The 140,738-nt window shown below is 49.7% G+C and overlaps 5 protein-coding genes across 9 annotated transcripts in view; 3 read left to right on the top strand and 2 right to left on the bottom strand.

Moving 5' to 3' along the window:
• Window positions 1–29,617: 29,617 nt before the first annotated feature.
• VAV1 (vav guanine nucleotide exchange factor 1) lies at window positions 29,618–86,954 on the bottom strand. 2 transcript variants are annotated; one of them, XM_045831766.1, is made up of 27 exons: window positions 86,658–86,954; window positions 55,390–55,506; window positions 54,851–54,909; window positions 54,666–54,734; window positions 54,374–54,482; window positions 54,186–54,281; window positions 53,164–53,232; window positions 52,850–52,953; window positions 52,194–52,293; window positions 51,452–51,547; window positions 51,150–51,218; window positions 50,819–50,905; window positions 50,631–50,716; window positions 50,110–50,242; window positions 49,711–49,820; window positions 48,889–48,990; window positions 48,572–48,669; window positions 48,470–48,492; window positions 48,251–48,296; window positions 46,172–46,308; window positions 45,769–45,834; window positions 44,220–44,251; window positions 38,011–38,127; window positions 35,876–35,963; window positions 32,869–32,983; window positions 31,431–31,579; window positions 29,618–29,925 (listed from the first exon to the last, which is right to left on the bottom strand). In XM_045831766.1, exons 1-27 carry the CDS (start codon window positions 86,859–86,861, stop codon window positions 29,872–29,874), a joined length of 2,535 nt encoding a protein of 844 aa, XP_045687722.1. In that variant the 5' UTR covers window positions 86,862–86,954; the 3' UTR covers window positions 29,618–29,871. The 2 variants fall into 2 exon arrangements, with proteins under 2 accessions (XP_045687722.1, XP_045687721.1); XM_045831765.1 differs by having other exon boundaries at window positions 31,431–31,582.
• An 8,147-nt stretch (window positions 86,955–95,101) lies between these two features.
• Window positions 95,102–102,232, top strand: SH2D3A (SH2 domain containing 3A). The gene is given in 8 exon segments (XM_045831172.1): window positions 95,102–95,169; window positions 97,097–97,511; window positions 97,638–97,753; window positions 97,874–98,071; window positions 98,155–98,266; window positions 98,727–98,912; window positions 99,483–99,741; window positions 102,032–102,232. Coding segments are annotated over 7 exon segments (1,089 nt in total). The 5' UTR covers window positions 95,102–95,169; window positions 97,097–97,345; the 3' UTR covers window positions 102,084–102,232.
• TRIP10 (thyroid hormone receptor interactor 10) lies at window positions 100,540–109,955 on the bottom strand. Of its 4 annotated transcripts, XM_045831171.1 has the most exons (16): window positions 109,833–109,955; window positions 108,024–108,139; window positions 107,879–107,935; window positions 107,481–107,556; window positions 106,687–106,834; window positions 106,551–106,613; window positions 106,208–106,312; window positions 105,992–106,120; window positions 105,334–105,480; window positions 105,041–105,235; window positions 103,931–104,098; window positions 103,561–103,670; window positions 101,613–101,745; window positions 101,255–101,409; window positions 101,055–101,176; window positions 100,540–100,958 (listed from the first exon to the last, which is right to left on the bottom strand). In XM_045831171.1, the coding sequence occupies exons 5-16, from the start codon at window positions 106,705–106,707 to the stop codon at window positions 100,810–100,812; spliced, it is 1,497 nt and encodes a 498-aa protein (XP_045687127.1). In that variant the 5' UTR covers window positions 106,708–106,834; window positions 107,481–107,556; window positions 107,879–107,935; window positions 108,024–108,139; window positions 109,833–109,955; the 3' UTR covers window positions 100,540–100,809. The 4 variants fall into 4 exon arrangements, with proteins under 4 accessions (XP_045687127.1, XP_045687125.1, XP_045687124.1 ...); XM_045831169.1 differs by lacking the exons at window positions 107,481–107,556; window positions 109,833–109,955 and adding an exon at window positions 109,282–109,414 and having other exon boundaries at window positions 106,687–106,828; XM_045831168.1 differs by lacking the exons at window positions 107,481–107,556; window positions 109,833–109,955 and adding an exon at window positions 109,282–109,414.
• Window positions 109,956–115,504: 5,549 nt separating this feature from the next.
• On the top strand, window positions 115,505–118,008 carry GPR108 (G protein-coupled receptor 108). Its single transcript, XM_045831355.1, is given in 14 exon segments — window positions 115,505–115,549; window positions 115,849–115,873; window positions 115,876–115,913; window positions 115,979–116,082; window positions 116,347–116,399; window positions 116,402–116,483; window positions 116,592–116,617; window positions 116,620–116,663; window positions 117,128–117,231; window positions 117,295–117,388; window positions 117,473–117,500; window positions 117,503–117,585; window positions 117,692–117,734; window positions 117,974–118,008. Coding segments are annotated over 14 exon segments (804 nt in total).
• Window positions 118,009–124,705: 6,697 nt separating this feature from the next.
• C3 (complement C3) overlaps window positions 124,706–140,738 on the top strand; it is a 33,485-nt gene continuing 17,452 nt past the window's right edge. The window contains exons 1-21 of the mRNA XM_045831006.1: window positions 124,706–124,864; window positions 125,598–125,790; window positions 126,277–126,439; window positions 126,542–126,612; window positions 128,139–128,233; window positions 128,337–128,419; window positions 128,506–128,596; window positions 128,780–128,882; window positions 128,998–129,124; window positions 129,442–129,557; window positions 129,653–129,802; window positions 130,204–130,413; window positions 130,526–130,732; window positions 131,312–131,473; window positions 131,859–131,988; window positions 132,240–132,311; window positions 132,469–132,669; window positions 134,917–135,025; window positions 135,291–135,376; window positions 139,191–139,333; window positions 139,430–139,642. Coding sequence (XP_045686962.1) covers window positions 124,791–124,864; window positions 125,598–125,790; window positions 126,277–126,439; window positions 126,542–126,612; window positions 128,139–128,233; window positions 128,337–128,419; window positions 128,506–128,596; window positions 128,780–128,882; window positions 128,998–129,124; window positions 129,442–129,557; window positions 129,653–129,802; window positions 130,204–130,413; window positions 130,526–130,732; window positions 131,312–131,473; window positions 131,859–131,988; window positions 132,240–132,311; window positions 132,469–132,669; window positions 134,917–135,025; window positions 135,291–135,376; window positions 139,191–139,333; window positions 139,430–139,642 — 2,799 coding nt within the window. The 5' untranslated portion in view covers window positions 124,706–124,790. The remainder of the gene's footprint in view (window positions 124,865–125,597; window positions 125,791–126,276; window positions 126,440–126,541; window positions 126,613–128,138; window positions 128,234–128,336; window positions 128,420–128,505; window positions 128,597–128,779; window positions 128,883–128,997; window positions 129,125–129,441; window positions 129,558–129,652; window positions 129,803–130,203; window positions 130,414–130,525; window positions 130,733–131,311; window positions 131,474–131,858; window positions 131,989–132,239; window positions 132,312–132,468; window positions 132,670–134,916; window positions 135,026–135,290; window positions 135,377–139,190; window positions 139,334–139,429; window positions 139,643–140,738) is intronic.

The raw sequence follows: 140,738 nt of genomic DNA on the forward strand, positions 1-140,738 counted from the left end.
CCAGATGAGGTGGTGGCTGGCAGAGCAGGTGGTCCCACATTTGCATGCAGGTAAACTGGGAGAAACAACCAGGGAGCAAGACAGACCATGTAACCCAGGGTCCCAGCACAGAGAAATAAAGCCTCAAAACCTCTGACCAAAAAAACCTATGGGAGTTGAGGCAGCAAGAGAAACTCCCAGCCTCACAGGAAATTTGGTTGGAGAGGTCCATAGGGTGTTAGAACATACACAAACCCACTAACCCGGGGCCAAATTGGACCAGACAGGCCAATTTGCTTGTGGGTAACAGCGGAAGTGACTGAAAGCCAGAAGAAAGCTAAACAAGGGGCATTGCTCCCTCTCAGACCCCTCCCCCACAAACAGCACCAGAACACAGTGAGGTGGGTTGCCCTGCCCTGGTGAATACCAAGGCTCCACCCCTTATTATGTAACAGGTGCTCCAAGGCAAGAAAGTGTCCCACATGAAAGAACAGATCAAAGCTCCAGAAAAATACAACTAAGCAATGAAGAGATAGCCAACCAATCAGATACACAGTTCAAAACACTGGTAATCAGGATGCTCACAGAATTGGTTGAGTATGGTTGCAAAATAGAGGAAAAAGTGAAGACTATGAAAAGTGAAATAAAGGAAAGTATACAGAGAGCCAACAGTGAAGGGAAGGAAACTGGGACTCAAATCAACAATTTGGAACAGAAAGAATAAATAAACATTCAACCAGAACAGAATGAAGAAACAAGAATTCAAAAAAATGAGGAGAGGCTTAGGAACATCTGGGACAACCTTAAACATTCCAACATCCAAATCATAGGGGTGCCAGAAGGAGAAGAGGAACAGCAATGAATTGTAAACTTATTTGAAATCATAATGAAGGAGAACTTCCCCAATCTGGCAAAGGAAATAGACTTTTAGTAAGTCCAAGAAGCTCAGACAGTCCCAAAGAAGTTGGACCCAAAGAAGCACACACCAAGGCACATCATCATAACATTACCCAAGATTAAAGATAAGGAGAGAATCTTAAAAGCAGCAAGAGAAAAGGAGAGAGTTACACGCAAAGGAGTTCTCAAAGACTATCAGCTGATTTGCCTGAAAAGAAACCTTACAGGCAAGAAGGGGCTGGAAAGAAGTTTTCAAAGTCATGAAAGGCAAGAACCTATATCCAAGATTATTCTATCCAGCAAAGCTATCATTTAGAATGGAAGGGCAGATAAAGTGCTTCCCAGATAAGGTCAAGTTAAAGGAGTTCATCATCACCAAGCTCTTATTATATGAAATGTTAAAGGAACTCATCTAAGAAAAAAGGTAAAAAAATATGAACAGTAAAATGACAATAAACTCACAACTATCAACAACCGAACCTAAAAAAAAACGAACTAAGCAAACAACTAGAACAGGAACAGAGTCACAGAAATGGAGATCACATAGAGGGTTATCAGCAGGGAAGGGGAGGGGGGAAAAGGTACAGGAAATAAGTAGCACAAGTGGTAGGTGTAAAATAGACAGGGGAGAGGTTAAGAATAATATAGGAAATGTAGAAGCCAAAGAACTTATATGTACAACCCATGGACATGAACTAAAGTAGGGGAATGTGGGTGGGAGGGGGTGTGCAGGGCAGGGGGAAATGAAGGGGGAAAATGGGACAACTGTAATAGCATAATTAATAAAATATATTTAAAAAATTTTTAAAGGCATTGTAAAGTGGGAGTTTCTACTCCCACCTATTTTACAAAAATAAAACAAAAAAGGAGAGAGGAGATATGGCTTTGTCCAAGGTTCCTTGGAAAACCTGAGATTGGAATCCAGGACCCTCCGCCAAGGTCTAGAGATTTCACTCTCTCGTCTTCCCTCAGCTCCCCACTGTATCTGACCACATCGTCGTCTTCGTGCGCTGCAACTCTCGTCCCCTTCCCAGCCCCCAGCCCAACACGCTCACACATGCACACACGCATGCACAGTCTCACTCATATGGAGGGCTAGGAATGCCTTCATCGGGGTCTCCCAGGAGCATATGCTGAGACAAGGATTCTCGTGAAGGTAGTTTCTCATGGAGGTGACCCCAGAAAACTAGCTGGGGAGGGAGGGAGACATGGCCAGGAACGAGCCCACAGAGAGTGAGTCACCAAGCAACATACGTGGTGAAAACCTGGGCTTAACCTCGCTGGGCACCTCTCGAAGGAGGCAGAGAGCCCACTGTTCAGAGTTCCCCCAACTGAGGGGCGAGAGAGCTGGGGTGTTTGTCCACCAGCTACTATCACTCTTGCATTGAGCCTCGCATCAACCCATGTCCCCTCGGGCCTGGGCTCCAGGCAGACAGAATGGGCCCCAGAGACAGAGGTCAGACTAGTGTGAGCGGAGGGGTGTGGAGAGGCAGCAAGAGCATCTGCCACGAGGAAAAAATGACCAGCAAAGACTTGCCCCAAGTTCATCGAGAGGAAAGTGCCATGGGTTCTTGCCCTCTTCCTTTTGTTCTCTGTAAGACAGAACACCCATCTTGGAGTTACAGTCTCTGAAGAAGATGTATCGATGGTCCCTGTGCAGCTGCAGTGAAGAGCCAGGGTGAAAGTACAGCAAATTGCACCCAAGAAGGAGAAGTACAGGAGGATACACGCCGACTCTGGAGCCAGCTCACTGCCCCCCTCCCAGGGGGTGGGGTTCAAATCCCATCTCCACTGTTTGCTACTCATGTGGAGTCCTGGAATAGTTCTTGATCTCTCTATGCCTCAGCATTCCCATCTGTAAAATAGGCCCAATAAGAGTGAGATCTACTTCACCGGGCTGACATGAGCATCAGAGGACTGGGTGTGTGTGGCACATGGGAAAGCCCCCCATGTTGGCTAGTGTGGTGATAGCAGCTGCGATCAGACAGACCTAGGATTAAGTCCTGACTCTGCAAGGCATTCCCAAAGTGATGGGGGCGGCGGGGCACGCTGCCTCTCCGGGCCTCAGTGTCTTCTTCACCTGGAAAATGGAGACGACAACAAGCTCTGCTCCAGAGGATCGCTGTAGAGGGGACACTGTATGTGGGGTGATGGCTGCCGACTGGGAGGGGCTGCTGGGCTTGTACTTTCTTCTAGAATCCTTGCTCAGTGCCCCCAGGAGTGTGGGCCCTCAAGGCAGACAGACCAATGCAGTCATTTTAACTTATATCCACAGATTCTTTGATCGTCCTCCCTTCAAGAGGGGGAGCCTAAATATTCTCTCCTTGAGTGTGTGCTGGATTTACTGACTTGCCTCTAAGGAACAGAATAAAGAGGATGTGACATTGTGTAGGTCTGAGACTGTGGCATCTGGGACATCTCAGTTCATAAGAGACATTGTGGCTTCCTCCTTGCTGTCTCTTTTCGGGATCGTCCACGGAGGGGCGGGGTGGGGGGCCAGTCACCACGTGGTGAAGACGCGTCTGCCATGGAGAAGCCGGCAGGTCAGAGTGGAGACCTCCAGACAGCAACTGGCCCCACAGGAGACCCTGGTCCACAACCATCCCGCTGGGCCACCTCCGGATTTCTGACCTTCAGCAACTCTAAGAAAATAAAAAATGGCCCTGACCACATCGTCCCACACACCAAAAGTTTTCAGGTTTGATTCCTGTTCAGGGTGCATGTGTAGGCCGCATGTTCGCTCCCCAGTCGAGGCGCAGACCAGGGGCAAACAGTCGGTGTTTCCCTCTCACTCTCTCCCTGCTTCTCTCTCTCAAATCAATAAACATATCCTTGGGTGAGGATTAAAAAGGAAAGAAAATAAAAAAATGTGTTTTTTAAAGCTACGTTTTTAGAGTAATTGTTACACAGCAAGAGATAACCAATACACCAAAAGCAATTTTCCCCATTGGTAAATTGAGGATAATAATAATAATTTCATGGGGTTTGAGCTTAATGTGACAAAAGTCATAAAACCCTGCCTGGCCCAAATTAAATACTCAAAAATATTAGTTATTATTATCATTATTATTATCTGTTATGCCAAATGATTGTGGCCACTCATAGGAGAAGCCACCAACTTTGAGGCTTGAAATAATACAAGTTTATTACGTCACAGATCTGGAGGTGCGAGTCCCAAATGAGCCCTCAGGGGCTGAAATGGAGACATCAGCAAGGCTGCGTTCCACCTGGAGACTCTGGGGGGAGGAAATCCATGCCTTGTCTTTTCCAGCTTTTAGAGGCACCCACGTTCCTTGGCTCAAGGCCCCCTCCTGCATCTTCAAAGTCAGCAGTGTAGCATCTTCCAAACGCTCTACCTCAGTCTCTCTCTCTGTCTCATTAGATAGATGGATAGTAGATACCTCAATTCATGTTTCTCATTCTCTCTTTCTCCCTCTGTCTCTCTCTCTCCCTCCCTCCTTCTCTCTCCTGACCCTCCTGCCTGCCTCTTAAGAACACCCTTGTGATTATATTAGACTCACGTGGATTGCCCAGAATAATCTCCCCCTCTCAAGCCCCTTAATTTAATCTGGTCTGCAAAGTTCCTTTAGTCACAGAAGGTCACATATTCACAGGTTCTGCGGATTAGGATGTGGACAATTTGGTGTGTGGGAGCCTCATTATCCTCCCTACCCCAGGTGGGGCCTGGGGGCCTGGTAAGTGACTGAGGATGCAGACGTCAGTTACCCTTCAGACCCAGAAGAGGCGACCGACGTATAATATCCAGTCAGCAAAGACCCTGCCGGGACAAGGGCGGGCTGCAGGGGGAAAGAAGGGGAAGAATGGAGTAGAGGAAATGCACAATTGCTGGCAGAAGCCTAATCCCCTTGTGACTTTCCCAGCAAAGGGGAAATCAAGGGACGCTCCAGATTGAAGAAGTCAGCTTGAAGGAGGCCCAGAGACATCATTCATCCTCGCACTGAACGTGGGGAAATTCCAGAGCAGCCCTACCGAACTTGGCCATGTCCCTCCTATGCTCTAAGTCCTCCCATGGCTCCCTATTACCTTGAGATGAAGTCCAGGTACATTAATACAGCACTCGAGGCCCTGCCTAGTCTTACACCGGTCTCCTTCTCTGGCTTCCTTGCTCCCCACCTCCATCCTCCAAGTAACTTGGCCATCCTAGACTGACCATAGCCCCTGTTGTGGGCACCCTTGATGCACTGTCCAGCCACCTACTGCAGCTAGAGCGCCCATCCCCCAGCAGCTGTGAGGTGTACCTGCTAACAGCTCAGAGATTTCCCTTCTCCAGAGAACTGCCCTCCAGTCCAGCAGCTGTGCAAGCCCTCAGACCTGGCCCACAGCCAATGGCAGATGGTCGCAGAGGGCCAAAGGCCAGCCCTCACCCCAAGGGCAGATCAACTCTGTGATATTATTCAGGCTTCAGGGCTGCCCAGGCAGCCAGGCTGAGCCCTCGCCTCTGTCCTGCCCTGCTTCCTTCATTCCTTTCTGCTAAGCACCCTCTCTCAGTTTACCCTGCGCACAAGAACCCTCCAGGCCAGGAGAGAGAGGGTTGTGGCCCAAGAACCTCTCCCAGCTATTAAACACTTAGCTGTCTCTGGACCCCCCACCCAGTCTGACGTGCATACTCACCCTAAATCCCTTGCATCCTTCCCATATATATATCACCTCCTTCAGGAAGACGTCCAGTGTGAATATCACCTCCACCAGGAAGCCTTCCTTGATCGCCCCACTCCAGGGTTAGGGCCCTTCTCTGTGCTCCTCACACACCAACACCTGGTATGATCTATACTTGTCTGAATGCTTGTTTCCTCCCCAAAGACTGGGAGCATCCTGAGGACAGGGAAGGAATTTTGTTGGCTGTTGTATCCTAGAAAACGAAAAAAATAAATGAGAAAGAAGAAAAAAGAGAAACTGCCTCCCCACCCTCCCCTTCATCAAGAAAGAAAACCAGGGATTTGAGGGCGTGGGATTGAGCAGCAGCTGCCCTCCTTCCGGGGAAGACGGGGCAGGGGTCCCGGGGAGGGTGGGGAGGCGGTCACTGAGGGGGCGGGCTGCTTCCTCCTCCGAGGATTCAGTTGCCCCGGCCAGGCTCCTGGGACTCCAGGCAAGCAGAGGGGTTGTGCACAGTGTCAGCAACCCCAGGTGCAGGGTGCACCAGGAGGCCTCACGGAACTCAGCACAGAGTCGTCCTCGGCTCTGACTTACTCCAGTGAGAAAATGCAAAGCACTCCAACGAAGGGGGTGGAGATGCCCAGGTTGAAGCCCAGAGGAAAGTGAACACAAGTCCCAGGGGTTGCCCAGGGCCCAGGGTGAGGGCAGGGCTGGAGGAAATTTAGGGCGGGTGATGGAAATGAGCCGTGTCCTGATTAGGGCAAATGTGATCAAAACCTCATCCATTTTACACTGTGCGGTGCGCTGTACAAAAATGACAAAGCTAGTGAGCTTGGCTCCAAAATAAAGAGTACCCACCATTCTGCCAATGTTATCATGCACTGGGGGACCAAATGGTTTTACACTTTACAGAGGGACCAAACTCCGTGCATTCTGAGCGTCTTCACTGAAGTGTGGGCGGTCTCTTGAATTTGTGATCACAGAGAGCTGATCTCATTTCGCAGTGACCTTTTTTTAAAAGCTAAGGAAAGCACGTAAACCTATACTTCCTTAAAAACAAAAATGAAATAACAAAACCCGTACAGTTTCCCAACTGCACCCCAACAGATAAGAAATATTTCTTGGAAATCCTTCCGCCTCAATGGTCAGAGCCTGGCGTGCGCTTTGAGTCTGCGCAGCCTGCAAACCCCGGGTCTAGATTTGCCCTCTGACTCCCAGAGAGGGTCCCCCACGCAAGGGGGCAAGGGGGCGGGATGCACGCGCTCCCCTCTGCGAATGTCTGCAGAAACCCAGTTCCCCGAATGGCTTTAATCATCACTGCATCTCACAAGGGGCAGAAGTAACAGCTGCAGTAACTGTTCCCCGGGACCTCGGACATAGAACCAGAAGAGTATGTGCAAGTGCAGAAACTTCCAGAGGAAAAGAATTCATCATCATATTTGCTCCCCAAACACAGGGCTCCCGCAACAGGTGCCCAGATTTGGGGGAAGTAGGCCTCCAGGAATCTAGAGAAGAAAGAAAATGGGCTTTCAGGCCTAAGCCTCTGACAAGGAGGAAAGTTCTGGAAGAAGAGGGACCTCAGTAGGACAGAGTCTAAATAAGGGACAATATACTATTCTGTGAGCTTGGAGGGCTGGCGTTTCCGGCAGACAGCACTAGTTTCATTGTGTTTATTTGCTGGCGTTGCCACACATTGCACCACCGTCTCGGCGGCTGGGACGACAGGGACAGGCACGTGTTGTCTCCCAGTCCTGGAGGCTGAGAGTCCAAGATCAAGGTGTCAGCAAGGTGCTTTCTCCCAAGGCCTCGATTCCTGGTGTGCAGACGCCGTCTTCTCCAGCGTCCTCGCGTGGCTGTCCCTCTGAGTGTCTGTGTCCTGGTCTCCTTTCCCTATAGGGACACCAGTCACACTCGATTAGGGCCACCTGCTGACCTCGCTTTGCCCTGACTGCCTCCTTAGCAACCGATCTCCAAACACAGTCACGTCCTGAGGTCCCCAGGGGGTGAGGGCTTCAACACGTGCATTTGTGGGGATGCAGTGCAGCCCATAATATTCACAGTCCAGCTCCAACTACTTAATATGTGACCTTAGGATGGGAGCGCCGCTAGGGTCCTCAGTTTTCTCGTTCACTGAAAACTACGTATTTACTTAAATAATTATCATGAGAACTACATGAAGCAATACATGCAAACCACTCAGCAGAGGGACAAGCGCCCAGTAGCCACATATTGGCCACTACCCTGGTCACGATACACTACACACACATGTGTACAAACACGTGCATGTGTTATTTCTACAGGATATTACAGTGGGGCTCTCTCTCAATTACATCACGACCCCCAAATCGGGGACAATATGACAATAAAAGTCAGTAATAAAGCGTTCTCATGCCATCCAAGCAGAGCTTGCAAAGGAGATGGCTAAAAGCCAGCTTTTCGACCCCTTAGCTCAAGGGTCGTCATGGCAACCCCATGGTTACAGCTGAAAGTGGCCACAGGTGATAGGAGCAGGAGTGGCTGTGAGCCCACAAACCTCCATCTGTGGACACTGAAATTTGAACTTCATATGCTTTTCACATGTCATGAAATACTCTTCTTTTAATGGTCTTGCACCATGTAAAAATGTAAAAACCGCTCATGGAAGCACTATTCCCAAAAGCTAATAAACAGAAAGAGCCCAGATATCCAGCAATGGATGAATGGGTGAACACAATGCGGCACGTGCTCGCAATGGAACCTCACTCGGCCCCGAAAAGGAGTGAGGCGTCGACACTCGCTATGATGTGGACGGACCGAAATGTGATGCTCAGTGAGGAAGCTAAAAAAAAAAAAAAAAAAAAAAAAAGCCACATATTGTACAATTCTACTTACATAAAACACCCAGAATAGGTAAATCTGTGTAGACAGAAAGCTGATTTTGGCGGTTTTCTGTGGCTGGGGGCGCGGAAACGGGAGAGACTGCGAACGGGCGGAGGTTCCCTTGGGGGTGATAGAAATGTCCAGGCGCTGGAAGACGGAGAGGTGGTTGCACAGCAGGGTGAGTGTACTGAATGCCACTGAACTGTGTGGGCTTTGCGATGGTTAAAATGGTAAATCCTGTTCCCCGTGCATGTGAGACTCATAGATGTCTCCTTGTATACCTGCCACGGGTCCAACACACACCCCAAATCCCCACGCTTCACCTACGTCATTGGCTGAGCTGCTTGTCTCCACCGACCAGGCAGAACAGAATGCGTGTTCACCTCACTCTGGCTAAGCTTCTCTCCTGCCCGCGCTCCAGGACTTAGTCCCCTCTCCCCAGCCGGTGGACAGCCCTCCTTAATCTGCTCAGATCAGACCCAGGAGTGTGCTGGAGATGGAAAATGTGAGGAGCAGCCGTGGTGGGGAGCAGCGTGGTGGGGATCAGCGCTGCAGTGACTCGTGGCCGCCCCCAGACTGCTCCCTCTTCCTCGTAGGTCCTCGGTAGCGCACTTCCCAGCTCCCAGGCTCGATGTGGCCACGTGGCTGAGAGCCAGCCAATGGGGACGCCAGCAGAAGTTTTTGGGGCGGGGGGGTCTGTGTCCAGCATCACCCATGAAACGTGCTGTCCATCTTCCCACCCTCCACTTTCTCTTTGCACAGAAAACATCTGGGGAGGTCCAGGGGATGACGGAGGCGTGAAATGGGAGAAAGCCACCCAGGAGAGCCATCCAACCCAGAACACTCACATTGGACGATTGAGCGAATGAGAAATAAACGTCTGTCGTTTAAGCCTTTGGGAGTTGGAGGCCTGGTTATTATAGCAGCCAGCACTACCCATCCCAAATAAAACACCCAGAATGTTTGCAGAAAGAGGAAGTTCTAACACAGAGCATTTAAAAACGAAGACAGGACCAGAGAGAAGGTCACAAAATAGATTGGAAAAAACTGGCCAGGAGGTAGAGAGAAAACCAAGCAGGGGGTTGATGGCAGCCAAGCACCAGGACACGGGAGGGATGGTAGGAGGAAGGAGGCTTCAGAAAGACCGGAGCCCACGACCAGCTGAACTAACAAGAACTGTTGGAGAAAACGAGGGCCTTCCTAAATTCTGGGTGCAGGAGGAAGAAAAAGGCGGCCCCCTCATGGGGAGCCACTGCTGTCAAGGTTGCAGACAACTGAGAAAGCGAAAGTTTTCCGATTCTGTTTATTACTTTTTATCTTTACTGCAAACAAAGGGCCACTAGGGAGCAAGACGGAAGGTGAATTGAAGCTCCTGAGAATGAGACACAGGGTCGGAAAGAACTTGCAAACATCAGTGCTGCTTGCTTTGTTTTACACCTCAGTGGGGGGGAGGGGCCGGATCCCAAACGGATTCTGCCTGCAGTTTTCCAGATCATCTCTGGGAGCAATCCGTCAGAGACCTCTGATACTAATTCCATGTCAACCACTTTCACTTTTTTTAAACTTGTTATTACTTTTTTATTTATTTTATTTTTTACATTTTATGTTTTTAACCTCCACATTGATTTTTATTTATTTTTTAAATCGTTTTTATTAATATTCGAATACAGTTGTCTCCATTTTCCCACCACCACTTGAATCTGAATCTTTTCACAAAGCCCTCCAACCCACGGAAAGGTGCCAAACACTGTTAATCATTAGGAAAGTGCAAAACGAAGCCGCAGTGAGATGTCACTTCACACCAGTTGGGATGGTGATTATGAAACAAAACAAGAACTGGCAAAGGACGAGTGCCTGAGGATGTGGGGGAACTGGAGCCCTGCACTCTGCTGGTGGGAATGTGAACTGGTGCGGCCACTGCGGAGAACAGTGCGGCAGCTCCTCAGAAAACTAGATACAGAATTATCATATGATCTAGAGATTCCACTTCTGGGTGCACGCCCAAAAGAATTGAGAACAGGAATTCAAACAGAAATCTGCACACCAGTGGTCAAAGCAGCACTATTCACAATAGCCAAAAGGTTCCACAACCCAAGTCCAGCATCCAGAGACAGACAGACAAAATGTGGTCCATTCACACAAAGGAAGACTATGCAGCCTTGAAAAGGGAGGAAGTATCTGACACCTGCTGCAACATGGATGAACCTCGAGGACATTATACTCAGAGGAATAAACCAGTCACCAAAGGACAAATACTGTATGGGTCCCCATATGAGTCCCCTAGATCAGTCAGATCCATAGAGACAGTAAGTAGAGGTTGGGAGCTAGAGAACTGGGGGGGGGGGGGCGGTCAGTGTGTAATGGGGGAAGGTAAGAAGGTTCTGGAGATCAATGGTAGGGATGGTTGCACAACAATGTGAATGTACTTAATGCTGCTGGACTGTAGACTTAAAAGCAGTAAGCAGGGTAAACTTTATGTTATGTATATTTTACCACAATAGAAAAACAATGAAGTTATTTTTAAACCCTCCAATAGCTTCTTCCTATGGTAGCCACACAAAGTCTTTGTTAGAATTAGAAAAGGGTACCCCCCCCCACAGGTGCAGCCCCACTTCCAACGGGTGTGGCTTAGCTCAGGGTGAGTCTCAGTCCCCACCTATCCCCTCAGCCAGAACGCACCTACGTACAGGGCGCAGCTACGGACAGAAGCACTGGCTTCCCTTTATGGTTAGAAAATGATAGTTTTCCACCGTGGCCTATTCCTGCCAATCGCACTTACTGCTTCTCTCCTTGCTCTCTGTGCTTCGGGCATCTCAGACCTTTCACTGTTCCTTGAATTCACCACGCTCATTACTCATACCTCAAAAAAGTGGTTTAAAAAAATAGAAAAGGAAATCTGCCCAATGTCTGACTTCTTGCCCAAAATTCCACTATTACAGAGTCATGCTAGTAGTGGGGCCAAGACAGGAAGGGAGATGCAAATTATATAAGGCCCTGTAGGCCATCCTAAGGCTCCCGGTTGGTGCCTGGGCTGTCTGATGTTGGTTGTGCTTTTCCCAAGTGAAGTGAAAATGAGGGAGACCCGGAAACAGAGATGCTGATGATACTGATCACTTTAAATCAGCCATGGTGCGTGTATTTACACCATGGAAGTTGAAGAATGTTATGCCAACATCCATTGATTCCGTGGCTCCCCACCTCCTTCACCTTAAAGCTCAAACTTGTAAGCTTGACTGCAAGCCTCCCCTTACACTTTAGTCTTTTCAGGAACAGTCTGAAAACTAGAACGGTTTGAATGCTGAAGCCAAATCAGCAATGGCCACTAGAGGGCAGCATACAGCTTCAGCTTGGTGCTGTGGAAACTGCGGAAAGTCCTCAGGGACCCTGAGCCCCCAAGGGTCCCAACACCACGGAAACAGAGTGCCCACTGTGTCCCCGAGGACAGGCTTTCCTCCAGCCACTAGGCCCCATCAAGTGTGATGTGGTCCTACATGAAAACCCACCACAGGGGAAAACTTTGGGAAGTGATGGGCATGTTTGTGGCCTTCATGGTGGTGATGGTTTCATGAGTAACTCACCACGATGAGTACACTCAATATGAATAGCTTTGTATGTGTTAGTCATGCCTCAATAAACTGGTGTTTAAAAGAAAAACATCTGTCTCATGTCTGACTTCATTGAGATTCCACAGTTAGAGAGTCACTCCTTTGGATCAAATATTTCTCTTTCAGAACATACAGGGTACTGACTCAACAGCCTACGTACGTGGAAGGGATTAAAGGAGTGGGAAGAGCCTTCAGACCACAGCAAAAGGCTCTGGGGAGAGGCCCCTCAACAGTATACATATGAACTTATCCCTCAAAGACCCAGATCTAACCTCCTCCCCCAGGAAAACTCGCATCCTTCTAAGCCGGTGATTTTCAACCTTTTTCATCTCCTGGCCCACATAAGCTGATTACTAAAATTCTGCAGCACCCCACCTAGAGAAGGCACATACAGGGCGTAACAAATGCATAAACGGCAGGAAGTTGCCAGAGGCTCTGATGAGTTGATGCAGGTTAAGGTCCCAGCCCAGTGCCCATAGATAGCCAGGGCTCCACGGACAATACTATTCTCACTTGAAAACAGGGATGTGGAAAGGAAAAAGAAGTCCCAGTCCAGTAATTCCACTTCTGGATATACACCCAAAGGAATTAAAAATGGGCTCAAACAGATATGGTACGCCACTGTCATTGCAGCATTACCTACAGTCACCAACAGGTGCAAACAACCCAAATCCATGAACTGATGGTAAACAGATAAAAGGTGGTGGGTATATCCATTCAAGGAGATGTTATTCTGTCCTGGGAAGGAAAGAAATGCTGACACAAGCTAGAAATAGATTTTCCCGCTCCAGGCATATTTGAACTAGCTCAAACTAAAAGTGGCTCACTAAAAGGACTCGGGCCTCAGGTGGGGTGAGAGTGGAGCACCTTCAGGCGCTCAGCCCTGAACTGCGTGGACATCCAGTCTAGTGCTCTCACACGACTCCGTCACCAGCACCACAGTTTCTGTTCCAGCTTTACCCCAGTTGTCAAGATGCGAATCTGCTGGGTGTAGTCTCGGCCTAGCAGCCTAGTGAGCCGGCCCCGGGCTCAGGGAGATCATGAGCAGGTAGGAGCCGGGAGGCCCATCCGGAACTGATGCCTTCCTATCACATGCAATAGTTTGAGAATAGAAATGTGTTGGCAGAAAAATAAATAGCCTCCTTTTCCTTTGTAAACAGATTGCCATTCTCAGAACATAGATTAATCAGCATTCTTTTTTAAAAAAAATATTTATTGGTTTTTAAAGAGAGAGGAATCAATTTGTTGTTTCACTTATTTATGCATTCATTGGTTGATTCTCATATGTGCTCTGACTGGGGATTGAACCTGCAACCTGGGCCAGCATGCTAATAATCAGCATTCTTATGGTTGTAGCTGACAGAAATCCAGTTCAAACAGGTCTCAGCATGAATGTTTGGAAGAATCATTAACATCAAGGTGTTAATAGTCATAGTTTCATGTGACGGGAAAATTCGGGGGTTGATCCTGTCAACAAACACAGCTGGACCCAAGAAGTCAGCCATGTCACCAGGACTCTCTCTTCCCTCCTCCCCGCAGTGCTTTCTTCTGCAACAGGGTCACTGCAGGCCGACTCTCCGGGGAGCGCGTGGCCTCCAGCAGCTCCTGTCCTATATCCTACCTCCTTGGCACCCCGGCAGGAAGAGGACACTCCTTCCCACCAATTCAGCCCAAGTTCAAGAGTTTACTTCTGTTGGGTCCACATGACTGAACTAATCACCATGGCCAAAGGAAAGGACTATTCTGATTCGACATGCTCAAGTGCCAGGCCTGGCCCTGGGACTGGGCCGCGGGATCAGCCCCACCTGAGCCCGAGAGGGTGCGTGAGTAGTGAGCAGGAGAGCAGCGACTCCCAGAGGGAAAATTATGGTGCTTTTGCCAAAAGAAGGGGAGTGGGAGCTGAGCAGGAAACACCAACAGTGTCACTTTGGAGACAAAGCAGGGTCATTGTTTTTCCCCCAGTAGAGGCGATAGATCATACTGAGCCAAACTGACTTTCTTTTCCTGTGTCTCCCAGATGAGAACTAGGAGGTTTCGTGAGGGTGTTGAAAGGCACGGTGCTGCCTGATGGAAACTTCTGTAACGACAGAGCACTCGTCTCTGGGCCGCCCAGCACCGGAGCCACGAGCCACCATGTTGCTGTCAAGCATGTGAAAGCGTCTGGTGGGACCAGGAAATGAAACATTAAATTTTCATTCCTTTTAATTCAAGTAGTCACATGAGGCTAATGGCTAGTGTTATTGGACAACACAGAATCAAAGCCTTCTGAATTCTTTTGTTAGCATTGTATAGAACCGTGAGGTCTTCAGTGCATCCTGACCTCAGGAAAAGAAAAAAAAAAAAACTTCTTGCCCTTGTGTGCCAGCGGGGAAACTTCCTGAGTCTCGGGGTTTTCCCTGAGCCCGGTGGGAAGTCTGCCCTGTGGCCATGGGGCTGGCAGTGAATGTGGTGCCCCGTAGTGAAGTAACTGAAACGTCACGGTGACTGTGCAATCCAGGGTCTTCCTTATCTCCAAAGCGCCCACAGTCTACGTGAAACAGGCATTTCCAATTCATAGGACAGCCCCTCTTGAGTCTGCTAGAAACGCAGGAGAAAGGGGTTTGAGTAACCCATGATCCTTTCAATTTGGTGTGTTCTGCACAAGTGAAGCATGTTTTCTGTGGTGGAACCAAGCCTGGCCTGGCCCGGTTTACCGGTGCAGCCCCATGGACCCCAGCCCCCCGGCAGGGCTCGCTAGCAGATGCTCAGAGGTAGTCACCAGCACAGCCTGTGAGGGTTATCTGGATTCTCACACAGACGGTGGCCTGCCGAGGAAGGAAAAGATGACAAAGGCTTCCACTGTCCCCGAGCAAGAGCGTTTGTTCGGTCCTGAGACAGAGAGTGGGAGGGTTGGGCCCAGTGGGGCTGGGAAGACTGTGAGGAAGGGTGGATGACTCCAGGTCAAAAGGTCAGGGGCTGAGATGGGGCAGGACGGGGAGAGTCGGCTGTAACAATGTCCAGTGTGAGGACCGGGCGCCTGAGGGCGCTCCCAGCTCCGGCTGTGCCAAAGGAGGCCCCCACCACCTGGGGCGAATGCAGCTCAGAGAGCGACTGTTCTCTGAGTAAGGCCCCGGTTTCAAATTCTTTTTCCTCTTTGTCAGCACAGAGGTGAGAAACTTTTCTCTTTCTTGCTTAGAGGGACAAGCTAACTGGCCGATCAGATCCCTCTAGATGGGAGATCAGTGGTTTAAAACAAGACTGCAAATTCCTAGTTCTCCCATTGAGATGAGAGGGACAGACGGGTTGTCTCTGTTTTTCCGCCTGGATCTGGTTGGGCTTCGCCCAGTGGAGTCTAAAGAAAGTGACACTCTGTAACTTCTGAGGCTGGTCTGAAACTTTGTCAGCTTTCATCTTCTTTGCTGGAACCCTCAGGCTTGGAGACCTGAGCTACCTCTTAAGAAGCCCGACTAGCCTGAGGTGACCATGCTGAAGAAGCCACACGTTGAAGCTTTGGTTGGGGGGCCTCAGAGGAGCTCAGCCCTCCGGGCACCCACAGCAAGGCGCCGTTCGTGAGCGTGGACCCTCTGGACCAAATGCCCACGAGCCGGATGCTCCTAGGTGACCCCTGTCAGCACCTCGTGGAGCAGAAGAATCACCCAGCCACGCCCTGCCCACATCGCTGACCCATAGGTCGTGCAACTTAATACAACGTAGTATGGTGGTTACTGTGTTTGGCCACTAGGTTTTGAGAGAGTTTCTCACACAGTGAGAGACAATGGAACCTGGAACAATGGGGAAATGATCACACAGGTTCTTGTTTTATCCTGTTTTGTTTCTGCTGTTTGCTGTTGTTTAAGCACAGTCGTCACACAGGTTCTTTTATCACTGCGCTCCGATGCCAGCCACAGGGGCTGAGTCAGGGAAGACTGGGTATGTGGTTCACTTCCTCAAGTGACACACTTCCTGCTTGGGTTTCAAGGTGTTTTGATTCATAACGTCAAGCTGATGGACAGAAACTGTCTCGTTTCTGGGGCTGGGAGCACACTGGGGCTGCCAAGCCGCACAGCTCCAGCACCCAGAGCGAGAGGGGCCCTGGGGTTGCAGCTCTGGGTGACGTCACAGAAAAATAGGCGTGTTGTTGTCACACTGCCTGGCTGGAATCCTGCTTAGACTGGTGAGCTCTGGACCCAGAGACAAGTGACTTACCTGTGATTAGCCTCAGTTTTCTCAGCTATCAGCCGGGGCTGCTGGTAATGCCTACTTCACTGAATGACTTGAAGAACCTATGCAAAAGGCATTTGTCACTTGGCATTTGTCACTTAGCATTTGAGGTCCCTTTCTCCATTTTGGGAATTCCTCTCTGTATCAGTCATGGAGGGTGGTAAGAAGGAGTCTTTGTCCCCTCTTTTGGAGTTGGGAGCCAGACTGTTGCCCTGCTGGGCTCCCTTACAGCTAAGGCGGCACGTCATAGGCCAGGCGACCCAGGCTCAGTCATTCAGGTGCTCTTGTCCCAGACTTTGAACCAGGAGCTGAGATACAAAGAAACCAAATGCAGAAGAACCCGTCTGGGAGGCTCAGCAGCGTAGCCACATCAGCGCCCAAAGGCAGCAGGGAGGGCAGGGGCCTGCCGCCGTGAGGAACACGCCAGGTCCCGTGGTACCCCCTGCCTCTGTCGGGCATCAGAGCCGGGCCCCACCAGCCTGGCTCTGGGCTGTGGTTTGGGTGGTGCTGCAGAGGGTAGAGACTTCCCTTGTCTCTTCCCCCTTCTGACTCTGCTTCCCTTCCTTCCCGGCGATTCTGTGTCTTCTTCATGTCCTGCCCTCAATTCCTTAACTGCTTAAATCTGCCCAAAGGGGTGTCTCTTGCTCCCAGCCTCGGAGCCTGACTGACACTCTGCTTGTGAAGGGAGCAGCGCTGCACGAGGCACAGACAACGGTGTCAGTGAAAGTCAGTCGATTTTCAGCCACGGCACAAAGGCAATCCAGTGGAGGAAGTGTTACAGGGTGCAGCCAAGAGGGGGGACCCCAAATAGGCATTTGAAATGGGGTCCAGAACTCAAGGTGTCCAGGAGATTTTAGGATGTTCTTCACCCCTTCCCCCACAGGTGTGATTTGGGGGAAGGGGCACACAGAGCAAGAGCATGCAGGGCAGCTTTGCAGCTAATCCATGGTGTGGTCATTTAGCATACCTATAGCCTTAGGCTGGTCGCTTAAATATGCTAAATAGCTATGGCCAGGCTCAAGGCCAGGGGGATAGAAAGGGATCTCCCCCCAAGATGGGACTGGGGGGCAGGTCCCCTGAGTTACAGCGCCTGCGTGGGAGCTGGGAGAAGATTGGCTCCATGACATGGGGTGACACCTGCCCAGACCCACGATGGTGACCAGAAAAGCTGGAGAAGACAGCAGATTGGGGGCAAGTGTGCCCAAGTGTAGGAGGAGTCGGAAATGGGGCTGCAGAAGAAGATTGGCGTGGGGGATTTACACCCAGACACAGCAGCCATTGAGGGAGAACCACGCAGCCTGGACAGAGTGGGGACTCCCCTTTCCCGCAGCCCTGAGAGAGGGAGAACCACGCGGCCTGGACAGAGTGGGGACTCTCCCTCCCCGCAGCCCTGAGAGAGAGAACCACGTGGCCTGACAGAGTGGAGACTCCCGTGACCCTGGGAGAGAGGACCACGCACCTTTGCCAGAGTGGGGACCCCCACAGCTTTAGAAGGGGAACCACCACCTGGTTTTAGCAGAAATCCTGGCGACTGAGCTGAGGGTGCCAGGAACCCAGGGAGGTCTCCCAGTCGAGATGGAGGACTAACTGGGAAGAACCAGAGGACTGCCTGAGCCGTGGACCTCTATTTCCTTTCCTGAGATACGGTACTCTGGACTGGGCAAAGGGGGAAGGAAGGAAGGACTGTGTCTGTTTGTGGGTGTTTTAAGGAACTTTAGGATTTTTGATAAAGACATTAGATCACTACTTTAAGTTTGTATAGCATTAAATAAACATTTCCTTTCCTTTTCACGAATCTCTGGCATTGAGAGACGTCTTTCCTCGGGTAGCGGACATAACGGACCCAGGGCCTTCTTTCAGTAATAGTATATCGTCCCAGGCCCCCGCCTTGTTTGTTCTGTAACAGAAGGACAGTCTTTCCCAACAAAGCCGGCTGGAACAGCTGGACACCCGTAAGGAAAACAAGAGCAAACAACCCTCCACCATACCTATCCTCTAAGCAAAAATTAACTTTAAGTAGGTCGCAGATCTGAATGTAAAACCTAAAACTATCAAACTTTCAGATGACTTTGAAGAAAATCTTCATGACTGGAATTAAGCAAAGCTTTCTTATATAGGACACAAAACCAAATGGTAAAGAAAAAAACCGAGACACCAGACTTCATCAATATTTAAAAGTTCTGCTCTTTCAAAGACACTGTTAGAAAAGTGAAAAGCCAAGAACCTACACAATGGAAGCAAATATTTGCAAAACACATATCTTATGAAGGCTTTGTACCCAGAGTAAATAGATAAAAACTCTCAAAAATCAATTTTAAAAAGAAATTCAATTTCATTGTAGGACAACCCCATTTAGAATGCTCAAGGACTGTCTGTTCCGCATTGAATTACCTTTGCTGCCAGTCAGCTGTCCATTTGCATTTGGGTCTATTTCTGGGCTCTGCGCTCCCGCATGGACCGCGGGCCCCTCCTCACGCCCGCAGCGCAGCGCGCAGCCTGGGGCGCCGCCGTCCGGTGACGTCCGGGAATCAGGTCGTGTTTGTTCTCCGACTCTGTTACTGTTTTACAGCTTGGTTTTCCGTACTTAAGGTCCTTTGCGTTTCCAGATGCATTTTTAAATTGGCCTCCAAATTTCTATAAATATCTACCAGCTTTTGACCCGAAGTGCATTGACTCTAGAGTTCATTTTGAGAAGAATTGACGCCTCAGCAGTAAACACTGAGTCTCTGAACCGTGAACGAGGCGTCTCTCCCTTTGCTTAGGTTTCCTTTCATTTCTCTCGGCTTTGTGGCCTTCAGTCTGCACGTCTTGCACATCTTTTGTCAGATGTATTGCTAAATATTTCTTACTTTTGATCCACCTCAAATGGCATTGGTTTTCAAAATCCCAATTGTTCACTGCCTGTGTATAGAAATGCAAATGATTTTTGTATAATCATCTGGCATCCTGCAACCTTGCTGAACTCGCTCCTCTAGTAGCATTTTTATAGATTCCACCAGATTTTTCTACACAGATGGTCACTGACAGACCTGGCCAGGCCTAGCAGGGATGGAACATCACCAGGTGAGAAACCTGTACCGTGGGAAACTGTAGCCGGGAAAACTGCCTGCCGACCCTGCCGAGGACAAACAGACGCCCGGCCAAGATTGGAGTGTGGGGCCGGCCGATCCGGCATAACCGGATGCGGCTTTAACTTGAGCCTGACAAGACCTGGCGGGAACAAGGGTCGGCAGAAACGGCACCCAGCAACCAGCTCCAGCCTCTCAGACTCGGACACCCCAACCAGTTACCCTTCGCGGGTGTTTGCGCTTAACAACCCGGCCCCAAGAACCACCGAGAGAGCGAGTCTTAGCCCCCTTGGTTGGCTCCGCTTTCCCTCTTGTCCCCGCGGACACACCCGCTCCTTAGCTCGCTGCGCCCCTCCGGTTTCTGGAGCGACTCCGACCTAACAGTCGTGTGGACTAAATTTTAGTTCTTCTTTTCTAATCTGAATGTATTTTATTTCTTTTCCTCGCCTCACCGAAGTGGCCACAGCCTCTGGTACCATGTTGAACAGAAACGGTGAGAGCAGACATCCTACACCTTGTCCCATATAGAAAAATGAACTCAAAGTGGTTGATAGACCTAAGTGTAAAAATATAAAGCTGTAAAGCTTCCTGAAGAAAGAGCAAATTTTTGTGACCTTGGGTTAAGCAAAAATTACTCAGCTATAACACCAAAAGTGTGAGCCATATAAAAAAAATGGTAAATTGGACTTTGTCAAAATTTAAAACATCGGCTCTTTGAGTGACACTGTTAAGAGAATGAAAACACAAACTACAGACTGGGAGAAAATATTCGGGAATCACACAGGGTCTGGCACAGATAACGCCCCTTTTTATCACAGACTCTTTTATTATAAAATCATAAGCATGTAATTCTGTAACATAACAATATCACACTCAAGCACACCATATGACACTTTAGGTGACATATGGTCAAATTAAAACTATAAATTATTATACCCATGTTTTTACCCTACCAACCACCCTCAAGCAGGCCTTACTTCTGCTGGACTCCAAATATCTGATGAAGAACTTGTATCCACAATATATAAAGAACTTTCAAAACTCAGTATTAAGAAAACAAACAACTCAATTTGAAACCGGGCAGGTGATTTGAGCAGACATTTCTCCAAATGAGACCTAAATGGAAAACAAACAGCTGAACAGATGCTCCCCATCACTCATCATCAAGGAAACACAGTTAAAGCCACAGCAAGACACCAGAACACACCTATTAGAGGAACTGAATGAAAAAGACCTACTGTGCTGGGTTGAGTAGTGTCGTTCAAAAATTCCTGCCTACTGACACCTCAGAACGTGACCGTATTTGGAAATAAGGTCTTTGCAGATGTTAGCTAGTTCAGGCAAGGTGCTGCTGGATTAGGGTAGCCTTGTGAAGACACAGCGGCACACAGAGGCAAACGCCTGCGAAGACAGAGACCGAGCTCAGGGTGAGGTATCTGTAAGCCAAGGAAGGTCTGGGGCCACCGGAAACTGGAAAAGGCAAGAGAGCATTGTCCCCGAAAGCCTTCCAAGGAACCAGCCCTGCTGGCACCCTGGTTTTGGACTTCCGGCCTCCAGCACTGTGAGCGAATACACTGTTGTGAGTTGAGCCCCTCAGCTCAGGGCAGTCTGCTTCTGCAGCCCTTGAACTCTAATGTCATGACCACTCCAAACACTGGCGAGGCTGCAGAGCAATGGGAACCTCACACCTGCTGACCAGAGTGTAACGCAGTGCACCCCCATCAGAAACAGTCCGACAGTCTCTTAAAACATTAAACACACTGTTGCAAAAGGTGAATCAAATACCTCACGATGTCACTCATATGTGGAATCTGATGAACAAACTGAACTAACAAAGAAAGCAGAGACAGACTCATAGCTGGAGAGCAGGATGGAGAGCAGACTTACAGATGGACAGACTCATAGCTAACAGGTTGGTGCGGGGAGGCTAGGGGTGGGGGGATGAAGCAAAAGGGAGAAGGGACTCATGGACATGGACAAGTGTGGTGATTGTAGGGAGGAAAGGGTGTAAGGGGACTAAATGGTAATGGAAAAAAATACAATGAAAAAACTTTTTAAGTTAAGCCCTGGCTGGCGTAGCTCAGTGGATTGAGCGAGGGCTGCGAACCAAAGTGTCACAGGTTAGATTCCCAGTCAGGGCACATGCCTGGGTTGCAGGCCATGACCCCCAGCAACCGCACATTGATGTTTCTCTCTCTCTTTCTCCCTCCCTTCTCTCTCTAAAAATAAATAAATAAAATCTTTAAAAAAAAAACTTTTTAAGTTAAACACACAGCTGCCATATGATCCAGCGGTTCTGCTCCTCAGTGACGACCCCAGGGAGAAGAGAGCAGTGGGGAGGAGAATAAAGCCCCCCAGAGAGGCCCCGCCCTCACCCCAGAGCCTGGAACACATTACATTACAGGGCAAAAGGAACTTTGCAGGTGATTAAGTTGCAGATCTTGAGATGGGGAGACTGTCCTGGGTTATCTGGGTGGCCTGATGTAATTACAGGGGTCACTGCCCTTGGAAGAGAAGGGCAAAAGAGCAGCAGAGTGAGGCCACTTGACTGGCCATCACTGCCTTTGAAGATGGAGGAAGGACCCTGAGCCAAAAAACTCAGGTGGCTCCTAGAAGCTGGAAAAGGCAAGGACACCCCTACCCCCACCCCCAACAGCCTCTAGAAGGAATGCAGATGTGCTGACAGCATGATTCTGGCCCAGTGAGAACCATTCAGGGACTTCTGACCCCGGAACCACAGCATAATCTGTGCTGCTTTAAGTTGCTACACTGGTGGTAGTTCGTTACAGCAACTACAGGAAACTATAATATTAAACACACAGGGGCCGGTGGAAGTAAGGCCTGCTTGAGTGTGGTTGGTAAGGTTATAACATGGGTGTAATAATTTATAGTTCTAATTTGACCATTTCACCCAAAATGTCATATGGTGTGCTTGAGTGTGATATTGTTATGTTACAGGATTGCATGCTTATGAAATAAAAGGTTTTGTAGTAAAAAGGTCATTATCTGTGCCAGACCCTGTATATCCATGCAAAGACTTTTGTGCCGATGTCCATAGCTTTCTTTGTAACAGCCAAACATCCATCAGCAGGTGGATGAATAAACACACTATGGACGGCCATGCAATGGGACCCTCCTACGCACCATGCACAGTGTCACTCCCCTTACATGGCATTCTGGAAAAGGCAGAGCTAGAGGGAGAGAAGGTAAAAGAGGGATTTCAGCGGCTGTGGTGAGTAAGGGAAATGACTACAAAGGGGTACAAGAGAACTTTGGGGGGTGATAGAAGTTCCACACTTAAATTGTAGTGGTAGTTACACAATTGTAGGCATTCGTTAGAACTTACAGAACTGTACCCCTAGAAGGGTGAATTTTACTATAAACTGTACCTAGATAAATTTGACTTAGTAAAAGAAGAGGTGAGGGTGAAAAGAGAGAGAGAGAGGAAGGGAGGGAGGGAGGGAGGGAGGGAGGGAGGAAGGAAGGGCCCTAACTGGTGTGGCTCATTTGGTTGAGCCTTGTTCCACAAAGCAAAAGGTCATGGTTTGATCCCTGGTCAGGGCACATGCCTGAGTGGCAGGCTAGTTCCCGATTAGGGGGTGCTTAAGGAGCAACACATTGATGTTTCTCTCTCTCTCTTTCTCCCTCCCTACCCCTCTCTCTAAAAACAAATAAATAAAATCCAGAAAGAAAGAATGAGAGGGAGGGAGGGAGGGAGGGAGGACACCAGGAGGGTCTAAGGCAGTACCTTATAGAAATACCAAGGAGACAAAAGCCCCTTAGAAGGATCCAAAAGCCATGCCTCACAAATACTTCCTATTATGCAATAAGGCTTCTAAGAATCTGAAAGGCATTGTTCCACTGTAGCCTTAATAGGAGCCCAAGATAGAGAAGAGAGCTTATGTTGAAGAGATTTGTTATTTTGACTTTAATGGTGTGAACCTCAATAAGATTCGCAGAAAACCCACAAAGCTTTAACAGAATGGTTCGATGAAAGCAGTGCCAGCTGGGACTAGAAGGAACAGAGATGGCAGTAAATGAAGTGAGGCCTTTGAGTCCCCAAACTCCTAAGGATAGGAAGCGAGCTAAGGAAACTGCTCAGCTGCAGCCAGGCAACTTTTAGAGGGAAAAGGATGGCTCAGAGTCATATCCAGGGAGCAGTACTGGCTCCTCACCAAGAAAACTGGCAACACTTTCTGACTTTGGTTCAGCTGGATTCAGAATTGCTTGTCAGCCAGTGACTGCTGCATAGTTCCCGTTCCCTCCTTCTTCGAACGGGGAATGTCCGTGTCAATTGTCCTCTGCCTGTCCCCCCAGGGTGTGCTGCACGTGAGAGGCAGACAACTTGCTCTTTAGTTCACAAGTCTTCAGGTCAAGAAGAAAAGCACTCAAGGAGCTGTACCCAAGGCATTGTATCTGAGAAGCCTCGTCTGTACATGGACCTGATTTAAATAACCCCCTGAGTTTCTATATGAGCCTGATCCTGTAACCATTATGGTGTAATGGGATAAGACTTTTGGGAGGCCTTGAAGTGGTGTATTTTGCCTTTGAGAGGGATGTAAACTGCAGCCAGAGAGCAGACTTGGAAGAGTGTATTTTCCCAAAATGGTTGCAACAATATTTCCCATTTCATTAGTTCTTCTAGGACTTTGCAACGTTTCCATCAAAAGGTGGAATTTATGACCCATCCCCTTGAACTTCAGTTGACCTTTCTGACTGCCTGGATCCTATTGAGTATAGCAACAGTGTGACTTCTGAGGCTAAGCCTCAAAAATACTCTTGAAACCCAGCCACCGTAGTAAGAGGAAGCCCAAGCAGCTCTTGAAGAGGTTCACATGGAGAGGAACCAGAGTCCTCACTCTAGTGCCCCAGCTGAGCTCCTTGCCAACAGTTGGCACCAAGACGCCAGCCACTCTTAGAAGTGGACCTTCCCATCCCCGGGTAAGCGGCCTCAGCTGTCCTGGAGCAGAGACAAGCCGGCCCCACCGAGTCCTGTCCAAATTGCTGATGCATGAGCCGAATAAATGATTATTGTGTTTTCAAGCCACTAAGTTATGGGTGGTTTGCTTCACTGGAATGAGTAAACAGTGCCCCTACCTAGAGATATTTTGAAATAATATAAAAATGATCCCAGAGCCAAAACAATAAAGATTAATAAATATTTAATGTAAATTAAGTGCATTTATTTTTGTATTTTTGTATTTTAAAAAATTTTTATTTTATTAATTATGCTATTACAGTTGTCCCATTCCCCCCTTTATTCCCCTCCACCCTGCACACCCTCTCCCAACCACATTCCCCCCCTTTAGTTCATGTCCATGTGTTGTAAGTCCTTTAGCTTCTACGTTTCCCATGCTATTCTTGCCTTCCCCCTATTTTCTACCTACCATCTATGCTACTTATTCTCCGTACCTTTTCCCCCTCTCTCCTCCTCCCACTTCCCTGTTGCTAGCCCTCCATGTGCCCTCCATTTCTGTGGTTCTGTTCCTGTTCTAGTTGTTTGCTTAGTTGGTTTTTGTTTTTGTTTTAGGTGTGGTTGTTAATTGTGAGTTTGCTGTCATTTTACTATGCATGTTCTTTTATCTTCTTTTTCTTAGACAAGTCCCTTTAACATTTCATATAATAAGGGCTTGGTGATAATGTACTCCTTTAACTTGACCTTATTGGAGAAGTACTTTACCGTCCCTTCCATCCTAAATGACAGCTTTGCTGGATAGAGCAATCTGGTATGTAGGTCCTTGCCTTTCATGACCTGGAATACTTCCTTCCAGCCCCTCCTTGCCTGTAAGGTCTCTTTTGAGAAATCAGCTGACAGTCTGATGGGAACTCCTTTGTAGGTGACTGTTCCCTTATCTCTTACTGCTTCTAGAATTCTCTCCTTAATTTTAATCTTGGGTAATGTAATTATGATGTGCCTTGGTGTGTTCCTCCTTGGGTCCAACTTCTTTGGGACTCTCTGAGCTTCCTGGACTTCCTGGAAGTCTATTTCCTTTGCCAGATTGGGGAAGTTCTCCTTCATTATTTGTTCAAACAACTTTTCCACTTGTTGCTCTTCCTCTTCCCCTTCTGGTACCCCTATAATTTGGGTGTTGGAACATTTAAAGATGTCCTGGAGGTTCCTAAGCCTCTCCTCATTTTTTTGAATTCTTATTTCTTCATTCTTTTCTGTTTGGTTGTTTCTTTCTTCCTTCTGGTCCACACGTTGATTTGAGTCCCAGTTTTCTTCCCATCACTATTGGTTCCCTGTGCATTTTCCTTCATTTCACTTAGTGTAGCTTTCATTTTTTCATCTAATTTGCAACCAAAATCAACCAATTCTGTTAGCATCCTGATCACCAGTGCTTTGAACTGTGCATCTGATAGGTTGGCAATCTCTTCATCACTTAAAAGTATTTGCTCTGGAGCTTTAATCTGTTCTTCCGTTTGGGCCTTTTTTTTTTTTTTTTTTTTGGTCTTGTAGATCCTGTTGTGCATGAAGGGCAGAGCCTTAGGTGTTCAACAGGGCGAGGCAACCCAGTCGCTGGGTTATGACACTGTCTGTGGGGGAGGGGTCTGAGAGGGAAAATGGCATTTGCTCCACTCTCTCAGATTTCAGTCACTTCCCCCACTTCTCACAAGCAAACTGGGCCCTTCTGGTGCTGATTCCCAGGTGGTTGGGCTTGTGTACATTTTAGGACTCTGTGGGTCTCTCCAACAAACTCTCCTGCAAGGCTGGGAGTCTCTCCCTGCGCCTCAACCCACACAGGTGTTTTCAATCAGCGTTTTGAGGCTTTATTTCCCGGCGCTGGGACCCTGGGCTGCGTGGTCTGTCTCGCTACCCGGCTTCACCTGGTTTGTCTGTGTGTGAATGTGGGGCCACTAGGTCAGCCAGCTGCCCTGGCACCTCACTGGGTCTGCCAGCTGCTGCCTGCGCGCCCAGGTCCGTCAGCCACTGCCTTGTGCGCCGAGGTCCGCAAGCCACCGCTTTCTTTTTTCTTTTTTTGCTGCAACCCCTCTCTGCCAGGCGCTTGACTCCGCCTGGCCACCCAACTCTGCCCCTCCTACTGGACTGGATGAATGTGTCTAACTCCTTGGTTGTTGGACTACCATACAGTTCAGTTTTCTGTCAGTTTTGTTTGTCTGTTTGTTTGTTTCTAAATTTTTGTTGTCCTTAATTTGATTGTGCGAGGAGGCACAGTGTGTCTACCTATGCCTCCATCTTGGCTGGAAGTCTCAAGATTAATAAAATTTTAAATTGTAAAGCTTCTGCATGTGAAAAAGTCATAAACAAAGTTGAAAGGCAACGTTAAAAGTTAAGGACACTCACTTCAGGGACTATGCACTCCTCAAGTCCTCCCTGATCTGGTGCACATGGAGGAGATCAAGTCCAAGGGATCCAGACCTCAGCCACTGTCCCTTGCTTTGCCTCTCCCACACTGGGCTCCTCCTTCCGTTTTCTGTTGTTCCTCCGTGCCTCCAGCTGGTGGCGCAACTGCCCTGAGTAGAAACGGCCAAATCGTGCCTATAGACACTAACCTTCTCAGCACAGAGTCTGACTCTTCTTTGGATACCGGAATGCTGGCTCCCCGTGGGGAAGCTGGGAGTTCTCATCCCTAATATCCCGGGTATCTCCTCAAGGCAAGAGAGGGTGCCGTGGGAGAGGCTAAGGTGGGGAAGCTGGGGAACGAGGTGTATCCTTGAACGAGTTCCTGTTTGCCACATGTGGGTTGAGGATTATGTGACCCGACTGGTGGTCTTTTCCTTCAACTTCTTTACCTGTAAAACGGGAACTCTGGACTTCTCTCTAGTCGGAGGAAGTGCAGAGTGGTTTCTAGCCCATGTGGGGACCGCAGTCCTGCTCTACCCTTCCTCTCCCTCCCAACTGCCTTCTCACGCCTCCCTCTGGGTTTCTTCCTGTTGTCCCCACTCCTCAACAAGCCCTCCAGTGAAGTACTGTGCTAGGCTTTCGGGGAACATGGAGAAGGGCCCGTTCAGGTCTGCGCACCCTCCCAGCCCCACTCAGTCTGACCCCGCCCTCGAGGAGCCCGCAGACTAGCTCGGCCATGTTCCATGAATCTGTTCATAAAGGCAAAACAACAGACTGGGGGCCAAATAGTAACTCACCTGACTTCTACACGAGGGAACCCTCTGCACCCAGCGCAAAGAACAAGGTATCCCCACAGCGCACCGTGTTCAGCCTGTTTTGTTTCATGGCACAAGTAAACTAATTACTAAAACTCTGTGGCACACCAAAATATATTTTTCTGACAATCTGACAAAAAAACAGGTATAGCTTTGATTCAGTAACACCAGATGGCTATTGTGTTGGCTGTTGTCATTGTTTTGACACTCTAAAGGCAAGCAGGTCAGGGCCCCTGACTAAATAGTCAGGTGTTGCAGGTTTTAAAAAATCTCGTGGCACACCTGTTGAGAACTGCTTCTCTACACTCCCCCAACTCCATCCTCCCTCTGACTCCACCCTGGCCTCGTGAGGCCACGAGTGTGCATCCAGCAAGACTCTGGAATGAGGCCTCTGTTGAGCTCTCTGGGTGGTCCTTCCCTGCAGTTTGGGGTAAGGAGGGGGTGTCACTGAGCAGTGCAATGAGAGTGCCAACTGTCAAGCTGAAAGCATCAGGACCACTTTCTGGTGGCCAGACCTGGGCTCGTATAGATACACTTGCAAATAAACACACACACACTCCTTTTTCTGTCCTCTCCCTCCTCCCCTCCCCAAGCACGGAAGCAGGTATCAGCCTAGGAGGTAGGGGCACTACTGCCAAAGGTCAGGTAGGCAGTGCCTGCTTTGGCTTTAATTTGGGCCTACCTGCTTTGCAACATCTTGTCTGCAATGTTCATAAACATGTCTGTTCCAGTGGAAATCTGCCTGTATGTGAGTCTGTCCATCGACTTCACACATGGATGTCACCATCTGAGTGTGCTAGTCTTCAGGGGAGGGGAGGACACCCTCCTCCATCTGCCTCTCCATCTGTTTCAGGGTGCCTGTTGTGTGTGGAGGGGCACTGTTTTAGGTGTGTTTCTGTGCCTGCTGGAGATTGGTGGCACACGTGTGAATCTTCGTCACAGCTCTGAACCGTATGCATAAAGCTGGTTGGGTGATAAATTTTGTGTCTTTTGCCACAATTTAAAAAATGTAAGTCTTAACAAAATAGGCCAGGGTCCCCCGGGTGAAGGGGCAGAGTTGGGTGGGAAAGAAGGGTGCTAAACTCAGAGATGGGTATATCCCTGTATCCTACCAGCCCACCCCGTCTAACTGGCTTCAGGGTGACGTGAAGGAATGTTTCCTGGGATCCCAGGCTGTAGCAAGCTCCCCAGGGTTTCCCCACACCTCACACATGGTGGCACCCATTGTGGAGGGACGGCTGTGAAGGGGGAAGCCTGCAGTCTCTGTTCTTGCAGAGAGCGTAGCAGACTCTGTCGGCACCCCACTTGCAGCTCCCCAGCTCTGATGACGTACACGCAGGTCAGTGGCTCCAAAAACGCCTGTGGTTTTCCAGCTACCAGGCAAGGCACTGCCTGCCTATAAGCCTCTCTTAAGCAATGACTGATGGAAGCAGGGGAAGAACGACCCCAGCTCCCATGCCCTCCACTCCCAGGCACCTGCTGCACCGACTCCAGGGTCCCCAGCAGGACTGAGCCCTCATCGCCCACAGCTGTCACCTGCTCATTTGTGCTCTTGTATTTGCCCCTTCACTTCCTCATCTGCTTCACTCCCTTCTGGATGCTTTCTGGGACCACCTCACAGGTAAACTTTACCGCCCCCTCCCCCAAACTCAAATCCTTGTCTCAGGCTCTGCTCTGCAAAAGCCCAACCTAAGACAGTGACAATATAACTTACCATCCCAACCAGGACGCTTTGGAGAGTGAAAAGGATTGAGATTACTAACCACACCGGGGCAATAGCCAGGATCTAGAATCATCCCACCCAACAATTAAGGAAAAAACAGCCAGATGTCTTGGATATGCTCAGAGGGATGTGGAAGACCCAGAAGACCCCAGGTGAGGCAGATGCAACGACATCTCAGCAGATGGCAGGGCGACAGAAGATAACCACCAGGTCCCAGCAGCCTCCCCAACACCCCAGGGCCAAAGCCCCTGGGGTGTCAGCGTGATCCTGGGGAGAAATGACAAAGGACACCCAGAGCCAACTCAGATGAGGTGTCTACCACTCAGCAGAATCAGAGGGGCTCCAACCACTAACTGCGTTCTATTATAGAAAAAGCAAATGAGTTATGTTTCTGTGATCCAGAATCTGCTGCCTGGGGGTCCATTTCCTGGGGGTTAAGTGGCCGCAAAAGGTGGTAACGCTGAAAAGCAGGTTTTGGTGGGTGGGTTTGTCTGTGCCCCGGCACCCCTTCCCCTCCCTCCCCTTCCAGCACCTCTGAACAACACCAGTCCCTCCATCCATCATTTTATTCAAAGCCGTTGCCTCGAGCCCTGCCATCCCTAGGAGACCCAAGGGGAAATCAGTGTGTCATAAATTAACCACGCCAGGGCATCACCCCAGGAGACCGGGCAACTGGACGCAGGCCCTCCGCAGTCCATCTCGGATCCCCAGCCTGCTGGGACCTGTCACAGTCCCTGGCCACGCAGCCTGCCCGTCCTGGGATCACAGCCTGCAGTTCCTTGTCTTTCTGTCAGTACGCCAGCGCTCAGCAGTATTCCGAATAATCCTCCTCCACATAGTTAGAGGGGAACCAGCCAACCTGGGAAGAGGTGAGAAAGGAGTCAGGGCAGTCTCTACGCTGTTCCTCGACACCAGGCAGGTTTCCTCCCACCTCAGGGCCTTTGCACCTGCCGTACCTTCCACCCCTCAAAATATACCTCTCCAATACACACCCATCTGACACCTCCCAACTCCTGCAGTTTCTACTCTCATATCACCTTCTCAGTAAGGACTTCCCAGCCACCCTTTTAAAAGTGCAAACCCCACTCACCCCAACACTCCTTAGCCCCTTTCCACTTTAGTTTCTCCACACACTTATTGCCATTTATTTGATGGTACTGGTTATCATTTATGAGCTTGTTATCAGCTTCACACACACACACACACACACACACACTCTACAATGTGAGCTCCACAAGGCAGGGATTTTGTGTCTTATTCACCATTGAGTGCCCAGGGCTTAGAATAGTTCCTGACACACAGCAGATACTTAATATTTGTTGACAGGATGCATGGACGGATGAATGGATGGAATTATGGATGGATGGATGGAATGATGGATGGGTGGATGGATGCATGGATAAATGCATAGATGGATGGAATGATTGATGGATGGGTGGATGGATGGATGCATGGATGGATGTTTTACAGTTCAGACTTTCCTGAACACACCACAAGGCTCCCTAAAACCTAGTGGTCTTCTAATACACACTCCATGGTTTTTAACAAAACTTTTCACCTAAGCAATTATCTGGGTCACTTTTTCACATATGTTCCCCCTCAGTAGAATGTAAGTTCTTAACCCATTTCCTTGTCTTTATTCCATAATTATTTCTGAGAAACCATTACAAGTGAGGCAGTATTCTAGAGGCTAGGAATTCATCAACAGATGACATAAAGAAGACTCTCTGCCTTTGTAAGACAAAAATAAAAATCAGGCAGAAACATTTTTGAGAAATCTTGAGGTCTCTGCTGACAGTCTGAATTCAAGCAGGCAAAAGAATGCAAAAGGAACAAGTGGTTAATCCCAGCTCTACCTCTTCATGTATTCAATATCTATTGAGCACCTACTGTGTGCCAGGCCCTGTTCCAAGCACTGGTGATACTACAGAGAACAAGAGAGGCACAAAAGCCTCAATGATCAGCTTGCCCTACAATAAGGTGTCCTGACGTGCTCCTAGGGTGCATCAGGGGTCCCCCTGGGCTCTCATGCTGCCCTGTGATTCCCCATCGCAATTTTGACCACTCAGCATTGTAACTGCTTGGTCACAGGCTTGTCCTCTTCAGTAGACTGGGTGCCATGAGGGCAAGTGATTGTACTTTGCTCATTTTTGTCTCCTCAGCACCCAGCAGAATGCCTGGCACATAGTAGGTGCTCAAAAACTAACTGCAAATTGCACCAATGAATGAAATCCCTGTGCCCCTCCCTCCCCTGACCCAGGGAAGACCTCCACGTGAGCCACTCCCCACCTCCTCCAGCCCACAGTTCCAGCGCAGCACACCAAGGCCAGGTTGCCTGAGGTGCCACGCTCCGCCCTGACTCACCCGGCCGTAGATCTCCCCTCGCCACCAGCCTTGCTGCCCCTTCTTGTTAAGGATCTTGACAATGTCACCCTCCTTGAGGTTCAGCTCCGATCGGTCCCGGGCACAGAAGTCGTAGCGGACCTTAGCTGTGCCGAAATACTTGGTGCTCCCTGCTGTGTAGGGGAGAGCAGAGGTGGCAGGAAGGCCCGGGGCACATGCCGGCCCACCGTGCAGGGGCAGTGGGAGGACAGCGCTCTCAGGAGGGTGATGCCAGGATGAAGGGCCCATGCTTCTCCGTGCAGAGCGCTGGGCGCCCTGTGCTCTGAGGGGTCACAGTTGTGCTCCCCAAATCATGCTTGCAGCCCAGCCAGCACCCATATTTAGAGTACCATTTATAATTTTTAAAAATGGTTTGGATATATTTATAGTAAAAGAAACACAGGAATGATGTGGAAAAATTCACTCTAAGTTGCTAAATATTAATAATTTTAAGAAGGACCAAGAGTTGAAAAAAGAGAGGAAATGGGAGAAAGACAAGCAGTGGGGAAAAGAGACATAAAGAAAACTTTTCACAGTGTAGTACAAATGATACCGTAATTAATGTGTAGTATTTCTGCAAACATGCTAAGATTGAACACCATATCTATGCCAGGGCACATCAGTAATGTGCAGGCAGAGAGAAACATTTATTCGATTTGGTGAGTGACTAGCAGCAATTTTTGTCTTGGAGTCCTGATGTTATGTTGGTTTTGCTTTTTGAGTAATAAAACAGCTTAATAATAATTAATTTCTAATACCTCTTTAAAAAAAGTTTGGACATAAAAAATTCAGACACTACACAACTCATGAGATTTTCTGAAAATAGTATTTTAGAATGCACACCAGAAAAATGAAATTTGAAAAAGAAAAAGGAATTTTAAAAATAAAGAAAAACATGGAGACAAGAAATATAGTCTAAATAATTCTTGATACTGTATTTGCAAGTGAATGCATGAAAGGATTCCCAAAATACATGTCATAATTATTTTAAGTCACAGGAAACTATACTCAACACTGCAGATAATCCCATCAAACCCAGTGGTGAGATATACTAAGGGAAGCGGAAGTTAGGTGAACTGAAGGACTTGCCTTTTTGTAGGAGACGGCTGTAGATAGTAATTAATCCTTGATATCATCACAAAAATATAGGCTTAAAAGCTACAGGTGAGGATTGTTCTGGTCCCTGGTGTCCTCATCTTCCCAAATACAAAAAAATTACCCCGACCCACCTTCCAGGCAAGCAAACGAGAATGCCAACCACTGAAGAGCAAAGGAACAGACAAGAATAGAAAGGGTCCCTGGTGATTCACAGACACGACCTCTGCATGCCCACTGAAAGCAATGCCCATGGTATTCCCAAACTTCTCCTCCATGACGGGAAGGAGCCAGGGCTGCAGGTCCCCAGCCTGAGACATCCTACCTGCTGGTTTGCTGATGGTTCTCCTCTCAGGCTCCTTGAAGGGGAACTGTAGGGTAGTATCCAGTGACTTGAAGCAATCCTTTAGGGAATTCTGCTGGTAAAACTCCACCAGCTCCTGGACAGGAGACAGCAGGACAGATGCTATCCTAGCAGGCCAACCCAAAAAGGCAGACTTGGAAGGAGCCACATCCATCCCTCATGTCAAGCAGCCCCCACTTCTGGTCTCCCTCAAGGGATTCCTTGAATGCTCCTCATGATGGGAACCTCATTCCCTTTTTGCACAGCCAGGACCATTTTATGGGAAAGAGACCACATTGCCTAAAGCCAGTTCCTCTAATAACCAATTTGCTTCATGATAAATTTATACAACAATCTACTTGCCTAATGGCCAGCTCACCAAAAATCAAACCTACCTGCCTTCAGTGGGTGCCAGGGGCCTTATTTTTATAATTAATTATAATAGTAAATGCTATTAAGCACCTAACATGTGCTGGCCAGGACGCAACCACACATCATCAAAATGTCCTAATAATCATGAGAAGTGAATACGGTCATGGTACCCTCATTTTATAAAGAAACTGACTCACACAGAAGCCAAGTTCCTTGCCCCGGGTCCCACAGCTATAAAAGGGAGGGTCCAGAATTCAGCCCCAGGGGAGGCAGTAGAGCAGAGCAAGTAAGAGCTGGCTCCTGAAATATGACTGATCTGAATTTGAGTCCCATATTCATTGCACTCATGAACATTTATTACACAAACACTCAAGCTGAATCTAATAATAAGTAAACAACCAAGCAAGTCATAACTAAGTGACATTCTGTAAAACAAATGTTTGCATTTTAGAATTCTAGATTCTGAAGTTGCCAGTGTGGACCCTGAGAACAAAGATACCTACTAAGAAAGGCTCCTGGTAGCTAAATGGGCTCAAATTTTTTAAAAAATGATCTTAGCAACCATTTCTACACAGGGATCTCTTGCAAACTGCACTCAGGGAGAAGCCCTCACTAAACTACCTGCCTCTGCACTGAACTGCCTGCCTGTACAGTGTTTCTGCCATCTGAGCCAGTGCTTATAAAGGAATTCCTGGACTCCTATTTCAACCAATAAGACTGAGGCTTTTCCCATCCAGTCAGATCTGTGCAGGTCTGCCCAACCAGAGCAGCTCTATCCTGACCAATCAGGACAGTGCCTTTTGAACCAATCAAAGTGTGAGAATCAGGAGCCCTCACTTACATGAGGACAGACCAATCAGGGGCTAGGGATGAGGCTCTGTCTATATAAGCCTGCTCCCCAGTGCCTCTGGGAGTATATTTTCCTATTTCAACAAGATTGAAGGGTACATTGCTCTGGCAGAACTGAAACCCTGGAGATGGGCTTGGAGCAGAGCAGAGCTGTTAGCCAGAGAGGGACCTAGTCTGTGGCCTCTTGGTCCCAGGGTTACCATACAGCCATGCTGTTTATCCAGCTATACTATTCCTGTTGGTGTTGCATTACCACCAAGGACCATCAGTTGACACCAGTATCACGAAAGACCAAAAATAAAGAAAGGACTGGGGAACTATGGCAAACTAAAAGAGAGGAAGGAGATAAAAACTGAATGTAATGTGTAATCTGTGATTATAACCTAGGAGGAAAAACAGTTATAAAAGACATAACCAGAGCAATCAAAAAGTTTAGAAAATGGAATGTATACTAGATAATAATTTTGCATCAGTGTTCAACTTCCTGAGTGTGATGATAATAGTGTGGTGAGGTATGAGTGTGTCTCGGCTCTTCAGATACTCAGGCCAAAGTATCTGTGGGTGAAGGACCTTGATATCCGCAAGTTACTCTTAAGTAAAGTTCAGAATAAATGTGAATGTGTGTGTGTACAAAGAGAAAGCAAAACAGAATATTAACAATAAGTGTAGGTGAAAGGCTTACAGATGTCCATTACATTTTTCCAATCACTTTCCAGAAATTTTCTCAGAAATAAAAAATGGAAGTGGGTGGAATTTTTAAGAATAAAAAGTTGGGAGAAAAACATTGGTGGAATAAATTAACACTCCCTAACCCTCTGGCAGGGTGGGGGGGGCAGGGGGGAGGGGGGCAGCGGTCCCTGTAAGGATGAAGTGAAATCTGAGATACCCCTCTCCAAAAAAATGGCAGGTATGTGCATGATTCTGGATTTTCTCGATTTCGAGAATCCACAGACCATGGGTAAGATTCATGTGCCTTAAACCAATGGGCTAAAATGCCTAACTGACAGTCCAAAGCTACAGGCCTCCAAACAGAAACAATACCACTTGAAAGGCATCAGAATTCTCAGATGATCATTAAACAGATTAGGAAGGGCTAAGTCTTCAAGTCAGAGAAACGAGGACTCTGCTCTTCTGTGACACTAGATGAGATCGAAACCTGTTTCCCCCAAAGGCAAGGACCTACATCCAGGATTACTGTATCCAGCAAAGCTATCATTTAGAATGGGAGGGCAGATAAAGTGATTCACGGATAAGGTCAAGTTAAAGGAGTTCACCATCACCAAGCCTTTATTATATGAAATGTTAAAGAGACTTATCTAAGAAAAAGAAGATCAGAAATACAAACAGTAAAATGACAACAAACTCACAACTATCAACAACCAAACCTAAAAAAACAGAAACAGAAACTAAGCAAACAACTAAAACAGGAGCAGGATCACAGAAATGGAGATCACAAGGAGGGTTATCAGTGGGGAGGGGCAGGCAGAGAGGGGGAAAAGGATCAGGCAATAAGAAGTACTCAGTAAGTACTCTATAAACGCTCTCTGTTGTTACTTATTCTTATTCTTATTCTTATTCTTATTATCACCACCACTACATCATCATTGGTCATTAGGGTGTTGAATTTAAGGCCCATTGATGCAGAGTGCCCTTGGAGGGGCCACTGTGCGTATGGATGGATAAGCAGGAGGCAGTCCCAAGATGGCGCTTCAGGGAGGGTCCTGCCTGAATCCTGGGAGGCCGGAGTTAGGGGAAGACTGGCCCTTACCGTCAGCCCTCGGAAAGCCTTCTTTTCTGTGATCCGGTATAGTCCTTCTGCCGTCATGATTTTAATGTGTTTGACTTCAACATTATACCTGGATGCAGTGAGAGAGAGGGTCAGATGGTCATTGAGCCCTGAAGCTGGGGACCCAGGCTACACCCCAACCATGGAAAAAGCAATCTTGGCCACTTCAGGGAGAGGCCACTGGGCCCAGGGGCTGAAGCTACCTCCTACTGTCCCTTCCCTGCTCTCAGCCTACACTTCTTCACTTCTTCCCTTAAGGCTTCAGATCTTCTTGGACAATAGGAATGATCTTTCTGGACTCACAGGGTTGTTGAGAAGTCAGAGGGACCTTGTAAAGAAAGGGATGTTCTAGAGCAGCAATTTTCAACCACAAGAGGCACACTGGCGGGCCGTGAGATTTTTTAAAACATGTGACACTTGACTGTTGAGTCAGGGGCACTCAAACTTTTCCCTTAAAATGCCAAGTAAAAAAATGACAACAGCCACCATGACAATAGCTGTCCATGTGAATGAATCAAAATTAGACCTATTTTTTGTCAGATGGTCAAAAGATACAATTTTTGGTGTGCTGCAGAATTTTAGTAATTAGCTTATGTGCACCATGAGATGCAAGAGGCTGAAACCCGCTGTTCTACAGTAGACGGGACGAGCCCACACTGTCACCAACACAGTGGACCACAGGGACATCAGAACGGGGAAAAGATGGTCACGTCTGCCAGGATGGAGAACTAGAAAACTAAACCTCCTGCTGCTACAGAAAACCCCTGGAAATGCTGAGGAGAAAAGTGCTGAGTCCTCAAAAAACAAAGTAAGGGAAATGCCCAGATGCCAAAAATAAGGACAAAACTAAAAACTAAGCAGTAAGTATGAACCGCCACCCTAAGGAGTTTGCTGACTTTGGCAACCAAGAAGCTTCTGTCCCCAAGTTCACAGAGACAAGAGAAGAGTTACCTCTAAGGTGGAGAGTTGGCCTGAGACCCACCCACACCCAATAGGGCTGGGCTGCCAAAAAGCTACGCCTGCAGAAAAAGAGGTGGGCTAGAAGAACACCACCCATCAGCACAGCCCGGGACAATGAAACGCTTGTCTGTCTCAGCCCCAAAACAGAAAGTCACCCTTGCAAATTCATAACCTCAGTCTGCCCTTATGTAGGTTTGGGGTGTCAACCAAGGCGAGGGTCAGGCTGTAATAAAGAACAAAAGGCATTTATCCGGGCAAAAAGTTGCAGCCCTGGAAACACAGATTATTCAGGTATCAACCAAAAATTGTGCTCCAGGGGAGAATGAAGAAAGGCAGGGTCTGTAAAGGAAAAAACCCCAAAGCGTAATTCTTTCTTTCCTGCAAATGAAGGACCGAGGGCTAGGATACCAGGACTCCCTGAGTTTAAGCATGCAACCTGAGGGGGTGAAAACTACAAGGAGGAGGGCAGGTGCACATGTGTGCAGGTAGAGCTGTTGTGCCAGGACGTTCGTGGCTCGCTCGGGCTGAGTGGAGCAGCAGGCCGGCCGCTGAACAGCAGCTCTGAGACCGAGGCCCGAGTGGTGCCGAGGCCCCACTTCCCCAAGAGCCTCCCGACTCTATTTGGAGTGAATCTCCCAGCAGTGCTTGTTCCATTTTATTTCTCCATTGTCAGAGGTTTGAACTAAAACCATCTGTGTGATCTGGGAAACTAAGGAATTAACCTAAAACTTTTTTTAACTAAAAAAGAAATTAACCTGCTGGTGAGTCCCACAGAAACACATGCAAACTCTCTGGAGACCCAGGCAGCAAAAGATTCGCACAAGGGAAGCCCCGCTGGAGGTGCCAGACTAACTTAGGAAACCTGGGAGGAAATGAGGCACCGTGAGCAGGAGGCTGCACTCAGCAACCAGGGAAGCTTGAGAGACATTCTGGTTCCGGTGATGTTCTGCTCTTCCTAGGGCAACACCTTTTGGAGGCTCCCTAGGAAGCCTCTCTCTTTCTTGTAGGGTGTCAGTCATTTACAGGAAATAATTTTTTTAAAGCGCCCAGGACCCCAGGGGTTAGTTAAAGGTGGCTCTTGTGACTACATCCCCTTCCCGCCAGGCACCTCAGTCACACAGGTCACAGGGGAGGCAGGCCAGGGAGGGAGGAGTTACTTAATGCTGATGGCATATTCCGCTGCGTCCTTCACCCTCTGCCGCACCAAGAACGTCCCGTCTGAGCGGTTGGTGAGGATGCTTTCTGCTCCAGCCCGCTCCATGGGGCCCGCGTACCTGCCAAGACACACCAAGGAGAGAGGTCCACACAGCCCCCATGCCTGACCCTCCATATGGAGCCACTTTTTCTCCTACGCCTTGTGATCTTTTTTTAAGTTGCTGACAACCTGGGTCAGCAGCACTTAGACACCAACAGAAGCCCCGAGGAGGCAATGACCAGAGTCCAGAAGTGGGATTTTAAACAGGGGGCCAAAAACTCAGCCATCAAAATAAATAATAAGTAGTATTTCACATTGTTGAAAGAAATTGAAGAAGCCACAAAGAAATGGATACTCCGTGTTCATGAATTAGAAGACTCAGTTAAAATGGCCACATTACTTAAAGCAATATACAGATTTAATGTAATCCTCATGAAAATTGCAATGACATTTTTTTCAAAGAAATAGAACAAAAAATTATCAGATTTGTATAGAACTGCAAAAGCCCAAATTGCCTAAGCAATCCTGAGAAAAAAGGACAAAGCCAGAGGTATCGGCCTCCCTGGCTGCAAAATATACTACAAAGCTACAATAATCAAAACAGTATGGTACTGACCAAAAAAGACACACAGACCAATGGAACAAAATTGAGAGCCCAGAAATAAACCCACATGTATATGAGCAACTAATTTTTGACAAAGGAGCCAAAAACATACAACAGAGAAAAGTAAGCCACTTCGGTGATGGTGTCAGGAAAATGGGAAAGCTGCAAGCGAAAGAATGAAGCTGAACTGCTGTCTGAGAACACACACAAGAATTACCTCTGAGTGGGCTGAAGACTGAAATGGAAGGCCTAAAACAATGAAAGCACAGAGATGAAAACATATGTCCTAAACTTAATGGAATTTGGTCTCAGAGAAGATTTTATGAACTCAACCCTAAAGGAAAGGGAAGTAAAAGCAAAAATAAATGAATGGGACTACATCAAACTAAAAAGTTTCTGCACACAAAAGAAACCATCAACAAAAGAAAAAGGCAACCAACCGAATGGGAGATATTTGCAAACAATACCTCTGATGAGGACCTAATACGCAAAAAATATATAGAATTCCTACAACTCAACAACAACAAAGAACAATCTTATTTTAAAAATGGGCAGAGAGCCTGAATAGACATTTTTCCCAAGAAGACATAAATGGCCAACAGATCCAGGAAAAGTTGTTCAACTTCACTAGCTATAAAGGAAATGCAAATCAAAACCACAAAGGGTATCACCTCACACCTGTTAGAGGGGCTTTTATCAACCCCAGAAGGAATAACAAGCGTTGGGGAGGATGTGGAGAAGAGGGAATCTTTGCGCACTGCTGGTGGGAACGTAAATTGGTGCAGCCAGTATGAAAACAGTATGGAAGCTCCTCAAAAAATTGAGAATGGAGCTGCCATGTGACCCAGCAATCCCTCTTCTGGGTACCTATTCAAAACATTTGAAAACACTTATTCATAAAGATATATCTACCCCTATTCACACTGAAGTACTGTTCACACTGGCCAAGGCATGGAAACAACCGAAGTGCTGTTCAGTGGATGAATAAATAGAGAAGATGAGGGACATATATGCAGTGCAATACTACTCGGTTGTAATAAAGGATGAAATACTGCCACTTGTGACAGCGTGGATGGATCCTGAGAGTAATCATGCTAAGGGAAATTAGTCAGATGAAAAAGGACAAGAAACATGTGATTTCACTCATACGTGGCATATGAAACAGACAGCAGCAGATGAACAAACAAAACAAAAAGCAAAGTCCTAGACACAGACAACAGTACGGTGGTCACCAGAGGGGCAGGGGTTGGGAGGGAGGCTGGAGAGGGTAAAGGGGGTGAAATATATGGTGATGGAGGGAGGCTACACTTTCAGTGGTGAGCACACAACACAATATACAGATGACGTATCACAGAATTATACACATGAAATTAATGTGATTAACCAAGGTCACTCCAATGATTCAATTTTAAAAAGTAGCATTTTAACACAATGTTTATAAAGATCACGATGACCACAAAAGCAGTCATGAAAAGGAGCAAAGCTCTGACACCCGCCACAACATGGATGAGCCTCAAGCATATGGTGCTGAGAGCAGCCAGACACAGAAGGCCACACCATGTGTGGCTCCACGTATGGGGCACATCCAGGACAGGCAACTCCAGAGACAGGAAGCAGGTGAGTGGTTGCCAGGGGCTGGGGCAGGAATGGGGGTGACCACTAATGGGGATGAGCTTTCTTTTTCGGGTGATGCAGATGTTTTTGAGCAACATAAAAGTAATGGTGCACATCACTGTGAATGTATTAAATGCCACTGACCATGATTGTCAGTATGAATATATTTATGTTGTAAATGTAAGTATGTAATAAATATGTTAATTATAAATTATATATAATTATAAATAGTATATACATGCAAATATGAATATATTTTCTATAAATGTGATTATGTAACATAAATATTAGATACATAATTGTAGATGATGTATAAATATGAATATGAATATATGCTATGTAAATGTAAATATATAGCATGTATATATAAGTATGCAATACACATGTAAATATTAATAAAAATTGCACTTAAAATGGTTAATTTTGTTATGTGAATTTCAACTCAATTTAAAAAAATGAATGCACCCTGGCTGGTGTGGCTCAGTGGATTGAGTGCCTGCCTGCGAACCAAAGGGTCGCATACCTGGGTTGCAGGACAGGTGCCCAGTAGGGGGCGCATAAGAGGCAACCACACATTGGTGTTTCTCTCCCTCTCTTTTTCCTTCCCATTCCCTCTCTAAAAATGAATAAATTAAAATCTTAAAAAAAATAAAAATAAATAACTTCCAGCCAAGATGGAAGCATAGGTAGATAGACTTTGCCTCTTCACACAACCAAAAGAAGAACGACAAATTTAAAAACAAAAAATATCCAAAGCTGCCAGAGAACTGAACTGTATGGAAGTCCAACAACCAAGGAATTAAAAAGAAACATTCATCCAGACTGACAGGAGGGGTGGAGATGGGCAGCCAGGATAGAAAGGAGTAGTGGCAAGGCGGTGGCTGGAGGATCAAGGTGGGTGAGGTGGCAGTTGGCAGACTGGGCAGTCCCACATTTGCATGTGGATAAACCAGGAGGAATAACTGGGGAACAAGACAGACCATACAACCCAGGGTTCCAGCACAGGGAAATAAAGCCTCAAAACCTCTGACCAGAAAAACCTGTGGAGGTTGAGGCAGCAGGAGAAACTCATAGCCTCATAGGAGAGTTTGTTGGAGAGACCCACAGGGTCCGAGAACATACACAAACCCACCCACCTGGGAATCAGCACCAGACGGGTCCAATTTGCTTGTGGGTAGCAGGGAAGTGACTGAAAGCCGTTGGAGAGCTAAGCAAGTGGCACTATTCCCTCTTGGATCTCTCCTTCACATACAGCATCACAATGCAGCAATGTAGGTGGTCCCACCCTGGTGAATACCTAAAGCTCCACCCCTTACTATGTAACAGGTGCTTTGAGACAAAAAAAAATAAAAATAAAAAAAGGCTGAAATGAAAAACAGATCAAAGCTCCAGAAAAAATACAATTAAGTGATAAAGAGATAGCCAATCTATCTGATGCACAGTTCAAAACACTAGTAATCAGGATGTTCACAGAACTGGTTGAGTATGGTTGCAAAATACAGGAAAAAGTAAAGGCTATGGAAAGTGAAATAAAGAAAAAATGTACAGGGAACCAACATTGAAGGGAAGGAAAGTGGAACTCAAATCAATGGTTTGGAGCAGAAGGAAGAAAGAAGCATTCAAACAGAACAGAATGAAGAAATGAGAATTCAAAAAAATTGAGGAGAGGCTTAGGAATCTCCAGGACAACTTTAAATGTTCCAACATCCAAATCACAGGGGTGCCAGAAGGAGAAGAGGAAGAGGAAGAAATTGAAAACTTATTTGAATAAATAATGAAGGAGAACTTCCCCATTCTGGCAAAGGAAATAGTGTTCCAGGAAGTCCAGAAAACTCAGTCCCAAAGAAGTTGGACCCAAGGAAGCATACACCAAGGCACATCATAATGACATTACCCAAGATTAAAGATAAGGAGAGAATCTTAAAAGCAGCAATAGTTACCAACAAAGAAGTTTCCATAAGACTATCAGCTGATTTCTAAAAAGGGACCTTGCGGCGGGGAAAAAGGGGCTGGAAAGAAGTTTTCAAAGTCATGAAAGGCAAGGACCTACATCAAAGATTGCTATCCAGCAAAGCTATCATTTAGAATGGAAGGGCAGATAAAGTGCTTCCCAGATAAGGTCAAGTTAAAGGAGTTCATCATCACCAAGCCCTTATTATATGAAATGTTAAAGGGACTTATTTAAGAAAAAGAAGAAGATCAAAAATATGAACAATAAAATGACAACAAACTCACAACTATCAACAACCATCCTAAAAAAAAGAGAAAAGCCAAAATGAACTAAGCAAATAACTAGAACAGGAACAGAATCACGCAAATGGAGATCACATGGAGGGTTATCAGTGGGGAGGGAGTGGGGGAGAATGGGGGAAAAGGTACAGGGAATAAGAAGCATAAACAGTAGGTACAAAATAGACAGGGGGAGGTTAAGAATAGCATGGAAAATGGAGAAGCCAAAGACCTTATATGTACAACCCACGGACATGAACTAAGGTGGGGAAATGTGGGTGGGAGGGTGGTGCAGGGTGGAGGGGAAAAAGGGGGAGGAAAAAAATGGGACAACTGTAACAGCATAATCAATAAAATACATTTAAAATAATAAAAAAATAAAAATAAATGAATGCAAAAATATCCATGATGAAGAAAATGTTAAAATTTTAAACAAAGACAAGATCTGATTCTGCACTTGCTTGATTCAACACAATGCACCTGTTCCTACGCCCAGCCCTGTCACATTGTCTTTATTTAGAATTTTGATGTTTTGCTCATTGTGGATATTTTTTGCCTCATTTTTGATCTTTTAAAATATTGCATTAAAATGGTGTGGATTTCAATGCCTGAGTTTTTGGCACCTCCTTAAGTTTTGCACCCACAGCGAATGCCTCCCTCTCCTCACCGCCTGGCGGCCCTGGCAACCACTTCCCGGCAGGGGAGGGCACAGCGAGCACAGCCCGGAGGGACTGTGGTTTGAATCCTGGCTTTGCCACTTAGTTGCTCTGTGACCTCAAGAGCTGGTTTTTCCACTCTGAGCCCCAATTTCCTCTTCTAAAAGGAGGGTGATAAGGATTTGACAAATGGCGATAATGCAGTTGAAGCATCTCATATGTGAAAACAAGGATGTTATATGCCAGTTGCATTATTATGACTTGCATTATTATGACATCCAGCCAGGTTGTGGAGTCAGGCCAACCTGGGCTGGAATCCCATCTCTCTCACTTCCTTGCTGTGTGACACTGAAGAAATCACTTCACTTGATGTAACACGGTGTTACATCAAGTCTAAGATGCCAACGGTTATAAAGTGCACCATTCTTTTACAGGCCATCACAGAACACATATCACTACCCATAAGATTAGGCAAAGAATGAGACTCATCAATTGTAAAAGATGTTAAAATGTGTGTGGAGAGGATACAAACACTTCAGGATTGATGAAATGTGACCAGGAGAGCTCATGGTAATAACAACAAATAATCAAGTGCTTATTGGGTGCCAGTTATGAAGCTTCATGACGATCCTGAAGGAAATAATGGTATTAATCCATTTTCCAGAGAGGAACACTGAAGCACAGAGAAGCTGACTTACCAGCTCAAGGTCACACAGCTGGGAAATGTTGGAGTTGGCATTTGAACCCAGGCCAGTGGACTCCAGAAGCAACACTGTAAACCTCCACCCCTCACTGTTCTGTATGCAGTAGGTGCTCGGGAAGTATGGGGACCACCGTTACCATGGCCACCCTCATTTTTCTGTCAGTGAGACCACATCTTCTATAGTTTGGGGCCCTCTTCTGTCTGCTCTGTCCTCAGCAGCCCTGATGTGGGGCTGGGCCTGGCCATCAATGCCCAGGGTTCAAAGGATAGATAATGGATTGGTGTGGAGGCCCCTCCCATGGCCAGCGCAGGTACCCACCCCAGAGGGACCCCAACCTGAAAGTAAGAAAGGTGGCTCTACTCACCAGAGATGAACGGACAGGTCCTGAGGAGGGCCCTGGGGACACAGAGACAAAGGCTTAGGGCATAGAGCCCAGCTTGGCAACAGACCACAGGGGACTGCATCCATCCACCCACCCACCCATCCACTCCACTGTCATTTACTGAGTGCCTATCACATGCCCAGCACTGGGTTTCCACTGAGAAGGCAGTCCCAGCATCTAGCGGGAGAGGCTGGCCCCGATCAAACAGATCAGGGATTGTCCAAACAGCTAAGAAAGGTTTTTACATTTTTTTAATGGTTGACAAAAGTATTTAAAAGACTAATACTTTCTGGAATGTGAAGATAATATGAAATTCGTAAGGCAGGGACCCTAAGTTTGATTTTATTAGAAATGGTCATGTCCCTCATTTACAGCTCAGGAAACGTTTGCCAGTCCCTGACCTAAATAAACGTAAGCGGGTACACTTCTCCCACCTCAGGTCCATGCGGAGGGCCACCCCCACAGAGAGACGATGAGAGAGGGGGACAGTGAGAGAAAGGGGAGAGAGAGGGAGGGACACAAGGAGAGGAAGAGAGAATGAGAGAGACAAGGAAAGAGACGATGAGGGGAATGAGAAAGAGGACAAAGAGAGAAAGAAAAAGGAAGGAAGGAAAGAAGGAGAAAGGGAGAGAGGTGAGGGAGGCAAAGAAAGAAAATGAAAGAGAAAGGGACTTGGTGAAGATATGGATAAATGGGAACTCTAATTGCAGTACTGGCAGGCTTGAAAATGGTACAGCCTCTCTGGAAGATAGATGGCAGTTCCTCAAAAAGATAAAAAATAGAATCACTATATGACACAGCAATTCCTCTTCTGGGTATATAGACCCAAAAGAATTGAAAACAGGGACTCAAATAGGTATCTGTACACCCGTATACATGGCAGCATTATTCACAGTAGCCAAAAGGTAGAAATAGCCCTGGCTGGTGTGGCTCAGTGGATTGAGTGCTGGCCTGTGAACCAAAGGGTGACTGGTTCAATTCCCAGTCAGGGCACATGCCTGGGTTGCAGGCCAGGTCCCTGGTGGGGGACACATGAGAGGCGACCACACATTGATGTTTCTCTCCCTCTCTTTCTCCCTCCCTTCCCCTCTGTCTAAAATTAAGTAAAGAAACTTTTTTTAAGTGGGAACAACCCAGGTATCTAACCACGAATGAGCGGTTAAACACAATGTGGTCAATCAGATAATGGAATATTAATCAGCCTTAAAAAGGAAGGAAATTCTGACACACGCTGCAGCGTGGATGAGCCTTGGAAACATCATACTCAGTGAGAGAAGCCAGACCCAAAAGGGTGGGTGCTGTGTGATTCCACTCACGCAAGGCTCCTACAGGAGACAGAAAGTAGACAGTGGGGGCCAGGGGCTGGGGGAGGGAAGTGGGGAGTCAGGGTGTAATGGGGGCAGAGGTCATCAGAACCTTGAGTTTCAGAATGACCTGCCACGATGGGCAGCCCCTCCCTATCTCAGGAGCCTCCCCAAGCCTGCCTGCCCCCTCAGACCCCCCTCGGGACTCCCGGACTTGAGGCACTCACATGCACGTAGGGCTTGACCCTGTTACAGGGAAACCAGCCAACTTCATTGGTAGCTGTATTCCGGCCCTAAAAAGCCAGGAGGGACAAACATGGAGAGAGGTTACAGGCATCTGCTCCCGTGTGTGTGTCCACTTTTCTACCTAATGGCCGCTCTGGCTGCCATCTCTGTCTCTATGGCCAAAGACGTGCCAAGCAGTATCAGCTTCCTGGGAAAACAGCCAGCTTGGAAGGGCCAGGCCAGCCCCAGAAATGTCCACCCATAGCCCCCTCCCCAGGCACCTCCTCCAGACCAGCCTGCCCTCGCCGGGGCCCAGTGGGGCCATAACCCCACTTCGCAGGGTCACCTACACCCGTGACCCGCACTCGGGTCCTTCTCCGTCACTCCCACGGCCCCAGCCCGTACCTCCCACCAGTTCTGTTCTGCCTCGGCCTTGGTGAGCTCCACGATGTCTCCAGGGTTGAGCCGTAGAAAAGGGCCAATGGCTCCCGGGGGAGGAGGAATCCCATAGTACTCCTGGCAGACCTCCATCTTGGGCAGCCCTGGAGGGGAGGAAAAAACTGCCATCTGTCTCCACAGTGGACGTGTGTGGTACCCAGGGATTTTGGAACCTGAGTCTCACCACTCACCGGGATAGTAAAAGTTAAAAAGACTGACAAGTGGTGGCCAGGATGGCGAGCACCTGGGCCTCTCTTACAGTGCTGGTGGGAATCCACTTTGGAAAACTGTTTGGCAGTGTCTACTAAAACTAAACAGATGTCTACCTGGTGACCCAGCAGTTTCCCAAGAGAAATGAAAACACACGTCCACTGAAAGTCATAACAAAAATGTTCACAGCTGCCTTGTCCCCAAAAGCCAAAAACTGGCAACAAACCAAATGCCCTCAATAAAATGGATACACAGAGTATGATATAATCACACGATGGAATACTACACAGCAATGAAAAGGAACAAGCTATTGCTACAAGCAACCACATCAATGAATTTCACCAACACTGTGTGGAATAAAAGAAGCCAGATGCAGGAAGAGTATACACTTTATGATTTCACTTTAATGAAGTTCAAGGACAAGCAAAACTAATCTGTGGTGACAGCGTCAGACAGTGGCTCCCTCTGGGAGTAGGTGGGCACTGACTACCAGTGCTGTCCCATCAAACTTCCTGTGATGAAGAAAATGTACCGTAATCTGTGCTATAACCACTGGCCACTGAGTACTTGAAAGATGGCTAGTGTGACTGAGTAAAAGAATTTTTAAGGTTATTTAAATTAATTCCTATTTATATTGGACAGTGCAGGTCTAGGGTGATAGTAATGTTCTATACCTTGATCTGAGTGTTGGTCACATGGGTGGAAATTCATTGATCCGTATACAGTTGTGATTAGTCACTTTGTATACCTTGCAATATATGTTTTCTATTTCAGTAAGAGTGTATATGTGATTGACGTATATGAGCATGTGATTGCATGCATAATGGACACACACACTCTCGTACATATGGAGTTGCATCAATGTAAGCAGGTAAATGGACATGAAATCTGTGTCTTTACACTGGCTCTGTAGGACTGTCAGCAAAGGCTTTGTTTCTCTCAGCCACTCCAAACCGTCCCCACGTCTTCCACAGCATTTCACCCTCTGCCTCCTAGCCCTGGCACATGCACTCCCCTTGCCTGGAACCCCCCTGCCCTCCCCTTCACCTAACTCCTCCTCACCCCACAAGTGTCCACTTAAACATCTCCACCTCTGAGAAGCCTTCCCTAAAGGCTCAGATGCATTGGGTCCCCCAATTTTATGCTCCAGAAAAGCCTGTAATTTACCCCCCGTAACTATAACGGCTTAACCAAAGTCTGTCTCCCACCAACAGCCTGGGATTTGGGAGGGCGAGAAGCACAACCCTTTAGTTAATATTTGCCCCGAATGAGCCAATAGATGCTGAATAAAAGTCACCCATCACTGCTGTGATTCCACAAAAACCAGTGACTTGTGAATGACTCCCACCTCCTCTCTCTGTCACTGAACTAAAAAGAATTCTGGCTTGGCCAAACTGCCTCCCGTCCCCCGTCCTCCGAGCGGAGGACACTCGGCTGGCACCACCGCATCACAGCGAGATTTCATGGCACAGAATCAGTAGAAGAGGGGATGAGAAGAACTATACAGGTGTGCTAGTCGGCTAAGACTGCGGCAGTTTGTCAGCAAGAGACAAAAAAGAGGCAGTGAATGAGAAAGGTGGATGGCAGGGCAAGGAGATCTTAACAAGGATTGCTGCGTTCCATGCATTCCCTTCACAGTGTTTGAACAAAGCAGGTAAAGAATTTGAGTTCATTATTTTTACATTCCGTTCGGGTTTCTAGGACGGACACAAATGCTTTATCAGCAGGACATTATGTGGTCATTGATACAAATGTTGAGATCTGTCCCTGGGCCAGCATCCACGAAACAAAGACCAGATTTCCTCCTGCCCCACACAGCGCCCCCTGCTGACTCACCCAGCTCATTCCTCTTTTTGTCCTGAGGCCGGCGATGTAGCCTATCCTGGAGGGAGACACCGAGAAAGCCAGCATGGCTACCTGTGCCCAACCTGGGCACTCCTCAGCCCGTCTGAGCACCCAGCAAAGGGCCATGCCCCCTGCAGGGGTCTCCCAGGGCCTCCCGTCATTACCCACCCCCCATGATTTCCAGGCACAGAAAGAAGTATGGAGTCTTACCTTCTTCATAGTTCCAGAAAAATCTATGGGAGGGAAAAGGAAAGTTAGGAGGAAATGCCCCTCACAGAACCAAGCCCACCTCCGCCCTCTCTCCCATGGTACCTTGCCCATGGCGGCCACAGGGAGGGACTCTCCCCAGACACTCTTTGTGTGCAGGTGCCCGGCACCGGTGACAGCGGTAGCCCTGATAGAAAGTTCCTCTGGCGTGCAGAGGGTGAGATAAAGGAGAGTCAGTGACATTGATGGATGCAGCCAATCATTTCACCAACAAAGTGAAGGGCTGGGCTCTCTCAGAACAGGAGAGAGATGGAGACACTAAAGATCCAAGGAGAGCCTCCCACTGCCCAGCTGCAGGACCCCATTAAAAGAGAACGTGCTGACCGTGCCCAGGACCCAGGCCCGTCCTCCCAGACTCCCACCTCAGCAGCATCTGGCAAGCCTTGCAGGACGTCGTCTCCTCGAAGGAGAACATCTGGAAGTCATGCCCGTTGGCTGTGGCATTCTCAGGGTAGATGTTGGAGCTGGAGAGGGAAGATAATTTCATGCAATGGATTAGTATTTGACCATGAAAAGGAATAAAATGCTCATGCATGTTGCAACTTGGATGGATCAGTAATTTCTTCCTTTTCATGGCTGGTACCATTCCATTGCATGGATATATCAAATTGTGTGTATCCTTTCACCCACAGATGGACATTTGAGTTGCTGCCACTTTTTGGCCATTGTGAGCACTTTTTGCCAGTGTTGCTATGACAGGAGAGGAGTCAGAAAGCAGATAAGTGGTTGCCAGAGACAAGGAGGGGAAGTGGGGAGTAACTGCTTCATGGGTACAGAGTCTCCTTTTGCAGGGGCGGGTGTGAATATGTTTTGGAAGTAGAGGTCATGGTTGCAGAACAATGTGATGTCCTAAATGCCACTGAAATGTATACTTTAAATTGGCTAAATTTTTGCTATGTGAATTTCACTTCAAGGGGAAGAACCAAACAGAGGAGGAAGAGGAGGAAGAGGAGGGAAAAGTTCTAACTGGTAACCCAAGCTTGCATAGCACCTTGGCATTCTGGTGATGCAGACAGCCTTAAGTCTGTCTCTTGCATTTCCCAGATGATGAAACTGAGGTTCAGAGTGGTCCCACAGAATGTCGAAGCACATGTGAGACTACCGCACAGAACTGCCTCCCAGTCCCTGCACCCATGTGACAGAGTCCTCTGAAAATATAAATATGGAGGAGGAGGGAGTCTCACATGGCCATCTCGAACTGTTCCATCCACTTCTTCTTCAGTTCTCGTGTCTTGAAGAACAGTTCATAGCCCTGAGCACCTTGGTCCTCAATCAGGAGAAACATGTGAGTCCACTGCAGAGAAGCAGGGTCCAGAATGAAGGTACCCACCCTGCAGAGGGTGGGGCCACATGCCCACTAACCCCTGTCCCTATAAGGAGAAAACGGTGGGGCCACTAACAGCCTCTCTGCCCCCAGGAGAATCATGCACTCACTACGTAAAGGGTTACCCAGGACAACCAAATACACGTCCATAAATCTAAAACCACACACACACAGGCATTCATTCCAAAGGCCAAGTGGAGTGTCTCAAGCACTGAGGCTTCCCAGCAAGGGGGTCCCAGTTCTGGCCTCAGAGCCCCACCTTTTTGTTGTCACGGTCTCCTGAAGAGTCATCTCGAACCTGGAAGCTGTGCAGGTTCACAAAGTCCTTGAGTTCGTAGGAGTCCCCTCGGCGCTTGCAGATGAGCAGAGCTTTATCCAGCAGGAAGGCATACCTGGGAGCAGCTGGGTCAGGTGCTTCTGTCTGCCTCCTCCCAACAGTCCCTACCAGCTCTCTGCCTGAGTCCTTCCACCTTCAGGGTCCACCCTGCTTTCCATCTAGGACTCCTACCTTCTCTTCTCATTTGGCCAATGTGGCCATGCCCACCTGCCCATCTTGACCCCGCCCATATGTTCCAAGCTAGCCATGCCACTTTCCGGCCTTGGCTCCACCCACACAACCATGCTGGCTTTGTCCTGTACATCTAGACTCCACCTCCTGGTCTGGGTAGCCCCGCCCACATGCCTATTTAGAAATCTGGTTCCACCTACGCCAAGGCTCTGGATTTGTGTTGCCTCCACTCACCTGCCTATCTAAGAATCTGGGCCTGCCCCTCCACACACCTGTCCATCTTGGAGCGGCGCTCCACAGTGGTGATCTTCAGTTCCCCATCGATCTTGGGCCGGCCATAGTGAGCCAGAGACTGGTCCTAGGTAGTAGGCAGAGGATCCGGCAAGGGGCCACCAAGAAGGAGACCAAACACCCTCCCTATATGGGTACACCCCTGGCCCTCCCTGCCCCACACCCTCACCAGGTTCTCAATAGACAGCTGGAAGTTGGTGATCTGCCGCAGGGTCTCATTGTCCCTCTTGACCTCATTCACGCACTGTGCCAGGTCCTGGGGGTTAGCCAGATGTGAGCCTGGGCACCCCCAACTGGCCTGGGTAGGGGTCAGCACCTACCAGGGGCTTTCAAGAATTGTAAAGAGGTGTCCACAGCATGTCACTGTCCTTAAGGGGGGTGCATGTCACCTTGTGGTGGGGGGAGGTGTTGCCCATGGGTATATGACTGTGTGTCTGGGTGGCAGCATGCAGCACTGCCCTAAATGTGTGTGACTGCCATCCCTGTGTGTGACCACTCACCCTCATTGCGTCCAGAGCCAGCCGTAGGTTCTCCTTCTCCATTGCGTCCTGCGTGTGTTTCACCAGCTCCTGCATGACCCACAGAGACAGACATCACCTAGGCCTGTCTTTTCCTCCTGGGGGTCCTTCCAAATAATCCTGACCCACCAGCTCCTTCTTCCTCCTCCTGCTGTCCTAAGAGGCCAGGGCATGGCCCCAATGAGCCCTCCAGAAGCCAGCCCCACCCCTACTCCTGTGACACAGGGAGGTAGCTATGCCAAGGTCATAGTCACTGAACCCAGGGGGCCCCCTGACTTGTGCACCTGGAGAAGAAGGTGGTACTTGAGCACCCGCTGCATCGGCACCATCAGCAGGTCCCGCAAGGTGAACCTCCCATTGTTTGCTCGCTGAGAACATTCCTGGGGGATCAGAGAACAAGTAAGCAAGGTGAGGCTGGGGCAGGTGTAGATTTTTCTAGAGCCAGAAGCATCCTATCTCCCCTGAGGAAATAAAGAAGGAAGAATGCCATGGGGAGAGGGGCGGTTGAAGACCCAGCTGGAAGACGGACTGAGTAGGGCTGGAGAGAGAAAGAGGTACGAAGGGTCCCCACCATGCAGACAAAGAGGCTGGATGTACGGTGCACACAGGTGATTGATTCCCCATCATCACTGCCCTATCTATGCTTCCGCTAGACACACGGGTCCCAGTGGGGGTTCAGTCCAGGATCGGGCTCAGTGGAATTTGGAGCTCAGCTCAGACTTGGTGCATAGCCAGGACTGGGGCTCAGCTGGGGCCGAGATTCAGTTTGGAGTCAGAGTTGAGTTTAGGGTCATGAACTCAAGCTGGCATCGGGGCTCAGCTAGAACCAAGGTTCAGTTGGGGTCAGGGCTCAGTGTTTCGGCCCATTTCTTCCTGCTCCAGCACCTCCCTTCCCAAACCTCTGATGGGCAGACCCGTGGCTGGACTGAAGCAGAAAGAGATGACTTCTCCAACCCAGTGTCCTCCACGCTGTCCCTGGGGCCTGTGAAGGAGTGAAAGAGCCCCCTGGGGGGGTCCGGCCCCAACCTCTAGCTTCATTTGCACATCCTCCCGGGCGCTGGCCACGCGGTCCAAGTGCTTGCTGGCTGACTCCACCTGGCTGCAGTAGCGGCCATAGACGAGGAACCTGTGGGAGAGGAGAGGTAGCAGTGGCCAGACAGGTAACCGTGGCTGGCACCACGGCCAGGGAACACTGGGCATCAGTCTGGTGCCACCTCTTCTCAGCTGAGTGATGCTGAGCCTCCATCTCCCCATTAAAACAACAGCATTTCCCATGGGGGGTTGTTATAACATTAAATAAAACAACGCACAAGAGGCTCTTAGCACTTGGCCTATCATCTCTGCTCAATGTTCAAATACTTAACAAACTCATTGAGTACATACTGTGTGCAGGGTCTTGTGCTAAGAACTGTAGGCATTAATTTATTCCGACCTCACCACAACCCTAGCAGGTACGTTCCTGTATCACACTGACTTTATCGAGATGGAAGCAGAAGCACAGAGAAGTTAAGTGACCTCCCAGAGCCATATTCAGCTTGCAAAAGTCAAAGCTAGGGAGATGGGTAGCCCCTTGCCCATGAGCAAAGAAGGAAAATCCCTTCCTGTCTAATGGCCTCTAAGGGCAAGATCTCTCAAACGCCCAGCCTGGGTGTAGGGCAGTAGGCTGGCCAGCTGGGTCTCACCTCTCCTTGTATTTGATGAAGACCTGGTAGAGGGTTGGTGCACTGGTGGTAGCCAGAGCTTCCTTCATCTCCTTTAGGAAGAGAGTGTGCACACGAAGCAGGTCCTAGTCATAGAGAGGGGTGAGGGTGGGACGGGCAGCCTGGGGCTCGGGAGAAGGGTCATCCACTTGCCCTCTGTTGCCTAACTCTCAATCACCACACCCCAGAGACAGATGGGTCCGGCAGATGGCCCCCGCTTGACAGTGGCCCAGGGGTGGGTGCAATAGAGGCCAGGAGAGCAAGATGAGATGAGGGCTGGGGACAGGCTGGTTTACCTCAATGTTTATGAAGATGGTCTCTATGTCGTCAGGTTTGAGGAACCGTTGCAGGGGCTTCATGAAGTGCTGCAGGGAGGGGAGAGAAGGATGGAGGAAGGTGAGACCCCTTCCTCCAGCCCAGGCCGAGAGAGCCGGGGGCAGGGAGACGGAGATGGAAAGAGGCAAACAAACAGAGAGACTAAGAGAAAAACCAACAGAGGTATGGAGAGAAAAAAGAGAGAGACAAGGAAACAAAGACAGGCAGGAAAAGAGAGACAGAGAGAGAATGTCCACAAGCAAACCTGTGCATGACTGTTCACAGCAACATTATTCACAACAGACGAAAAGTGGAAACAACCAAAGTGTCCATCGACAGATAACAAAGTGTGGTCCATCCACACGGTGGAATACTACTCAGCCATGAAAAGGGGAGAGGCTCTGACACTCACTACAACATGGAATGACCTTGAAAACACAATGCTCAGTGAGAAAAGTTAGACACCAAAGGCTGCATAATTGTGTGATCCCATGTATGAAATGTCCACAGTAGACAAATTCAAAGAGATAGAAAGTACACTAGTGGCTACCAGGAGCTAGGGATGATGGGTGAAGTATGGGGTTTCTTTGGGGGGTGATGAAAATGTTCTAAAATTAAAATGTGGTGGTGGTGGCACAACCTTGAGTATAGACCTAGAGCCAGTGAATTGTATGTGTGAAATGGGTGAATTGTATGCTGTAGTAATTAAATCTCAGCAAAGCTGTTAAAAAAAAAGGCCACAGGAAATAGAGAAAATAGAAAGTCAAAGACAATAATAGAGACACGCGGAGAGGATACACAGAGGGAAAAAGACACAAACAGACAAAGAGAGAAACAAGACAGGGTGAAGGACGCAGAAAACCAGGAAGAGAGACAGAAACACAAAGCAAAGGGAACAGTGGGGCCCCTCAGCAGGGCCCCACAGGCATGGGACAGGTGGGCACGCACCTGCCGGCCCATTCCCACGCATGTGCCTGGCAGGGGCTGGGTGGGAACATCGCACCTGTTGGATGGAGCCCAGCGTGTCCGTGTACTTCTCCTCCGTCTGCTGGATCTCTCGCAGGCAGCAGCACCGCTTGTCGTACTCTGTCATCTTGGGCTGAGATCGGGGAGGAGAGGCTGGTGTTGGGGCCCACGGGGCAGCCCCCTGCCCGCGCCCCCACCCAGGCCTGGCCCTTCGTCCCCACACACCGGCATGGGCACGGGCTCCGAGCGCATGAGGTCCTCGTAGATCTCGTCGCCCTCCGCCTCCTCGTTCTCCACACAGTCATATAGGTCCTCATCCTCCTCCACCGTGTCACTGCAGGACGCGGAGTCAGGCAGGGCCACGGCAGCCCCCGGGCCAGGGACGCCTCAGAACCCTCCCAGATCAAAATTGTGTCCCCTCAGGTCCCAAGGGCAGGATCACGTCTCCTCAGACCCCCAGGGCACAGTCTTGTCCCCCTGAGGCCCTCAGGGCAGCACTATGTCCCCAGACACTCACTCAATCTGGTCGGACAGGCCACTGTAGATATCTTCATCCCCCACACTCTCCTCCTCGGTGGGGAAGGGCCTAGGGGGGCCAGGATGGTGTGAGCCCGAGGCCTGAGGGCCAGGTGGGCAGGGGGTTTCAAGGACCAGGAGGATGGGGTCAGCCCAAAGCTGTCTGCCACCTCAACGGTTACTCACATGATCCCCTTGTTCTGTGCGATCGGGGTCCAGGACAGGGCAGACAGGGTGTAGATGACCTGTGACAAGGGCGGTGTTCTGCTCAGCAAGCGCCTCACCCACCCAAATGCCAGAACACAGCCTTGGACTCCAAGGTGCTGAGACTGCACCTTAAGGTTAGATTCCCTCATGCCTCTGGGAGCCTAACTCAGGATTTCCTCACCTTCCCATCGCCCCACATCAGCATGCCTGTGTTCCCTTAACTGAGCACCCACCACTCGGTCCTATTGTCCTATTTAACCCTCAGAACTGCTCAAAGAGAATGGGATATTATTCCCTACAACTCAGAGAGGCATAGCCACATGTCTAAGGTCACACAGCAAGTGGTGAAGCAGGGACTTGAACCCAAGTCCTCGCATCCTAAGCCAGGCTCTTTGCACTTGGTGACGGCCTGGTATGGCACATCAGTCCTTCCCCTCACAGCTCGTAGCCTGCCCGGTGTAGACATTCATGGAATTAAACTGAAAACCAGTCTTTGGACTCTTATGTGCCCAGCTCACCTTCCCAAAATCCTGCACATCGAAGAGGTCAAAGGCCTCAAAGAGCTCACTCCTCTTGAGGCCAAACTTCTCACAGCAGGTGGACAAGAAGGTGCGGATGTTCTTAAGGCACAGGAACTGTGGGCAGAACAGAAATGAGGGTGAACCATAATGAGGCAGGGTGAGGCAGAGCTCTGGAAGTCTCACTCGGGGACCGGCACACGAGGGAAAAGCAAAACGAGGCCCGCTCCATAAACCACACCCTCTTTTGATGAAGAGAAAGCTGTACCTGAAGCCAGATCTGCCCCTCAGTTTTTGTACTGAAGTAGAATTCACATAACGTAAAGTTAACCACTAACCAGTAACCGCATGTGCTGTAATACATGCAATGCAATGTTATTCACCCATTGAAAAGGAATGAAATTTTGACTTATGCTACAACATGGATGAACCTTGATAACATTATGCTCAGTGAAATAAGCCAGACACATGAGGATAAACACTGTGTGATTTCATTCATGTGAGGTCCCTGGAGGAGTCAGATCCACAGAGACAGGAAGTAGACGGTGGGGGCCGGGGGCTGCAGGAGGGGACGTGGAGTCCGGGTGTAGTGGGGATAATGCTTCAGTTTCAGGTAGAAAACTTCAGGTTTGGATACAGGGGTGATGGTTACACAACAATGAGGAAGTATTTAATGCTATTGAATGTATACCTACAGATGGGTGAACGATAAATGTGATCATTTTATGTATATATTATTAGCATAACTTCATGTAAACTTTATTTATATTTATAAAACATAGCCCTGACTGGTGTGGCTCAGTGGATTGAGTGCTGGCCTGCAAACTGAAAGGTCACCGGTTTGATTCCCAGTCACGGCACATGCCTGGGTTGTGGGCCAGGTCCCCAGTGGGGGGCACGCAAGAGGCAACCACACATTGATGTTTTCCTCTCTTTCTCCCTCCTTCCTCCCTCTCTAAAAACAAATAAAGTCTTTTTAAAAAGGAATAATTTAAAAATATGTATATCATTTTACTTATACATACATAAAATAAGTATTACATATATTTTACCACAATGAAAAAAATTTAAGCATGTTGAAGGGTACACCTCAGTGACATTTAGTACATTCCAAACATTATGCAGTTATCACCCCATCTAGTTCCAAGACATTTTTGACACCCCAAAAGGAAATCATATACCCATTAAGTGGTTACTTTCCATGGTTACTCTTCTCCCTTCCCCCTGGCAACCATTAATTTGCTTTCTGTCTCTATGAATTTATCGATGCCCATCCACTGATAAATGGATGAACAAAATGAGGTCTATCCATACAATGGAATATTGTTCAGCCATAAAAGGGGCAAAGCACTGATACACAGCGTGGACACCCTCAAAAACACGATGCTGAGTGAAAGAAGCCAGACACAAATGATCACATATTGTGTGTTTCCATTTACATGAAACACCCCTGAACTTTTCCATTTCATGAGCCAACACATTCCTTTTTGATGAAATCAGTTTGGGTTGGCTTGCTGTGATTTGCAACCAAAAGACATCGATAGATATACAGGATGTTGAGCAGGTTTGGGTGGTATTCGGCTCTGATATGAACAAGCCCTTGCATCCTCGTATTTGCCCCAAATCAGCTCATTCAAATGTCCCAATGAGCTCAGCTGTCTCTAAGGTCCCTGGGATCATAAAGAATTCTAACCAACCTCCCAACCAACAGCCTCCCACCACCCACAGAACTGGCCTCTCCCATAGCCCCCAGCGCTCTCCACACAGTTAATGTTGACCAGGACTTCTGGAGCAGGTTCATCAGGAGACCTGGCTAAAAGGCATCTCCCAAAGCCACGTACTGCATGATTTCATTCATACAAAACATCCAGAACAGGCAAATCCACGCCCTGGAATATCACTCAGCGACAAAGAGGAGGGAAGCACTGACACTCACTACGACATGGATGGACCCTGAAAATATGACGACCAGTGAGAGAAACCAGACACAAAAGGCCACAGAGTGTGTTTCCATTTATGGGAAATGTCCAGGATAGACAAGTCCAGAGATAGGAAGTAGGTTAGTGGTTGCCAGGAGCTGGGGAGAGGAGAACTGGGGGTGACTGCTAATGGAGATGGGGTTTCTTTGGGGGATGATGAAGTTTCTGTAATTCGATCATAGTGACTGCTGTACGATTCTGTGAGTATATTAAAAACCACTGAGCTTCCAGTCAAGATGGCAGCATAAGCAGACACGACCCAATTCTTCACACGACATCAAAATTACAACTAAACTATAGAACAACCATTACTCAACCATCAGAAATCAAGTTGACTGGAAGCCTGACAACTATGTAATTAAAGAAACCACATCCATCCCAACTGGTAGGAGGGGCGAAGACTCAGAACAAGCTGGTACCACACCCACGTGTGGTGGATAAAAATTCAGGAGTGGTATCTTGGAAGTGAGGAGTCCCAGCCCATACCAACACCCCCAGCCCAGGGTTCCAGTGACAGGAAGATAACTCCCCACAACTTCTGGCTGCAAAACCCAGTAGGGGTTAATACAGTGGAAGAAGTTGCTGGAACCCTAAGAAGTTCCTCTTAAAGAACCCACACACGGACTCACCTACTCAGACTCACTCCTTCTGAGCTCCAGCACTGGTGTAGCAGCTTGAAAAGCACCAGAGGCATACAGGGAGAAACTGAAGTGTCTGGCATCAAGGTGCACAGATGCCATTGTCCCTTTTCTAAACCCTCACCCCACAGAGCCACAGAGCTGGAAAGCCAGTACCATATCTGAGACTCCATCAAACTGGCTAACATGGTTTGACCCTCCTTGGAGATCCCTAGAGACTCTGCCCCACCCAACTTAAGGGCCCACCCAAGCTGCTTTTCATATGAATGGCTGGTTATAGCTCACGCTTCACAACTTCCTACATCCTTTCAAACAAGCAACAGCTGGCCTCAGTGAGCCCCGGGCCCAGCACTAGCAGCAGCCAGCCTAGTTTCACAGCTTGGTTTCGCCTGGGAATCTCCAAGCCCAGCACAAGTAGCAGCCATCTCAGATTGCTTTATAGCTCAGGCAGAATGGCCCCGGGCAAAATACAAGTGGGGGCTGACCTTGGCCTGCTCCACCAGGGAAATCCTGGGGCCAGCACATTCAGTGGACAGCTACAGACCATGTGGGAGCACCACCACCACCCCGCCCCTGCACAGCTGATCCTTCACAGAGAGTAGAAGTTGGTAGTAAGTGGTCATAGTCAATCGTTGCAGCTGACTGGCCTGAGTAAGTCCTTCCCATTGACCTGTCAACAGCAACCAAGGCTCAACTACAAGAGAAGGATGTACTCAGCCCACACAAAGGGCACACCTCGAGTACCCAGCTTGGGTGATAGGGGAGGCTGTGCCACTGGACCCTACAGGACACCTAGTATACCAGATCACACTACCAAGACAAGGAGTCATAGCAGCTCTACCTAATACATAGAAACAAACACAGGGAGGCTGCTGAAATGAGGACACAAAGAAACATGGCCCAAATGAAAGAACACATCAAAACTCCAGAAAAAATGCTAAACAAAATGGAGATAAGCAATTTATCAGATGCAGAGTTCAAAACACTGGTTATAAGGATGCTCAAGGAACTTACCGAGGACCTCAGCAGCATAAAAAAGATTCAGTCAGAAACTAAAGACACACTAATTGAAATAAAAAAACAATTTACAGGTAAACAACAGTAGAGTGGATGAAGCTGAGAATCAAATCAATGATTTGGAATATAAGGAAGCAAAAAAACAACCAATCAGAACAACAGGAAAAAAGAATAAAATAAAAATGAGGATAATATAAGCAACCTCTGGGATAAATTCAAGACATCCAACAATCACATCATAGAGGGGCCAGAAGAAGAGAAAAAGCAAGAAATTGGAAATCTATTTGAAAAAATAGTGAAAGAAAATTTCCCTGACTTGGTAAAGGAAATAAACATGCAAGTCCAGGAAGCACAGAGCGTCCCAAACAAGATGGATGCAAAGAGGCCCACTCCAAGTCACATCTTAATGAAAATGCCAAAGGTTAAAGATAAAGAGAGAATCTTAAAAGGAGCAAAAGAAAAGAAGTTAGTTACCAGATGGTTGCCAGATGGGAGGGCGGTGCAGAAGAATGGGTGAAGAGGTGAGGGGATTCAGAAGTACAAATACATAGTCACAGAATAGCCATGGGGATGTAAAGTACAATAAAGGAAATGGAGCAGCCAAAGAACTTACATGACCCATGGACATGAACAATGGTGGGGGGATTGCCTGAGGGAGTGGGGGTACTGGGTGGAGAGGGGGAAAGGGAGAAAAATCAGGACAACTGTAATAGCATAATCAATAAAATATAATTAAAAAGAAAAAAAAACACTGAATTGAAGGCTTTAAAATGATCAATTCTATGGTCTATGAATTATATATCAATTTTTAAAAATGCATCTTCCAGGTCCTTCCCCCTCAAACCACCTTAGTCTGTGGGCCCCAGAGTTAGGTCCAGTCCCTCCTCTGCCCACAGCCCCCCAGGGCTCCCACCTCCCTCAAAATAAAAGCCTAAGTCTTCCCTGAGGCCCACAAGGCCCTGTGTGACCTCCTCCACCCCTCCCTGCCCTCACCTCCTCCTGCTCTCAGCCTCACCAAGTAGGCCTCTTCACTGTTCCTCCAACCCTCCAGGCACCATCCTGCCCCAGGGCCTTTGTGCTAGTTACACTTGCTTCTTGCAAAGCCCTTTTCCCTGTGTTATGGATGAATTGCGTCCCTCCCAAAACCCATATGTTGAAGTCCTAACTCCCAGGACATCGGAATGGGACTGTATTTGGAGATGGGGCCTTAAAAGAGGTAACTGAGGTAAAATGAGGTGGCTCTAATCCAATGTGATTGATGTCCTTCCAGGAGGAGATTAGGACACAGACGTGCACAGAGGAAACATCATGTCAGGATACAGGGAGAAGGTAGCCAGCCGTCTGCAAGCCGAGGAGAGAGGCCTGGGAAGAAACCAAACCCACTTGTGCCTCTATTTGGACTACCAGCCTCCAGAAGTGTAAGACATCAATTTCTGTTGTGGAAGTCCCGAGTCTGTGGGACTTTGCAATGGCAGCCCTGGCAAACGCAGACACCTCAATGTCCACAAGGTTCCTTGCCACCTTCTTCAGGTCTTTGCTCAAAGGTCACCTTCGCCATGAGGCTCCCTCTGAGCACTATATTTAACATTGAAACCCCCCCCACTCTGACATTTTCTATTCTCTCTACCTCCCCCAAACAAAAAGTCACTTTTAGGAGGGCAGAGCCACTGCTCTATTGCGTGCTGGATGTCCAGCACCTCCAAAGCGGAAGAGACCCACACAAAGTTTTCATCGATGAGGCCTGCAAGTCCGCCTTTCAGCAAGCTCTCCAGGTGATTCCTCGGTCCATTGACCCCGCTCTGTGATTCTACAATAACAACATTTGCATGTTTAGCTTCCTGCTACCTGTGGTTGGGCACTCAGGTTTATTCTGTTCTCCTGACAGCCCATGAGTTTTTAATGCCCATTTCCCCCACAGGGAAGCGGGTTCAGAGAGGGAAGGAAAGCTGCCCAAGAGAAAAACCTGGAAGAGCTGGAACTAAACTCCAGGGTGCTGTGAGCCTCAGGCCGACTTTCTGGACCACAGCACGTCACTGCCTTGCGTGAGCGCCAGCACGTGTGTGCTCAACCCCCAGCACTCTGTCTATACCTCTTTAACATGTATATACTTCAACATAAAAACTGTCTCGTACACTGAAGGTGTACCACATGAGGACTGGACATCCATAGTGCAATGACTGCAGTCCAGCTAATAATTCATACACCAGCTCGCACAGTCGCCGCGTTCTGTGTGTGATTAGTGCCCCTGAAACCTGTGCTCTTCGCATATGTCCCACATTACCCGCAGTGTTATGACCCACATTACCACCCGCAGGGCGGTCGTCACGCCTGGACACTACATCTCTGGACTGACTCACCCTCCATCGCTGCCAGTGCACACCTTTTCACATCTGCTCAGTTCCTACACCGCCCGGCCCCTGCCAACCACCATTCTACTCTCTGCTTCTGAATCCGTCTGTCTGTCTGTCTGTCTGCCTCCCTCTCCATACACCTATCTACCTATCCACTGACAGATGACATGGAATCCTGCAAGGTAAGTACCACTATTATCCTCATTTAAAGATGAGAAAACTGAGGCAGAACCAGGCAGCCAAGACACAAGTCCAGGCCCCGTGACTTCAAGCACTGGGCCTAACGGCACATATGAATCACTCAGTACATATTGTTTCTTGTGCCGTGTATCACAGTTCCCCCTCGAATTGCATCTTCCTGGTCATTGCCACATCCACAGTCTACCCAACCCATTCTCCATGGAGCACAGACTTTGAATTAACTTTAACATAAACAGATGTACTTAAGAGAGAACTTGGCATTCTACTGGCAAAGCAAACTAGGATCATTTGCTGTAAACCAAAGCCAGTGCAAAACAAATGTGATATGAACGGTGTTATGACATTCTAGCTGGATCCCGTTCTCTCTCCGTCAACGTGAGATTGGCCACCGTGAGACACAAGTGAAGGACAGCCCAGCAATTCAACACCCATTCCCGTAAACAGAGAGAGAAACACCACTCTTGACAGAGTAGGAATGTCCGAAACTGATATAAAGCATCTTCAAAAAACCTTGAGCCTTTGTTTTAAATAAAAAGTGAAACATTATATTTAAGAGTAAAATGTTAAAAAGATTGCCTGCAAATCAGAACCAAGCTAAGGGTGCCCAGTATTACCGCATCTACTCGCCAGTGTGCGGAAGATCTTCGCCTGCACTGCAGGGCAGGACAGAGAAAGAAGAGAAAGAAATACAATGGCCATTTTTTGCAGATGACATTGGCAACTGTCAACATAGAAAGTCCAAAAGAATGTACAGATAAATAACTATCATTGACAAAATAATTTTGCTATTATGGTAAGTGAAGTAAGTCAGAGAAAAACAAATGCCATACAGGTCCACTTAAATGTGGAATCTAAAAAACAAAATTAATGAACAAAACAAAAACAAGCTCATGAACACAGAGAACAGACTGATGGCTGCCAGAGGGAAGGGGCCTGGGGGGCTGGGTGAACAAGGTGAAGGGATCAAGAAGTACAGATTGGTAGTTACAAAACAGTCATGGGATGTAAAGTACAGCATTGGGAATATAGTCAATACATTGTAATAAATATGTGTGGTGCCAGGTGGGTTCAAGATTTATTGTGGCAATCACTACATAAGTTATATAAATCTCTAACCACTATGCCATATACCTGAAACTAATATAATATTGTATGCCAGCTGTAATTGAAAAATTTTTTAATTACTTTAAAAAATAAAATAATTTTGCAATGTGACTGAATACACTATCAATATATGATGCTTACTGTGTGTTGGTACATCAGCAATAATCAATCAGAAAAAAAAATTTTAAGATAACATTTGCAAAATCCTAGAATAAGCAAAACCAACCTACAGTGATAGAAATCAGATCAGTGGTTGCCCCTGGGGTGGGGAGGGCAGCGGAGATTGACTGAGAAATCCCACAAGTGACGAAAAGAGTCTGTGTCCTGATAAGGGTGTGGGCCGCGCCCAGCGAGCAAGTGCTGGGGCCGAATGGCCAGGGAACTGAGGGCCTGAGCGTCTCGCTGCGTGAAAATGGGGCTTCGGTTTTGAAAGGATGCCATTTACCCGAATCTTTACAGTGTACAACAGACAAATTTAAAAAGCTGGTAATCTTAACAAATCTAACAAAATGAAGTGCAAATCCTTTATGGAGAAAATTATAAAATGCTATTGCAAGACAGAAAAGAAAATCTAAATAAATAGAGTGAAATGTATACTAATTCTTATCTGGAAAGACTCAGTATTGAAAAACTTTACCTCCTCTCCAAAACTGAGTTGTAGATTCAAAGCAATTTCAATTAAAATCCCAAAATGTTGTTTTTTTAAATAAGGTTTATTCTAAGCCAGATCATATTTTCATTTTGAAGTTTAAGGATTTTGTTTGTTTTGTTGTTTTTGTTATTTATTAAGTTTATTGGGGTTTTCAATGAACTTGACACATGAATGTTAAAATTTGTATGGAAGAGCACGGAGCCACAAAGAGCCAAGACAATTCTATAAAGAAAAAAGTAAAATGCGAGTACTCGTCCTACCAGACATCAGCTTATAAATCTACAGTAATTCAGACACTGTCATTACAGTGGGTTGCCTCCAAGATGACCCCCAGTGGGCCACAACCCCCCCATCCAGGCCCTGTTTATAATCCCCCCTCACACCTACCCAAGGCTGTCCCTGTGAACTAAGAATATGGCAGAAATAACATCAAGTGACTACTGTTCAAGGCCAAGGACTAATAGGCATGGCAGGTTCCACGTTGGCTTCTTGAGTTGCTCCCTGGCTGCCACCTTGAGAGGCCGCTCAGTGGGTCCCAGGCAGAGGCTCACATGGAGAGGAAGCGAGGTCCTACCTGGGCGAGGTCCTACCTGAGTGAGCCGCCTGGGAAGTGCACCCCCCAACACACCATCCCCTGTCAACATGGACTGCAGAGCATTGGTGAGCATAATGGCTAATAGACATGACTGAGCTTTAGAGTGCGTTGTTGTTGCTCAGCAATAGGTAAGTAACACCGAGGTAAAGACAACCCTCACTAGAGGGCCCAGATGTAAACCTCACAAGATGAAAATGCATTTTCTGACTGAGCAGGTATTGCAGACGCATGAAAAAAAAAAAAAGAGGCACTACTTTGTAATCGTGGGTGGTCCAACTGGTTATCCATAACAGCAAGAAAAGTTAAATCAAAATCCTACCTCATACCCCACTCAAAATCAACTCCAGATGGATTGAAGACTTCACTGCTCAAGGCAAGACATTTAGAAGACAATTGAGGAGAACAGGGAGTGATTCTGAAGCAATAAATCATAAAGGAAAAGATTCAGCTGCATGAAAATGAAGTTCTAGTCATCAAAAAGTATCATGAAGGGAAGGTAAAGACAACTATAAAGTGAGAGTGGACATTTGTTTGCACATTTGTATCCAAAATATATAGAGATCCCCTAGTGGCTTGACGAAGAGACAATTCAACGAGAAAACGGGAGGGAGGTGAACAGGCGTTTCACTAGAGAAGAATTACGACGGCCTCCAAACCCATGCGAAGATGACCAGCCTCAGGAGTTATCCAAAAAATGCTAATTAAAATCACAAATACCGTTTCCTGCCCACCCAATATGCAAAATACTTTAAGTCGGGCAAATACCAAGTATTGGCGAAGAGGCAGGACCCCAGAAATATACACTACTTCTTGGAGCATGAAATGGTTTAAAAAATTTGGAAAACAGCTTAGCATTATCTACCCGTTGACCCCAAGATTCCTAGGTGTAAATCATGAAGAAACCCTTTCGTATGCACCAAGAGATGGGTACCAGGGTTTCCAGAACAAGAATGCTTCAAGAATCAATCCCACAGCAGCCAGCTTTCAAGATGGCCCGAGGGACCCCCCGCCTCCTGATACTCAGGCCCTTGCGTGTCTGCTTCCAGCTGGGTGTGGGTAGGACTGCGGCTCGCTTCTAATAAATAGAACAAGATGGAAAGGAATGACCTTGTGGGACTCAAAGGTTCATAAAGGCAGGCGGCCTCCCTCTCCCTGCTCTGGGTGAAGCCACACTGTGAGCAGCTGTCTGGAGAGGCCCACACCTCATGGAGCTGAGGTCTCCAGCCGCAAGGAGGATCAGCCATCTCGGAAACTGCTCTTCTATCTCCAAACTGTCGGCGGCAGCCCAGCCAGCACCTTGACGAGCCTCGTGAGATGCCCTGAGCCAGCACCACCCATCAGAGCTGTTCCCAGATTCTCTCTTTTTCAGGCCTACCTCTGGTCCCCCAAATGTTCATGCCTGGAATGAGTAACACTAATCATAAACTTGATATAGAAGCATGGGGAGTAACTCAAGTTCTTAGCACAGAGAGCTTTTCAAATATAGAGGTGTTTTTAAACTAAATGAAAACAAAACAACAACACCCCAAGACGAGGGGAAGGATGGAGGGCAGGAAAGGAAGGGAAAGCAACCGGGCTCTAAATTTAGTGCTTGTGTATTTCTGTCTGTGAAATCCCCACATCAAAGGCCGGGGGGCAGCAACCAGTAGGTACGAGTAAGAGCTGGTAGAATCTAAAATCTAGCAAACAAGGAGAATCTAAAATCTAGGAAGAATTTAGTGAAAGCAGGTAAAAGGGTTATAAATTCTGAATTTAAAAGGACTGCAGGTTTTCTGTCCTTTATTTTCTTGATGTGTGAGCACGTGAGAATTTAAAAGCCATGCCCCTGGTCCATCCTATTTACTACCTAGAGGCAGAGGTTTTAGCACCAGAGTTTTCTGTGCGTGAGAACCACCTGAGGGCTTTTGTTTAAAATGCAGATTCCTGGATTCCAAACCCGAGAAATTCTGGTTCAGCTGGAGTGGTGGGGAAGCCAGGAATCTTCCTTTTGCCTGGCACCCCACATAATTCTGATGCACGTTGGGCTCTGGGGAGAAAGTGGGCTAGACCTTCCAGGGGATGCTCAGATCAAGGTGTGGCATTTTAACACTTAAGAAGTCATCTTAGGGCTTCCCATCAAACTGGCAGAGCAGGGAAATGGTGTACTTGCCTCCTCTATGACCACTTCAACATTACAGCTGAACTGCAGAGCAACCACCGTTCAGAATCGCCTGAAGACCAGCTGAACAGAAGTCCGGTAACTAAGGATGCAGAGAAGAAGTCACATCCAGACCAGGAGGAGGGGTGGAGACACGGAATGGGCTGGTCCCACAGCAACAGGTGGTGGACAAAAATCAGGAGAGATGTCTCAGCTACAGAGGTCCCCCCTGAGGAGGGAGGAGTCCCAGCCCCACACCAGGCCCCCCAGCCCAGGGTTCCAGTGCCAGGAAGAGAAGTCCCCACAACTTCTGGCTGTGGAAACCAGTGAAGATTGTGGCTGAGTGAGACGGAGGGCTTCTGGAGTCCCAGGCATTCCTCTTAAAGGGCCCACCTGCAGTCTTACTCGCCGATGGTCTCACTTTGAGCTCCAGCACCGGGGCGGTAGCTCAAAAGGCCCAGGAGACTTGCAGGGAGGCCTGAATAGTCTGGCTTCAAGGCAAGGGCTGGAGGGGCAGCTTTCTGCCAGACAGAAGTGCTGGCGCAGGCCACTGTTCCTTTGCTGAGCCCTTCCCCTGTCCCTAGATTCTTGACCTTTGGAAAGTGTATGAGACAATAAATCTTTGTTCTTAATAAATGTTTGTTCTTAAATTTTGGGGTAATTTGTTGCACAGCTATAGCTAATACAAGCCCTGCAATGGAAATGCCCCTAATATCTATCTAGAGTAGAATGAATAAATTGGGGTAACTCACATAGTAAAATACTATACCATGTTACGAAAGAATTAACTACAGCCATAGACATAAACGTGGGTAATTTCAAAAGCATAATGTTAAATAAAAAAGCAATTCTCATACACATATTGTAATTCCACTTATATTAAATGCAGACATTGGCAAAATTAAGCAGTTAAATGTTTAGGAACACATATATAGCAAGACAATAAAAAATATCAAGGAATTCATTGCCCAAAAGTTCAAGATAGTGACCACTTTCAGGGAGTTGGGGAAGGGCAGGGAGGGGCTTGTAAGGCTGTTTTCCAAACTGTGCACCATTAGCAGGTCACAGAGTGGGCTTAGCAGATTCCACTAGAATGGAATAAAATACATTGCAATGTTTTCAATGTAGAAAAGATTAGGGATGAAAAGCTTTCATTTCAGTTGCATGTGCTCCTGTGGCGGTGGGCTGGGGGGTCATGGGGGAAATGCATTTCTTACTAAAGTTGAAGTAAAAAAAAAAACGTCTTGAGAAACATTGTTTTAAAGATTCCCAAGAAATGGTAATGTTCTAACTCTGCACCAGAGCAATGGGCGCATTATTCTTCTTCAAACATTTCCCGCAGGCCTTTCGCATCCTCGTGCACCTGCAACAGATCCCACACTGAGAAGAGTAGGTGACAACAGAGCTGAACTGAGGCTCTGCCCGGGGAAGCGAGAGGGGCCGGAGGAGAACCCAGGGAGAGCCTTCACCACCGTGGAGCAATGCTCTTCATGCGGAGCGGCCACGGTCTGCCTACAGTCACCCCAGGGCCCCTGTGCTCACCGGGGCCCTGTGGGGATTAACGTTATGTACATCACCCTCAGGTTTGTTCTCTGTACGATGTGTTACAGTTGTCCGGGGCTGTTACAGTACTTATGTTACAGGTTGGGCAGCATGCTAAGGTTGCATCCCTATTCTAGTTTGGGCCCCTGGAAGAAGACTTTGGGGTACATGTGGTACAGCTGAGAGGGGATCCGAGGAGGACTTGGGCCCAGGGAGGTGGGGCGGGGAGGGCGAGTCAACACAGGCGGTGTCCCTGAGGACCTGCGGACATCAACTGGGGCTCGCCCCTCGGGGTCTCTGGTAGATGAGGTCGACGTGGCTCAGAACCAGTCCATCTGAGACATAGGAACACGGGGTATTGGTCCCTCAGCCCCCCTCCAGCACCGACTGTGGGTGCCTCGCAGGGTAACTTCCAGGCTAAGGATCTTCCTACGGCCAGAGAACATTCTCAGTCAGAGAGTCTCAGGGAGTCGTCAAGAACCCTCCGTAGGTGACTGCTGAGAGGGCTTCAGAATGGGCGGGGCACCCACCCCATCTGCTGGAGTCCCGAACTTTTCTCCTTGGTCTGCCCCACCCTCTCATCTGTCAGAGCTTCCTATTACGTTCCCTGCAAGGATGACTGCCATTGCCCTGGCCCCCTTTGGCGGGGGGGCGCTCAGCTGGTTGGAGCATCGTCCTGTGCACCAAAGGGTTGCAGGTTTGACTCCCGATCAGGGTGCATATTTAGGTTGCTGGTCAGGGTGTGTACAGGAGGCAACTGATTGATGTTTCTCACATTGAAGTTCTCTCTCTCTCTCCCTCTCTCCCTCTCCCGCCCCCACCCCCCACCCCACCTTCCCCTCTCTCTAAAATCAATTTTTTAAAAAATGTCCTCAGGTGAGGATTGAAAAAAAGAAAAGAATGACTGCCACACAAATGCTTGAAGAAATTGGTTGGGATTTCACAAAGAGCCTAAGTGAGAAATATGGGGTGAGACTTTTGGAATCGGGAAGCCTTCCCGGAAGTGTTGGGACAGGGCAACAGTGAGGGGCTGAAGGAGGTCCAAGCACATTTCTCCCGTCAGCAAATGCACTCTGGCCCAGGGTCACCGCACCTTTGGTGTGACCCCCACTAAGTTTCAGAGCTTTCTCTCCACCCACTTCTCCTTGGCGCCAGGAGTCAGGAGGGCTCCTGGGGTGGTGAGGTAGGGAATGGGGTGGAGAACAAACCCCAGCAGTGTCCTGATCCAAAAGGACACAGGAAGATCCTACTCCCTCCTATGTGTCTCAGGACAAATAGCCTCCCCTCTCTCAACTGGTTTTCTCACCTACTAGGGGAGACTGTCAAAATGCCTACTGTGTCCTATAATTCAACACAGTAACACGTGTAAAGGGACGGCGTGGTGTGAGCCCTCAATACCTGGAAATGATCATCACCAGTATCACCACAGTCATCACCACCATCGCCATCGCTACCATCACAATGATCAAGCCCATCAGCATTGGGATTATCGCTGCTACCGTCCTCATCTTCATCATCACATCAGTACCATCAACACCTGCAGTTTCGCCATCATGACCACCCCAGCCCTTTGGGAGGAGGCCCCACTTATGGAGAACTTAGCCTTTTCTAAACCTTATACAAAGAGTCTGGCAGGCAGAGCTGCATCTAACTCTCCCAGCAGAGTTGCTACCCCAAGATCTGGGAGGTAAGCTCTATTAAGATCTGTCCCTCCCGTTATTTGGACCCAGAACGTTGGAGTCTCCTGTTCTCTATCATCCGTTCCTCCATCACTCTACTTCCAGTCCATCAGCAAATCCTGTTGGCTCCACCTTTAAAGTATATCCAGAAGCCCACCCCTCCTCTCCACCTCCACTGCCAGCCCCCGGTTCAAGGCACCATCATCGCTCACCCAGGTAACTGCAATGATGCAAGGAGTCCTCACTGGACTTCTTGCTCCTGCCCCTGAACTCCTGTAATTTATTTTAAATGCAGCAGCCAGAGCAATATTGTCAAAACCCTCCCAGGGCTCTCATCTCACCCAGATGCAACCCCAGGTTCTCCCCACAGCCCACAGGTCCTACCGCTCAGCCTGCCCCAGCCCCTCCCTCCCTGCACCTCACTTACTCTGCTCCAGCTACATGGGTCTCCTTGCTCTTCCTAAAACATGTCAAGCACGATTCAGCCTCAGGATCTCTGCACTAGCTGTTCCTTTCTGCTTAGGACGTCAGTCCCACAATTAACCTGGTGCCTCCCTTCCTTGTCCCTTTCACACTTTGGATGAAATGTTCCTTTTCAGTGAGACCCTCCCAGCCACTCTAAAACTGCAACACATGCATGCACGCACACACAGCACTCCCCATCCTCCCTTTCTGCTTTATTTTTCCCCTCCTGCAACTTACTGTCTGGAACACTATATATGTCACTTACTTATTTTGCTATTGTCTGTCTGTCCTCCACCCACTACACACTAGAACATCAGCTCCACAAGGGTAGGGTTCGCCTTTTATTTTGTTCACCACTGTGACCTCAGCACTTAGTACAATGACTTGCACATAGTAGCTGCTCAGTAAAAGTTGGTGAATGAATGAATGAATCCCCTTTTGACAGATGAGACAACTGAGGTTCATACTGGAGACATCACCTGCCCGAGCCACAGAGGTAGGAATGGGGAGCCACACACCAGCTCTCTGGCTTCAGAGGCTGTGGCCCTAACTACTGCGCCATCCTCTCTTTGAACCACACCAGGCTTCCCCCTGGAGCTATGCAGGACCATGATGGGGCGTTTGGCATGTGACAAGAACCACATGTACCACTTTCTAGCTCAGCCGCTTTGCAGAATGGTGGACTGACTCCAGACAGGGCTTGCAGATCACCAAGGGCAAAAGAACAGATGGTCTCATCTGGCCTGCGGGAGGAAGTTCCTTCCAGACCTCAGGGAGATCAGCTGAGCCTTGAGACTCTTTCCCCCCAGTCATGTGACATCGCAAATGGTGGGGGGTGGGGTATGACTCATCAGCCCTCTGGGCTGGAGTGGGGCCAGCTGAAGAAAGGGACTACCTCAGACAACAAGAGTAATGGAGGTTAGACCACCAGAAGAACTTCCAGGTAGCCTGTGGTGTGGGAGAAGGTGGCAGAGAACAAAACCCTTTAAACAAACATAGACAGGGTATAAAAGGACATTTCCTCCTTGTTGGGGGGTAACCCCTTCGGCTCCCCTCCTCCTTCCACCAGAGTATCAGAGTTCAGCTGGCATCTTACCCACATGCAAATCAGCACCCTGGCACTTCCCCTTTGCCTGCAGGCCCCCCATCAGCACAGCCCCTGTCCCAGACAAAGAAAGAGCTGGAAAGGTTAGCTATACACTGCCTTTCTCCAGGGTACCAGTGGCAGGGACAAACCCCTTTTGGTGGCTACTGCGGGCAGGGGCAGGCGGAGAGCAGGAGAGGGGACCCGCAGCTGAGCACACTGCTGTAATCAGCTCCCCCACCCCCACCCCAGCCCCAGGGAGCGGCCGGAAACAGGAAATGCCTGTTACCAGGGTTTGCTGGGGAGACAGAGAAAGGGGGGCCCTCTGCCTTCAGCCCTTGCAGCCCCTTAATCTTGAGGCTGCAAGACTTCATTGTGCAGACCAGAGAAGGTGGGTGTGCTATGAACCCTTTGCAAAGCCTGTAAGCAAAGGTGCAAAGCATCAACTCCTCATCCCGGCCTCCAACAGCCTCCCTGCACCAGCCTCTCTTCTCCCCTCTCCCCACCCAAGCACACGCCCAACACCTCAGTGTCAACTGAGGGCATCCAGGCAGACTCCCGGCCCAGCTTGGGCCTTGGATAGATCTCTGTACATTCTGGTGCCCAGTTACCTCACCTTCACATTGGGAATGAAAATACCAATCAAATGAGTTTCCCCTCTAGCACCTGGGCCTCTAGGCAGGGTTATACATTCATTCAGTAAGCATGTGCCTACTGTGTGCCAAACCTTGGCCCTGGTGGTGGCCAAGACAGAACCCTGTCCTCACAGAGCTCACACAGTCTAGCGAGGAGACAGACACCGGGCAGGTTTTACCACAGTGGTGAGGAAGTGTGCGTGAAAGCACAGAGAGCGTGAGAATGGTTCAGTGGGAGCTGTGCCCCAGATTAAGAGACCGTGGAACAAATCAAAGAAGCATCCCAGGCAACCCTCCTCACACGCTCCTGGAGGGGGACGCCAGATGGTGCAAGCACTTTGGGAAAACAGCTCGGCAGTTTCTTAAAAAGCTAAACGTGCACTACCAGGCCACCTGGTCCATCCCCAGGCATGTACCCAAGAGAAATGAAAAATGAGCATGCATGCAGAGACCTGCACCCAGATGTTCCCATCACTTTATCTGTGAGCGTCAACACGTGGGAGCAGCCCAAGTGTCCATCAACAGAGTAGGGAGTGTGTTCCAGGCCAAGGGAACAGCACATGAGACTCTGGTCTTCCAGCCAGCCCTGCATGGATTCGATAAACAGTGAGTATCTACGATGCCCCAGGTAGTGGTCCAAGTGCTGTGGGTACAGTTGTGAGCAAAACAGGCAGAGATCTCTGCCCCTGCGAGGCTGATATTCTGCAAGAAGAACACAAACAAACCTATTACATGCATATGACTACGGCTTGTTAGGAGGTGGTGGGCATGAAGAGATGGCAAATTGTGTACGTCCGCAGAATGGACGACTACTCAGTGATCATAAGGAGTGAAGAACTGATACACACCACAGTACAATGAATTGCAAATGACGCCAAGTGAATTAACTAGACTTAAAAAGCATTAATACTGTATCATTCCATTTACATAACACTCTAGAAGATGCACACGCATCCACAGTGACCCAAAGAGGAGCTGCCTGGGGATGGCAGGTGGAGGGACCCAGAGGGTTGGGAGGAAGAAATTTCAAAAGGGTAGGAGGAAACTTTTGGGGGTGATATGTTCACTCTGGATCATAGGGTTGGTTTCACACATATGTCACAATTTATCAAATTGTACATTTTAAATAAGTCATTGATTGTATGTTAATAAAGCTGTTCATTTTAAGCCAGTGGGATAGCAGATACCTGTTGTGTCTTTCCCCTAAAACTAGGAGCTTTAGGGGAGCTTTTAGAGGATGGTGGTTGGGGGGAAGAATGATAGAAACCATCATCGGTCAAAAATGCAAAAGGTGCTCTCCTGTCACATCGCTGTCTCTTTGGTCTGAATGGGAGATGAATATGTGGTCTTTGTCTGAATAAATCTTGGCGTGGGAGGGGGAGAAAATGTTCCAGGCAGCGGGAACAGCATGCCACGGGACTCTGAGCATCCAGCCCCTCTGTGGATTCAATCAGTAGTTCAGAGCATCTACCGTGCTCCAGGCTCTTGTCCAAGTGCTGTGAACACAGCTGTGAACGGAAGAGGTACACGCCCCTGCCCTGGTGAGGCTGACAATCTGGCAGAAGGAGGCAAACGAAGTGTTACATGGATATAAATATAGCTTGTTAGAAGGTGGTGTTAAGGGACAAAAATAAGTAGGAAGAGTGGGTGGGGAGTGCCATAAGGGGGTGCAATACTAAATAAGGAGGTCCAAGAAGCCTCATTGAAAGAGTGACATTGAGTAAAGGCTTAAAGGAAGGAATGATCCAGGTGTATATCTGGAGGAACAAGCATTCCAAGCAGAGGGAACAGCCAGTGCAAAGGTCCTGAGGCTGGACCCTGCCTGGTGTGATTGAGGAAGAGGTTGGAGTGAGAAAGAGGGAGTGTGAGGGAGTGATCCCTCCCTCCACCCGAGGGTGGTCTCGGGTACGTATTTATCAAAACCGCTCATGTGATCAAAAGGGCATGTGGTTGTCACCCTGAACACCCTACCATTCTGCCATATCTCCCAGAGCCCCTGCAAGGGAAGAGTAAATGGTTGACGCCTTTGGAAGCATTTTCTCCAACTTCCCCCGGTGACATGCTAATCATAGATCAGACTCAACGCAACAGCCCCACATTGCTTGGGGTGTTGGGATGCTGTGCCCACCTGGGGGTCGTTCTAGGTCCCCAGGGAAGATGGGCACAAGACAGCGACCCCAAGGTGGAGTTCTGGAAACACTGTCCACTGAGGAGCCATGAAGGGGCTGCGGGTGTTCAGCTTGCTCTAGGGGCAACTTGGGGCAAGCCAGGGACATAATCATGGTCAGCAGATCTCTGCTGGGCTGTATAGAAGGCTGATTAGCTCTGTGTTGGTGGCCCATGACAAAGAGAGTCCTAAGAAAGATCTGGGTTTGATATAAGAGTGAGCTAAACTTCAAAACCAACAGAGCCAGTAAAGCTAAGAAGGGCGCTGACACAGAAAATAAAACCATTGCATATCATCAGCTTTCAGGCAAATAGCAGTAACAGCAGTGCCCTTTAATTGAGGTAATACACTGAGCTCAAAGAGGCAGTCACTAGCTCAAGGTCTACAAGGGTCATTAGCCTGCTTGCTCTGAGCTCCACGCCACCCTTCCTCTGCTTTGCGCTGTAGCAAAGGGAACTACATTTCCCAGGCTCCTTTGCGTCTTGGCTTCCAGGTAGGTTCAGCCAATGGGAGGCCTTTTCAGGAGACCAGAGGACAGAAGGGACTGAAGTCAGGTAGGTTATTTCTCCCTCTCTTTCTCCGTGTCTTGCAGCAGCAAATGTGTCTATTCCGTGGTCTCTGTTCCCTGAAGACAGCTGCTGCCCCAGGCTCTAGCTCACTGAATGGCACTGGGCCCTGGTCACACCACTTCCTTCCACTGTTCCACCAGCCTAGTGGCCCCTCTCTTAGTACCCCCCATCTGCCTTCTCAGTTTCCCCCTCACCCATTAGCCAGTTATCCGAGTTAAATTCTCTCTGTTTGAGAGACCTAAGATTATTTCTGCCTTCTTGACTGAACCCTGACGAAACCAGAAATCTGAACCCAAGACTATCTCCACAACCACCTGAAAGGCTCATATGCCCCCTTCAAAGAGACAAAATTCATACAGTGTGTATGGTCACAAGTTTTGGGGGCCTGGACACTTGGGGTCAAATCCCAGCATAGCTACTTATTCACTCAGGCAATTTACTCAAACTTTCTATGTTTCCATTTCCTCATCTGCAAAATTAGGATAATAACATGTAACAACAGGCTGTGCTTTCCACACATGGCCACAAAAGTATCAGCCATCCAGCATGTTCTTTGAAACTCCCTTCAGGAGGTAAAGTCTGACTCTCCTCTCCTTGAATCTAGACTGGTCTTGCTGACTTGCTTAGTCACTAAGAATGCAACAAAGTAACACTGCATGATCTCGAAGTAGGTCAGAAGAAGCCTTACAGCTTCTGTCTTCATCTTTCAAGAAACAAGTACACTCTCCACGTTCCTCCTCCAAATCCAGTCACCACATTGCGAGGAAGCCCAAGCCACACAGAGAGGCCACATGCCATGGTGCAGTCAGCAGCCCAGCCCTGGCACCCACTGTGCCAGTGAGCAGTTCTCCAGATGATCCCACCCCCCAGACCATCAAGGTTTCTCATTACAGAGATGACCAGCCATCATCACCACACCCTGTCAGAATCCCTGACAGAATCTGCCGGAATTATAAAACAGTTTTGCTAGACATGTCTGGGGTGGTTTATTTCATTGTACAGAAGTTCCCTTTATCCATGGTTTCACTTTCTGTGGTTTCAGTTACCCGTGGTCAATCTTGGTCCAAAAGTGTTAAACAGAAAATTCCAAAAGTAAACAATTCCTAAGTTTTTAAAAAGATTTTATTTTTTTTAGAAGAGAAAGGAAGGGAAGAAGAAAGAGAGGGACAGAAACATCAGTGTGTGGTTACCTCTCACATACCCCCTACTGGAGACCTGGCCTGCAACCCAGGCATGTGCCCTCACTGGGAATTGAACCGGTGACCGTGTGGTTCACAGGCCAGCACTGAATCCACCTGAGCCACACCAGCCAGGGCTACAATTCCCAAGTTTTAAATTACATGCCACTCTGAGTTGTGTGACGAAATCTTATGCTGTTTTGCTCCATCCCACCCGGGACGTAAATCATCCTTTGGTCTAGCATATCCACACTGTACATGCGCTACAAAAGATACTTTGAGAGACAGAGAGACCACATCCACTTACCTTGTATTACAGTGCACTGTTATACTTGTTCTATTTTATTATTAGTTATTGTTGTTAATCCCTTACTGTGCCCAACTTACAAATTAACTTTTATCATAGGTATGCATGTATATGAAAAACATATATAGAATTTGGTACTCTCCACAGTTTCAAGCATTCACTGAGGATCTTGGAACACATACCTCACAGATAAGGGGGGCGGGGGGCAACTTTAATAGAAAACTGAGACATAATAGTCCCTACTCCATGGGTTTGTTGGGAAAATAAAGTGAGTCAGTAAGTACTTACAACATTTACACATGGTGAGTGATCACTAAGTGGAACTTGTGTTTGTTGTTGTTCCTTTCTACTTTCTGAACTGATTCCCGTCCTCGATGTGGATGCACTTTCCTCTGTGGGCCTCTTGACACTACACCCGTCTGGTTTTATTCCTAAGTCACTGGACTCTCCTGTGACTTCCTGCCTCTCCTTCCTTCTCTCCCTTACCCCTCGATGCTGCTGCCCTCCCCCGCCCTGGGGCTCAACCCTCAAGTCCCTGTCCTCTGTCTCTTACCTCCCAACCAAAATGAGCTCATTAGCTTCTGAGAATTTGTTTCCCAACACTAACAGGTCCTGCCTACAGTGCTTTACAACTTCACAACTATTGACTCCTTAAATTCTTGTAACAGCCAGGTAAGGCAGGGGATGTCTATCCATACCCCCATTTGAAAGGTGGGAGACCGAGCTACAGAGAGGTTTGGTTACTTGTCCAAGATTCCACAGTAAGGACCGGAACCCAGACGCCCATGTGACTGGGTTCCCTGTCCCTCAAACAAGAAGTCTCGGCCTCTGCACTACTGACATTGGGAGGGCTGTTCTGGGCATTACCAAATATTTAGCAGCATCCCTGGTCCCAACCCACTAGATGCCAGTGGCACATCTTTCCCTCCAGTGGTGACAACAAAAAACATCTCCAGGCATTGTCAAAGGTCCCCTGGAAAGCCAGTGTCTCTCTCCACCACCCCCAACCCCTGTCCGTCCTGGCAACTACTGTGCCAAGGACTATTCTGAGCTGCCTTCCAACTCCAGTATAACACAGCTGATCAGCACTCTCCAAAACTCGTTCCTCCCCCAGACTTCCAGCAGCAAATGATACCCACTCACGTAGGTCCCTAAGCCCCAGACTTAGACACCATCTCGTCTCCTTTCATTCGGCCCCACCCTCTCCCTCAATCAATCTGTCAGCAAGTCTGGTCGGCTCAACCACCGAAATGTGAGCCAGGACCCACTGTTTCCAACTCCTGGCCCAGGCCACCACCACTTCTTGCCGGGACCGTTTCATCAACTTCCTCTTCCCAGGTCTCCTTGCTGCCACCTCCACTGCCCCTAAAGTGTAGTCCCTAGAGAACAGCTAGGGCGACCTCATTAAACCACCAACCTGCTTACACCACCAAGAATTTCCCACCACACTGAAGTTCTGCACATACCCTGCAACCACTCCCAGGCCTCATTCCCCGTAACTCTCCCTCCACTCGCTCACTTTCCATCAGCAGATCCTTCATTCAGATCCTCCCATCACAGGGCCTTTGCATGGCATTTGTCCTCCCTGCCCCATTCTTCCCAGAAGTCCCTCCTCCTCCTTCAGCCCTCAGGTTTCCTTGACCACCCTTGAGAAAGCATGCCCCTTCCATTTTTCTTCATCTTGACCCCTGGTTTTTGTCTGCAGCATTTATTACAACATTTCATTGATTTGCCTGTTTACTGTCTGTTGTGGATTGAGTGGCTGCCCCCCCACACACACATACACACAAAAAAACATATGTCCACATCAAATCCCTGGGACCTGTGAATGTGATGTTACTTGAAATAAAAGGACTTTGCAAGGTGTAATTAATAATTAAGTTAAGGATCCCAAGGTGAGGAGATCATTCTGGATTATCCAGGTGGGCCCTAAACCCACTGAGATGTGTTTTTACAAGTGACACACACAGACACAGAGGGACAGACACAGAGGAGACAACCATGTGAAGACAGAGACAGGTTTCAGTGATGCAGCCACAGGCTAGGGATGCCTGGAGCGACCAGGTCCTGAAAGAGGCAAAGAACGGATTCTCCCCCAGAGCCTCCGGATGGAGGATTGAAATCAACATTTTGATTTCAGTCCTCTGGCCTCCAGAACTGTGAGACGATACATTTCTGTTGCTTTAAACTCTCCAGTTTGTGGTCCTTCGTTACAGCAGCCACAGGAAACAAGTACACTCCCTTGCCCCCTGCAAGGCCATGAACTCAGGGGAGTGGAGAGTTAATCTCTTGTGTTCTTTCCCATGCCCAGGAGTCAGCACAGTGCCTGTTGCTGATAATAACATAAGCGAATATTCTAACTCGAAGAAGCAGTCAATCTCTTTTTGATGGTCACCAGTTAGTAAGTGTTTATATTTCTTCGAGGCCCCCTTAGATAGAAAACTTACTCCTCCAAAACAGGGTTTCTCTCACCCAGGGGTGATTCTGCTCCCCAGGGTGACATTTGGCAATGTCTGGGAACATTTTGTTGTCACAACTCTGGAGGGCAGAGTGCCACAGCATCAAGTGAGTAGAGGCCAGGGATGTTGCTCAACGTCCTACAATGCACAGGGCAGTCCCCAGGACAGGGAAGGATCCAGCCCCAAATGTTAGCAGTGGTGACACAGAGAACTCTGCACTAAATTTGGTACTTAATGCTAATATAAACATCCATTCTTCCTCACATCTATGACCCCTGCTTCGGCTAACAGTCCCTCAGTTTCCCCTTTGTAACTGGCTCTCCTCCTCACTCAGTCTAATTCTTTGGGGTAAAGTCCAGTCAACCTCCAATTCCAGGAGTGGGCAGGTGACCTCGGGCCTGATCAATCAGAGCATCATATTCTTGTAACCACAGCAATTGGTTCAGAAAAGGTCATGTGACTCCACCCAAACAAATTATGTCCAACCAAAAACAGATCTTGGCTTGAGAGGCCTTTAAATAACCCTCCCATTTTCCATCAGACGTGGAATTGTGGGAACACAAATCTGGAGCAGCTGGGCACCCTCGTCTGACTCCATTAGGGGAAGAATGAGTGAAAAGGGAGAAAAACACCCAAAAGGGCCAAGTGAAGAAATGATGGGTGGGGCAAGGAGAGGAGGGGCAGTTCTCCTGATATAATAATGCCTGGGCTGCCGGGATCCAGCCGGACCTGAAGGCATTTTTCTCCCAATATTTTTAGTTATATGAGCCTACATTAAGCCAGTTTGATTTGGGTATTCTTGTCACAAGGTCTAAGATATTTGATTAAAACTTTTGCAGACTAAGCTCAGAATTTCCTCAAACCTTAAACTTCTCCAACTGAACATCCTTTATTTCTTCCACTATTGCCCAAGGGACCTGACTCTCAAGTTCTTCCTAAAACCCAGGTCACAAAACACCATCCTTGATATCAAAGGAGAATGGTTCGCCTCTGCAATGTGGTAAGGTCTTCAGAAGGCCAGCTGTGGTCATCCAACTCCTAACTTGGGTCCTGCTCTCTTCCTGGCACCATTAGTACTAGCCAGGGAGACAAACAGAACTCCTTTTGTCTCCTTAAATATGCCCCAACTTCTCACACTCAATTAGCATGTCACCTCCTCCAGGAAGCCTACTCTGATTTCTTCTAGGGGTTCTGTCCCCTCTCCTCCCACAGTATCCTGGGCTCCACCCACCCATCACTGAATATGTTGTGACCACACACACATTCCTCGTTTATTTTCATAAGCTGCATGAGAAGCTATGTCTCATTTATCACAGGATTCTCCATCACCCACAGCATAGCCTAACACAGAGAAATGTCTATGAGGTGGGTGGTATTATCATTTTTCTATTATTATTATTATTATCTTCACAATTTCCCCCATTTTACAAATGAGAAAACCCAGACCCTTGCTGAAAATCACATAACTAGGAACTCCTAGAGGAGGAATTGGTCCAAGGCAATCCATACTCAACCACCGCTAACCAACTACACCACTAACCAATTATCAGTAAGCACTCAACAAAGGCCTACCTATTACAGTAGGGTTCAATCAGCAAACTCTTTCTGTAAAGAGCCAGATAGTAATTTTTCTGGCTTGGCAGGTTGTAAGGTGGGTCTATGGACAATATGTCAGCCAGTGCAGCTGATCGTGTGTCAACTAAATTTTGTTTACAAAAAGAGGCAGCCAGCTCATGAATTATAGTATGCTGACCCATGTATTAAATGAATGATGAATGATCAGTGAATGAAGTGAATATTTAATAAATATTTACTGAGCAGCTACTTATTGTACAGGGCACTACAGATATAGTTTGTGAACCAAATAGACAAAAAGCCTTGCCCTGACATTCCAGTGGGGAAAGCAGATGATAAACAAATAAAAACTGTGGGAGGCCAGAGGGTGCTAAGTGCTATGGAGAAAATTTAAACAAGGAAGAGAATGAAAATTGCATGTGTGCAGGGAGGAAAAAGGGTGCAATTTTAGACATAGAAACCAAGGAAGATCTCTCTGACAAGAACCGTGGATGTAAGAGAACAATCACAGTGTATATGTGGGGAAAGAGGGATCCCGGAGGCAGAATAGCATGTGCAAAGGCCCTGAGGCTAGATTGCACCTGGAGGGTTCTAGGAACAGTGAGGAGGCCCGTATGGCTGGAGCAGAGTGAGTGAAATGGGGAGAGGACGGAGATGAGAGCTGAGAGGTAAACAGATGCCGAACCTTCTGGGGCCATGGTGAGGGCTTCGTATTTTGCTCCAAGGGCAATGGGAGCCACGGGAGGAAAGGAGCAGAGGAGGGACAGGGTTTTCTAGGATCCTCTGGGAAAGCCCTGAAGAGTAACATTTCCCAATACTGGGCCCAGGAGGAGGTCAGTGAACAGCAGAATGGAACGAAAAAGAAGAAACAGTGCTGAATGGTGACCCTCCCAGGCATCCATCCCCATCAGTCCCATCAGACGCGTTGAGATGAAGTCTTCCCACCAACACAGCCTGACCCACCTTCATTGGCCTGTACCCAGGCCCTCCATTCCTAACTAAACCCATTCTGCACAGCTTTGTCCAGGTCCTCCGCAGCCCTCATCCCACCAAAGTGTCCCCCAAACCAGCTCCCTCCAGGCCTGCATCTGTGAAGCCAGCTGGGTTTCACCCTGGGGTTCTCGGGGGCATTAACTTCTCTATACCCACCCAACCCATTTCCTCCTCCTCCTTGGCTTCCTGTTAAACTACATTCCCAGCCTCTCTTGCAGTCAGATGGGACCGTGAGACCAAGTCCTAGCCAATGGAACAAGAACGGAGGTGATGGCACCACTTCTGAGACACAGTGGCCTCCCATGGTTTCCTTTCTCACCCTGCTTCCTTGCCCTCTGGATGAATGGGGAGAGTGGGGCCAGGAGACAGAAGGAGCCGGGGTCCTAGAGAAACGGTAAAGAAGGGCTGTCCTCTCAACCCCCCAGTTACCCTAATGGGAAGGTTATGGAAGCGAAAAGTCATCACTATCATCACTGAAGCAATGCAGTTTGTCACAGGGCTAGCACCACACACCAAGTGCACCACACCCTACAGCCAACTTAGACCCATTAGTTTTGCACTTGCTATGCATCAGTCACCACGGTGGGAATGTAACTTACCTTATCACATTTAGTGCTCACATAACCCAGAGGTGAAGATACTATCCACATCCCTACTTTGTAGATAAGATAATCAGAGCTCAGATAGGTTAAATAATTTTTTTCTCCAAGGTCACAACGCTATTAAGTACCTGACTTGAAATTCAAAACAGCCTAATACATAAAGAGCTCCAGAAAATCAGTAAGAATAAAAAGGCCAAGAGTACTAGAAGGAAAAAAATAATCGGCAAGTAATATAAAAAATTTTCAAAAAAAATTTTTCACTTAGAAAAAGTAAAAATAGCTCTTAAACATAGGAAAAGAGGATCTACCTTACTACGAAAAAGGAAAATAGAAATTGAGTCATACTGACTCAATTCAGCACTGAGCTCCCTTTATCCCCCAAGTTGGCAACCCCAAAAGCTTGGCAACAGAAGTCCGTTGGCAAGGCGGTGGAGCACCAGCACTCTCGTGCATTGCTAGTGGTAGAGTACCTGGAACAATCTGCCTGGAAACAACGCCACGTAGAGAACAATTTCCCCATATCCAAAATACACACTCATTCTCCTTGAGCAGCAAACTCTTCTGAGAATGTATTCCTTGGATATACTTGCCCAATATGTGAGGCAGCAAGAGTAACATTTACCTGTAGCCCTGTAGTTTTCTAGGTTCTTTATAGTAACTCATTTATCCCTCACAACAATGCTTTAAGATGGAGATGTATTATACCCCTTCTACAGATAATGGAACTGAAGCACAGAGAGGTTAAGTAACATGCCCAAGGTCACACAGTACAAGAGCTCAAAAATGATTCATGGACAAGGTTATTGATTGCAGTAAGCTTGTAAGAACAAAAGCCAGGCATCTATTGATGGGGATGGGGGGGTGGTAAAATAAATGACCCCAGCCATGCACTGAAATAGAAGCAGTTTAGAGTAACTGTTAAGAGTAAGGAGCCTGGGGCCAGGTGCCTGGGTTCAAATTCCCAACTCTGCCACTTTCGAGTTGGGTGCCCTGGAGCAAATTATTTAACGTCCTCAGTTTTCCCATATGAAAAATGAGGATAATAATAGTATCCACCTCATAGGTTCTTGTGGGAATTAAATGAGTTAAGGTATAGAAGGCATTTAGACCAGGGATCAGTGAGCTTTCTCTGCAAAGGTCTGCAGAGTAAATACCTTCAGCTCCTCAGGCCACAGTCTCTGTGGTAACTACTCAACTCTATAGTTGTAGCTAGAAATCAGTCATAGTACATAAATGAATGTGTGTGTCTGTGTGCCAATAAAACTTTATTTCTAAAAAACATGCTGTGGACAGATTCAGTCCTGACTGTAGTTTGCTGTCTGTCCCCTGGGTTACACTAAAGCCTTGCACAGAGCACAATATAAGTGGTTTGTTAAATAAATGAACAATCTGGAACATCACGTGGCCATTTTGGAAAAGAAATGAAAACAATCTCTATGTATTGATTTGGTAAAACTCCCAAGGCGATTATTAAAGTTAGGAAAGCAAGGCATAAAGCAGTGGGGAAGCAGGGTATATGCTATCTTTCGTGCTAAGGGAGGAGTGTAGTAAGAACATAAATTCCTATTTGCTTATGTTTGCATAAGGAAATCCTGGAAGAACATACAGTCAACTTTAAAAAACGTGGTCACTTATGGGGGAAGGTAGGAACTGGGTATCTGAGAGACAGGACTAGAAATTAAAATTTTCCCTGGATGCCTTTTTATGCATTTTAATCCTGAAATGATATGAATGTATTATTTAACCAAATGGTTAAATAATTTAAGACTCTATTGGGCTCCAGACCTGTCCTCTAGCAGAGAGTCCTTAACCTCAGCACTGTGGACATTTAGGGCAGTATAATTATCTGCTGTGTGGCACCTGTCAGTTGCCGAGCAGAACCCCTGGCCTCTCTGCACTAGATGCCAGCAGCGTCTCCTAGATGTGACAGCGAGGAACATCTCCAGAATTTGCCAAATGTCCCCTGGGAGAGGCAAATTTCACCCCAGTTAAGAACTACTACCCTAACCCAATTCCTACTTGCGATGTTATGCCACCTGTCCTTATGTCCTCTCCCTACCCCAAATCCTTTCTAAAAAGACTTTTTAGTGAGGGTTTATCAGGTATCTGACACTGTGCCAAGCAGTACTGAAGTATCACAGGAATCCACCCCGCAAAAGGGCCGTTTTTATTTACAGTTCACTGAGGGGAAACTGAGGCTCAGGAGGGGAAGTCGGGAGTGGTGGTGCCTGCATGTGAACCCAGGTCTGTCTGCTCCAAGCCCACCCTCCTGTTCTAGCTCGCCTGCCCTTTCCTGCCTCTGCCAGTGGCACCAGCATTCACTGAGCTGGGGACCTCAACACCATCTTGGACCCAGTGCCTGTCCCCACCCCAAGTCTAATCAGCTCCCACGTCCTGGTGGATCTTTCCCACAATGACTGTCACATTCATCCCTTCCTCTTCATGTCATTTGCCTTAAAGTTGCATCTCTGCAACCCAGAATTTGGAGGCTCAGAAAGCAGTGGAAGAGAGTTGGGGTGTCTGGTTGTCACTGCGGCCGCTTATGATGGGACTCTCTCTGGAACTCAGATCTGAGGGAACTTCCAGCTTGAAGAGTCTTCCAATCTGACCTCACCCATGAACATTTCTACCAACCAGGCCCTCTACTGCCCTGCAGTAGTGCAGCACAGCCTGTGTGGACACTCACCATTCCGACCCCAGGGCCTTTGCACTCGGAGTACCCCCAACCAGGTGCTGTTTCCCCAGATCCACATGGCTCGCTCCCCCACTTTCCCTGGGTCTCTGCTCAAATATCACCTTGTCGGTGAGGCTTCCCAGACACCCTGTTCAAAAGTGCAGCCCCACGCAGCTGAGTCCCCTTTCTTGCTGTTTCTCCACAGCACACCCCACCACCTCCTGACTACTTGCTCATTGTCAGTCTCTCCCACGAGAATGCAGGCTCCACGACAACAGGAGCTTGTGTGTGTCCTGTTCCCACTGAATTGGCATCCAAAAGAGTCTGGCATTCATCGTAATTGTTGACAAATGAATGAATATTTAAATATGCTCTTCCCACCCTCTTCCCTGGAAACAACTGAGCAAAAGCAGAGGAGCTATGAAAAGGAAATGAGAGTAACTGGGAAGCCTCCACACCTTTATTTATTCCATGGCCCCCCACCCCGGCCCACACCCTTCAGAAGCACCCTCCCTTTTCTCTCTCTGCGCTTCTGCTTCTTATGGCCCTGGCTTACGTCTGTTGACTGACAGGGACTTGCAAACCTAGCCAGGTGGTTCTTGTGGGACATCCCTCTGGCTTAATGTTTTAGCTTCCTGCACACATCCCCACTGTGAACGGGGCATGGGGCTGAGCTTTGAATAGAAACGAAATGGGCAGGGGGAGAAGGGAGCAGAGCTCCCAGGTGGGAAGGATCAGGTAAGAAACCTGCACGGCCTGGGGCCTGACACAGCTGGATGCAGGAAGCCAGAACAGTGAGAAAACTCCTACTCACTCTTCAAAACCCAGCACAAATGTCCCCTCTCTTGTAGAAAGCCAGACTCCCTCAGGCAATATCTTACCTTTGCCTCAGGACCCCCAGACATTTGTTCCTCCACCACAGTCCTGACAACAAAGGGCAGGGGTGTTGGTTCTGTCTCCCCCAGTCTAGGAGCACCTTGAGGGCTAGACCTGGGCCTGGGGTCCTTGGTATTGCCCAGAACATAGAATTACGATGGTCCCTGGAGTCCCCACAGCTGCCCTCCTAGACATTAAATGCCACACCCCCTTGCTTTTCATGCAGGGGTGAAAGTTCATCCTTAAATCTATCCTTTTTTTAAGATTTTTATTTGTTTATAGTTTAGAGGGAGGGAGATGGAAGGGAGAAGGAGAGGGAAACACTGGGTACATACATGGCCCAAAACCCAGGTATGTGCCCTGACCAGGGATTGAACCAGCAACCTTTGGGTTGGCAGGCAGACACTCCATCCCCTGAGCCACACAGCCAGGGCTATCCACTTTTTCATTAGCTGCTACTGAAGCCTCACTGGGGTCCTCGCCTCCCTGCAGATCTGGGACCTGACAGGTCCTACAGCTACTTCCTCAAGTGCTGGAAGCCAGAAGGAAACAAGCAAATGTAGGCAAATTTAGGATGGCCTGGGGGTGGGGGTGGGGGTAGGGGGTGGTGAGGGGTGCCTGGAGCTCCCTCATTCCATCAACAAACCCTGCTTGGGCTAGGAAGACGAGGCCCACCAACCTCTCTACCCATGGCTCTGTCCCCAGGAAATATCTCCAGGGAACCCCTCCATGGACCCCTCTCCCTGAGCAGTCACCTCCCCTCCCCCCATCTGCACATGGCACCTCAGACCAGAGAGAGGCTATGGATGCCCCAACTGCCCCCCAACCCACCAGCCTACAGCTCCTCTGGACAAGGCTTTCTCCCTGGCATAGAGCCTAAGGGCTGGCCTGTGGGTCCCCTCAGACCCCCGTGGCAGGCAGGGCACCCCCAGCCCCCACCCAGCAGCATGCACCACTTCCACCCAGCACCCATTCAGCCAGAGGGAACCAGAGAAGGTGCTGCAGAGCATCCAGTCCTGTTACCTCCCCCACCCCAACCACATTCAAATGGGGACTTGAATGTATTTCCTGAGCTGGGGGCGGTCACAGTCAAATCCGCCTCCTTCTGGACCCTTTGCCCATACAGAAATTGCTACCGAGAAAGAACAGCTATTTCTAGACGCCCAAACCCCAGAACCCACTCTCGGGGGCTCAGGACCAGGTCCTCAACGTCCCCCAGGGGATGAAGGGAGCCAGGAAGAAGAGAGCCCTGGGTCACAGCCCCCCACCTGCCCAAACTGCCCCAGGCCCAGGCAGGAAGCCAAGGGGAAGGAGATGTGAGGGGAAGGAAGGGGCCCAGGGCCCAGAGGAGGAGACACATGTGGGGAAGGAGGCAGAAGAGGCCCCTCCCCCATAGCCAGAATCTGGGGGTAGAGGGTCAAAAAACCCTTAGGCACCCTGTTGGCCATCCAGGGGGTTCCTAGGTACCCCCTCAAGCCTCTCAGAGGATGACACCTGGGGCCTTGAACCCCAGTGAAGTCAGCCTGGGGCTCAGGAGTGGTTAACCCCCAGCTTGCCAGTTCTCAACTTAGATTTGGACTCACTTCGTGCTATGAACGCATTCCTGCTAACCTGGGGTGGGTCACCCCAGAATCTCAGTGTTGCCATCCACACATCCCCCTGTCCCCTAAGCCAGCAGCGAAGTTGGCATATACCCCTCTACCTTGCCGGCCCAGAGGTTCAGTGCACTAACCCAGCCTGGAATACCCCCACTTCCAACTTTCCGCTCGACAGCCCGCAGTGGGCTCACCTGGGACATCTGGGGACGCAGGTTGACCTCGCGTAAGTTGATGGCGTGGGGCAGCAGGTTGTTAAGCAGCTGGCAGAGAAGGACCCCATCCCGAAGGGCCTGCGCCAGCTCGCACACCTGGGCCCCGTCCCAGGTCACGCGGTGGCTGGGCGGCAGTACCCGGCACTGGATCAGCCAGTGGGTACACTGTCGCCACAGCTCCATGGCTGCTGCCTTCCCCGGTCGGCCCGCGAACCCCTCGCAGCTTCCACCACCCGCCCTCCCGCCTGCCTGTGCTACTAGCTACCACTTCCTCTTCTTTGCCTGTAACTGTCGCCGGGAGAGGGGGTGGAGGAGGAGGAGTCGTGGGGGTGGGGGCGGGGGTAGCACCTGCAGTCCAGCCCCGCCTAGCCCAGCCCCTTCCATGAGGGAGCTGTCTGTCCCTCACCAACGCAAGGCCTGGGCACCTGGGAGGACGAAGGGGCTGCGGGTGATCAGGCTAGCCAGACCGAGCCCGGCTGCCTGTCTCCATATCCAAGCTTTGAGCAGTAACACCTGAAAATACTCAAAACCCGCCCTCTGCTCACCCCCGTCCCTGCCTCCACCCTGGTCCAGCCGCATCACCGCCAGCCTGGACCAGCACAGTCTCCTCCGCCCTGGTCCCTGCATTCCCGCCCTCTTCCTCGAGACAACAGCCAGAGGGCGCCTGGGAGCACCTGAGTCAAGTCAGGATGTCCCTCCTCCTGCCGTTTACCTTCCTCTTTGGGGGCAAGTCTTCCCGGCAACCCAAAAGGCCCTATATGACCTGCCCTCCCCTCCTCTTTGCCCTCACCTCCCCGACTCCCCACTCAATCACTTGCCACAAAGGCCTCCTGCTGTTCCTCCAACAAGCCAGGCCTGGTCCTGCCCCAGGGCCTTTGCACATGCTTCTCCTCTGATTTAGGCAACTTTATAGCTAGCTACCTCACCACCTACAAGTCTTTGCTCAATGTCACCTTCTCGTGAAGTCTTCCCAAACCGCCCTATTTCAGATCACAGCCTTTTATCCTGCTCCATCACACCCTATCCCTACTTTAAGCCGTGATCATCAAATATTTCTTTATTGCCTACTTAGACATTTCTCTCTTATGTACCGCTGGACCCACCCCCTCAGCACCTGGCACATATACATGCTCCGTAAATATTTGTTGACTGAATGAATAAACAAACAAATAAATGGTTGAAAGCTCTATTGGCACTAACTCTGACACTCATTCCAAATCCGTGTATTTATCCCCGTGGCCCTGGTAACTACCATCTCTCTCCTTATAGACTTCGCTAGTGTCATTCCTTAATTGATTTAACAAACATTTACTGTCTTCGTAGCCCTTCGTAGCCCTTATTGCCGCCTGAAATCATCTGTCTATGCGGTCTCTCGCCTACTAGGTTGTGAATAGCCTCTCTGTCCCCCTCAAGCTCACTAACACCGCTTGCATTTTAATGTTTGTAACCACTAGGGGGCGCTAGGCCACTTCGCTGGACAAACCCCCTACCCTCTGACTGTACCAAAATAAGGCGGGAGGCAGGGCGTCAAGGAAAAGATACTCCCCTCAGCCCCTCCTGAGCCCCTCTTCCACATGAAGGGGGAGAGTGTAGCCCAGCCTGGAAACTCACAGCTTTGAGATCCTACAGGTACCAGAACTTCTCATTCCCAAGCATGCTTGGCTCTCTATGTGTCAATTTCCTCATCTGTAAAATGGGTGACCGTTTAGCGTTATGGTAGGGATCAGAGATGGTGGGGCTGCCAACACAAAAGCAAGGAACACAGGATGGCCTTCCGGGGCTCTACATTTGAATCGGCCACTCACAAACCGGGTCTATTTGGGCATGTGGCTTAGCTGTCCGGCGCCTCCGTTTCTGCATCTGGAAAATGGGGGTGATGAAAGTAGTACCTTCCTCATTGAGTGGCCTAGGTAAAAATTAAATGCGTCGAAACGGGTCAAGCAAGCAATACAGTCCTGGCATACAGCCAGTGCTCTATAACTGCGACCACTGCTCTTTCCTCCCTCCCTCCCTCCCTCCCTTCCTCTCTTCTCCCCCCTCCCCCACTGTGGCCAGGGCGTTCTCTCCTGTTCCCGACCCCCCCCCCCCCACCCCGCAAGCTTTCTCATGCTTGTCTCCAAGCATCATGATGGAAGCTCCACCATCTCCTTCCTCCCACTTGGAAAACTACCTGAACGTTCCCCCACCCCCTCCGTGTCTCTTCTGAGTCTAGCTCAACTCCTCGTGCTGTCACTGGGGGAAGCTGTCGTGTTTTCCCCGCATCTCTCTACAAAACCCAACACTCAGCTGGGGTTCCATTCCGGGAAACTCCAGGGGGCGGCCTCGAGAAGCGCACCCCTCCACGTCACAGCCGCTGCCACTCCCCGCCAAGCGAGAAAACTCAGAGAAGCTGCCCCGCCCCTTCCCGGAACCCCGAGGGACAAAGGGATACCCTTTTCCCGCCTCCCGAAGAGCCAAGGGTACTTAGGATCAGCCTGAGGGTACTGAAAGAGCCGAATTCTAAGAAGCCAGACTAACAGGGACCTACGGGCGAGTGGGCGTGGCCAGTCGTCGGGGGCGGAGCGATGTTCTAAGGGGAAGGGCCGACTTTAAGGGACCGACAGTTTCCCAAGGTGGTGTGGTCTATGAAGAAGGAGGTGTTATCCAAAGGGGACGTGGATAGTGCAAGGAAAGGTTCTAAGGAGGCGGAGCGGGAATGAGGGGACGAGGTGAAGTTTTGGAGGCTGCAATTGGAGGCGGGGTCAGAGGGGGCGTGGTCTTGAGGGGCGGGGTGAGAAGGTCCCGGAGCCTCAGGCTTGGTATCGGCCCCAGCCTCTTTCCAGCTCCGCAGGTCCTGGCCCAGGTGAGTGGAGGGCCCCGGGTGAATCCAGGACCGAGGGTTTATTCGCGTGGGGAATCCCCTTTTTTTTTCAGGTGAGACCACCGGCACTCAGGGAGGACCTGGGTGTCTGTCCACGCGGTCCGCGGACTTAGAATGGGTTGCCAAATACCTGATTGGATCCTTCATCACGCGTACCCGTGTACCTGGGTGTACCTAGGAGTGCTCCTCTAAGCGTGTTTCCTTTGCAACACGGACATCCTCCCTGCTTCCACTTTTGCCTGACCGATCTTTTTAAACCACAAACCAGATTGTGCCCCTCCCTCACTTAAAACCCTTCCATAGCTCGCATTCCATACGACTGAGATGAAAATTTGGGGTCCACCGTTTCTTGCATGGTCTGGCCCCTGCTGACCTCACTGCTCACCACGTAGCTCTTGGCTCGCTGTATTCCAGCTACACTGGCCTACTTGATGCTGTCAAATATAAAAAGCAAGCTCCACATCACGTTTGCATTTGCAGTATCCCCCACCTGAACTGCTGTTTTTCCAAATCTTTGCATAACTGTCTCCTTCCCTTTACGGAGGTCTCAGCTCCAATGTCACCTTCTGAGAGAGACCTCCCTGAGTAGGCTATTTGAAGTAGCCTGGCCTCTCCAGCCATTTTATTACGTCTCGCCCTGTTTTACCACCTTCATTGATTACTTTCAGGACTTATTCTTGTTTTGTTGTGTGTCTGTCCACCAGACAGCGAAGGGTGAGAGCATGTCTCTATCCTAAGTGTTATTTCCAGGGTCTAGAACAGCACACAGTAAGTGCTCAACAAATCGGTGGTTGCTCAGTGTCAAGTTTGTCCATCTGTGTCCATATGTCTATGTGCTTGCTGGTGGCTGTCCCCTGAGTTGTGTACACCCATATATGGCCTATAGGGCATGAATGCCCTCCCTCCTTTCCCTATGCTTGCCCCTACTTCACCCCCTCTCCTGATTCTGTCCCCTTCCTCTCTCCTCTGCCCAAATATTCAGAAACTTTCCAAAAGACACAGGGTGTCTTTTGCCCACCCTGAGCTTTCCCCACCCCAGACTAACCAGAGTTTCAGTAATCCACCTCAGTGCCTACTAAAGGGACATGAGACAGAGGAAACTGGAGTTGGGGGACTGTTAAGACAAGGCTGGGCCCAGCCCGGTCGACAAACAGGATGTGCACAGGCATCCAGGAGACACACCTGGTGCTCAGGTATGCATCGCCAGGAGCCAGCTCCAGGCCCAGGTCTCCGCCCCCTAAAGCCACCTAGGACTGGTCTGGTAACTTCCTGTGCCTTTCAGGCCCTCAGCCAGGCTGACTCAGGATGTAAGAATCCTGGTGCTCTTTTCCCACAGACCCTGGCCAGGCCCCAAAGACCTTGCAGGGTAGGGAGAGTGAGAAGCGGACCCCTTACATTCTTCCTATCCAGGGTGGATTTTCTCTACCAGATGTTTGAGACAGACCTGCATGATTTGATGGTCAAGTGAGTCCCAAAGTGTCTGAGACCTAAATTTGACCATAATAATGATGGAATGTATTGGCTCCCAAATTACATTTGCTGACATTTCTACAGAAATGTGGCCTTTCAACGTCCTTAAATGTAGTGTTACATTGGAAGGCCATGTATAGATTAGATTTGCTTACACCCTAAGAATCCTTGTGTGCACACAGGTTGCTTAGAAGCTACAGACATTAGTCAATTAAATTACTTCCATACTGGGATGTTCTCACATCCTGAGGACCACCGGGTTCCTGCCCTCAAAGTCTTTCCAGCCCTACTGATGGAGTCCTTCCCAGGCCTTCCGATGGGAAATGTGCATCCACCACTCAGAGCTTCGCATCCCACCCCTGGTTACACCTTTCTGCTTAGCTCTCTCGGAACTATCTACACATTCACCTACTTATTTATTCTCTTAATCCCCATCTCCCACACTGGAAAGGCAGTGGTCTGTAGTGTGTTTTGTTTACTACTGGGTCTCTAGCACCTACAACAGTGCCTAGCACGCAGTGGGTGCCACATAATATTGATCTGAGTCAATTAGTTAATTCAATTTCTAAATGTAGCCTTATGTCATCTGCATAACATACCATTGCATTTGAAAGTAGGGCCTAGGTCTTCTCCCTTTGCAAGAATCCCAGTGAATGTTTGGCTGTTTCCATGAACTCACAGCCGATTCTAAGTTAGTTACTTGCAGCCTGATCACAGGGATACAGACAGCGGACCCTTGAACCACATGGGCTTAAAATGCATGGGTCCACTCATGTGTGGGGTTTTTTTTTTGTTTCAGTAAATACTGGAAATGTATTTTCCTAACAACATTTTTCTTTTCCATAGCTTAATTTATTGTAAGACTACAGTATCTAATACAGATAACATACTAAACATGTGTTCATCGACTATTTATTTTATTGGTGAGGCTTCTTGCCAACTATGGGGTATTAGTAATTAAGTTTTGGGAGAGTCGACATTTATGTACAGATATTTGACTGTACAGGGGTCAGTGTCTCTAACCCCTGCACTGTTCAAGGGTCACTGTAGTCTGGCATATGTCTAGATTTCACCTATATGTCTGGCGCATACACACACACACACACACACACACACATACACACACATTCCTTCTGACTATGAGTACCTTGTTTAATTTAAAGTATGTATTTATATAATATATACATATACAGAGAAAGATACATTTTAAGATTTGATAGGATATGGGCTGTTATCTCCAAAACTAAGAGGAACACAAAAACAAATTTTAAAAAACTAAGGGGAGCATAGAAGGGAAGGGCTGACCCAGCCACCCAGGAAGCAGGAATAATTACTCCCATTTTACAGATATGGAAGACTGAGTCCTGTTAAAAGTGCAGAACTCAGCCCCAGCATCCACTGCTTCGAAAAGCTCCATGCAGTTGCCACAAGATGGAGAGGACTTTGCCAGCCAAACTTGGTACCACGGCCCCCTGTTCTGCCAGGTACTGCCTCCTGCAGAGACTCAGCACATTGCAATGGGGAGCCTCTTCCACCTTTGACCTGCTGGGGACTCCTGGGTCCCAGAGGAGGGATTTAGGATCAAGGTCTTTTGGAAGGAGTGACTGGGGACCATGGTCTGCCTTGAAGCTTGGTTGGTGTCGGATGTCACTCCTTATATTTAAATTGTCACTTTCTTTGGGATAGTTTTGAGGGTGGTAACAGAGATTGAAGAAGGTCCTAGCTCCCTCAGAGCACCCTTAGCTCTGTTTGTCTCTCTTTCTTTCTGGGTCCCAGGCACCTATGGCCACCAGGGCCCATCTCCCTCTCAGTTCAAGGCTCTCCACCCTCATCCTCAACTCTCAGGAGTCCTGGGACCCTGGGCACCCTATCAAATCATGAGGCAGTGTAGGTTAGTGGTTCATATCCCACACCCTAGAGTCAGACATCCTGGAATTAAATCCCAGCCCTACAATTTATGTTCTGTGTGATCTAAGCTAAGGTATTTCATCTCTCTGGACCTCGGTTTGCCCATGTGTAAAATGGGGATAATAGTACCTATTGTTTAACCTTGGTAAAGGATTAAATGAGTTCACATGTTTTATACCTAAAGCAGCACCTAGCACCCAGTAAGGCTGTACACGTGTCTACTGCATGCATTGTTCAGTCCTCAGCCCCCATCACCAGCTCTGCTTTGCCTCTCCTGCGTCAGAGCCCTCAGCTCCTGTTACCACACCAGCCGTCACGGCTGTCATAAGACAGCTTGAAAATTTTATAAAGGAGGATTTATGGGCTACACTATGGGATAATCCAACTAATGTGCTGTTTTGAAGCCACAGTTGCAAAGCAAGACAGTACGTTTACTCAGATTGGGAGTTGTATCGGTCAGCATCAGCTAGTAGCTATAACAGACCTATCCAAGATGTCACTGACCAAACACAATACACATTTTCTTTTGACTTTTTTATTGTTGATATTATTACAGATGTCCTCCATTTCTCCCACCTTTGCCCCCCTCCACCCAGCCCCCCGCCCCAGCCTTCACCACATTGTTGTCTGTGTCCAGGCTATGCATATGTGTTCTTTGACTGATCTCTTCCAGTCCCCCTCCCCTCTGAGATCTGTCAGCCTGCTCCATGTATCCATGCCTCTGGTCCTATTTTGTTTGTCAGAGTATTTTGTTCATTAGATCCCACATATAAGTGACATCTACAGTATTTGTCTTTCTCTGACGGGCTTATTTCACTTAGCATAATAATCTCCAGGACCATCCATGCTGTCGTAAAGGGTAAGAATTCCTTCTTTTTCATAACCATATAGTATTCCACTGTGTAAATGTACCGCATCTTTTTTATCCACTCATCTACCGATGGGCACTTGGGCTGTTTCCAGATCCTAGCTACTGTAAATAACACTGCTATGAACATAGGGGTGCATATATTCTTTCTGATTAGTGTATTGGGATCATTTAAGGGCTTGTTTATGTCACAGTCCAAGGTGGTTGAAGAGTGAGGATATGGAATGCCAGAAATCAGTCAGGACCCCAGCCTTTCCCATCTTGTGGCTCAGCCTTACCCTTGGGCTTTGGTAACGTCAGCTGACAAATAGGGGACAAAACCTGTAGGATTTTGCAGGATGGTTTTTATGGGCCAGGTGTGGACAGTCCCCACTGCACTTATGCCCTTGTCACATTGGCTAGATCTTGTCACATGGTAGCTATAACTGCAAGGGAGCCTGGGAAATGTAGTCCAGAGGTATACCCATGAGAAAAGGGTAAACGGTTTGGTACAAAACTATCCAGTCTCCGGGATGGCTTTTCTTGGATGGGGGTGGGGTGGGGGTGGGAGTGTACCATTACCTACTGGTCTGGGCTCATGCCTAAACCCCCTGCCCCCATCATCCATCCCCAGAAGGCTGAGGCTCTTCTCCAGCAAGATGGTGACTTCTTGGTTCTCACATCTCCATCCCGTGGGGGTCACCTTGTGATCTCCTGCCGCTGGCAGGGCTCAGCCCTGCGCTTTAAGGTGCTCTGTGTGGCCTTGTGTCCCCGGCCAGGCCGGCCCACATCCCCTTTTCAGCTGGAAGATGAGCGTTTCTTGAGCCTGCCTGCCCTGGTTCACAGCTATGTGACTAGCCAGCACCCACTGACCCAAGCTACAGGGGCTGTGGCCTCCAGGCCGGTGGTGCGGGAAGGGCCTATTCAATTCAGCTTGAGCCAGGGCACCCTCCTAGACAGCCTGACTCAGGGAGAGCTACTCAGGTACTCAAGAGACTCCCAACCTACCTGGTGACACCAAAAACCCCTGGGCTCCTTCACCTCGGCACTATTGATCCTTGGGGCCGGATCATTCTTGGCTGTGGGGGCTATCCTGTGCATGTAGGGTGTTGAGCAGCACCCCTGGTCTCTATCTGCTAGATGCTGGTAGAATCCTCCCTACCTTGCTCCATAGTTGTGACAAACAAAATATGTCTCCTGACCTTGCCAAGTCCCCAGGGGTAGACAGCACCCTGGTTGAGACCCTACGGCCCTAAGTGATGGTGGGTAGTGGTTTTGGGCACTGGTGGGGGCCGCCCTGCTCAGGCTGGGTCTACACACCCACCTTGTCTCTGTCCTCCGGGGCTAGGAAGTGGAGCCAGTCAGCCTGCAGGCCTGGAGCATGTGTGAACCAGACCGTGAACCAGGTGAGACTTCCACGACAGCCATGGCTCAGAGATTTATTTGCCCCTCACTCCCTGAGTGATCTTAGGGAGGTGACATAACCTCCTGGGAAATGGAGACAATAATGCTCTCAAAGTTGTTACAGTGGTTAAAAAACACATAGGAACTTTATAGGTGCTTACAATGTGGGTTTACCGTTATTCTCAAGCTCTGCGTGTTCTGATCATGGCTGACTTCCCTAATAACCCCTGTCTTTGCCCGCACTGCCATCGGTGTCACAGTCTTCCTTTCCCTTGCTAGAACATTTCAGATTTGTTCCTGCTGCAGGGCCTTTACACTAGCTGTTCTCGCCATTGGAAAGTGCATTCCCCTAATCTTTTTCTGACTCCTTCTCATCTAACATGAGTTCCTCAAAACAGCTTCCCCTAATCATCCCCCCTAAAGAAGATGCCCCCTCCCTCATGCCTGGTCTGCCTCACCTGCCCTGTCTGTCTCCCAGCCCATTCAGCACGAGCCCTCTCTTCATGCCAGGGCCTCTGCTACATGCTGAGATCCATCAGTGAACAAGAGAGGCAAAGATTTCTGCCCTAGTGGAGCTCACATCCTGTTAGGAAAAGATAGACCAGGAACAACAAAAATTAGTCAATTGTGGATGATTTGGAGTAAGAATTAAAAGTATAATAGCCCTGGCCCGTGTGGCTCAATTGGCTGTCATTCCACAAAGTGAAAGGTCACAAGTTTGATTTCTGGTCAGGGCACATGCCTGGGTTGCAGGTTTGGTCCCAGGTCTAGTTACATACGAGAGGCAGGCAATTGATGTTTATCTTTCATATCAATGTTTCTCTCCCTCTTTTTGTCCCTCCCTTCCCTCTCTCTAAAAATAAATAAATAAAATCTTTTAAAAAAAATAATTAAAAGTACACCAGAGAGCCCTGGCCAAGGTAGCTCAGCTGGTTGGAGCATCATCCTGATGTACCAAGGTTGTGGGTTCAATCCCCAGTCAGGGCAGATAAAAGAACCAACCAACGAATGCATAAGTAAGTGGAACAATAAATAAGTCAATGTTTCGCTCTTTCTCTCTCCCTTGCTCTTTTTCTATAAAATCAGTAAATTAAAAAAAAAATTAAAAAGAGATACAACAGAGTATGGAGGATTTTAAATAGTAGTCAGGAAAGGCCCCATGGAGAAAAATTCCGAGGGGTAAGGACAAGAAGGATGTGGGTAACAGGGTGAGAGTGGTTCAGGCAGAAAGAACAGTGCAAAGGTCCTGTGGCCAGAATCAGAGTCTGAACTACTCATTCAAACAAAAAGAGGAGAGTATAATTGAAGAAGTGGCAGTGAGGGGAAGTTGGAAGAAGATCTGAAACTCAGATTTTGAGAGCTTTTTTGGCTACTGGGAAGACTTTGGCCATTACTCAGGGTGAGCTGGGAACCACAGGAAGGCCCTATAATATGGTCTATTTAAATGTTTTGTTAGTACAGAATCTCCCAAAAGTCTGGGTGTAGTTTTAAGTTCTAATAATTTTTAAAGTAAACATGCCACAAACTTAACAAATGACATCATTTGAAGGTTTGATGAATTCTGTTGCTTTTATGTTTATGCAGTTTTGTGAATTTGATTAACATTTTTATTTTCTATCATCAATACTTTGTCATCTTCAATCAGAGGGACAGAAACAAAGGATTCAGATTTAAAATGTGGTATTCAGAATTCGCAAAACTACATAAGTACCAAAGAAAGTTTATTTTCAAACCAGTATGTAGCATTTATACTGGGGAAGTTGTTAAAGTTCAAAGCCATGGCAAAATAGGTATGAATACCTGGGTATTGACTGAATGCGTGGATGAGCTGGTACCCACTCAACTGTCTTCTCTGTGCACCTCCTGCACCCCGTCTTCTATGGTCCCCAGGAGCCTCCGCTATGCCCACCCTTGCTCTGTCTTGCATAGGTAGTGGCCCTGTGTTGCTGAAGACCCTGACTCCCCTGGGATTCACTGCTAACAGCCTCAGGGCCTTGGATGGGCAGCTTCTTAAGCTGCCAACCAAGCCACCTCAAACACCCTCACTGGTGCTGCCTGATGCCTCTGGACAGTCCCCAACGTACTGTGAGCTGGTGCCCCAAGTGTCCCATGCCCCAAGTGTTCGGTGCCCAGGGAACATCCCCTGGCTACAGCTAGCTGCCCAGATCCAGAAGGCCCATGGCCACAGGCAGAGGTGTCTTTCTGCCCCCCTGGCACCCCCTCCAGCCTACTGGACCCTCAAAATCAGCCCCTGGAGCTGGAAGTCCTGTGTGCTCTCCGAGGCCTGTTCCTGGAGCACCATGCTGGGAGCACTGCCCTCCACTTACTACTAGCAGACTGCCAGGTGAGTCACATACAAGGTCCCTTCTCACCAGGCATTGGAGAGGCCCAACCGCGCGTCTCATACCCCTGCACTCACTCTGTTCACTTGTCCTCCTCACTTCCCCCAACTCAACGCCCCTGCCCCCAGGCTGCTGGCCTACTGGGAGTGACCAAGGCTCAGCAGTATGCCACGGTGGTTGCCTCTGGCCTGGAGCTGCTCACACTTCCCCACCGCCTTCGCTTGAGGTCAGAACTGCCGGAAAGGTGAGGCAGCTATCTGGAATTCCCCGGATCTCCAAATTTCCCCACTCAGGGAGGGGAGATGGGCAATAACACCTCGTGTCCTTCCTCACTCCGAAATACAAAACCTCCCCACGACCCCATACCCTTGCCCTCTGCCTCCACAGGCACGAGGTGCTGGTGCTGGCCAGTGCGCTGGTATTGCTAAGCTGCACAGAATCGCTGAAGGAGCGCACAGCCGCCCTGAAGGGCCTGGTGGAGCTGGCACTGGCGTGGCAGCCAGGGGCAGCGAGGGACTTGCCTGGACTGGTTGCAGTTATGGGCGCCCTGCTCATGCGCCAGGTGCATGGGGTGCAGGGATTAGGGGAACGCCAGAGTGCAGGAGATGGGGAAGAGGAGTCTTCTTACCAGGGTTCTTACCCCAGGTGTCCCGGCTGGAACGCAGGTGGCGCTAACTCCGAAGGAGCCACACCGAGGCTGCACTGGCCTTCGAGCAGGAGCTGAAGCCGCTGACGCGGGCGCTGGATGAGGGCACCGGTAGATGGCTTCATTTGGAGCCGCGCGCCCACTCTAACTCAGAATTCTAACCAAGGGCTAGGCAAAATCCCTGCCTCTATCCTTAGACCTGCCCATTCGCTATTGGATCCGCCCTCTTCGCCCTAGACTCTGCCCTCCTAACCAGACCCGGCCTTGGACCCAACCCCTAGGTCCCGCCCCCACTGTGCCCTAAGCCCCACCCCTTTACCATAGGCCCCGCCTTCTGTACCCTAGGCTTCACCCTCTGCACTAGGCTTGGTCCTGGCCCCAATCCCTAGGCCCCGCCCCTGCCCTATACCACTCCCTTGACTCAATCAAGCTCTGCGAGGCTCAAGCCTATTCCACCCAAGTCCCGCCGGTCGGTTACTTTAATCCTAGGATGCCTGGCCCAATGTCCCGCCTTCTTCACCTTAGGCTCTGCTCCCCGCCCCAAGCCAACCCCACACCCTTCACCCCACAGGATCCTGCGACCCTGGCGAGGTGGCGCTACCTCACGTGGTAACAGTGGCGCGCCTGCTGGAAGGCGAGGAACTCCCGGGGCAGCTGGACGGGAGCTGAGAGCAGCTGCTACGCATCCTGCAGGGGGCGCGTCACATGGCCCAGGACGCGCCCAAATTCTGTAAGGCCGCGGCCCAGCGTCTGCAAGGTGAGTGCCCCCTCTGTGCTGTGCTGCCCTAACCGGATGCCCCCAAATCTTGCTAGGGACCGAAGCCTCTTGCCACGCCTCCCAGAGTCCCACACAAACTGGGATGGCTCCTCTTAGGGACTCCCAAGCCTGCTTTGCAACCAGCAGTGATGAAAGTGACCTATAGCCGAAAGGGGCGGACCTGCCCCCCAGAGTCACGCCCACAGGTCGCACTCCCACCCCTCCCAACTCTTCCCAAGTTTGTTGCGCAGGTTGTCCTGGGACCCCAAATCTTGACTCCGGGCCTCTCTATCTCCAGGCACAGTCCCTAAGGTGGAGCCCCTAGCAGCTCAAATCAGGAACAGCACCTCCATGCACGCTGGCCCAGCTCACCTCCGCCAAGCCCTTCCCCAAACTTCCAGAGACCCAGCAGCCCGCTCCCCACCAACCCTACCTAATTATCAAGAGTACTTGGAGCAGAGTCCCGCCAAGCCTCTGCTGGATCAAAGTCCCCAGGGGAAAATGCAGATGTGAGGAGGGGCAGGGAAGGGGACTGGGCCCCACCCCCAGCGCACCCAGCCCTGCCCCCAGGATTCCAGCTGAACCCGGAGCTGCAGGAGGCCCTGACCACTGACTTCCTGCGAAGGCTGCTCTGGGGAAGTTGGGGCGAGGGGACTCCGCGAGCTGCTCGTCTGGAGAAGCTTCAGCACATCCTCAGTGCCCTGTCGCAGCACCTGGAGCCTGACTGCTCAGTGCAGATCCCCTTCTTCACACTGGTACACTCAGACTTCTGGGGACCCCAGCAGGACACCAAGGAAGTCATCCCAGGTTGCTCACACAGCCAAACAGGGTGAGGACCCACACCCTGACTTGCAAGACCCACCCTGCCCACTAAAAATATACTGGGATCCTGGGGTGAGGGGAGCCTCCTACCCCACACCAGAAGACACAGATGTCTAGAGGCCCTGGCTGCCCTCCCCCATCCCCACCCCCACACACATCCCACAAATGGTGAATACGTAGCTTCTAATGATAAGGGAACTTGCAGAGTTAAGAGGCCAGAGTTCAAATGTGTGACTTCTAGCCCTGACTGTGTGGCTCAGTGGGTTGGGTGTTGTTCTGAAAACCAGGTCACTTGTTCAATTGCCAATCAGGGCACATGCCTGGGTTGAGGACCAGGTTTCTGGTTAGGGGCTTGTGAGAAGCAACTGATGTTTCTCTCCTTCCCTTCCCCTCCCTCTAAAACTATAAATACAATTAAAAAATAAATAAAAGTTGTGTGGCTTCTAGCAGATTGCTTGCCCTCTCTGTGCGTTCCTTCAACACAAAAGTGAGGCTGCACTTTCTAAGGGTTATGGGAATTACAGCTCAGTGCTTAGAGGCCATGGGTGGAGAATGCCTGGCTCCCAGTATGTGCTCAATAAATGCCACCTGTTCTCAGCGAAACACGAAAGGGATGATGTTTAGCACCCTTTCCCTACACTGGTCACAGACAAGGACCCAACTCTTAGGAAGGGACAGGGTATGTCCAAGGTGTGCCCAAGTTCACCTCCCCTTCCTCATTCCCTATGTGGCCTGTAAGGAGGGTGGCATTTGAATATCCCACCCTAGCACCTAAATCTCCTAATAAAGCATGGACTCCAAGAACTTGACATCATTTTTTTTTAATATATAAAACAAAACAGCCCTAGTCAAGTGGCAGGAAGAAAAGATTTAAAACACGAGTATGTACATCAATGGTAGAAGGCACAGCGGGTCCATCTGAGGTGAGGGGTGGAGGTGGGGGGCAGCAGGTTACACAGGTCTCAGCTGAAGCCACGGGGGCAGAAATAAAGTGCGTAGGTCCTGGGGGCCCCCCTGTGGCCCAGAAGCAGCAGCCGACAGCTGACAGCCTCCCTCTTCCCACCTCTGGCAGGGTTCAGTTGAGCGTGACTCGGAGGTAGGAGGTGGGCACGTAGCCTTCACCTCCCTGTTTCCGCCTGACCCGAGTCCAGCCATCACCCTTGTCCTCTTCCATGAGACTCAGGTCTTCACCCTCAGCCATGGAGATGGTGCCCTCGCTGGACCCTGTCGTGGGGGTGGAGGTGGACTCAGGCCTGCTTCAGGCGAATCTGAACAGAACCTAGCCAGACACCCCCCAGCGCCACCCAAACTGATGCTCACCTTCGAAGTGATAGATGGCCACACAGTGACCTATAGGGGATGCAGGTTCCTCCTCAAAATCCTCATCGAACTCTGTGTAGATGGGGGTGTCCTGGCCTTCCTCCAGGGGGGGCTCTTCAGAGCTGGTAGGGGAGAGCAAAGCAGTGAAGCAAGGCCTCCCATGTCCCGGGGGGCAGACCCACTGTGGCTACTCCACTCACCTCTCCTTGTTGTCCTGTGATTCCCTGTTGCTGCTGCTGCTGCTGCTGCTGCTGTCGGGTGGGGCGCTAGCTGGGGGGTCCGGAGGCCGGGTGTGCCGGCTCAGGCTGTCCCCCCGGTTGCTCAGGACCCGGCTTTCGGCTTCTGCCAGCCAAGCCTGAGAGAAGACCATGCGGTCAGTTCCAGGGCAGGGCTCTGGGGTCAGCCCGCTCTGGGCTCAGATGTTTCCTGAGATCACCCATGCACACCCAGAGCTGTGATGAGAAACAGCTGGAGCCTCCCCACAACACCTCCCTGTCCCCCAGGCTGTGACTCAGCCGGGCTGGCCGGCCCCCGCCCCTCCCCAGGGTCTTCCCTGACCTCATACTTCTGCACTTCCAATTTCAGCCGTTCGATGTTGTTCAGAGTTTCTGCAATCTGGGGCTCCAAGCTGGTGGGGTCCCCCATCTGGGGTGTCTTCTCATATACATCCTTCATTTTCTTCAGGGCTTCCCTAGGACCAGACAGGCAGAGGAAAAAGATCAGCCCTATGTGATTTAACGAGCAAAAAATATGGGCTTTGCTTCAGGGAGCAAATAGCCAAAGACAGTGGTTAAAGCTCACATACTAGTAGTGCTTCAACGTCTGGGCTCGAATCCCAGTCTGGGCATTTCCTAGTTGTGTCATTTGGGGTTGTTCTGAACCTGTCTCAGTATGCTAACCTGGACAATGGGGATGATGATATATATGTCTCATGGGAATGGTTGTGAAGATTCACAACAGTGCCTTTATTTATTCAGATGCACACTGAGGGCTGCATGGCAGGCACTGTTCCAGGCATCAGAAATGTAACACCAAGCAAGTCAGCCAGGATCCTGCCTCTGCTCACACACAGTCTCTCAGGAAAACTTGGGAATGCCAGTGAATCCATGGAAAGGGTTTGGAATAGTGCCTGGTACACAGTAAGTGCTCTATAATTGCTAGGTGTTATTCTTATCATCAGTCCCTGGGCCCTATTTCCTTCAAAACTAAAAATACAAGCAATAATAGTTGTGAGCATAGATTTCTGGAAAATGTCAAACATGGGTTCAACTTCTTTCCAGTCCTAATATGACCCATATTACAGATGCAGAAACTGAGGCACAGAGAGGCAAAACAGCTGGAATTCAAGGTCAGTCTGTCTTGACTCCAGAGCATGTACCCTTAAGCCCTAATTTGACACCAATAAAAGCCCTTTTATACAAAATGGCAAAATAGACTTTGTCTGCCTGTCTGCAAGTGGCAAACGTCATTTCTATTATGTAAGAAGACTGGGAAGAGGATCTTGCTGTTTGGAAAGAATGAGTACAAACTTTTATTTAATCTGCCAGATTTGTTATTGTTAATATTTTAAGTGTCTGAGTTAGTTAATAGATAACCATATGTCATTTTTTTAGCCCATTAATGTGGTGAATGAGACTTATAAGCTTTTTTTATATACTGAACTGTCTTTGCATTATGGGGTTAACACCCAACTGCTCATAACTTTTTAAAAGTCTTTTTAAAAAGCTGTTTTATTATGATAAAACATACATAACATGAAACTTCCCTCTTGAACCATTTTTGGTTCATTTACGCCAACCATACAGCTCCACGGCACAGAGCACATTCACACTGTTGTGCAGCCATCACCACAGCATGGTGTGTTAGTTTTACACACACCACTGGATTTGCCTGGCTAGGATGTTGCAGCATCTAAGATCCTAAGTGAATTAAAATGAACCCGTAATTTTATTTTCTTGAATTCTTGCTAACTGATTTTGAAATCGAAACGCCACCAGCCTCTAAAATGAGCTGGTGGCGTTCACTCATTTTGGGTGTGCGAATGAGTTGTATAATATGGAAAGTAACTGTTTCTTACGAGGGGGTAGGAATTACCTACATAACCGCCAGGGCCTGGGGCTTGTTGGGAGAGGTTTGAGTACAATTCAATGTGCAGCTGTCCCTGACTTACTATGGTTTGACTTATGATTTTCGACTTTGTGATGACCTGAAAATTATACCCATTCAGTAGAAAGCATACTTCGAATTTCGATCTTTTTTACGGCTAGCGATATGCAATACGCTACTCTGTCGTGAGGCTGGCAGCAGCAGACAGCCACAGCTCCCAGTCAGCCACGATGAGGAATGTGAATAAGTAATACTATGCAGTGTGGTATTATAAATGCATTTTGACTTTTGGTATTTTCAGTTTATGATGGGTTTATCAGGCATCACCCCATGGTAAGTTGAGAAGCATCTGTAATTCTTTGTCATTTTTTCTCCTTTGTCTGCCTCCCTCTCACCTTACCTCTGGTCAACCTCCTTCTGGAGTTCACGATTTCGTTCCTCCAGCTGCTGTTGAAGCCGCTTTCTCTGCTGCTCCGGGGGCAAGTGGCTAAAATCTTCAGTCACCACTGTCTACAAGGTGGAAAGAGAACTGAGTTTGGATCACAGAGTCGGAGCTCCCAGGCTCTAAGACATTCATAAGATACACCAGTCCACCTTCCTCCCGACCCAAGGTTCTTGGGGGGCAAGGCCATGCACACAGCAAAGCAGGTCCGAGTCACGCAATGGGAGGAGGGGCCCAGCCGGCAGCAGGAAGCGAGCCCAGGGTCCCGCCACCCGGCCGCTGGGCAGGCTGGGGCTGCCCCTCCTCCTCCCCTGGAGGCCTCACTTACCCCACGGCTACCTCGAAGGCTGCGGAAGGATGCTAGCCGCGGTTTGACCGACTTACTGATCTCACTCAGTATGGCCAAGGGGTCGAGGCCGGAGCGGGGGGACGGGGGTCCATTAGGCAATGCCGAGGGCATGGGGCCCCCCAGGGGGGAGAGGGGTGGAGGACGCGGCTACCAGTGGGGACCGTGGAGGGGTAGGTCAGGAGGGGTGGGAGAGTACAGAGAATGAGTACAGATATGGACGGACGGAGGGACGCAATAAAGGAAAAAATCAAATGGAGAAAAGAAAAAAAACGGTAAGAAAACCACAACTCAAGATGCACAATTACACACAGAAAATGCATGCAAAGAACACAAAAATCTGGGAGATGGCAGGAGGGCATCAGATTGTGAGCCAGAAGGCCAGACCCCTTCCTCCCCCAGGATCTCCCACATCCCCTGCACCCCATGTTCAGTACCTAGGTCGGGGTTAAGCCTGTGCTTCTGTTTCCCCACCCCCAGCTTTCTTGGCTCACAGTCTAGAACGTGGGGGGAGATGTATGCAGCAGTCAAGGGCAAGCAGAGAGAAGGGTCAAAGGCATGAAATATCAGAGGATTACAGGTGGTGTTTCAGCCGGGTAGGGAGGAGTGCCATATATAAACTGAAGCAGGGTAGCAAGGGCCAAAGGTACAAACTAGGCAGGGGGCAGTTGCTGAAGGTATAAACCAGGGTGTCTAGGTACGTGTTTGACATTGAAAACCAAAAAACCCAAGATAAAAACAGCCTGGATATTGGGAATCCCATAGGTAGGATGAAGAGAGGCCCAGGGGAAGTCCCCAGGGCCAGTATCTGAGCCCTTGACCAGCCCTCAATGCCACAAGCAGGTCTTCTCCTAGCATCCTGAGAAGCAGCAGACAGACGCCACATCCCCCCTCCTTCTCCTGGCCCCCCATCAGCCTCAGGGGACTCCCAGGCCAATCACCGCCTTCCTTCCCTCTAGCCTGGGCTGGCAGCCAAGAGGAAAATTCCTGCCCGGGACTCAGAGTTCCAGTGGCTGGAGCTGACTCAATGGGCCCCCCCACCACCGTCACTATCCCCACTCATACCCCCTCCCCAAGAACCCTGGCCCCCACCTTGTTCTTCTTGCCAAAGGGCCAGCGTTTGGCACGGCTACGGGCCGGGCCTCGCAGCTCAGGCCGACCATCTGAGGGGGTGCCCAGGCTGCTATCCGAGGGCGCACGGTTCATGGGCTGGCTGAAGTCTTCAAATTCCACATCGCCTGGGCGGGCAAAGCCTGACTTGTGCAGCTCAATAAGAACCTGGGAGTCCTGGAGGGAGGGCATGGGGAGCGTAGAAGGCAGTTAGGGGCCAGACTAGGTGCCTAGACTTCGGGGTCCTCCTGCCCACCCCAGGATCAGGCACCCACGTTCTTGGTGTCCACGGCAGCGGCAGCCACCTTCATGCCCTCTAAACACTTGGTGATGATGGGCAGCACCTGCAGCTCGGCCTCTGACAGCAGCCCATACCCAGCCCCCAGGTGGGTGGTCCGGCGCTCATCCATGTCCTGTAGCTTCTGCAGGGACAGGGCAGGGGTGCTAATGGTGGGGCTGGAGCACAGACCCTTCCAACCCAAGGTGGTCAAGGGAGAGACAAGGGGCCAGGGTGGTTTCAGAGGGGACTTGAAGGAACCCACTAATCCCCTGCCTAGGGAGTCAAGAAATGTTTCTCAAAGGAGGCAACAATGGAGCAGGAGAAAAAACAGACCCAGCATAGATAACTGCCAATCCCAGGATTAAGACAGAGAGTGGAATAGAAAGCTGAAAAAGAAGAGGGAAAATTCAAGATCTTTCAGAGAGGTTGTTAGAGCTGGGGCTTAGAAGAATGAATAGGATTTTCAAAAGTTAAGACAGACATCCCTGGCAGGAGGAACAACTTGGCGGAAGGCAGAGCTCACTATTACTGTCTCTAAACCCCTTTCGGTTCAGAGACTGGGACACTGCCTCTGGGGTTTGGACAAATGTGTAGGAGATGGTTAACAGTGAGGTCTTTTTCGGGAAGGTGGGCTGGGGGCTCGGAGCACTCACATCAAATATCTGGGGCATCTGGGAAAAATAGAAGTGGGCCTGGTCTCGGTTGAAACGCTGTAGTTGGGCTGCGTACTCATTTTTGCTTTCTTCTGCCATGTGACTCCGAAGGTGGGCCTGTTGCTTGGCCTGAAGAATATCAAGGTGGGGGGTCACTGGAAGATTCTGGCCCTGTCCCATCCTGACCTCTGAGCCTGTCCCAGACCCCACAAGCACCTTCTCCACATCGGCCTTTGTGGCATTGATATCTTGGTCTAGCCGTTCTGCGGTCTGGGCTGCCTTCTCCGCCTCCCGGCAGTCACGCTCAAATTTACGCTTACTCTGTGTGGGGAACAGAACCAGAATGAGGGGGCTGCCACCATCCCTGATGGCAAGGGGGTATGGGAAGCCAAGATTTCAGGGACTGGCAGGAAGTTACCCGGTAAATGGGGAGCAATGGGTACTGAGGAAACCCTCAGGGAAGGGGGTGGTCCTGGCCAGACAAAGGGGACAGCCCTAGGTCAGCAACCCTCACCATGCTCCCTGGGACAATGGCCACCCTCCACACCCACAAACTCACATTCTCCAACTGTTTGAAGCCACTTTCCAGCTGCTGCTGGGCCCGACGGCCTTCTTGTAAATGCTGTGGGAAGAGGAACAATAGGCTCAGGTCATGGCAGGGGCCCTCGGGAAGACCCAGGGAGGAGACCACTTACCATCTTTCTCTCCTGTTTCATCTCTTGTGAGTATTTAGCCAGGTCAAGACACACACGGACACTGAGGTTCTCCGCCACCAGCTCCCGCTGGCCTGCAAAGTCATTTACTTCCTGGAGAATCTGCACAAAGGACTGCTGCTGGCTGAACCTCAGGGAGAGAGGGAGGCAGGGAGCCAAAGGTCAGGCCCCAGAACCCATCTCCATGAGAAGGGGTAAGACCCAAGACATTCACCCCTGAAGCAATGACAAATTCTGGCCCATATCCCATACCCCTAACTCTTGAGTAGGATGAATTTCAGAACTCAGAATTTGAGGGTTCTAGAAAAAAGACACAATGCTTATACCATCTTTTGTGCATCACCCCAGTGGGGTCAGGGGCAACTTCCTGTAGTCCAGGGGTGTCAAACTCATTTTCACTGGGGGCCACATCAGCCTCATGGCTGCCTTCAAAGGGACGAAATAATTTTAGGACTATATAAATGTAATACTCCTTAACTGCTAAGGAGTTGAAATTACATTCAGCCCTTTGAAGGCAACCGCGAGGCCGATGTGGCCCCCGATGAAAGTAAGTTTGACACCTCTGCTGTAATCAAATACTATAAATAATTTCACAGTGAAAAGTATTAATATTCACACCAAGTGGGATAACAACCAAGCCCATAATTAACCTGATCCACATCAAGTGAGCTCAGGTCAGAGGTGGCCTCCAAATAAGTTACCGGAAAAACTTAATTTCTAGAACTTTTTGGATTCTGTACAGGAGACCCAGATTAAAGTGAAATGCTCCTACTTACTATGGGCTGGGCACTGTTTTAACACATTAACTCAGTTAATCTTCACATGAGCCCCACAAGGTCATGGTCATCATGCCTATTTTACAGACGAAGAAAACAGAGGCACAAAACTTAAGTCACTTGCCCAGAGTCACTTATTTAGTAACTGCTGGAGCTTCCCCCATTTAATAGGTGGGAGGAAATGGAAGCAGAGAACTTGAGTCAATTGCCCAAAGCAGTTTGGCTAGAAAATAGTGATCTAGGATTCACCCCTGGAGCCTGTTCCTATGCTCTTACCTCTAGTTGAGAATCAAGATGAGAGGTGAGGGACCTGAATGAGTGGCCCAGCTAACAGGGAAAGTGGGATCAACGCTCCCTGTCCCCCCAAATCTAGCCTCACACCTCCTCTCCATCCTTACTTGGATTCAGGGTCATCTTTGACAGGTCTCTTGGGCAAATATTTTTTCACCAAGCTCCTAAGGGGAGAGAGAGGCAGGAAGGCTGAGCCCCCAGCCCCCCAAACGCGCCCATTAGCACCAGGGGAAGTTCACCCTAGGGTCTCACCGCAGCTGCTTCGCATAAGCCTGCTCCACCTCGGTCCGCTCTTTCACAAACTTCACATATCTGTCCAACAGGTCCAGCCCCCACTGCGTGTGCCGCTCTATAACCTCAAATTGATCCTGACAGAAGGTGGGGGTGGGGAGGACCGGGTCAGGACCCTGCCGCCAGACACCAGGGAGCCTCAAGGCTATGAGCTACAAGAAGGAGTGGCTTCCCACACCCGCCCCTGCGCGGCTGGGGCGGAGAGGCAGGAAACCGGCGGGAACCCCCTCCCCTTCCCGGGAAGGGCCAGGGAACAGGGGCGGAGCCCCAGCCGGACGGCAGGGTCCCCGTCTCCGGACGTCTCCCGACTGCCAAGAGGGGTGTGGAACGGGGCAGGGCCACTCCCCTAATCCCCCCAGATTCCGGAAAATCCGGCCGGCCCGGCGTGAGTCAGGGCTAAAGGAGCAGGGTTCCCTGCAGCTTGAGGGGGGGCTTAGAATGACCAGCGGGGCAGACACCAAGTTTTCCGGGTCGCACGCTCTCTGGTACCCCTATCTACTCAGTTTACCCCACTGACTCCACTGCACTTCCAAAAGAAATCCCACAGTTGAGGAGGGGGGCGATCTAGTTACCTCGCTGCACCCAGGAACCCAGGGATGCCACCGCCCCCAGAAAGAGGAGGGGTCGGAGGTCCAGGCTAGGATAGGGGGAAATTCCTGGGGTTTCCAGAGCTGAGTTTAGAGGGTGTCTGGGGCCGGCCCCTCCTCGTGCCTGGAAAGGGCTGGGGGAGGAGAGCCAGCCTCACAACCCCTTCCCCCACTAGAGCGTCCCAAGCCCCTAGGTGTTGACTGGAGGCGACGCAAAGGGCGGTCAGAACTTCTAAGTCCCACGTGGGGTAGAAAGTGGCCAGACGGTCCCCTCCCCCTCACCAGCGGGACAGGCGGGCGGCGGGCAAGAACCCAGGGGCCGTAAGATAAGCCGCCCGCCCAGCCTGGACGCTCAAAATAGGTGACCTCACTCGGCCGTCCCGGCCTGGTCCTAGGATTTCTTTCTCCTCACTCTGACCCTGTGCCTCAGTTTCCCTAGGCCGCACCTGCAAGGTCGCCCTTCGGCCCCGGGCGTCCTGAGACGCCCCGGGAAACTCCGAGAGGGCGGAGCGGGGATTCCAGGGATCGGTAGAAGGAAAAGCGTGGAGCTTCGTCTAAGATGTTGCAGGGGCAAAGGCGGGAGTCTGTACCCCAGTAACAGAAGAACTTGGAGACAGGCCGATTGGACTCACCCACAGTTCGGTGCCCCAATCCATGCTGCTCCGGCCGAGGCCGCAACCAAGGCCGCCGCGCCGGGTCTCCGCCGCCAGCCACCCGCCACCCGCCACCCGCCGCGGGGAGACTCAGCCTAAGGCGGTACGCCGGGTCCCGCCCCACCACGCCCAGGACCCGCCCACCCTCGGCTCTGCCACGCCTCTTCAGGCTCTGCCACGCCTCTTCAGGCTCTGCCACGCCTCTTCAGGCTCTGCCACGCCCCGGCCCTCGAGGAGCTCGTCACTGAGACCTAAAGGTGTGGCCCCCAGGAAGGCGGTCCCAAACGACGCCCCGCCCCCCTTGAAGCTACGTTGTCTGGGGACGGCTGTAGGCGGACGCGTTAAAGGACCCCCATCCATTTTGCAAAATCCTCAGACACTTATCCTCCCTAACCCTGCCCCGTCCCGAACTGTTCTAACTTTCCTCTTTCCCTTCAATCATTTCGTAAAGGGTCAAGACACTAAACCCCATCGAAGAGGTTCTTCCTCCACCCCTTCGCAGGGAGAATCTTAGGTCACCCAGCTCTTACGGGCCGGCCGGGCTCCAGACGTCTATGCTCGTCGCACTAATGATCTAGTCCCTCCGGCCGCAGGGCAGATAGGACTTCGATCCTGCCCAGGACGTGCCTCCGCCAAGGCCGGGTCCATTAGTACCTCCACCGCATCCTGCCTTCCCTTCCCTAAAGTCTGCACGGACCTGAGGACGGGCTGTCCTTGGGGCACCCGGCCCAGGTCCTCCCTCGGCCCACGCCCAGTTCACGCTTGCACCTGCCTATTTTTCAGTCGCATCCATCAAGGCCCAATTAGGTTTAATTGTCTGTACTGACTGGAATTCCGACTCCTCCCCTCCGCCCAGACACTCGGGCCTGGGGCTGGGAAGTGTTTCCGCTCCCTCATAAAAAGTTTGTTCACACTTTGTTAATCCCTTTGAGGCACAGGGATGAAAGGGGAGAGATCCCAAACAGCTCCCACCCTTATTCTCTTCTGCCTGCGGTACTTTCTCTGTGGCTACAGAGGTGACAGATGCTGTGTTGGGGCTGGGAGCTCTGGCCCCAAGGACAAGCTAAATTCTGAGCTTCCGGACTCAGTACACATCACATACCAGGGAGCCCTGGAAGATAGCTCCGGGAGTCCACACTGTGAAAGAAGGCTCTGTGGGGATCTGGCCCCACCTGCTGGTGGCTTTTAAACTAGAAAACCTCAAGTTCCAAAGTGGGTTGTGCTGGAGTTTGGCGAGGCTGGAGTCTGGACAGGGTAGCTCAGCCTGGGATTAGGGTCTCAACTCTGGTCTCGAACTCAGATTAGAATTGGGATTTATGCCAGCCAGATTGGGACTGAAGTTGGGATGAGATCAGATGGATCAGAGGCTTAGCAGAGGGGTCAGCAGCCCACTAAGGGGTGTAACACTCAAACCAGGGTCCAGTGGTCAGGCCTCAAATGGGGTTCACGCTCAGTCCAGGTGGGTGGTCCAACCACAGAGGAAGGCTCAGTGTAGGTGGTCCAGGGTCAGAGGGGCATGGGGAATTAGGCTTTCAGGCTGAAGTCGGGGCTCAGCTGCTTGAAGGAGACTCAGCCTAGGGTCTGGGTTCAGCCCATAATTAAGACCAGCCTGGGATCTCGGGGCGGGCCTCTAGTTCTCTCACCCTGGGATAAGGGACTTCTCCTAAGGCTGGGACTTAGCCTGGGGTCATAGGTCATCCTAGGGTCAAGATCTAGCCTCGGACTAGGTTTAGGCCTTTGGGGTTGATCAAAAAGATTAGAGCAAAACAAGCCTCACAACAGAAACGCGTGTTTACCAAAACCCTGAACTCTGGCTGGGAGCCTCATCCCAGGGGAAGGAAAGTGGAAACGGGTCCTTGGGAATCCTGGGAAAGGTAGTTTGCTTAATGCTTTGTTGAGCTGTTTGCTCCCTCTGCATTCTGGGTACTGTAGTCCTGGGCCGATCTGTCAGTTAAGAGTGGGTGGTCAGATATCAGGTCTATTACAATTGGTTGATGGATTGTTTATCAAGTTACATCCTGTACGGTTCAAGTGATTGTTGAGAGTGGAGGCGGGGTTAAGTGAGGCGAGCACTCCCATTCCGAGCCAATGCTGTCTATTTGGTGTCGTAGGGGCGGGTTTGAGAGGAGGCAATCGTTAATTTGTTAGATTAGCTGGAAAAGCCCCAAGGTCGGCCCCCACCGTGAGGTGATTGGCTCATCGGTAGGTGGGCCTGGGAGCGTCAAAGGCGGTTTCAGAGCAGGAGGGCCCCTGAGATGGCTCCAGAGGAAGGGGCATGCCGGCCGGAGCCCGGTGGAGTGGGGGCAGAAGCTATTTCTGCTGCTACGGTGGGCGCATCCGTCGGCTGGTGCTAATGACATGCCCCAGCGTGCGGCGGTCTGGGGCTTGGGGCGCAGCTTTGTCCCAAAGAAGCTTCTAGCTTGGAGTTGTCTCATTCTATTTCCCGAGTTCCTAATGCAGGATGGAGCGGTCCAACGCCCAGGTTTCCAGGACCGGAGTGTCGTCGTCCCGGGAGCATCCTCAATCCTCCGGATGGAGTTACTGGTCGACCACGCTAGGATTGTGCCCCACCCCCGATGAGCACATCTTCATCTTCCCGGGACCCGCCCCCCCAGACTCTTTGCCCTCCAGGGGTCGCTAAGGATCTTTGGCACCATCCAGGAGAGTCCTCGGGTGTTCTAGAACGGGGTCCTCTGGGCGCTCGTTGGAATCTTGGGGACTCAGAGATCTAAAAGTTGCCCGGGGGTTAAGGGCCAGATACCACAATAAATAACTGCTTTCAGGATGGTACTTACCCGGCGTGGGCACTTCCAGGTGCCCCAGGCTTTCTTCCTGGACTCTCAGAACAGAGCCTGGAGGACCCGGAGCCACTCTTCCCCTGCCTGAGATTGTTCTGGGGACACATCCTCCTGTTCTGTCATCCCTATGGAACTGATGGAGCTGTCCTAGATAAAGGGGTTCCTAGGCTCTTGGGGGATCTTTGTGCCAGAGCCCTAAGTCTGGGCTGGTGGGAAGAAGTGTGAACTGCCTCTGGTTCCTTGGTGTCTGTCAGGGGGAGAAGCGACCAGACATCCACCTGAACAGCTTTTCCTTTAAAACATTTTATTTATTTATTTATTTTTAGAGGGGAGGGAAGTAAAAAGGGAGAAACATCAATGTGTGGTTGCCTCTCGCGCGCCCCCTACTGGGGACCTGGCCTTGCAACCCAGGTCTGTGCCCCAACTGAGAATCAGACCCGGGACCCTTTGGCTCCGAGGAGGGTGCTCAATCCACTGAGCTACACCAGCTAGGGAAAAACAGCTTATTCTACACACCAAGGGCTCTCTGGAAACAGCTTCCTGCGGCTGGACCTTGAGGAGACTCCTGTGGTAAGGGACATTAAGGGGTTTGCTAGAGGAGGGTGAAGTGCACAAGTGTCCAAGCCCACCTCCCCCCAGTTCTGGATTTACATCCTAACTCTGCCTGTCATCATATGATCTTGGGCAAGTCCTTTGATCTCTCAGACCTTCAATTTCCTCATCTAGAACATGGGAATAATAATATCGCATGCAATATGTGTTAGGCACTGAGCTGGGGTCAGGGAGAGTGCATAGCAATGAACACGACAGCCCCAGGTTCCGCAGTCAAAATGAGTAGCTAGAATTGATTAAATGTCCATTTGCATCATGCAAAGCCGTTTCCATGGGTTTCCTTCCTTGTAGCAACTCTCAGGGTCGCTGTAAAAATTTTAATCCTGTAAAGCCAATTTTACAAGTGTTTACACAGGTTTAGAGGTATGTGGCTTGCTCAGAGTCAGAGCCTGCATGCAAATCCAGGTGTCCTGGATTTCACGGTCCAAAGCAGGAAACCATCAACATTATATTTGATTTTTAAAAATTATTTCTTTTGTCATCAACATTTTAATTGGGGAAAACAGGGCTGGGCTAGGTCCAGAGGAGCAGTGAAGGTCTCCCTGAGGAAGGGACATGCAAGGTGAGTGGCATAGGTTGGTTAGGAGTTAAAGCAAGAGGGTTGGGAGGTGTGGGCAGGATGGGTTGTAGGAAAATTAACTGAGTGAGTGGATGTTCAATGAATTCAAGGTTATGTTGAAAGAGGTGGCTTTTGTGGGTCCCTGCTAGAGTCCCTCACATTCTCCCCTTTACATTCTGCCTGCCAGGTGGGGTTCAGTCTGACCCTGGTTCAATCTGGCAGTTTGATCCTCCTCAGTGAGCAGAAGGTGTGGAGAGGCCAGGATGGTGGGGAATGGATCTGTCTTCTGCACCTGGAACCCAAAGTCCCTGTTCTTTCCCGGGGGTGGGAGGAGAGGGCCAGCAGAGACTCCCTTGCAGGGTGGGTAGGGAGGAGACAGGGTGGGACTGGATCAGTGGGAGGTGGTAACCAAGGCTCCCTCTTACCCACTCCCCAGACCCAGGGCCCCAACGACTGTCCTCTCCTTGTCACATCTCCACCCTCTCCTGTTTCTCTTCCTTATCAACACCAAGGACCTGCAATGAGTTGGGAGGCCAGGGGCTCCCCTAAAGACCCATCATCTGTATTCTCCTAGGTATAATACCCACATGAGCTGATCAGGTGTAATGAGAAGCCAGGTGAAAAGAACTCTACTACCGTTAGAAAGAAAGCCACATGCTGTTTAATTCCCCTTGAAGCCTTCTGATTATGGCATAGAGGAAGAGGGGATGGGATGCCCACGGAGTGATAGGGCCTCAGGGTGAAAGATCCAGACACAGTGGTATTGTGAGAGTTCAAACAATCATTCACACTTGTTGAATGCTCCCAGTGCACCAGGCAGCTCACCCTGAGAGCTTTACAGGTGTTAACTCATCCACTCCTTACTCTGTAATTGTACCCATACTGAAGATACGAAAACTGAGGCCTGAGAACTGGCGTTTGGACCTGGACATCCTAGCACAAGGGTCCAATTGGAGCTCTGTATATACAGAGATGTTGCCTCTCTATACATACAGCATTTTCTTTTTAAAATAAGGTAAAGTGAGTCATTGTCACAGGAAGCGTCAATATAATCTCTGGTGTAGGCAGTGCATGGATGGGGCAGCCATCTTGGTAGGTGGTGGCCAAATGCTGGAACTTTGTGACCACTGATTCAGCCCAAAGCTGGCCCCCAGGAAGGAGACCTAGAGGGCCCTAGGGGCCATTGCATTCCTTTGCACAGGTGACATGCCTGACCAGAGCCTTAAGCCCCATGGCCTCCTCTGTTCCCTGTCCCCCATCCTTACTCCAGGGTGCAGGTGCAAAAGTATGGGAGCAGAAGAAGCTCTTCATCTCTCCTGGGATCCCCCCAATTCGCTCTCTGAATCAGGGCTCCTAAAGCCAGACCACCAGGCTATCCCAAGGTGACAGTGGTGAAGCAGGCTGCCAGATGGGCAGGGAGGGGACAGATGGATTCCCCCCATTTTCTGCTGTTTCTCTGTCTCCCATCTCTAAACTCGTCCACTCATCCCCTGCAGGGACCACTACTATGCTCAACAAGACCAAGGCGAAACTGAGGACCAGTTTTAAAAAAAACTGGAGTGTCACAGGAGACCAGCAGGTTCTACTGGGGGCACAAACGGCACCAGGTGTCAGTCCCATGGAGTCAGACAGGACCTCGGTTCAGCAACCTCAGTACTTGAGTTCTGGCTGAGACAGAATTCAGAGCCAAGACTCAAACTATAAGAGAAAGTTTATTGAGAAAGTCACAGAGGTAGAAGAAGTGACCTGCAGAAGAAATGGGCTCAAGAAACAAGTGACAGCAAAAGAAGGGCTGTTGGAGCTTAGGGGAAAGAGAGCCAAGTACACTCGAAAAGATGCAAGCTGCACACTCTAGGGAGCAATAGTTCCCTATCTTCATCTTGTTTTAGCTCTTCATCTTGAGGGTTTTAAAGGCAGGGGTTTTAGGGGTGGTCTTGGGAGGATCTTAGTAGAATATTCATCAGCTTTCCAGGAGTGTCCTTTCAGGGTTGTGGTCCCTACTGATTCTTGGTGCCAGGGCAGGGGGTCATTAGTCAATGCAGCTGATCCTGAGGAAGCCGTGGTGTCACTTGTTTGGTTTTTCTGCTTTTCTGGGCCTGGAGCTGAAACACAACTGAGGCCTAGATGTTATCCCGAGGGGTTAATGCTTAAGGGTGTGGTGGTGCAGGGCCTGGTGGGAGTCGCATGAGGCCCCTCTCTGACCGCTCGTTCCTCCTGCAAGGGGGTCTACCACATGACTAGTGACAAGCCAGGGAAGGGTCCCAACTGCATGACAGTGGTATGAAAGGTCAAGGCGTCTAAATCACATGACTAGCAGTATGCTCAGGGAGGAAAGGCTACCCTGCGGGTTAGATCTTGTTTTCCCAGTTTTGCCCCTTGCTGGGCACCCGGGGCTTTCCGCCCTGGAGAGCTTATGTACCCGGGCCCTCATCCTTGTTCTGCTCACGGCTGTCTAACTGCCTCCCATAGTTTGGGGAAGCCAGGGCAGGAAAGAGACAGGCCTTGGGGCTTGGAGGGTAGTGAATGGAGACCTGGGCCAGTTGATGTTCAGTGGAGGTGCTCTCTCTCTCCCCTCAGGGCCTCAGTGCAAAGGACAAGGATCTGGGGGCCATTGCAACAATTCCCACAACTACAGCATGAGTGTCTGTGAGCGCCTGCAGCTCCCTTGTCACCCCAAGCTGTTGCCTCCATCTGCCCCACTACCCAGTTCCATGTGGTGATTGGCTTGAGTGCCAAGGAAGACCAATATAGCCTCAATTTCCACAACTGCTGTAGCTTGATGCTGGGGTAGGAGCAGCCATTGGACATCACAGATAGCCGATAGGAGGGCAGCAGGTTCACAGAGCTCTAACTACAGTTTAGGTATGCCACACTGAGTTTAGCTTTGTCAGGTCCTCCTGGCTGCTATGGTATGGAATGAAAGCTGATGTACCCATTTTAGAGGTGGGAAGACTGAGGCTCAGAGACTGGGAGTCGGCCAGCTAGAGAATAGGAGAGCTGGAGACTCCTGTGCATGGTTTTGTAGATCCAGAGCTAGCATGCAACTCCCCCCACCCACCTACTACCCCCTTCCTAGGTAATGGTCCAGGAGAAAAACCTTGAGGGCTTCCTGCAGGTGGTGGAAATTCCCCTTTCAAGCTGTCTATGGTCATGTCTGCCTGCTTCCTGGCTGCTGGCTTCTTCTGGGCATCTGTCTTCTGCAAGAACACATAATGCCCTTTCCCCGGGGGGTCCCCCACTTCCCTTCACTGCTTGCTCCCATCCCTTCCCCTGACAGATGCCTCCTTACCCCTTTCTGTCCCTGACCCCCCTGCCAGGTGCAACGTCTTCAAGATCCACTGACTCATGTGGCCCTGGCTTTCACCAAGAGTGTCTCGCTCCTCTTCCACAGTGTCAGAGCCTGAGCCTGGGCCTGGGTCTGGGGGCCGCCTGGGCTTCCTGGGTCCAGCAAGCAGCCTAAACAGGCCGCTCCTCAAATCTCTGCAGATCCTGGGCTTGGCAGTTCCATGTGCCCATCCATTTTATCATTGTTGCCAGCTGTCTATCCACTTCATCTGTCTACCTGTCCTTCTGTCCATCCGTGACTGTCTGCCTGACCGATTGTCTCACTGTTCATCCATCTAACTAGGGCCTCTCCTCCATTTCTGTGGCCGTGACTGCCCATCACTGCCCATCCCTTGGTCTAGCCATTACTGGACTGTGAGTGTCCACATCTGAGTCCACTCACCATCATGATAGTCGCCGTCAGTTCAGTTGGCTTTCTAGCCACCCATCTGAAAATGATTGTTCGTGCTCCTAAACCACCACCAACCACCTGTTAGAACCCCTGTCTGACTGTCCCTCTGTCTACCTCCAGATCGACTACTGCTTTATCAACAGCCAGGGCCACCCCATCAACGGCCTCACTGTCATGCACTACATCACACACAACAGTGACCTCTGCCGGGCAGGTGGCAGGCAGTGGAGGGAAGGGCTGGGTGCCCCATCTCACCACACCCCTCCCCAACCTCCAGGCTGAAGGAGCTTCATCACCATTGCCTTGATCAGTTCCAGCTGGTCCCTTGTCAAGTATGTTCTGTTCAGCAAGAAGATCTTTGGGATTATGATCCTGAAACAGGTCCTTCTAGGGCCCCGTGTGGGCAGCAGGTGGGTACGCCTGCACACAGGGGGCAGGCCCACCCACCCCATTCCTGCCCCACAGGTGCTGGCCAACATGGCCTGCATCATCATCAGTCCGGTGAGGAGGGCGTCAGCGACTATGGGCTTCTCTTTCTGGTGGATCGTATCTGTTGCGATGCCATCCTCTTGCCTGTGGTCGGTGAGGACTCTGCCCCTGCCCTCCACCAGGCCCAGACCCCGCCCCCACGGACATGGGTGGAGCCAGCACTGACTCTTCCCTGGGTCTCCCACTCCTTCCCAGGGCCATCGACATCTTCAGGGTGTATTTGGCACTGACGGGAAGGGTGAAGCCCTGCTCCCGAGGGTCTGCTGTGCTCCAGGCCCTTCCTGCTACCCCCTGGATGTCCCTTCCCTGTCCTCTGACTGCCCATCCTGCTTCTCTACCCCCTCACTGTCTCCTGGACATCCCCCTCCAGACGTTCTGCCCATGTCCTCCCTGTGCCCAGCTGGCCTCCACCCTCCTCCCATTGGTCCTGCCTCCAGCCCCATCCCCTAACTCCAGCTCTCTGTGCTCATGCATCCATGGCAGTGAACCTGGCCAGACTGAAGCTGTTTTAGCGTTACTGTACTGTGGTAGGAATGGCGTTTCCCTCGTGAGGAAAGTGTTGAGGGGAAGGACAGCCACCCATTGGCACACCCTCCCTAACTGCCCCCCCAAAATAATTTTTATCTGAGCCCCTCCACTCAGCTCTCTGCCTACTCTCTGTGGGCCCCACCCAGGCATCCCCAGTGGACCCTCTGATCTTACCAGGCCCTATGCCCACACATGTCCCTTGCAGGTCACCTGTTACATCTACTTCACATTGCCATCCTGCTGCGGGTGGCCATGCCTTTCTAGTAGCAGTGGCTGTCCCAGGTGAGCACAGAGGCCTCAGGTAGGGTGGAAAGAGGGTGGCCAGACAATGGAGGTTGGGGAGACAGGTATGTGCCTAATGCTTCACTCATCCCCCAACCTTGTCCCCCAGATCTTGCTCACCACAGGTTACAAGTTCCAGCAGGCAGGACCCAACCCACTCCCCCCCTCAAGTCAGTGTGAGCCCTGGGCCAGAGTGGACAGGGCTCTGGTGAGTAAGACCAGAGGCTCTGGGGTTGGATTGGGTGGAGGTGGGGTGGGTGGGGCCTGGCAACTCAGACCAGCTGGCAGTTCTGGGAGTGGAGTGGGGTGGGAACAGCTCTGGGAGCAGTGCCAGAAGGTTCAGAAAATGGATTTGGTGAGGACCCTGGGGACAGTGCCTGGCACCCTGACCTCCAGGATCACCTTGCTGTCTGCCTCTAGGATGATCCACTCTGGGTTCTGGGAAGGCCTTCCCAAAGTCAACTAAACAGCCAGTGGGCAGGAGCTTTGTGATCATCCCCCACCCCGCCTGCCCATCTCAGGCCATGCCTTTTCACCTTCCTGCTTTCTCCTCTGCTCACACATTCCTCACTCTGGCTTTTCTCCCACAGTGTGGGGGTTGAGAAGGAGGAGGGCCTGTGCGCATAAGGCACCAAATCCCTCAGGTGGTGATCCCAGAGCCCATTCAGAAGAAGATGGACAGCCCCCTATTCCCTGAAGTATGGGGGAGCCCTGTCCCCACCTGGGACCGTCCCCTGCTGGAAGCTATGCAGTAATGACCAGTTTGGCCCTGGCCAGGTGACTCGGTTGGTTGGAGCATTGCCCTGTACACCGAAGGGTTGAGGGTTCCATCCCCCATCAGGGCACATACCCAGTCTGGGGTTCATCCCCAGTCAGGGCGTGAAGCAGAGGCGACCTATAGATGTTTTTCTTAAAATCAATAAACATATCCTCAGGTAAGGATTTAAAAAAACATTAAAAATGATCAATCTGTTTTGCTGTCCTGGTTTCTTGCCTTTCTGGGGGTCGAGGTCTGACACAGGCTGTGTTACAACTTAGAAACCTGTATTATTCACTGGAAGGGCAGTTGCAGTACCCACACAATAACTTTCACACACAATAACTATGAATTGAGCAACTACTGTGAGTGAGCCCTATGCTGAGCACTGAGGACAGAGTGGTGGCCGAGACCCACCCAGTCCCCACATTCAAGGAGCTCACAGTCCCTGAGGGTAGGGAGGTTGGGAGAGGGACAGGGAGAGGGACATGCCATCAGACAGTTTCATCACAGGGCCCTGGCTCAGCCTGGGAAGGCAGGGAAGTGAATGGGGAAGTGCTGGGAGGGATGCTGGTCCAGATGAGGGAACAGCATGTGCAAAGGCTGGTGGTGAGGAAGAATGGTGCTTGAGAGACCCACAAGTGGCTCAGGTGACGAGTATAAGTAGTAGTAGCTATCCGTGGACCTTAACTTGTTACAAAGCTTATGAGGCACAGAGAGGCTGAGTAACTTGCCCAAGGTCACACAGCTAAGGAGTTAGTGGAGATTCAGGACTCAAAATGTCAGTGACCACACCTTGATCTTCCCTTATTTGCTGTGTGGCCCTGGATAAGTGGCTTAATCTCTGTTTCGTCACATGTAAAATAGGGGTCACTGAGTATCACATGTGGATGTATTTCTGGCTCAGTGCAATGCCCAGCAACACAGCCTGACCTTTCATGGACTGCCCAAACCTTGGGGAGTGACCTCAGGTTAGAGACAGACCTGTGCACACACCTGTGGACAGGCTCCCAAAATGTATTTCGTCCTTCCCACCCCAACCTCACCCTTAAAAAAAAAAAAGGATTTTATGTATTTATTTTAGAGAGAGGGGAAAGGAGGGAGAAAGAGAGTGAGAAGCACTGATAGCTGCCTCCGATGCTCCCATCCCCCAACTGGGGAACCTGGCCCACAACCCAGGCATGCACCCTGACCGGGAATCTAATTAGAGACCTTTTGGTTGGCAGGACGACACCCAACCCAGTGAGCTACACCAGCCAAGACCCAGCCTCTCCCTTTAATTAAAGCACCCAGGACTCCTTCTGAAGCTCTGAGAAACATTCCTCAGTGGGGACCCCTGGCATAGGACAGGGGTTAAGGAACCAGGCTGGGGTCAAGGCTTCCTGCAGGCGGAAACAAGTGTAACTGGTGCTCAGATGAATAAATAGCCCAGCCAGACAAGGAAGTGGGAAGACACTGCAGATTGAGGAAGTTATTTGAGCAAGGTAGAGGAGTCCAGAATAGCTTTCAAGTCCTACTGCAGGGTTGGCTGGGGCAAGTGGAAGGGCAAGAGCAGCTGGCAGAAACCTTAAAACAGGCAGACACACCTGGACTCTGTGCCAGGGACTGTTTGCACCAAGGAGGAGTTCGAAGCAAGGAGGGACATGGCCGTACAGGATCGGTGTTTTATCCACAGGAATGCCGGGGTAGGCAGAGTCACGGCTCCCTAGAAACATCCTCATCCTAATCCCCAGAGTCTGTGAATGTGTTACATGACATGACAAAAGACACTTTGCAGGTACGATAGTAAAGGATCTTTGAATGGGGGCTTATTCTGGATTATTCAGGTGGGCCCAGTGTCATCACAGGTCCTTATATGAGGGAGGCAGAAGGATGAGAGTCAGAGAATGGGACGTGAGGATGGAGACAGGCTGGAGTGATGTGCTTTGAAGATGCAGGAAGGAGCCATGAGCCAAAGAATGTAGGCAGCTTCCAGAAGCTGGAAAAGGCAGGGAACAGATTCTCCCCGAGAGCCTCCAGATGGAACTAGCCCTGCCAACGCCTTCATTTCAGACTTCTGCCCTCCAGAACTATAAGGTAATGAATAGATGTTGTTTTAAGCCACCACGCTTACAGGCATTTGTTACAGCAACAGTCAAAAAAATTCACACCGTCTAGGAGCACGAACTCTGGAGTCCAGCTGTCTGGGTTCAAATCCCAGGCTTTACCAACTAGAGGATCTTGGGCACATGGCCAAAGCCCTCAGTTTCTTCATTTGTAAAGTGGGGATAGAAGTAGCACCTAAGGCATGTGAAATAAACCAGATGAAATAGACAAGAAGCTGCCAGCTGAACCTTATGGAGACATTTGCCATTAGCAGCATGTGTTCGCACGTTATACGTCATAACTTTGTAAAGGAACACAAAGGTTTGCTTTGGGAAAAAATCCTTAGTTAATGTGGTAGAGATGAACTGGAAGGGGCGAGTCTACAGCAGGGAAGCCAGGGAACACAGGGGTGGAAAGAAGGGATGGGCTCAGAGAAACAGTCCAAGGGTTGGTGGGGGCTGGACACAGAGGGAGAGGGGGAAGGAGGGGGAGGAAGGGAGCAATTGCCGGCTGGGAGGCCTGTTGGGGCTGCCAGCGAAATCACGTGACAGAGAATAGGAGCAGGTGTCAGCAAGAGCATATGGTTCAAGCACATCCAGCGCTCGCCATGTGCAGGGTGCCACACTGAGCATTCTCCTTGCCTGATGCCACCTGCTTGTCACCCCAACATTTGGAGGGAGGTACCATGACTGAAAGTCCAGTGTACAGATCAGGAACACTCTGGAGAAGTCAAAACTAGAATGGAAACCTGCCTGCTGTGTCCTCCCAGGATGGGGGTCCCTGGTGCCCAGGCCACTGCTGAGTATGCATGAGGTCGTGGGGTGAAGGAGCCATAGGGCAGGCGGATTGATTCAGCCAGGTCAAGGTTACCTATGAGTTAATGAGTAATGAGTGGGATGGGGCAGGCAGGGAAAACCTGGCTGTGGGTCGTGGAGGGTGTAGCAAGGATCCTGTCTTGGAAGAGGGGGGCCAGGAGCGAGGGGGGCTTCTTGCTGTTTCCAGGCCTGGCAGTGCCTGTGTGGGGAAAGGGTGGGGCTGCAGCAGGGAGATAACTGCACCCAGGCAGGGGTGGGGTGGGAGAGGGGTACCCAGACTCCCCACCCAGAAGTCATTTCCACTTCCTTCTTCTTCTCTCCTTGTACACCAGCTAATGTCAGGCAAAGTACAGAGCACCCAGTTAAATTTGAATTTCAGATAAAAAACAGGTACTTTGTTAGTACAAGCATGTCTCAGAAGGCCCACTTACCATCTACCCAGGCAGCCTCGCCCTTCCTCCTTCCATGCCCACCCTCTGCGCCAGGTGGGCCTGCTAACTGGAAGTCCCCTACAAGGCATCTCCCCTACCCCTTCACTTCTGGTTTATCTTGCTCACCATCCCCCTCCCAAATTTCACACACAAAAGTCAAGAAGCATCTCTGCTCTCACCTCTGTCCCTCCCAGTGGGTGTCTTGCTGCACTTTCCCCTCCATCCCTTGGGTCTAGGGGCTTTGAGGCATCTCAGCTCCTTTCATTGTCCAGACAGCAGGAACTATCATCAGTCTCGCTATTCAGATGGATTCACTGAGGCTCTGAGAAAGGAGGAACCGAGCTTGCAAGGACAAAGACCAGGTTCAAGGTGTTCAAACCACAGAGCCTGACCATTTAAGGCTACCATGAAACCAGGAAATGGGGTGGGAGTTTGGGGGAATCATGGCAGGAAAATAAGGGCAGTATTAGGGGGTCTGGGGAGGTGGGGAATCCCAGCAGACACCCCCACCCCCCAGTTTCAGAAGTCTGATCCTGATTCCAGAGAATTAGCAGGTGTTTGCACTGACTCCTCTTCTAGAGAAGGGTGTTGCAATCACAGCACACAGAGGTTCAGGTTTGTTTTGTTTCTCCGCCTCCCCTGGGCACTCTGGGCACTGGGGCAAGGCCTGGGGGAGGGGAAAGAGCAGGAGCGTGATTTACAGGAACTCAAACCAGTTGTTGTTAACCCCTTCAATGGGGCTTTGGAAACCAGTCTTCCAGGAACTGGGATCCCCTACCCACTATGCGTAACCTCACCCTGCCCTCTACCCACTCTGCTCCCCCCACCCCTGATGCCCAAGCTTGCTGGGAATCAGACAGATGCATGTTAAAATGACAGAGGCAAAAATTCAGATTTGCCAACGTACTCTCATGGGAAGGGGAGAATCGACAGTTTCCTGAAAGGCTGACAATTGTGTATGTAAATCAGTACAGTTATGGAGGGGAATTCAGCGCTATCTAGTAAGATTTCCAATGCACACAGACTTCAGATAATCTCCTTCTCTTACGGTTACAACCCTGTGAAGTGGGCAGTGTGACAGCCCCGTCTCACATGGGGAAACTGGAGCGTTACACCACTAATAAGCGTCCGAGCTAGAAAGTGAGGCAGGCTCACAACTCGTGGGGTAAAGCTTGGTTTGAAAGCATGGAAGTCCGTCCATCTGTTGGAGGCCGGTGACGTTCACACAGTGTAGTGGGAGAAAGTCCTTATAAAAACAAGGAAGTTCTCTGGGCACTGGTAATCAACAGTCTTTAATTGTTTCCAAGAGGCAGGGTGTGACTCAGGGAGCCCAGGAAGAATTGTGTGCAGAACGTGTGAGCATTTGTGAGCACAATATCTCTGGCAATAAAAACATGGTACTTCATTACATGGTCAAGTTTGGGGCCAGGATGGCTGGTAACAGGCCCAAAAGGAAAGTTATCTTTTCCTTATATATCTATTTGTATCTTTTGGATGTTAAATCATATGAATATAATACCTATTTACATAAAAAATTAAATATTATTTTTAATAATAAAATCCTAAAAGGATGTTGATGTAAGACAGATACAAAAGCTAAAAATGGGGACTTTCCTCAAAGGTGACTTTTTAAACCATCATAGCTACGCAGGCATCCCAACAAGGGTAGGTGAAGGGAGCTCCAGGCTCCTGTTGCCCTAGAAAACATGCTCACCTGTACAGTGAACTCCTGTGCATACTTCAAAGCCCATGTGAAATGCCCCCTCCTCCAAGAAGCCTTGTCTGGTTTGCCAAGAAGCAGAGTTCTTCTACACTTGAGTTAACACTCCAAGGGGCTAGGAATGTCTGTGCTGAACTCTGTCCCCCATCCCTACCCCAGCACGGAAGACTCTGGAAGTGGGACTCTAACTGCCGGCATAGAGATGGATTCACAGAAGGGCGTGGTTAGTAAATTCAGGGACAAAACTGGCCTAGGGGCCAGGCCCAGATATCTGAGCTCAGTGGGGTGGGGGTCTCTGGCCCTCAGTGTTCCTTTGCTACAAAGAGGGTGCGACAGGGAAAGGGCCCTGTCCACTGGCTGGCCTTGCCCCTGAGGGAGGCCCTCAGGGCAGCGGGCAGTCGTGTTCTTGCTGAAGGAGAGCATGTCCTCGGGTTTCTTACCCCAGGAAATGCTGGCCCAGGGAATTGAAAAACTTAGGAAATGGTGTTGAGAAATCAGGGGCAGCCCCAGGGAGGGGAGAGGCCACAGGGAGCAGAGGGCTGGGCTGAGTGTAGGAAAGGCGGGAGCCAGATAAAAGGAGGACTCCAGAGGCCTTTGTTCACTCCTCCCTGCCTCTCCTTCTGTCCCTCAGTCCTTCTGTCCCTCAGTCCCTCTGTCCCTCCACTATCCCTGTACCATGGGGCCTGCCTCAGGTCCCAGCCTGCTGCTCCTGCTGCTGACCAGTCTCCCCCTGGCCCTGGGGGACCCCATGTGAGTAGTCACGATCCCACCCCAAACAAAGGGACTTCTGAGGTGGGCATTCGAGGTGGGTTCAGGTCCCTGTAAAATTCAGGCTCATTCGTGTGTCTGTGGGGGAGGAGTTAGTGGGTCGGAATGTCAATCAATGTCAATAACAGTTACTGCCTGTGACTTTGAAAGTGTAAGGTTGGCCGTTTGTGGGTTGAATGTTTATAACACTAGGGGTCTGTAGGTTTATGGTGCATGTGGTGTTCGGCGATTCTGTGGATGGGGCGGTCTGGGCTTCACAGGATTTGGAAGTTTGCAGTTTCGGCATTTGTAGAGATGTGGTGTGGGTTTCTGTCGGCTGGTGGTAGGGTGAGGGGTGGATTGGTTGTATTTATAGGCTCGAGGTGCTAGAGGTTTAGGTAGAGGCTTGGGTGCTCAAGATTTGAGGTCTAAAGGTTTGGTATATGTGAATCTGGGTATGTATCCTTTGTGGTGCCTGAGGTTCTGGGTGTTTAGGGACTTGGGGTTTAGTTTAGAGATAAGGGCTTCAGGAGTATATTTGTGGGTTCCCCAATTGTGTGTTTGGAAGTCTAGAGAATTGGGGACTTGCTGGTTCTGGTTTTGAGGTTCAGGGGCTGTTGGGCCCTGCAGCCCTCGAGCCATTGCCAATCACTGGATGCCCTCCAGGACCAGGGATTGGGGCAGAACGCTAACCCCGGTGAGGTGCCTGGGATAACTCCCTGCACTTCTCCCGCAGGTACTCCTTGATTACCCCCAACGTCCTCCAGTTGGAGAACGAGGAGACTGTGGTGTTGGAGGCCCACGATCCGCAAGGTGACGTTCAAGTAACAGTCAACATATACGACTTCCCAGCCAGGAAGCAGGTGCTTGTCACAGAGAGCACCGCGCTGAACGCTGCCAACAGTTACATGAGCACGGTCAACATCAAGGTGGGTGCGAACTGGAGCCCTGCCCTGCTGACGCCCCGCCCCTCTCTGGATCTCCTCCGCATTGGAGCCCCGCCTCTTATGAGCCCCTTCTCTTTCTCAGCCCCTTTCCCTCTTTGAGTCTCCTCCCTATTTGGGTCCCATCTTTTACTGGCCCCGCCCCTTCTGAGCCCCCACTCAGCCCCTTCCCTTCCAAGCCTGACCTCTCCTTCCTGAGCTCTTTCCTCTTTAAGCCCTTTCTTCCCTCAGAGCCCCTCTCCTCTCTGAGTCTCCTCCTCTCGCTGACCCCTAGCCTCTCTCTTGCCCTTGGCCCCTCTCTGAGTATCCCTAATCCCCAAACCTGGGCGAACCGAGAGGCCAGGAGTGATGGGGAGGCTCTGTGGTGAGGAGGGGTAGATGTGGACCCAGCCAAAGGCCTAGAGACTGGACAGTGGGCAAGGGGCCCTGGAGCAGACCTCTGCTGATGCCCATGCCCTGGTCTATGCCTAGATCCCCGCCAACAAGGAGTTAAGATCACAGAAGGGGAACAAGTTTGTGATTGTCCAGGCAGTCTTCGGTAACATTCAGGTGGAAAAGGTGGTGCTAGTCAGCCTTCAGAGCGGGTACCTCTTTATCCAGACAGACAAGACCATCTACACCCCAGGCTCCACAGGTAAGGGGCTGGTGGGTGGCTTAACGGCCAGGCCTGGGTCACTGGTGCGACCGGGGGGCAGAGCCTCACTGAGCCATCCCTTTCTCTCCTACCACCTCCTAGTCCTCTATCGAATCTTCACTGTTGACCACAAGCTGCTGCCCGTGGGCCGGACAGTTATCGTCAGCATTGAGGTACGAGCCAGCCAGGGCCCCAGACACACTTGGGCCAGAGACTCAGAGAGAAACAAAGAAAGAATTTGAGACAGAGAAAGAGACACTGGAAAAGTCGCAGCAGCAGAAACCCCAAAGCAAAGAAATATGTAGAGGCACAAACACAGAGGTCTGTAGATGGGCAGGGGCCCAGGGAGACGGCGTGGAGCAAAGCTTGTACCCTGGCTTCCGGCTCCAGATAAACCCCTGGTCCCTGTGACCCTGGCCAGGCCACTCACCTTCCGGAGCCTCAGTTTTCTCATTGGAAGAGTGGGATAATGACATAATTCTATGTAGTAGTCTGTTCCGCCTACTGCCGCCAGGAGGTGCCTGTGAGCTCCTGAGTCAGGTCCACTGCCACAGCCTTCCAGGGCTTCCACTTCCCTCCAGGTAAAAGCCCAAGTCCTCCTGTGGCCCACAAGGCCCTGCAGGACCTGCCACCATCCCCTCCCTCCCCTCACCTCCTCCCTCTCTCTCCCTCACTCACTCGGCTGCTCCATCCAGCCACACGGCCCTGCTGGCCGTTCCTCTGACACAGGAGTCAGGGTCCTGCCCCAGGGCCTTTGTACTGACTGTTCCCTCTGCTTAGAAAACTCTGTTCCTCCAAATAGCCACACCACTTGCCCCTCATCTCCTTTGAAATTTTGCTTAAATGTCAGCAATGTCCCGATTTCACAATGAGGCCGTTCTGAGCACCCTGTAAAATTGCAGCCTGCCCCCCACCCCACCACATGCACTCCTCCCTCCTCCCGTCCTGCCGTCCTTTCAGCATCCTATAAATTGGATGTATTCGTTTATTAATTGTCCCCTCCACCAGCCTCTGTGGGACCTAAATTCCCTAGGGGAAGGAGTTTTTAATGCATTTGTTCAGGGCCTTCTTTCCTGAGCTCCACAGAGTGCTTGGCCTGTGCTGGGGCTTTAATAAAAACGGGCCGGAAGGGAAGAGGCAGGGAAGGGGAAAGGACTGAGGAGGTGAAATGCTACCTGTGCCGACAGGAGTGCATCAGCCTGTTGTCCCAATTGCCAAGAGAAGCCAGAAAACCAGATTTTTATGTAATGTCTCCTGGTGTTTAAAAAAAAAAAAGAAATAATATGTGTACATGAAATTTGCTATTTTTGTAGATCAAAAACTTGAATGTAGGTGATTGTGTATGGCTTAGGACAAATCAAATGCTTAGCCCAGTGTCCTGCCCCCAAAATTCCAATGATTCTTAATAATCAGGGGACACTCATCATAATGGGCTCCTGATTACATGAACAATGTCCCAAACTGGTGATGTAGTGGCTGTATTTATCTCCGAGAGGCTAAGTAACCTGCTCAAGGTCACACAGCTTGTAGGTGACATGGTGGGATTTGAGCCCAGGCTGACAAACCCAGGTCCATCTTCTTAAACACTGCTTCTGCAGATGTGACACAGACAGTGTCAGACAGAGAGGGACAGGAGAGCCAAGGGGCTAAGCCTGGTCTCTGAAAAGCCACCCCCCCCACCCCCGCTTTCTATCTACAGACCCCCGATGGCGTTCCTGTCAAGAGGGACTCCTTTTCTTCTCACAACCAGTTTGGCATCTTGTCCTTGACTTGGAATATCCCAGAGCTGGTCAAGTACGTCAGGTCGTCCTGGAGGGGGGTTGGGGCTCTCCTATCCAAGAAGAAGAAGTGGGGGGCTGCCAGGTGTGGCCAGATCACTCACCTGCCTTCCCCACAGCATGGGGCAGTGGAAGATACTAGCCCACTATGAAGATTCCCCTCAGCAGGTCTTCTCCACTGAGTTTGAAGTGAAGGAATATGGTAAGAGGAGGAGGAAGCCAGGTAGGGGGCCCCATAACACTGGGCCCAGCACTGGGTCCTCCACCTGTGCCTTCTCTCTCCACCAGTGCTGCCCAGTTTTGAGGTCCTAGTGGAGCCTGCAGAGAAATTCTACTACATTGATGACCCCAAAGGCCTGGAAGTCACCATTACGGCCAGGTGAGAGGTCAGATGGGGACCCGGTTAGGGGTCAGGTGAGAGACCAGGTGAAGGACTGAGTAAGGGCCAGTTGAGGGTGAGGTGAGTGGCTGGAGATTCTGAGTCCTCACCATGGCCAGTGGAGTTTAGGGGGAGGCTCATCTTTTCTGGAGGGGAGACTCTGACACTCTCCTCACTGCACAGGTTCTTGTACGGGAAGAATGTGGAGGGAACAGCCTTTGTCATCTTTGGGGTCCAGGATGGTGACCAGAGGATTTCACTGTCCCAGTCACTCACCCGTATTGTGGTACCTGCTAGAGGCCCCCCTGAGCTTCCTCCACTCTGACCTCCTCCCTCTCCCTCTCCTGATCCCCTCCCCACCTGGGCCCTTGCCCTCTCTGAGCCTTCATGTCTTACCCCAGATCGCAGATGGCACTGGGGAGGCTGTGCTGAAGCGAGAGGTCCTGCTGGGTGGGGTGCAGCCCTCCCGAGAGGACGCCCTAGTGGGAAAGTCATTGTACGTGTCCGTCACCGTCATCCTAAGCTCAGGTGAGGCCTGGGCTGAGGGTGCAGGCTCAGTGCCACCCTACAGTCCAGTCTGAGGAGTGAGGCACAGTCTGAGGAGGAGGCCCAGAGTGAAGGTGGGGTCCATGTGAGGCACAAAACCCAGGCTGACAGAGGAGGCCCTCAGTGAAGGTGTAAGACCCTGTTGGAGGGAGGTGGCCCAGAATGAAGGTGGGGTCAGTCTGATGGGGAAGCCCATTCTGAGAAGGGAGGGCCAGTATGAAGGCAGGGTCCAATCTGAGGGGGGAGGCCTGGTCCTGAGGGGTAGCCCAGGAGCCCACTCTCACAGCTGGCCCCCTCAGGCAGCGACATGGTGGAGGCAGAGCGCAGTGGGATCCCCATCGTGACCTCCCCCTACCAGATCCACTTCACCAAGACGCCTAGGTTCTTCAAACCTGCCATGCCCTTCGACCTCATGGTGAGACCCGGGGCAGGGTTACCCACCCCCACTCCTGAGCACTGGCCACACTGCTGGGTTTGCTGAACCCCCTCCACCTATCCCTGCACCCACAGGTGTTTGTGACGAACCCTGATGGCTCCCCTGCCCGCCGCATCCCTGTGGCAACTCAGAACTCCGCCCAGGGGCAGGCTCTAACCCAGGACGATGGTGTGGCCAAGCTGATCATCAACACACAGAAGAACGCACAGCCCCTGACTATCACCGTGAGTCTGCACCAACCTCCGAACCCCATACCAGGGAAACAGAGGACTTAACTACACGGCAGGGTCCTAGTGTTTGTACAAAGGAATCTTGTCACATTCACAGTGGGGTCCTTTCATTTGCATAAATGGGTCTTGCCATTCACATAGAGTTGTTTCATTTGCGTAGAGGGGTTCTTGTGTGCAGAGTGGCATCTTGCCATTTGCAAAGATGTCTTATAAGGACCTTTCTGATGACATTGGACCCACCTGGATAACCTCAAATAGTCCCCCCATGTCCAGATCCTTAACTCAATCCCATCTGTAAAGTCCTCTTGTCATCTAAGGTTCCATAATCCCAGGTCCTGGGCATCAGGACATGGGCATCTCCAGTCCACTGACATGCTCCCTCTCTCCCTGCTCAGGTGCGCACAGTGAAGAAGGACCTCCCAGAGGAGCGACAGGCCACTAATAAAATGCAGGCCCTACCCTACAGTACCATGGGCAACTCCAACAACTACCTGCACCTCTCTGTTCCCCGTGTGGAGCTCAAGCCAGGGGACACGCTCAATGTCAACTTTCACCTGCGAATGGACCCTGGCCTGGATGCCAAGATCAGATACTATACCTACCTGGTCCGTGGCTTCCTAGAACCCCCAGGTCTCCCTCCCCCTCACTTCTCCAGTATCCCAGATGCCCCCCCTACCCTCCCACCTTCCCAATCCTCATGCCAACCTGTCCCCCCAGATCATGAACAAGGGGATGCTGTTGAAGGTGGGACGCCAGGAGCGAGAGGCCGGCCAGGACCTGGTAGTGCTGCCTCTGACCATCACGCCAGACTTTATTCCTTCCTTCCGCCTGGTGGCCTATTACACGCTGATTGGCAACAATGGCCAGAGGGAAGTGGTAGCCGATTCTGTGTGGGTGGATGTCAAGGACTCGTGTGTGGGCAACGTAAGTGTCGCTGAGTCCCTCTGTGCCCACCTTAGGACTCTACCTGGCCATTGCTTTCTCTGTCTCTGCCTCTCTCCATCCTTCAGAATCCATTTCTCTCCACTGTTTGTAGAGTTCCTGCCTCTCTCTTCTTTTTTCCATCTTGTTTTCTTCCCTGTTTTAGTCTCAGTAGCTCTCTTGCTTCCAGTTTTCTGTTTTCTTTAAATTTTTATTTATTTATTTTTAGCAAGAGAGGAAGGGAAGGAGAAAGAGAGGGAGAGAAACATCAATGTGTGGTTACCTCTTACACGTCCTGTACTGGGGACCTGGCCCACAACCCAGGCATGTGCCCGACTGCGAGTCGAACTGATGACCCTTTGGTTTGCAGGCCTGCACTCAATCCACTGAGCCACACCAGCCAGGGAGTTTTCTCTTTTCTTGACATTGTACCTGACATTGGTTCTGCACACCTCTCTTCTCTCTCTGTCTTCACCTTTCTCTCCTTCCAGACCAGGCTAGGACCCCCTCTGTCCTTGACCAGCGAAGGCTGGGGCCTTCCTGGGCTGACTTCTCCTTCCTGCCTCTACAACCTCCTCACAGCTGGTGGTGAAAAATGCCCTGAAGGATGGAAGGCAGCAGCATCTACCTGGACAACAGATATCACTCAAGATCGAGGGTAACCAGGGGGCTCGAGTAGGGCTGGTCGCAGTGGACAAGGGCGTGTTTGTGCTGAATAAGAAGAACAGGCTGACTCAGAATAAGGTATGCTCCCACATCGCTGAGGTTGGGTGAAGATGGCAGAGGCAAAGAGATGGCTCTGGGTGGAGGTGGGAATGGCTCTGGGGAGAACCAATGATGTGGAGGTGGGTGTGGATTGAGTGTAGAGGTCAAAATGGACACGGACACGGGGATGGGTTGAAGTTGAAGTTGCAGATAGAAACGTGGATGGACATGGGTCTAAGTTGGGGATGGTCATGGCAAGGGGCCCAGCTCTGAGTCCAGCAGCAGCACACTCCAGATTGTGCACTGTGGAGTGTCTGGGGACTGGGGTGAGGACACAGGTGAGGTTGGGTGGGTGTGCTGGAGAGCTGGTGCAGGCACTGCTTGCCTGGCCTCAGCCTGCCCTTGACCCTTGCCCACCCCACAGATCTGGGACACAGTGGAGAAGGCAGACATTGGCTGCACACCGGGCAGTGGAAAGAACTTTGCCGGTGTCTTTACCGATGCAGGGCTGGCCTTCATGACCAACAAAGGCCTGGAGACAGAGCAGAGGTCAGGTGAGTCTTCGGCCAATGGACATCCAGAGAGGGGCAGCACTTCTACCCCCAGATGGGATCCGAGGACCCTGAGTTCAAGTGCTGCCTCCACCACCAACTAGCAAATCGCTTTTCTCTCCGAGCCTCAGTTTCTTCGCCTGAAATGGGAACAATAACACTCCTACCTCTTGGCTACTGGGAGGAGTAAGCCAAGGACAGGCAGTCAGCACCTAATCCATCTCGTTCCGTCCTCCCCACCCCGCGCCCCTTAGAGGTACAGTGCCCCAGACCAGCCAGCCGGCGCCGCCGCTCCGTGCAGCTCGTGGAGAAGAAGATAGGCAAAGGTGGGAGCCCTCATCCCCCTCCGTCGTCCACCTCCCTCGCCCGCCCTTACACCTTGTCCATTGAGACCCCAGCAAATCGGGAGGAAGGGTGTGCGGAAGGTCTCCCCGCAGTGGGGCAGTGGCGGAGGAGGGTGCGACCGGGTGTGTGCTCCCACAGCGGGCGAGTACCAGAGCCAGGAGCTGCGCAAGTGCTGCGAGGACGGCATGCGGGAGAACCTCATGAAGTACTCGTGCCAGCGCCGGGCGCGGTTCATCCTCCAGGGCAAGGCCTGCGTGGACGCCTTCGTGAATTGCTGCAACTACATCACCCAGCTGCGGGCCCAGCTCAAGCGGCAAGGCGCACTGGGGCTGGCCAGGAGTGAGTCGGGGGGTAGGGGGGGCGCGGGGAGCCCTGTCTGAGGCGGGCGGGCGTGCCCCTCACTGGAGGGCTGGAAATTGTGTCCATCACACTGGGTTCCAAGAGCAACAGCAAGTGTGCGTGGCTTGTGAAACAGGGAAATCACGTTATCGGTTACAGGATGAAAGGGAGCAAAAAAAAAAAATGCCTTCGCTTAAACCCTAAGGAAGATTGGGAAACCTTTCCAGGGGCAGGCTGGTGGACTAAGGCAAAAATTATTATCCCTGTTTCTTTAGACAGCCTTTACCTCACAGACTGTTGTGCAGGCTTGACACCGTTTTCCGGCGGGACTGTTTGATAGTTCGGAATAGCTCAGTGTGCATGCTCTGGAAGCAAAGCCATTCCCCTAACACCCACAGCACCACAGTCAGAATTCGGTCAGTAATACTATTTGTTTCCAGCATCTAACTCCCGGAGCCACTGAAAGTTGGCCACCTTGTCTCAGTCCTCTAGGGGAGAAGCATGCGGCTCAGAGCCGCGGGTCGCGGCCATGTGTCTGCAGCGTCCCTTTAGCCCCCTCACGTCCGCCCCGCCCCCAGCAGCGCTTCAGCCTTTCCGTGACTTGCACGTCCTTGGCATACGTGACGAGTGCAGGCCAGATAATCGGAAGATTGTCCAGCAATTTGGATCTGCCTGGTGTTTCTTCGTGAACACAGTTGCACATTTAAGTTGCACATTTGTGGCAGAGCTGTCATAGAAGAGATATTGCGTCGTCCTGGGAGCCTCCTCTCAGAGGCGCATGACTCTGATTTGTCCCATTGCGGGTGACGTGCACCCTGAGCACGTGGCGCAGGTGGTGTCAGCCACGCATGTGTCTCCATCGTAAAGTGCCTCTTCATTCCTTCGTAGCTGAAAGTTTTTTTTAACTTTTAAAATTTAAGTCAAGAGAGATTTTCCCAAAGATCAATTTTCACTTAGCCTTGAAGATCTTAGCCTTTAAGAGAACAGATACGGATGGATGTCTTATATGCTAACGCATGATTTTTGTGTATATCTGTACTTTTGGGGGGTAGGACTTAGAAATTAGCAGCCACCTCTCAAACACAGCTGTTGCCAGAGTGAACAAATATTTCTAAATTCTTTTAGCTGGAAAGACAGCACCCCCTTCATCCCTCCACCCCCAAAAGACACAAAGATTCCCAGCACACAGGAGCGAAGGCCTCTACCTTCAGTCTCTTTGCAAATTATAACTACGAGGCACACTGCTCTCTACTCCGGTGACACAGAGACTTTCTCTTGCGAAGAGGAAGTAAAGCTACTGAGGAATTAGACAAAACTCTGATCTGCTGGGACAAGGTTTACATGCACGTAGGGATTTATTTTTAGTCCACTGGGGGTGAAACAGAGGATTGCTTAAACGTTAGTACCCCCAAAGGCACTTGGATGGGTTATTCCAGAGCCCGCGTGAATTTAGGCATGTATGGAATTCCATCTACTCTGTTGTTAGACAGACCCATGGACGCATTAAAGTCTGTCCATCATTTTTGAGGCGAGTCCAGCCAGGGATGAACCCTCTTCCAGCCCAGCTTTGTTTGCTGGCTGATGGTGTCCAACTGGCTAGAGAGACCACCACCTCTTCAGGGTCTCCATCAAGTCAAGAATCTCCCTGCTCTCCCCGCTGCTCTCAGGACCAATGTGACTTCAGATGCAGCAGGCACAGCGCCTGTGGTCATGATGCCTTCAGAAGCTTCCACGAGTGCTTTCATTTCTTTGGGAATCCGGGGAAAGGAACATAACCAGCCTGGATTATTTTTGCCTTTTATACCAACACAGTTGTAAGATATGGCTTTTAGTATATATTTTAAAGATTTTATTTATTTTTTGAGAGAGGGGAAGTGAAGGAGAAAGAGAGAGAAAGACACATCAGTGTGTGGTTGCCTCTCACACACCCCCTGCTGAGGACCTGGCCCGCAACCCAGGCATGTGCCCTAAACTGGGAATCAAACTGGTGACCCTTTGGTTCGCAGGCCTGCACTCAATCCACTGAGCTACACCAGCCAGGGCTGACTTTTAATATTTTTATGGAGGCAGAAGCCCTCAGAGGCAAATGTGCCTGGGCCCCTGACCCAAGTCATCATGTGGCCATGGGTGTGTTTCACTGCTAGGAACTCCGCCAGGGTTCCCCGCCAGGGCTGTAGATATGAGTATCTAAGGGGAGAGCAGGGGATGTGGTCTGTTCTAAACCCAGATTGTCCCCCACCTTCCCAGGTGACCTGGATGAGGACATCATTCCAGAAGAAGACATCATTTCCCGAAGCCAGTTCCCTGAGAGCTGGCTGTGGACCGTTGAGGAATTAAAGGAGCCAGAGAAAAATGGGTCAGGCTGGGAAACCCCCCATTTCAACCCACCCCAGGCCAGTCCCTACCAATACCCTAGACCAGCCTCTTTTGTCTGCATGCATCCCAACTCCCTCTCTGTTCTGCAGTCACAGTGGAACCCCACAACCCAACCTCGAAAAACTAGGTGTTGGACTACCTCCATGTGCCCACCCCCGCTCCCCCCAACCTGTCCCCTGGGGCCCCTCCATACCTGCTCGCCCCCTCACCACATCTCCTGATGCCCCAACTGCTCCCCCATCTAGGGTCTCCACGAAGATCATGAAGGTGTTTTTGAAAGACTCCATCACCACCTGGGAGATTCAGGCTGTGAGCTTGTCTGACAAGAAAGGTGAGAGATGGTCACTTCTTAGAAGGCAGGGCCCAGGGCGTTTTCTTTTTCTCGTCCATCCCAAAGACCCTCTGCTTCTTGGTGGCTGGCACTCTGCCTGCCCCTGGTTACCGGGGGGCGGGGGGAGGAGTGCATCAGAGTCTAGACTGTAGGTGTCAGTGCTTTTCATTTTTTGAATTGACTTTATTTTTAGAGCAGTTTTAATTTCACAGCAAAATTGAGCAGAAAGTATAGAGATTTCCTATATACTCCTTTCCCCCCCACCCCCACCTACAGCCTTCCCCCATCAACACCCCCACCAGAGTACTGCATTTGTTGTCACCGACTGTGATCATCACCCCAGTTCACAGTTGACATTGGGCTCACCCTTGGTGTTGCACACCCTCAGATTTGGTCGAGTGTACTGCGGCAGGAGCCTGCCGTCACAGTATTTATTGCACAGAATGATTCGCAGCCCCAACAACTTATAAGGATGTGATGTGGACACAACAGCAGGCAAAGTGATTAAGAAAAAGCAGGAAGCAAGCTGAAAAGCGGGACTGAAACATTGACAGTCAGGTTGTGAAACGTGAGAAACAGGTGTACCTGGCCCTGGCCCCCCATGGCTGGAGCGAGACCCTGAGGAGCTCTGGCTAACTGTGGACGGTTTCTAGCAGGGCTGGGAGCTGGGTGAGGAAAGTGAGGCACTGCCTGTTAGTGCAAAATATAGGTGGGGGCCAAAAAACTTAGTCATCAAGATAAACACTATTTCACTGCAATAGTGTTTTAAAGATAAAAGTGAATGCCAAAAAAATCCACGATGAACAAAATATTCGAATTTTAAATGCAGACCAGAGCAGGCCAGGCCATACTGCAGTGAGAGGTGAGAGGAAAAATGTGTGACCCATATGCGTGTTCTGTGTGTATTTCAAAGGTTCATTTATTTCTAGATTATTAAATTTGTCAAAAATATTGAAACATTAAAAAGTAGGTGTGTTAAAACTCACTATATTAAGTGTCAATATTTTATTTACACCAGAGCCAAAATTTCCTGTTATCATTTTGTTTAGTTATAACATATAATAAATTATACTTTACTTTCATTTCATTTCCTGATCTCAAGATTTTCAAAATCTGCTTCTTTGTTTTTAATTGAAGGAATTGAAATTTTCTGGCAATTTTTCTTGAACAAGTGATGATCTCAAATGAAACCATTCACACACAGGTGCACAGTTTTCCTCTGGCCTGAGACTCCAGCACAGCTCAGCACGGCCGCTGGATGGCCTTAATCAAGTCCCTCAGCCTCTCTGGGCTCCCCCGTAAAATGGACCTGTTAGAAACAGCACCTCCGCCAAGCATTGTTGGGAGCACTGTTAGGAGCTAACTCATGTGAAGCCCTAACACTAGTGCCTGGCACATTGTAAGTGTTCAGGGAGCCCAAGCTACCATTGTTGGAGTTGAACATATTTAATCTATGAAATGGTAAATGTCTTTCCGCAATGCATAGATACTTCCTTAAGTAGCACAAATCATGCATCAGAAGTTATTCCTTTTTATTAACAAGTTGTTATTTTATTTAATTTCATTTTTTACTTTTTGAGAGAGAGGCAGGGAGAGAGAGAGAAACAGATTTGTCGGATTTGTTCTTCCACTTCTTCATGCATTCATGGGCAGTTTCTTGTACGTGCCCTGACCAGGGATCGGCCCTGCAACCTTGGCACTCTGGGACGACACTCTAACTAACTGAGCTACCTGGCCAGGGCCTTAACAGATTTTTTAAAATTTATTTTTCTTTTATTAATTCTAGAGAGAGAGGAAGGGAGGGAGAAAGAAAGGGAGAGAATTATCAATGTGAGAGAGAAACATCAACTGGTTGCCTCCTGCACACGCCCTGTCTGGGGACCAAACCCACAGCCCCGGCATGTGCCCTCATGGGGAATCGAACACACGTGACCTTTTGGTCTGCAGGGTGTCCAACCAAAGGAGTGACAATGGTCAGGGCCTGAACAGGTTTTTAAAACAGTTTTAGGTTTACAGAAACAATTGAGCAATAAGTATAGAGTTGCTTGGTTCCCCTTTCTTAACATCTTGCATTTTGAGTGGTACATTTGTTACAATCGATGGGCCAATATTGACAGTCTCATTAACTGAAGTCCATATTGACATTAGGATTAATGCTTGGAACTGCACATTCTATGACTTTGGACAAATGTATAGAGACATGTTTTCACCATTACAGTATCACACAGAATAATTTAATTGTTTCACTGCCTTAAAAATGACATGGATTGTGTGCGAGAAGTCATTCTTTTTTCAGTTCTCTTTTTACCCTTTCATCTCATGCAAGGAGAAAAGCTCAGTCCAGTGCCAGGGTGCCTTCACCTCCTCTCCAGTTCTTGTTTAACTCCTTTTTATGTTGTTAACAAGAGAGAGCAAGTGGTCTGGTGTTCTTCAGGCGATGTGGACTGCTAGCATTTAACAAAACGTTGTGTTTTCCTGGAGGTAACCCCCTCCTTATGGCCCAAGAAGCTGCTTTCTCAGATATCATAGTGACACTAAAAGAAACGAGTTTAGTAATGTTGTTTAGTAATGTCGGAACAAATAATAGGTAAGCAACAGCCACAGGGACCATAGCAGACGCCCTGAGATCAGTGACCGAACTTCTGTAGGTTGGGAAATAAGGATTTTGTTCAAGCTTCTGATTTTTTTTTGCAACTGAAAAATGAGCAAAAAAAAATTACATTTTAATGAATTTAGTAGTGTAACATTATTTTTAATGCGATAGTGTTTTTACAAATTTTACATGTATGAACACTCTGCTGGGCTTTGATCTGGTCACAGGTAACCTTTGTGCTGAGGGCTATTTTCACGCAGTGCAAATTTGCGCTGCCCGGAGCGTGGGCAGTGCGTGCCATTCTACATTCTCTGGTGGCTCCATGGGAAAGGAGTAGGTGAAATCGATTTCAGGAATACATTTTATTTTACCCAAATATATCCAAAGTATTACCCCCAAATGTATCCACATTTTGTAAAAGTTTGCAAAACACCTATTATACTACTAATAATGTTACAATTATAAATCCATTGATATTTAAGAATAACCTATTAAGATATCAGAATTTTTAATGTTTTATTTTACTTCTATTTGTACTATGCCTTCAAAATCTGGAATGCACTTTACACGTAGAGTGCATCTCAATTAGGATACAAGCTTTTCATTGGAAATATGATCGTATTTTAGGATTCATAAAATCTGCAGTTGAAAAGCAGATTGGTATAACCAAGTTGCTCCAAACATACTTTAAAAAGTATTCCCATCACTAGTCAAATGTCATTTTTTAAATTGAGATATAATTTACATACCACAAAAGTCACCCTTGAAAAGTATGTGATTTCAGTGGTTTTTAGTATATTCATAAGCACTGGCTTTGAAGTTTAAATCTAAGTTAACTAAAATGAAATAAAAGTAGAAGTCCAGTTCCCACTCGAGCTAGCCTCATGTCAAGTGCCCATGACCATGTGGGCTTGGGACTACTGTTTTGGAGGGCACAGATACGGACCCTTCAGTTAGGCTGGCTTGCTTTCCTCCTCCACATCTGTCTATAAGTGAAATGACAGAGACATCACTAAATCATGGCAGCTCTCAGCAACCACCATCACCTGTAATTCATTACCATTAACTCTGTTTAGTCTACGGGTTTCTGCAAAGACAGGCTGGGTTCGTGGTCTGGGCCCTGAGACCTTGGGAGGGGTAGGAACGTGGAGCTGAATCTGGACCCTGTCCACCTGGCACACCCCCTGCCCCTGCCCCTCATGTTCTGTTCCCCCCGGGCAGGGATCTGTGTGGCTGACCCCTATGAGGTGACAGTGGCACAAGATTTCTTCATCGACCTGCGGCTGCCCTACTCTGTCGTGCGGAATGAGCAGGTGGAGATCCGAGCTGTTCTCTACAACTACCGGGAGGCAGAGACACTCAAGGTGGGTCCTTGGAGCAACTGAGGCATGAAGGAAGGCTTGGGGGTCGGGCGGGAGACCATGGCACATGCCCCTGACCTGACACTGTCTCCCTGGCAGGTGAGAGTAGAACTACTCTACAATCCAGCCTTCTGCAGCATGGCCACTGCCAAGAAGCGTCACCTGCAGACTCTGAACATCGATCCCAAGTCCTCGCTGGCTGTGCCTTACATCATTGTGCCCCTGAAGATCGGCCTGCAGGAGGTAGAGGTCAAGGCGACTGTCTACGGGTTGTTTATCAGTGACGGTGTCAAGAAGACCCTGAAGGTCGTGGTGAGTCCTTGGGGTATCTCCCACCTCTGATCCTTCAGGAAAGACTCCTGCTCTCCTCACACTATCAACTCAGTTTGGAGCCCCAGACTATGAGACACTAATAACGTCTGACGTTCACCTTAGGGAGGTCAGCAGCCCTAGAAATCTGAAAGCAGGGCTGCCATTGGGGGAGGCACGTGAGACTTTCTTCTGCGGCATGACATTTGAAAGGGGTGCCCAAAACCTCAGCAATAAACACAAACAATATATTTTTTCATTAAAATATGTTTTCATATCAAATATAATACTTCGTAACACATTTCAGTATAGGAGTTTTGTTTTGACTTTTAAAATTTGGGGGAAACATATTTCACCGACCAAAATTTATAAACCAATAATATATGACACGAGGGCACAGGAAAGCTCTATTTTTACCTGTGATTTTTGGCCTTAAAATATACATTAACAGTTCTGTTTCTACTCTTTCCCACACTTTCAAATATAATAAGAGATCAAATCACCAATAAAAGGCTTTTCTCATCTTTTATTGATATTTTAAAGCAAAACGTGATCACAAACAAGATCACAAATATTTTAATGCAATTGTTTAACAAATCAAAATTAGTGCCAAACGTATCTGTGATGAACAAAATAGCAACGTTTTTAAACAGAGGCAGGATCAGACAGTGTCCAGCCAAGTCCTACCAGAGCCTGAAGAGGAAGAGTGCCCCCACACACGTGCCTGGGGGTTTTCTATGGTTAATTTTTTCCCAAATTGTTACAGTAGTTGGAGAAAATCTCAAATCATTGAAAAGTAAATGTGTGAACACTGACAGTGTGATTTTATGTTGAAATGTTTTATTTGTACCCAAACCAGAATTTGCTATTACTTTTCTTCCCTAGCTTTAAGGGAAGCAAACTCACATTTTCTTCAATTACGTTAATGTTCTGGAATAATATTACCATAAAAAAATATTCAAGTATATATTTAGAGGCCTACAATTTTTTCTTTTGCCGTGGGCCCCAATATGGCCCAGTGTGGGCTCTGGTGGGAAAGAAGACCCAGTAGTGCCAGAACCCAGATGGCTAGCTCTTTCCGGTTCTGTACTCGCTGACA

The sequence above is a fragment of the Phyllostomus hastatus genome, unplaced genomic scaffold, assembly GCF_019186645.2.
Source record: "Phyllostomus hastatus isolate PE091 unplaced genomic scaffold, TTU_PhHast_1.1 phas_contig_159, whole genome shotgun sequence".
Classification (NCBI taxonomy): Eukaryota; Metazoa; Chordata; class Mammalia; order Chiroptera; family Phyllostomidae; genus Phyllostomus; species Phyllostomus hastatus.

What these genes read in the sequence shown, in the direction of transcription:
- VAV1 (XM_045831765.1), bottom strand. Translation starts at nt 86,861, where the DNA reads ATGGAGCTGTGGCGACAGTGTACCCACTGGCTGATCCAGTGCCGGGTA. An exon ending in TTCATCAAATACAAGGAGAG is followed by an intron (nt 52,294 to 52,849) that starts GTGAGACCCAGC and finishes CCTCTCCCACAG; the next exon opens with GTTCCTCGTCTATGGCCGCT. An exon ending in AACCATCAGCAAACCAGCAG is followed by an intron (nt 31,583 to 32,868) that starts GTAGGATGTCTC and finishes TCCCCTACACAG; the next exon opens with CAGGGAGCACCAAGTATTTC.
- TRIP10 (XM_045831168.1), bottom strand. Translation starts at nt 109,305, where the DNA reads ATGGATTGGGGCACCGAACTGTGG. An exon ending in GCTTATGCGAAGCAGCTGCG is followed by an intron (nt 107,936 to 108,023) that starts GTGAGACCCTAG and finishes CTCTCCCCTTAG; the next exon opens with GAGCTTGGTGAAAAAATATT. An exon ending in CCTTTGGCAAGAAGAACAAG is followed by an intron (nt 104,099 to 105,040) that starts GTGGGGGCCAGG and finishes CCCCACTGGTAG; the next exon opens with CCGCGTCCTCCACCCCTCTC.